We start from the raw sequence: 115,746 nt of genomic DNA, 5'->3' as shown, positions 1-115,746 counted from the left end.
GACCCCACATGTTCAAGACTGCATATTTCTGCTACTTGGGCAATGAACCAGTGATCACTCAATTACATTTTGCTGCACTATGGGAGGTAAACTCAAATTAGGTTAGGCAAATCACCGGCTACGAAAAAGTACAATATGCGTTAATAGTTGTACTAACAATGGATGAATGTGAAAGGCTGCCATTATGCTGTGGTTATTTTAAGTATTGTATCTCATATTGGTTAAAATTAGTTGAAGTAAAAAATAGCTGGAACCCCAAAACATGTTATATCATGCTTAAACGATTAGACAAAACCGGCAGACTTACTTGGGATACCCACATAAAATCGCCTGTTCAAATATGGTTTCGGCATTGTCTGGTTTGAAAAACAAGTTGGAGATACTGCAAATTTCTTAGAGATATTTACTCAAAGAATAAAAACAATTTGTCAGCAAGAATGGCATGCCTCAATTTCACAATCATTATCATGTGTACTTTAGGAAAAAAATCAAGGTAGTATTATAACCTGGGAGATTTATTGGCAAGCAATTATAGACTGAAATATATACTGACGAGTTCTCGCTGTTTTGGCCATAAACATAATGTTGAATTAGGTAGACACACAAAAATTTAGTTAGATCAATAAATTTTTAGATTTTGCAGTGATATGCTTGAATTTAGCATGGTAGAAAATGAAATTCACTTTGTTTTTTATGTCCATTTTAAATTATCTAAGGGTTGATCTTTTGTCAAATAATACAATATGCAATTTTGCAAATACTGATAGTCTGTGCTTACTTCGTCGCTACACAAACTGCCACACTATATATCAACTAGTTCTGTATCTTTTAAAAGTTTTCAAGCGACGAGATGAATATTAGTCCAGCTTAACTTAGTACCATATGTTTACATGGATGTTGTATTATTTTTAAAACGTGATATGCACTTTTCTACTCATTACATTTTCTACGATGGGCTGAGGCCCTATACAGAAATAAAATTACATAATACAAAATTGACTAATACTAAAATGAATAATTGTAGACAGATTTAGACATGAAATCGTGTCACTTTTATGTGCGTTAACATCTGCGAAGAGCGAAAAAACTCGTGAGTAGCATTCTACCTTAAAATGCTTAGACAATAATGCTAAGATAAGTACAGTCTTGCTCTTTTTGTGTACAACATTTTGCCGTAGTGGATCTAGGGTGTGGATGCGAACCCCCTATTCAAAAGTGCTGGCTACGGGCCTGGGTTGTCGCATCAGATTCATGATAGGTAGACCCAAGTTCAAATCCAACCCTAGGTTGAACATCAAAGGGTCGACCCCTACCCTGGGTGAGTGTGCCACAGACTCAATGGGAAAGCCAATTCCATTGGTCGAGATTCATTCACTAATGAATGCGACTTTGGGGGAACCTTGGTTAAGGTCCGCAGGTGCTTGTGTCCGACCGGGCCTGGTTGACGCCAGGATAGCGCATTACAAATTGCCATTTGACAGATAGATAGCCACACAGCCCTGTCATGTAGTCCCAAACATGAATATGACTTCTGTGGCAAAATACACTATGTGTCGTCACTAGCACTTGCAAATTGCACATACAAAAACAAGTCAGGAGAGACAACAGTGATATCCAATGTCCGGAATTGTCGCCTGGCACAAAAAAAATAGAAAAGGTTCGCCCCCCCGACAAATGCTAAGAACAATTGAACACATATATACATATTTACATGAAATATTGTTCACTTATGCGGATCTGTTTTACGACCGTATGCCCTTACTGACGTCAACCAAACTTGTTATATGAGAAGTTGGCACCCAAGGCTGACAGGTACTACACCTTGTCCAAGGGTGACCAGGACGTAGTTGGAGCAAAAGGTAACCTCATTCTCCAAAGTCCAAAAACTCCACAACTAGATGCAGTTTTGACGTCATACCTAGGACATATTTCGTGCACATAAACTCAGCTACATTTACCAAATGAATTGTAGTAATCCATTGTCCAATGAACAAAGAGCGCCACCACAAGGTAATGTCAGTTCAAACTGTTGTAATTGGCCAATAAGTTTATAATATATAATATGTCTCGCCAGACAGTGTCCAACTTGTATGGATAGTGATTTATTTGGAGAACCATTAACAAATATTTATATATTGCACTTTTTTTCAATTGTATACAGTGGTAAGTTTAAATCATCTAACTCGTGCAACTGAAAGCATAGATGTGTTGGAGTTGGCTCATTAACATCAAGATCTATTTCCAACAATGTAATAAGTCTGAATAAAATGGTGGAGGGGTGGGGTGAAGAAGTGATATATTGAGGGATGCATTAAATTTGTATTGGCGGCATTAAAAAGTAGTCTGTAAAGTTGAAGCTTGAGTGGTCGTAATCCCTGAGTCGTAATCTGAATAAAGATATCTTTGAATGTATTCAATACGTGTAGGGAGGTTAATAACATTCTGTCAACCGCTTTCTAGATGTCAATATGACGTTTCAGCTGGGATCCAATGACGCCCTTGCCACAAAAAGTAAAAAAATGATTTTTGGAGGCAAGTAATGATGTCAGGTGGGGATAAGCTGTGCAGTCTGTGAAGAGCGCTCTCTGTAGGACATGCTGGGTGCAAAATAAGATCAAAACCATTTTGCTTTTGACATTTTGTACCAACTTTATCCAGTTCTCGTTAGTGGAAAGCTTGATACCCTAGTACACCCGAACATGTTCAAACCAGTTCTGTTCCATTTAATGCCCTGTGGCGAGATGGTGGTATTTCGCCAGGAGCCAAACCATAACCCTTCTGATTTTACGTAGTTGATTTTAGCATTTGAGGCACACTCATATATACAAAGCCATTTTCCTAATTTCTCAAAATCCCGGTGGCGAGTGACGAAAAATTCGAAGTCGTCTGCATTCTGCATTCATAAGTCAGTAAATGTGTTTATGTATTCATCATCACCAAGTACATCGGTATTCATGCACCAGACAGGATTGTTATTTCTGGTGTTACCATAGGAAATTTTTATGAAAAGTAAAGAGTGGTCAAAATTGTAGGAGAGTTATTGGTGATTTTAATTGCATTGATTTTACTGCGCATGTGCTTGCTGACATTAAACCTGTCAAGACGTACCCGTATATTTGCGCACCTCCATGTATAATTAGTGACGTTACTATGATGAAATTGTTTTCGCGTATCTGTTAATCGACTTAATTAGCTGATTATTAGCGAATGGCTGTGTTATGTCTGTCATCGTTTAGGCAGGCGAGGTCCTGGACGGAACTCGACTCAGTGATTTGGAACTAATTACGAGATAACCGTCGCTATTCGGACTACTATTTCTGACAGTTAGTATTCGTAGTTATTAATGTAGTGAACGATTAATCAAAAGATATGACGTGTTCAGTACTTAGTGTGATTGGCTTTAGAGTCGTTTTACTGCTTTGTAATTGGTTAAGATTTTGAAAGTGAATAAAGAGAGTTTGAGTTGGTCTTGGCGAGTACACCACGATAGACGCAGTCGAGTCCAGTCTTGGAGAGTCTTGGGGAGTCTTGACGCAGTCTTGGGCTAGTCTTGGGCCAGCCTTACGATAGTCTTGGGGACTTTTCCCCAGGGCGCTGTGTCTTATAGAGTGCACGACTGACCGACTAAGACGAGAGTTTTAGTCGTATTTCATTCTGTGTGTCTTATTTGACTGTAAAGCTTAAGTGACTTAAGTGACTTTCCCCTCAAGGAGACGAGATATAGAGACGAGACGAGATTTCCCCCCCCCCCTGATACGTGTGGAGAACCCCAGAGAAAAGAATTACCCCCTGATATTACCATGATAGTGACGCATGCATCAATTAGCTTAAATCGCTTTATGACATTATTGAGCGAGCGGGGCGTGTGCATGTCTAGTCTGGTCCATTGCCGCCATTGTGATCAAGTTCAGGTGAAAGAGTGCAGTTAAAATCACCCCTTATTGTTTAGATGATTTTTAAGTTTTTTGAAAACATTCAATGCGCTTATTTCTATTAGCTGGCACGTAAACATTTAAAAGATGGACCGGACTATTGTTAATTTTTTTAATCTGTTTAGCGTCCAGTGGTGAAAATCTTGGTGATTCATCGATCATCGATGTAAGTTGGTGGGGACGGAGGCAAATGTTGCGCTGTAACAATAGGAGATGTAACAATAGAAGGTGCAGTGACAAGAGTGGGGGGGGGCTTACCAGTTGCAACCTCAGTAAAGGTAGGTTCGCTGGAAATGGCCACCGCTGCACATGCATACACATAAGGAGGTGGTAAAAGGGGGGTAGAGGGAGGGGTGTGTACCTTTTCTTCAACTGAAGCAACAACATTTTCATTATTAATATTCATTATTAACAGTTCAGGATATCAGAAAAACATGCTATAAATTAATTAGCATGCAGATTAGCTAATTAATATGCACAGACTTGTCTTAAAATGTGATCAGGTCTGAAGTTCATCACAAAGTTGATACAAATTTCATTCCAATTCACCCAGAGGTGAATCTCTACAGTCATGTATGCTAGTATTCATACCTTCAAGTACGAAATGTCTCAATATTCTTGCCTAATAAAGATTTCTCCTACATAACTACAACAATTTATCATTTCTTCTGTTGAACGCTTCTTGACAGGGCTGAATTTTGTCGCATATAAATACGCCTCTCCTATCCTGCCATACCAAGCACCCCTACCAATTTGCTGCCAGTATGCCAGAACAATATTGCTGCCCCGCAATAAGACAATATCTACATGTCAACTTGTACACCCATAACATATGCAATTGTCAAAATTAGACATCTTATACTTGAATTGCATTTGGTGAAATTCTCTAATATGTGTCTACACTCTGCTCATCAGTCAGGCAAGCCTTATCTTTCAATATTTTCACGAAATATTCACAAATATCTGTTATCAGTTCGATGGATCTACAAGCAAAGAGAATATATTGTTATATAACACATAGGTGTATGTTCAATCACCATGACAATGTAAACACAAATGTAGCATTGTTGACACCCACCTACAGTAGATAATACCTTTCTTGGCATCATTGTCTTTAATATTTTGAGTATACCATACGTTATTAGCAGGATAATGTTTGGTCTATGTTTTTGCTATTGTTTTGTGTTAGTGAAAGACATCACACCACACACATTTTTTTGTAAACATACATGTACTTGCATACAATGTATACATCACATAGGGTCGGCACAAGTTATGAATTGTCCCCCAGGCATACATCTGTTCGTATCCACCCATAACGCACACATGCTTGGGTCGATCAGATTAAAAGTCAACACATCATACTTTATATTGGACATATGTAATTGCGTATATTGCGTATATGATACAAACAAGAACATTGATAATGACTTGTTTTAATTAATTCGGTTATGGAGCTTTATTTCGGACGATGTCTGACCAATCATGCTCAAACTTTAGATATGCAATATGTAACATACGTATTCATTTGAAAATCAGTATAGTCTGTTTTTTACAGATTGGATTCAAAATAGTTGACTGGCTGTCATTTTGTTTCAAAGAATGTTATATATCGAAGCTAAATCGATGTCAAACTCTATTTGTACATTATACATCATGTTGCGCATATGCGTATTTTTTTGGGGGGGACGATTAATTCAAAATGGTCACATTGCACTTGTTTCAATATTAAATAATCGTCAAAATCAAATATATTTTGCAATTCTGTATCTGAATTTCGGTCGGGCTGAGACAGATTTACTTCAAACATTGTATGCACGTTGGATTTTATGGCACCTTAATGCGAGTCATTTTTAGCTCATGTCATTTTAAATGACAGAGCAGAGCTGGTTATATAGGTGATTGTTAAAAGTCAAAATTTTCATCTTCTTTTTGAAATTTACCAGCTCAATTTCTTTGATACTTGGTATGTAAGTACCTGACTTCTGTCAGATTTGTTCGATATCTTTAATTCTTCTTTTTTTATTGAATGTTTTTAAAAAATGATATCTTTGTCTTCTTTTTGAAAACTACTAAATTCCTAGCGAACACAGACGCACCGATTGCATTGATATTGGGAAGTATAAGTGTTGTGTATAATTTGCTTGATGTTACGTTTTCAACAGCCAAACTAGTTTGTGGTTTAACTGCGTTTTGTCCTATGGGTTGTCAAATTAGACTCAAAACTGTCGTCCAGTGGCTAGTATGTTTTAATGAATCCATTTCTTGAGCTATATTTCTGATTGTTCATGTTTATAACTTTATATATTTCTCAAACCTGAGAACTGAGAAGATCATTGAAATGCATTTACTTATTTTGTGTTTGCTCAAAATAAGGTTGTGTGATATGCATTTTTTGTGTCCAGAAAATTGCTAATGCTAGAGAGATAATCCATGAAGGGTATGTCACAATTGAGACGCCCCTGCTGTACTCCAAGCATAAATCACAATTTAAGAATTGGTAACAGAATTCTGAGAATGAGTCTGAGAGATTTGAATTCACTAGCAAGATTCGCCAGCAAGTATTGCAGACAATGTCAGTGCAAGGTATTACAAATTAGGATACGGTGCTAGGCCTAGGCTAGCATAGTCAGCGAGAGGATGTCAGTGAATTGGGCGTGTCCAAGGGTTCTCGATAGTACACCGGAAGGGTAGCGTGATCAGATTTTGCTTTAGTTGCTGCAAGCAACAGCAAATTTAGCACAAGATATTTAGTAATGTACATATAGTAATATTTGAAACTCAAATTTTAAATATACCCTGGTGAGAAATAATAATGTTGAGGGAGCTTAAGGCAGTGTGCTGCATCGAACTTTGACAGACCACCTGGACTTCCATTTTGATAAGAGTTGTGGAGGTGAAGAGTCAAGCGGTTGCACGCAAAAATTAGACGACTCGAATAAGGAGTGGGTTCCACCATTGCATTAGATACAGATCTAGGCTAAAGCATAAATTATTCCGGTGTTATTGCAGCGGCTGTGCGTGAAAATCAAGCTGTAGAACGTACCATCATTCCAATGCCGACAGCTGCCGAGTCAATTTTGTGGCAGAAATCGGACGATATGGAACAGCGTCACAGGTTATTTACCCGGTCACTGACAATTGATAAGGCTGCAGAAATACATAGACATTGATGCATTTTGGCAAATAGATTCCACATCCAATCGGTTTCCCAAGAGGGTTACTACCAAACCTGACTTTCATGACTTTCCTAGCACATTTACCTTTCTATAACATATTTTCTACTTCCCATCCAACTTTCACGACTTTCTAACCAGCTTTTTCGGCTTTCTAACATGTACGAATTTCCATCCAACATTCACTCCTTTAAAACCATTCAAAAATTCCAGCCTTCTTTTACGACTGTCCTGCTAATTTTCACGAATTATCGACCATCGTTTATGACTTTTCAAAAATTGTTGCAGTCAAACATTTTTTTGTTTATTTTAGCATTTTTCATTACTTATTTTTTTTACATTTTACAACCGTTATATTTTATATTTATTCAAACTGCTCGACCTTCCAACTTCATTAAACAAACTTTCAAACATCTTTCACGACTTTCAAACCACACTGCTTCATTTTATAACCAATTTTTTTGCATTTTCACCCAAGATTCCCGATCTTCTAGTCATCTTTCACGACTTTCAAACAAATCGTTTTTGATTTTCAATAAACTTTCACGACGTTCTATATTCTTAAAATTCAAATCAACTTACTCGATTCTCATTTAAAATTTCCGGATTATTAACCAACTTTCACGACGCTCTAGCCACTTTTCACAATTTTGCTAGCCAACTTTTATTTTATCTTTCTGCCCATTCAACTTTAGAGACAAGACTTTCCATGCACCTTTGACGTGCACGACTTTCTTACCACCTTTTACGACGTTTTTCGATTTTTTACTCTTTTTTTAGACTTTCAAACAATCATCCACGACTTTCAAGTTCATGCCCATGACTTTACAGCTAAGCCTTTCGGCATTCCGACCAGTCTAAGCGCTCACTACCATTTTTGATTTTCAACCCAGCACTTCTTCTCAACGCCTTTCATGGATATCCAACGTGTTTGACTCTCTAAAAAAATTAAATTCAACTTTCTTCACCTTTTGATATTACTACGGGAGATTTGCCTGAAGTTAGTTAAATACCATTTTTTATCGAGATGGAAAAAATTATCACGTTTATTTGCTTTAAAAGTATGACATAAATATTCATTTCGACACAAGTTATTGAATTTTGTTTTTACTATTTATGAATTATTTTGGTGGAAGGACTATCCGAAAACAGGCGAAAAAGTCGCATTGGATACTATTTGGATATTTTAGTTTTGGATAGGGACATTTTTTCTGGAATTTGTCTTCGTTTATGAAGTTTATCAATTACTTTTTGACTGTTTTACTGCCATGTGCTCATACTCTTTAGTCCGAGGACAGGAACGTGTATTCTATCTTTTATACGTTTATGCATATGTGCATGTATCTCCATTGTGTCTGTACTGATTACATTCCACTTTATACATTAATCATGAATCTTGTAGTGAGTTGTAAGTATATTTCTCATTAAGCCTTTGGTTAATTAGGTGAAACTTAAAATGTTATTTCATGGGAACAAAATGACGACTTTCTATTCACGCGTATGTGTAATGATTTTGCATAGTGGCATTTTTGGATAAATATAACATCTGAAATTCACATTGTCGTGATAACCTGAAAATACATATTCACCACATTTGTCTCAAATTTTGTTTATGGTTCTATGTCAATTTCAGAATATCATATCTTTCTTCGATTGAATAATTGATATTAATGCATCTTGGTGCTCAAATCTATCTTATCTGGCTATAATTTGATAAACAGACAATCATATTTAATATAATCATTTATTTAGTTGATAACGTAGAAATTAAAAACAAACTCATCTCGCCTAGTGGTGGTTACTGAGCAACTACAGTCTAAGGGCTATAGCTTATAGAAGATTATTTCTTTATTGTCACTGATTGTTTGTGTTATCTGTTACGGTCAATTCATGATATCTTTTTAAGCTAAAAATGTATGCAAAATTAGTCTTCTGCTATTGTCCAGAATTTTGTGGGTGACAATTTTACAGTTTTCACTTGAGTTTGCCTAGTTGAATTGCGGCAACATGCAGCGATTTTTGTTTATCAGTTTCCGATAACCTGCATTTATTGTGATATGATTTCTTTGGTGTATTTTTATTTGATCTAATTAAAATATTTGATACAATTTGTTGTTGTTGGGAGTTTGTTAAAAAACGACATTGCGAGTGCCCCCGACTTAATGTATTTCGCATAGTGTTGGCTAGTATTGTTGGGATTACTAAAATTATAAAATGGTGTTATCTTCAATATCAAAGTTGGAAATAAATTTAAAAGAGGGCATATTCCGTTGCTATATTTCAAACAATGCATTCTGTCAATCTCAATACTGGTCACTCCTAAAAATTCAATATTGCAAAACATATCATAAGATTTGTCAGGAGAGGTCAAAGGTTACGACATGTAAACGCTCCGTGGGCGCTGGGTATTTTAGCAGTAAAATAGCGAAGGTTCCGAACATTTGAACGTGAACTCGGTAAGCTGAAATTATCGTGGCAAACTTGGGCAAGTTGCATGAATAATTAAGTCTCCGAAAACGTCATGATGATGATGATGATGATGATGATAACCGAAAGGTTTGAAATAATGGAGAAAAAACAGGAAGATTTTGAACGTTCGCTAAACGAAACTTCAATTGAGGTGTCCGAACTGAAAAACAACCACATGGCCTTTGATGGTCGATTGGAGCAAGCCGACAAATTGAGGAACTGGAATCTAAACTGAAAGAAAGCGTAGAGGAAGCACTGTGGATAACACGATATTCATGGTTTTTCAACCTAAGATTTGGTGGTATTGAGACGCGCACAGGAGGGAACTGCATTGAAACACTCGTCAATCTGCTGAAAGACAAGTTTGGTTTTGAAGACCCCGCCGCCATGATAGAAAACGCGCACCGAATCTTTACAGGAAACCAACCTGCATCTAGCGTGTTCAAAACTCCTCCTCATATTATTGTTAAGTTTCCGAGACGACCAGAAAGGATCGCGGTATTGCATAAGGCTAAAACTATACTGAAGAATGAGGGAGGCTTTGTGACGGAAGACTACACCCGAGCAGACTACAAGCGAATGTGTGCTCTCTGACCACTGTGCTATATATCTAAGTATTAAATATGATGAATGTAGTCGGGGCTCTTCATATTGGAAACTAAACACAAGTTTACTGCTAGATGAAGATCACTTAAAATTAATTGAGGATAAATTTCCAAAGTGGATTGAGGAAGGGGAGGTCATTCAGGACCATTGAATTGTATGGGATTGGTTAAAGTGTTGTATAAAGAGGTCAACCATAACTTATAGTAAAGGAAAAAGTAAAAAACAAAGAGAGAAAATCCTTAAAATGGAAAAGAAATTAGCGGAATTCGAAGACGAGATGAGATACAGTCCAACAAATGATTGTATAAATAACTATGAATTAACAAAACAATCCCTTCAGAAATATGTGAGGGACTTATTACCTTAAAGAAAGCCAAATGTATTACTAAAACCCTGCCTGTGAATAAAACGCCAGGAAATGATGGTTTGCCAGCATAGTGTCTAAATATGTAGTTAATTCCCTAAACACCGCCTATAAAGAGGGTCAATTATCCCCATCTCAGCGACAGGCAGTCATCACATTATTGGGAAAAAAAGGTAGGGATAGTAGGTTTCTTAAAAATTGGCGCCCCATCTCGCTCCTCAACACTGACTATAAAATTAGAACAAAGTGTTTGGCCAATAGGCTAGAAAAAAATCTCCCAGATATAATTCATAATACTCAATCGGCCTTTGTGAAAATGGACAAATAGAAGATATGGTCATTCTTGTAGAAAATGTTTTGACTATATGGATGAGGAAACTAAGCCAGGGATATTGTTAACAATGGATCTAAAAAAGTCTTTTGATACGGTAGATTGGTTCCTTTTATTCAAAACTCTTGAAACATTTCGGACCCAGCTTTATTAGGTGGACTCTTTACTCAAACATTGTTAGCTGTGTTATGAATAGGTGTACTAGTATTGGATATTTCGCTCTAGGACGAAGGGTCAGACAGGGAGATCCAATATCTCCAATGTTGTTCATTCTCACTATAGAAATAAGTTTATGCTCAATACAATCAGATCAAGAAATTAAGGGAATCCCAGTACCGGGTTTTGGAACCATTGAAAGTTCTTCTTTTGCACACGTCCTCACATGTTTCTTGACTGACTCCTGTAGGAAACTTTTCTAAATATTGAAAGATTTTGAAAATAATTCGGGTCTTACAGTTAACAAAGACAAGTGTGAAGCGATGTGGCTGGGAAGCATGAACAAATGTAAAGACAAACTCTGACAGTGAAATGACCGAATATTATTAAAATATAGTAATTTATTTCTCCCTTAATAAAAATTAGCCACTGAAAGAAACTTTGCTGAGCCCATGGAGAAACTCGGAATGTCATTGCAATTTTGGAAACTCGGAAAACTAACTGCTTGGAAAGGTACAGGTTATTAGATCTATGGGAATTTCTAGGCTCCAATATGTACTAAATCTTACAGCCTGTCCTAGAAGAATCCTGAAAGAAGTTAACAAATTGTTATTTCAATTTCTGTGGAATGGGAAGGATCGGGTTGCTCGGAAAACCGTAGTTGAGGATATTTAAGAACGTGGGCTGGGCATGCCCGACATTTTTGCTATAGTTAAGACCCAAGGTATAAAGTGGCTGAGGCGTTACCACGACAACAATACCTATCCATGGAAATGTTTTTTTTTTAAATAGGAAATTGAACACTATTGGTGGAGTCAAATCACTGTTAAGACACCAATTTTAAAATAAAACTTTTACCTGTTGTACTTAAGGGGCTAAATATTAGAATGATGCAGCCTGGATTTCTGTGGTTGGGGAAAGCAAAGATGAGGAGCATTTCCTCAACCAAGCTATCTGGAATAATTATAATATTCTTCAAGGGGGTAAAAGTATTTTTAACAACTATTTTTTTGAAGCTGCATTTCAGTATGTTGGACATCTTTTCAATGGGGGGGGGGGGTTGTCAAGAGGGGTGCCCGTCACTGCTATCTGAAATGGTATGGGATAATTGCAGCGATACCAGCTGGCTGGAAACAAAATGTTGATATGTCAAAATTTACAAGGACCTATGATGAGAATACTGAGATAGGTATAACACTTATTGGAGTGCAATATCATCTGAGTCAGTGCAAAATTAAACCAGTTACCCGGGGTAATGTAAAACATTACTTCATTTCCCCACGATCGGAAATGTTCTTTATAAAAGCATTTAATTCATTTATAAATGAATAGGAAAGTATTTACTGCTCACCATTTAAACTTACCATTGTTTCAAAATTAAGAGAATTTCAGTGGGAAAATTTCTCACAATATCCTGGTTACAAACACAATACTCTATAAGATGTCCCCTCAAGAATTGAATCATGTTCATGCACATTTTGTAAAGGACCAGATGAAACTCTTGTTCACCTGTTCTACCACTGTGTTCACGTCAATGCATTCTGGACAAAATTCATTGAAGAATGGGAAAAACATGTTGGAGCTTCAGGGTCATTAGACCCTGAATTCATTATATTAGGTGATTGCCTTCGTCCTATGTTACTAAATTGTCTGATTCAAGAAATGTATCTATGTATGTAGGTGTCAATAAAAAAGACCAAATTTTGTCAACTTTAAGACATTTTTTAAAGGGATTGAAATGATTGAATGTTACACTACAAAAAGGAAAAAAATGAGTAAACACAATAAAAAGTGGGAGAAATTGCAACTTATGGATACCGACCAAACCACTGAGACTAAATATTGTAATCTGGTATTCAAACCATTGTAACGTTTACAGTACCAATTTTCATGTATTTTTACTTGTAAGCCTCATAAGATGACTCAACAAAATGTGTTTTTTTTAAAAAAAAGCTTTGTCAGGATAGCGAATTTTAGACGTTTATTTAACTGAATAGTTAATACCCAGTTTCGCTGTGAAATATCGGATAGCATCATTCACCCCAAAAATGTCACATGTAGAGCATTTTCCGATGCCTAAATATAATGACACACTAAAAACTGGATGCGTTTCAAATTTGCATAAAGCTGAAACCCCGAGATCGAGGCACCGTATGTGTATTACATTCAAATTTGATTACTCTTTAACAAGTGTATTGTAATACTACCACCTATAACCATTGTCGTCGATGCATTTCAATATTAAATATATTTGGTACACGTAAATTAACAAAGGAACGTCAAGCATAATATTTTACACGACTATAATTTACCGCATGTGTAAAGCACTGTTATACAATGAAATTTATTGAAGTCAATGTAAATTTATATCGTAGATCAAGTACTGATATGAACCGTTTAGGAGGAACAAATTGTTCACAAGCAACATGCATACTTGGTTCTAGGAAGTTTATCGCTAGTAGTTGGTTATTTTGTCTTAGTTTCCGGCACGATTTATATTCATCAGAGGTCAGCAGTTTATTCGAAGAGCTTATTTTAGCTTACTCTATAATCGCCTTAAATAAAATAATACGACTGGCAAACTGCGGGTACACATATTATGTTTTCAGACTAGATCAACATTGACGTACATACATGAGATGACGTTCTGTTAGAAACCACTAGCAGAAACTAATGTATTATTTTGTTTTAGTTAATTTTCCTTTACAATTTATATTTATCACAGCTCAGCGGTTTATTCGAACACCGCATTTCAGCTTATGTTATAATCACCTGAAATATGATGGTCTTCGATCAATCAGACAAACTATAAATGTAATTTATTGTCAATTCTGCCACATTTTATTCATCAAGCCTTGCCGCTGTACCAGGTTTAGTTTCAAATATTAAAGGCGAACAAATGGGAACAATGCTGAAGTGATACAAGTCAATAAAATTATCTACTTCGCAATACGGACGATAATGAGAACCAGCAAATCAAATCATTATTTCAGAAAATTAGTTAAATCTACATTTTTACGACAATACAATGATATAGGTAAACGTTGGTCACAATTATAAAGAGTTATAATGACATTAAAAAATGCATATTATTAATGCATGTACATTTGATCCAATAGTAGCTACAGTAAAATGTATCACTGTTACCGTTACGTTTATACCCCGAAAATTGTATTTGTTAAAGATCACCAGGTCATACAGCGAGTTTCAATATCTGCTTTAACCCGCTAAAACGTGGTGGTCTGCGATCCTGTCTAATAAGTCTATAAATATTTTATACACATCTTGTTTAATCTTGTTTTTTAACACAGTGAATTACCAATATCACAGTCAATCGTTATTTGGAGTGGAGGGTCATTTTTCATATTAAAAGTTCACAACCCATATATCTTGGTATTCACAGGTTTTTATATTTATCAGTTTGCGCTGTTTGCAGTATGGAACATGACCAGCGGAATATACTTTGAAACTGTAGTATTCAATGAACGGTCACTGTGTCATTATTTGTTTCGTCTTGAGTGAAAAGTATGTTTTGATATATGACTATTATGACCTCTGACAGTCACTCATCCTGCTAACTTCGTTCGTTTAACAATCAAAAATTAATTTACGTTATTGAGAATTCTGCACATTTTTCTGCTCAGAACAAAAAGACACATTCATTTTTGTGATGTTTTCATACCAATAAAAATAATTTAAGGGGTCATGAGAAGGTCGTATGGGTTTATGCCCAATGATATGAATACGTTTAGACTCGTCCCAAGTATTTTCATGACAAGCACATCAGTTCATACAATAATTTCATTAGACATTTTTGATTTTTAGGACTACGACATACTTTAACTTTAAGTATTTACATGCCAAGCCATGGTGTGATAGTGAGGTATATCTATGACTACTCTAGTAATTATAAAACGATTAAGCACGAACAATGATACTGTGACGTAGCTAATGACGTAGTCGTGTGATACTGTAGCATGACACGAAAATAATGCATAAAGCTGGAACCCCGAGATCGAGGCACCGAATGTTTATTACATTTAAATGTTGTTACCCATTAACAAGTGTATTACATTACTACTACTTATAACCATGGTCTTCGATGCATTTCAATTTTAACTATATTTGGTACACGTTGTAAATTTACAAAGGAAAGTCAACGCACAATAATTTACCGCATGAGTGAAGCACTGTTATACAATCAAATGTACCGAAGTCAATGTAAGTTTATAGCGTAGATCAAGTACTGATATGAACCGTTTAGGAGGAACAAATTGTTCACAAGCAACATGCACACTTCTCTGAAGTTGATCGCTAGTAGTTGGTTTCATTTTGTCTTAAATTATTTTCCAGCACGATTTACATTCATCACAGGTCAGCAGTTTATTCGAAAAGCTTATTTCAGCTTACTCTATAATCGCCTTAAATAAAATAATACGACTGGCAAACTGGCGGGTACACATTTTATGTTTTCAGATTAGACCAACATTGACGTACATACGTGAGATGACGTTCTGTTAGAAACCACTAGCAGAAACTAATGTATTATTTTTTTTTTAGTTAATTTACCTTTACGATTTATATTAATCACAGCTCAGCGGTTTATTCGAACACCGCATTTCAGCTTATGTAATAAGCGCCTGAAATATGATGGTCTTCGATCAATCAGACAAACTCTATGAATATAATGTATTGTCGGTTCTGCCATATTTTACTCATCATGCCTTGCCGCTGTACCAGGTTAGAATTAGTCTCAAATAATAAAAGCGAACAAATGGGAACAATGCTGCGCCACTATGTGTGTTTATTGTATTTACAATCATGTTAACGCCCTCTTGTGTTCGCTTTACATTTTGCTACGCATGCTCTGTTCTCTCGTTGTGTTTACCCCGCCATGTTGGTTCTGTTTTCCCGTTGAGAAATAAACGGAGTTACTCGCTCGTTAGCGCTCCAACTGAAGTGTCTGGTTGTAGTCCAAGCTCTGTATACAACAGGTCTGTGTCCATACTGGCGTGGTGGCAGCGTCCTTCGGATCTCACGTCATTGAAAGGTAATACGGACATCGTTAACTCACAAGCCTGCTATACACGTACGGACTTTACACACGCATATTGTGTACAGTCAGTCAGTCAATATATCGACTGGATAATACCGACGTTGATTTTGTTAAGCAATACTAATCATTATGGCCAACCAACAACGGGCGCCCAAGCAGTGGTGTCTGTCAAAATCAGAAACAATTACTTCGTTTGAAAGCTGGCGTCAGAACCTGGTCTACACACTCTCATTAGACTCAAATTTTGCACAGTTCCTCGGTGAGGGCGTACAGTGGACAAAGCGAACCAAGGCTACACCGCTGAGAGGTTTCACAGATGATGGAGAAGACATCCAGGCCGGCAGACGACAAACTGCCCAGCAGAAAGTCAGTGCCCTAGAACTAATGTTGGGGCAAATAGCCAACTTCTGTCCAATCATATCTCGCAACATGATAGTCAAAAATTCGACATCCATGAGCAATATTTGGCAGGTAATCCGTCTCCATTTTGGGTTCCAGTCCACTGGTGCACACCTGCTAGATTTTTGTAATATACACCTTGAACCAGATGAACGCCCAGAAGATCTCTTCCAACGCTTAACAGCATTTGTTGATGATAACCTGTTACGCAGTGACAATAGTATTTCACACCACGGTGAAACAATAACTGACGATGAGGAAATTTCCCCTTCACTTGAGAACTACATTGTACTCACTTGGTTACAACTAATTCATAGTGACCTCCCCAAACTGGTTAAACAGCGGTATGGGACTGAGCTGCGGACACGAACTCTAGCTTCTATAAAGCCCGAGATCTCGCAAGCATTGAGCTCACTTTTAGATGAAATCCACATGACTAAGGACGCCACTGTCATGCTCTCTGCTTCTTCAAGGCCTCAGAGGGGACGCATCACACCAAAACCAGTGAGATATCAAAAGGCTCGGCCCAGGGAAAGCAAAAGCCGCTCATGCCCATTATGTAAGCAGGCCAGCCGTCCAGACAACCATTTCCTCAGCGAGTGTGACTTCCTGCCGGACCAAGATCGTAAATTCATGACCAAGGCCAGACAGATTGTTAATATACTCGATGACGTTCCCCAGGACACTCAACATGGCGATGATGATCTCAGTGACTCTGACACTGCGGACGTCCCTACTGCCCATAGAATACAGGTTCATCAGTCACCATATATTGATACATTTTATGGCCACCAGGTTACACATCTTACCATCGACAGTGGTGCCACTGGCAATATGATTCTACTGGCCACCGCAAAACGTCTTGGCGTTCCAATAAAGTCTAGTTCTCAATCAGCACGTCAAGCAGATGGTTCATCTCCCCTAAAAGTTGTGGGTGAGACCAAATTCGCAGTGAGTCGCAATGATACGAATTTCAAGTTTGAAGGCCTTGTTGTCGAGAATCTCGATGTTGAAATACTCACAGGTACCCCTTTTATGGAGGCCAATGATATAAGTGTTCGTCCAGCCAAGCACCAAGTCACTGTGGGAGACAACACTACATATACATATGGTTCATCGCCAAAGGGCAGTCATCGCATTCGCCGGACACTCATACTACGCGCACCACCAAAGTCAACAACAATTTGGCCCGGTGATTTCATTGAACTTGACTTGCCTACAGAAATCAAAGACTCAAGCTCTCAGTCATATCATCTGACAAGCCATGGCCTGCTCCAAACATTTATTCAACCATATCGGGTAAAATTCGGATTCCGAACCAGACTAACACACCCCAAAATTTGAAACGCAATGAACATTTTTGCCAAATATGTCCTGTCTTCGTACCACCGACAAACAAAGACAGCATAGACACTACACTTCATGTAACATCACCACACAAATCAGTTCTTCCAGAAAAGAGCTACTCAGATTCGGTTAAAATTGACCCCGACCAACTCCTCTCTCCGTCTCACCGAGCAAAGTTCGCAACATTACACCATGAATATAATGATGTCTTCAACACTGCAATCAAGGGTTATAACGGTGCTTCTGGCCCATTTCAAGCAGTCGTCAACATGGGTCCTGTTCAACCACCGCAGCGCAAGGGCCGTGTTCCTCAATACTCCCGTGACAAGTTGGCTGAGTTACAACAAAAGTTTGACGAACTTGAAGAGCTCGGTGTTTTTGCTCGCCCGGAGAACGTACATGTCAATGTAGAATATGTGAACCCCTCATTCTTAGTCAAAAAACCAAACGGTGAATTCCGTCTTGTCACCGCTTTTGCAGACGTTGGCCGCTACAGTAAGCCACAACCCGCCCTCATGCCAGACATCGACAGCACACTACGCCAAATTGCACAATGGAAGTATATCATCACCACCGATCTCACTAAGGCCTTCTACCAGATTCCCCTGTCACACGAGTCACAAAAATACTGTGGCGTTGTAACCCCATTCAAAGGTGTCCGCGTATATGTGCGTTCAGCCATGGGAATGCCAGGTTCTGAGACAGCGTAGGAGGAGTTAATGTGTTGCGTACTTGGTGACATGCTTGAGGATGGTAGCATTGCCAAACTCGCAGATGATCTGTACTGCGGTGCAAATACAATCGAGGACCTTCTTGTAAACTGGAGACGTCTCCTGTGTAAGTTGGCAGCCAATGACTTAAGACTGTCACCATCGAAAACTGTCTACTGCCCGGCAACAGTCACAATTCTCGGCTGGGTATGGAATGAGGGAACCATCCGCGCAAGCCAACACCGTATCTCTACGTTGTCGTCATGTTCTCCACCGGAAAAGATACGCAACCTACGATCATTTATAGGCACATATAAGGTCCTAGCTAGAGTGCTACCAGGCTGTGCTTCTCTTGTTGCTCCACTAGAAGATGCGACTATTGGACAACAATCCCAAGATAAAATTCAATGGTCGGATGAGCTTCGCGATTCCTTTCGTGTTGCTCAGGCAGCATTATCATCAAATCACACGATCACACTCCCCAGACGCCCAGATCAGATATGGATCGTCACTGATGCAGCCATTAAAAAACACAGTGTTGGGTCCACCATGTATGTCTCGCGTGGTGACAAGCTCCACCTCGCAGATTTCTTCAGTGCCAAGCTTCGAGGCCGTCAGGCAACATGGCTTCCATGTGAAATTGAGGCCCTTTCTATTGCCATCGCAACAAGGCACTTTGGGCCATACATCATTCAGTCCCACCATAAACCGTGTATTCTTACCGACAGTAAGCCATGTGTGAAAGCGTACGAAAAACTTTGTCGGGGTGAGTTCTCAGCAAGCCCACGCATAACAACATTCCTCTCTTCTGTTAGTCGTTACCAGGCCAACGTGCGCCACCTGGCGGGCAAGGACAATATTCCATCAGACTTTGCCTGTCAGATATGTTCATTTGTAGAACGTGTGGAAGACTCGGTTGTCATGAACACATCCGTTGAAGACATATCATCAGGAAATAAACGCCTACCATTCACCAATAGGGCAGTGTGGCAAACTATCCAGTTGGAATGCGCTGATTTAAGACGCACACATTCTCATCTCACCCAGGGGACTCGTCCATCTAAAAAGCTAACTAACATCAAAGACGTCAAATGCTACCTCAACATCGTCACTATTGCCAAAGATGGTCTACTTGTAGTCAAGCGTACTGATCCATTCGCTCCACCTCGCGAGTGCATTGTTGTACCTCGACAGGTGTTAGATGGCCTCCTGACAGCAATTCATATTCGTCTCAGTCACCCGTCTTGTTACCAAATGAAGCAGGTCCTCCATCGTTATTTTTTCGCACTGGACATGGACAAGGCAATCCAACCCGTATCCACCTCTTGTCACCAGTGTCCCTCACTTAACAAAGTACCTCACACAATTGTTAAGCAATCAACTTCAGATCCACCAGAATCTGTGGGCAGTTTATATGCAGCAGATGTAATTAAACGTGAAAGACAATTAGTCCTAGTCGTCAGAGAATGCGTCACGTCATACACCACAGCGTGCCTCATAGAAGACGAACGCAGTGAAACATTGCGCAACGCCTTACTGCGACTTTGCATTGACCTGAGCCCCCTTGATGGTCCACCCGCAGTTATACGAACAGACCCAGCTCCAGGTTTTGTAGCCCTATCAAAAGACAGCCTTCTTCGAAAATACCGTCTGAATATTGAGGTCGGCCGCATCAAGAATCGCAACAAAAACCCTGTCGCAGATAGAGCAATACAGGAAGTTGAGGATGAGATTCTCCGCCAGGATCCACTGTGCGCAACTATTACGCCACTCTCCCTCTCCATAGCAATCGCTCATGTTAACTCTCGCATACGTTCAAGTGGCTTATCGGCACGTGAAATGTGGACCCAAAGAGACCAATTTACCAATTACCAGCTTCCTATTAGCAACTTATTTCAGACCAACACACGAAACGTTTCGCTAACCATAAAGCTAGCGAGAAGTCAAAAGCTCCTACAGTAAAAACCACCAGTGCACCCAAACTTGAAGTTGGGGACCTCGTCTATCTGCACTGTGACCGCAATAAGTCTAGTGCCCGTGATCGCTACTTAGTGACTGGTATCGATGGTCAATGGCGCAACATCCGCAAGTTCCGCGGTAGTCAACTCAGGCAAACGTCATACCGTGTCAAAGAGTCGGAATGTTATATCGTACCTTCTCCAAAAGACACCGATCAAAACCCAATGTCATATCATCTGGACGAAGACAACACTCCACTATCTCCAACACATCCACCAATACCACCAAGTATACCTTCCGATCTAACACCGGCAACAGGTTGCACTGACACTCCCTTAGAAACTGAGTCGCAAAGTATTGGCTCAATAAACCCAATATTGTTGACTCCTGGAGACCAGACACCAACATCCCTGGCTGATGATAATCCAAAAGTCATGCAGCCCGTTCAACATAGACGATCAAGCCGTAACCGCCGGCTTCCGGAACATCTAAAAGACTATGTCATGGACTTTTAAGTCTGTATTCAGTTTAGATTATTTTTTGTGTCTTTCCAACAACAATTTTGAATTATCATGTTGCCTGTCATTTTTCCTCATGCGTTTTCTTTAGTCTTTTCGAAAATGATGTAAGTTAAAGACAATAAGTGGTTACGCCACTATGTGTGTTTATTGTATTTACAATCATGTTAACGGCCTCTTGTGTTCGCTTTACATTTTTCTACGCATGCTCTGTTCTCTCGTTGTGTTTTCCCCGCCATGTTGGTTCTGTTTTCCCGTTGAGAAATAAACGGAGTTACTCGCTCGTTAGCGCTCCAACTGAAGTGTCTGGTTGTAGTCCAAGCTCTGTATACAACAGGTCTGTGTCCATACTGGCGCTGAAGTGAGACACGTCAATAAAATTATCTACTTCGCAATACGGGCGATATTGAGAACCAGCAAATCAAATCATTAATTCAGAAAATTAATTAAATCTACATTTTACGACAATAAAATGATATAGGTAAACGTTTATCACAATTATAAGAGTTATAATGAAGTGGAAAAAATGCATATTATTAATGCATGTACATTTGATCCAATAGTAGCTAGAGTAAAATGTATCACTGTTACCGTTACGTTTATACCCCGAAAATGATATTTGTTAAAGATCACCAGGTCATACAGCGAGTTTCAATATCTGCTTTAACCCGCTTAAAATGTGGTGGTCTACTAACTCTATAAATAGTTTATACACATCTTGTTTCACCTTTTTTAACAATGTGACTTACCAATATCACATCCAACCGTTATTTGGAGTGGAGGGTCACTTTTCATATTAAAAGTTCACAACCCATATATCTTGGTATTCACAGGTTGTTATATTTATCAGTTTGCACTATTTGCAGTATGGAACATGACAGGCGTAATATAATTTGAAACTGTAGTATTCAATGAACGGTCACTGTGTCATTATTTGTTTCGTCTTGAGTGAAAAGTATGTTTTGATATATGACTATTATGACCTCTGACAGTCACTCATTCTGCTAACTTCGTTCGTTTAACAATCAAAAATTAATTTACGTTATTGAGAATTCTGCACATTTTTCTGCTCAGAACAAAAAGACACATTCATTTTTGTGATGCTTTCATACCAACAAAAATAATTTTTAGGGGGTCATGAGAAGGGCGTAGGAGTTTATGATATGAATACGTTTAGACTCGTCCTAAGTTTTGTCATGACAAACACATCAGTTCATACAATAATTGCAATAGCCAACTTTGTTTTTCAGGATTACATCATACTTTGACCAAGTATATACCTGTCATGCCTTTGGTTGATAGTGAAATATCTTGATGACTAGTTTAGTAATTATAAAACGAATAGGCACGAACAAGGGTGCTATGACGTAGCTGATGAAGTATTCGTGTGATATTATAACATGACACGAAATTCTGAAGATAGTCTATTGGTTTGCCACGTTATTCATAAAACCGGTAAGTATTTGTTTTCTCTCGCAATCATCGTTGTGATTTGTACAACGTGGTCGTCGAAATTATTAAAAGTGCATTTTGCCTAGATAGCCTAGAATGTGTTACAGCAAAATCTTTTTGTAGGGGACCCCTTCAGTGTACATTCTCACATTTAAGAATAATTTAATTTGCAGGCCAAGGTAAAATTACGGTGTTTCAAACCACTCTCCACACATAAAATTCCAATCTTTTTGAATCCTATTCCATGAAATTACTGATACCGTATAGCCATGAATTGAGTTATCAACCTTTATATGGCACACAACAGACGAACATTAACAATTTCTTTGCGCACTCACTCATTTGCATTAGTTTTTTTGTTTTTTTTGAAAGGTATATTTGTCCTTCGATTTAAAGATCATCTCGCAATTCGCATCAATCTTATTCACGTTTCCATCGCAAATCACTTGATTACATATCCCAAGTTCCTGATAATATGATTTTTATTTAATCTCACAGACGTTAACTGTTGGATACCATGGCAACGACACAGGCATTATATGTGTGTTTACTGTTGTTGGTTGTTATTTACAGCATCAATGCGGTATGTGTTTATTTAATTGACGTGTGACAATTTTTCATATCATTATCAGTAATATGGTATTCTAAACTTTGTAATATTCACGTTAAACGTTATAATCGTATACATGTTAGAACGACGAGATAAAAACGTTTTCATCACTCTAATTTATGAATTCCAATTATTTGAATCGTGCAATGATTCAAACTCGTAATAATATCCATGAGTGTACTCAAATGTTATGCCATATTAGCATGAATCAGCATATGAAACATGAGCGTAGTTATAGAAATTTATACTTTTTAATGTTTTTTGACTTTCGGTGTTTGTCATGCAATAGAAAGACTATTATATGATATCACTTATTCATACAGCTTACTGCTATCTGTCCCGTCATGGGTTGTATTACCAACTCATCTTTGGGTCATAGATAATACTAGTTATAATGTCCCTCATATCAACCAGCTTCACGAACGAGTGATCTTTACACAATCTTCATAAGAGATAAACCATTTTCATCAGTTCAAGATAACACAGAAACACAATATACATTAAATATCTTATTCATAAACCATATAGCGAAATTATACAATACATAGTTTCAACAACAATAGCCTGGTGTATAGAAATGTGTTAAAACGCCACACAAGGTATATCGATTGAGTCATAATTTGGACGTTACATTTAAGTTAAAAATAAATCTATTTAGCATAAAAGTATAAACATCAAGTAGTGAACGTGAAACGTTTTTTTTTTTCAAATAGAAGCTGCAGCCTGAACCACCGGAAGAAGCTGAGTCACCTGGTTCATTTGAGTCCGATATTATTTTGACAGAGAAACAACGAACATCAATTGAACAGCAAATAGACGAATTCAACAATGAAGGGGGCTTTAGAAAAGCACATGCTGACTTGGCCAGGCGGTGGCCAAACGGTGTTGTGCCATATGTGATATCTGCTCAAAGTAGGAAAAATACTTTTTTTTTTAATTTTAAAGCAATTTTTGTGTAATGTTTTCCTGTGTGACTATCTGAATCAAATTCAAATTTGTTTTTCTAAACATAAGTTATTCCTTGTTGTAATTCCATTTCTAGTGTGTTTTTTTCCAATGACACTGTCCGCTGTGAATTTCTTATATTAAATGTAGTTACCTTGCACAACGAATAATATCATGGTTGTCTTTTGAAACATACACCTACAATTGAATTGTTTGTGCTGTACCAGGTGAAGTTGTGTAGCAAGTCGGGTCTAGTCTGAAATCTATTTCTCCAATCAGATGTATTTCATTTTCTTTCCTGAATATTTAAGCCTGAGCTTTCAAGCAGTCTATAAATGGGAAGCGGGTATACTGCCTGGAACGGCTATGTACACTATTACAATTTTAATAATGTAATATTGTCTTCATTAATAAAAAACGACCCACATTTATTTTTCCTAGGTGAAGGTGACAGGGCCGTGATAGAAAGCGCGTTGAAGTACTGGGAACGTATATCCTGTCTGACATTCCCAGTATACAGTGCTGCAGCAGGACACACATCAAGAATAAATTTTATAAGAGATAGCAATTAGTATGTAGTCGTATTTACATTACCCTATACAACATTGTGCTATTAATATCCTCTAACATTAAACATTATAGCAAGTGAATAGAAATACACTCCTATTAGTGATAAAATGTTGAATTTATATACTCTGGAATTTGTATTCTCGTTACTAGGAAGTATGTTTTCCCCATTTTAGGAGAAACTGATTCGCAATTGTTTATTTCTCATATTGTATCAAAATGTACCAATTTTAATTGTTCCATTTAGGCAGTTTGTGATCTCAGATTTTTCTCCATTATTATACTGCTCACATAACTAATGATATTGTTCGATATTGTTCACTTCAAGCTGTTACTCATACGTTGGTGTTGCTAATCATGGAGGCCCCCAAGACGTTTCAATAGGCTTAGGCTGTGCGCATGCACGTATTGGGAGGTGATATGCATTCATTCACCCATCCATCCAGCAATCTATCTATCTATCAATTCATTCATTCATCCACCAACCCGTTATCAATTCTTCTATATCTCACTCAATCCAGTCATTATCCATCTATCGATTCATTCATTCAACCATAAATCCAGTCATCGACACACCCATCAACACATCCATCCATCCAGTCGTTCGTTCGTTCATTCATACATTCATTCATTCATTCATTCATTACCCATCCTTGCATCCATGTGTCTAGACAAAAATTTTTTGTAAATTTTATGACTTGGTTTTCTGATGCAATATGACAACATTAAAATGAAGCATAGAATTAAATGCTCTATTATCACATGTATTATATTTTTGCTGCCATCTTTTCATCAGATAGGAACTATTGCACATGAAATTGGCCGCGCGATTGGTTTCTGGCATGAGCAAAGTCGACCAGATAGAGACAACTTTGTTGTTATACATTTGGAGAATATCAAAAATGGCAAAGAACACAATTTTAACAGATACACACCTGCCACTATCAACTCGTACAATGTGCCATATATGATTTAGGATCACTGATGCATTATGGGACTCACGTATGTACATGTTATGTTAATATTCCACTTTTGCAATTTGCTTTACATCGTAAACTCAGTTTAAATGTTTAAATTCCATTTCTACAACTATAATTATCACGAAATATGCAACACATCAATTCAATCAAATATGATATTTGTACTACAATACTTGGCTATAGTTTTTTTTTATCTTATATTTGTACACAAGTATTTTAGTAAAAATTGTCAGCCTACAATAACTGCAGTTAACCCTGATGACAATGATCTTATGGGTCAACGAGACAGTCTGAGCACTGCAGACATTCAACTAGCTAATATCATCTACAGTTGCTATACTAACAGTGAGTACAACATTCTTACCAAAAAAACGTCTTCCTTAACGGGGATAACATTGAATTGCTTAAATTTTATACAAATCAACTTTTTAACAGCAAATGGATAACACATACATATTTTAATTTATTTGAAAGTGAGAATGTTCTTATATTCATTAGATTACGTGCGGATTGGTTGCTTTAAAGATGTGACCACAGACAGGGCAATAACAACCCTCGAAGGCACAGATGCACGACTTGATGGTTCATACCATACACGAGAAAATCCCTTACAAAAATGTGCTGACGTAGCTGGTGACCTTGGCTATAAAATATTTGCTTTGCAAAACGGAGGATGGTGTGCATCTGCTGAATCTGCTGTGGAAACATTTGCTAAATATGGTGTTTCACAAGATTGCAATGCTGATGGTGAAGGTGGACCAGGAGCGAATGATGTTTACATATTCACCAATCGTAGAGGTGAGTATAGTAGCCGATTATTTTTTCACGAATTTGTTCCCACTCACATGAGGTAGCGTCATGATCACAATTCGATCCTTAAACAACATATATAATATATTGAATTGCTGGGGAGCGAAAATATATTATAACCAGCTTTCAGCGAATAAAATCACACTTCTTTTTTAACATATTGACGAAACCTATTAGCTGTCATTAAATTGTGTTCATTTCGCCCAGAATAGATAAATACGCATAAGGAAAAAAACATGCACATTTTGCAGAACAGACTAAACTGGCAAAATGTTGGCATTCAAATGATTATAAAATGCCTATTAGACATTCCATGAACACACTTTCACCAATGTCATTAATATCACACAAATTATTACAGTAATTGCAAATGATAGACATATATTGCTTATAAATGCAGGTTAGTAAATTCTTGTACTTCACTCAAAGTAATTACACATTCGCATTTCATATTATTTGTATTTAGTTTATACTAGACTTGTTTTAGTGACACAGCAGTTAGAGCAATACCAACGCTTGAAGGCACTGACAGCCGTTTGGACGGACCCCATGCATCACGTAAAGACGCAATTGAGAAGTGTTCACAAGTTGCTCATGATCGTGGTTACAAGGTATTTGCTGTCCAGAATGGTGGTTGGTGTGCATCCAGTGCCGCTGCCATTGATACGTATAATATGTACGGGACATCCAGAAATTGCTTATCAGAGGGCGAAGGCGGAGCTTACGCCAACGATGTCTACGTCTTCCTAGATACCCCAAGTAAATATATGCGTATTTATACATAATTGAATTTTACACAGTATTTACTGTGCAGTTCAGGGAATAGTTAAATGAATGATAACAAGTGTATATTGTAAACTCAAAACACATGATGTTTGGAAAATAAACCCTGGTCAACCCTGTAACATTAATATCATCCAGCGAAACACGTTATGTGTATGTGATATTAAGTTGTATTTTTTTGTTCTCCAGGACACGTAAACATTGGATGCTTTGCTGATAAAACTACAGACAGGGCTATACCATATCTCGAGGGAACAGACTCACGACTTGATGGTTCATATCACACTCGAACAAATCCATTACAAAAATGTGCCGATGTAAACAGTGATAACAGTTTTAAAATATTTGCTCTGCAAAATGGAGGTTGGTGTACATCGAGCAGTGATGCTGCATCAACATTTGCCAAATATGGCGTTTCTCAAGCTTGCAATGCCGATGGGGAAGGTGGACCAGGTGCCAATGATGTATATATATATATTCACTAATGATTTAGGTAAGCGCAACATATCGTGAACTGTAGATTTAATTGGTAATTCGTGATATTTATAATCAGTTTAACAATTGAATAATTAGTCATTTCGATATTGAATCTAATTCATGTTGCTAAGAATTTTTTAATATAAATATGCTGGTTTGGTATAGAGAATTGTTCTTTTGTCTATGCAAAATGTATTATCATTGTTTCAAATATATACAAAGGTTCTTCGTCTGGATTTATGTGAATAAAATAAAAATGAAAATACCGATATCATTTTTCGCCGATTGGCCCAATGTTATGGCCGTTTATTTTTGTAACACGTTTTTTATCTTTCTTCTAATTGTAAACCAGCCACACTTCATATGCTTTAATCAATCGAGTGGGCATATTCATACTTAATATAATCAAATTAATTTGATTGACATTTTCAAGTATATACTAGTATTGGCTGCTATGGCGATGCAACAGTTAGAGCAATACCAACTCTTGAAGGGACTGACACCCGTTTGAACGGAGCCTATGCATCACGCGAAGACCCAATCGAGAAGTGTTCACAGGTAGCTCGTGATCTTGGTTACAAGGTGTTTGCGGTCCAGAATGGTGGTTGGTGTGCATCCAGTGCCACTGCCATTGACACTTATGATATGTACGGAACATCTACAAAATGTAACAAAGATGGGGAAGGTGGAGCATATGCGAACGAAGTGTACATATTCATTGACTAGGTAAGCAAGTAATCAACCATGTGATTATCAGTTTTAATGATCACTACAATGGAGTCTATATTGCGAATATGTTACGAATATTGATGTTAAGATGCCAACATACTAACCGTAACCCGTTTCTTTTTCAGAACATGTTATGGTGTATTGACGGCCATAGTTCATAATAAATAATTCTACATTCACAAAGATTTGTTAAGCAGCTGATAATAATTACAATTTCTCACGAATGCTTTCATTGTGAAACATCGCATTAGTATACAAGGATGGTATTCTAAATACGTAACATAACACCTTAACACATCTCGGGTTGTCGTGATTTCATAGGTGCATGCTAGTGTTGTTTAATTTATTGGTACAATAAAATATGGTGAAGCACAAGTAACAGAGTCCAAGTTATTTAAGTTGACCTGCATCACAATATGAAATATCATTTATAATATGAGGTAGTTTGTTACATGTTGCCGTTATTTTTTATAGTAATACCCAGTTGAAATATGTGTTCATAATACATGTTAAAAGTTACTAGTTGTTAAATGTTTTTGAAAGCCCAGCATACACGCCCTGGAACCGCAAATGAGTGTTATATCAAATATGATTTGGATAAGGGACGACGTCAAAAGATCGATGTCGGATGGTTGTCGGGTGGGTGTAAAAAGAGTTTACAAATGCACCTCATTTGACGCACAGATTTACACTCGAACCAAACCATTTTTCTGTTTGTTTTTTTCCTTTTTGGTTATTTCTGTCCATGATTGGATAGAACTACAAATACTCCAAGATTTTTTTGACTTCATTAAAAAATAAAATCGTTTTTGTAGGATGGAAACTTTTTGAGGTCAAAACCCCCCACCCCCAAACTAAAGGAAATAAGTTTTTTATCCGACATCGATCTTTTGACGTCGTCCCTAAGGGAATATTGTCTTATAATTTGAAAATTGATAGGAAGAGAAAAGTCTCGTAAAGATCCATGGACACAGCTGATTATGACGATTATGTGTTTTGATTGATAAGGCAATGAATGAATGTGAAATTGCAGAATCAGCTACGACCGTAATATAAAGTTTGATTGAAATCACACTGTTCATCTCTTGAAGGTCCACAATTATCTCCAGTTAGCAATATTTAATCAACAAGTAATGCAAATGGACATGTATATCCAATTTGTTGTACACGGTTGACATGGTATGTTTGAATGTTATCAGTCTAAGTCATTCTGAGGAATGGCACACATGGACACACAGACGATAATCGTACTTTCATCTATTACAATATAGTGTCATGAATCATAAACTCATCTATGAAAGAATAATATAATTAGTTTAAGAATGAGAAATTGCCAACTACTGTATTCAAAATAAACTAATTAACTCTCACATACATACATACATGATAAAATCAAAGAATTTCTCCCGATGAACAACAATTTACATTACACGTGAAACAAAGAATTCTGTGAGTGAAAACAAACGAGTTTTATCCATTGATGCAAATTCCGAAATATTGAATTTAGTGATGAAAATTGCTGTTCTGGTTTAAGATAGTCAAACGCGTAGTCTCCAGAAAACACTTCAGTTAGATAAAGTTGTGTTGACGGCGCAGTTATGGTGTATATTATGCACTTAAATAAAACTATGACACATATGATAATTTAAATTAAAACTATGAGAGGTTAAATTTAAAAAATGAGAAATTGAATTTAAAATATGGGAAATTAAATTTTAAATATTAGGCTTTAACGTTGTATGGTGGCGCTCTACAAAATAGAAACCTTGGACCAAAGAAATAGCCAAACTTTGTTATGTGTTATTCTGTGTAGCACTTTATTATACAAGAAATACAAACGATCTTTCGTATAACATCCATAGCACCTATTTTCGACTTAAAGTATCAAGCATATATGCACTATAGTGAAGGAAAGTATATCAAAGCGTGAATTGAAGGTGTCACACCGGGCAAGATGCCACGTCCGTGCTGGAGTGTATATGCGTCCGCGTTATATGTACGTAAAACCCAAACAACGCTCTTCAGACCTCTAGTAAAGTGAGCCCTGAGTTGGTGAGGTGAATTTGCGAGCAAAATCCAGACAACGATTTGTGAGCTCGTCTAAAGGATAACAGTTCTGTTTTATTTTGTTGTGCTGGTGTGCTTAATCACTGTATTTTTATTACAGTATTCCATATTATAGTAGTGTGATCAAGTTATCCGACAAAGTTAATTTAGCACGGACGTGGAATCCTGCACGACGTGACACCTTCAATCCACGCTTTGATATATTTTTCTTCACTATAGTGCATAAATTCCTGATACTTTAAGTCGAAAATTGGTGCAGGCTACGAATGTTACACGAAGGATCGTTTGTATTTATTGTATATTATATTATAGCATTGTCAATACCAGCGAATTGTAGGACGTCATTGTCACAGAATATTCGCGATAGAATGTTGAGTTCGGAAAACAAATAAAGAGACTGCCATTTAATAATAAGGGAAATTATGGGGTGAAAACGATTTAAAATCAAAACTGAAAATGAATAACTGAGCTATATTAAAAATAATTATTTGTTTTTAATTTACATGAAAAATGTCGTTCCCGCCATAAAGTCAAACACAAATTGTCGTCTGGCCAATCCCAACTTCGTGAGAAACACCGTGCCGACGTCCGACGCGTAAATAAACGTAGCTCACCAAAGGCAACACGATGGTCCGTTTTATCGATGTCGACGAATCCCAGTTAAATGTGCTCGAAAATGCAATAAATGAAACAATACTTCACGGCAGACTAAATGGGGCGTACATGTTTTCTTCCTAGAATGGCTTGCATACAAAGGGCATGCGCCACCAATTGTTTGTCGTTCCAAGGCCGTAGCTCGTGCGGGCAGGGGGGAAGCTGCCCCCTGAGTTTGGAAGTTGTTGTTTTGTTTTTAATTAAAATAGAAAAGTTTCGAGTAGCCTCTTATTTAGTTTGTATATGATATAAAACATGGTAAGCCAGTTGATTGTACTTTGTTTATATTTATTACTGACGGCGTTGACACTTTGACGCGTACAGGTGAGACGCATGTACCCAACACAACAGGTCAAACGTTACCTTCAAGTATTTCAGATTGACACGTCAGCCATGTCAGCTCCGAAGAAACGTTGTACACAACTGTCAATGTTGAATTTTGTTTACATCATTCCTTCCCCAGAAGAGATATGTTCGAGGAAAGCTAACTGGAGATAAATTAATATGCAATCGCCAAAGTTGTAAACATAAACTGTGTATTGTACAACCATCAATTGTATTAACCAGTCCTGTACATTAATGTTGCTTATATATGAAGATAGAACAAAAGTGTTTCAGGTATTAAAGTCCATACTGTAATATCCCGTGTAGATAGATATACCCCCCCCCCATAGCCATTAACTTATAACGCAACTGCACACCTCTACGCCTTTATACATTTATACGCAACTTAAAAAAAATACATTTGCTGCCCCCTAGTGAAAAAGCTAGCTACGGCCCTGCTTTCAGTTCGCCGATTTACTGCGGGAATTTTACGCTTCAGCTTGCAAGCAAGATGGGGTGCAGTACAGCAAGCCGTCGCTGTTTGTCTGATCATCGCAAAATTAACATCATGTAGGATAGGGAGTTTCAAATTTGCCTATTTTTTGTACACCTGTTATATTGAAATGACCGCTGCACATTGTATCGTGCTTGTGTGTGTGAATGGGAGTCGCTGCGTGAACGCGTTGACGTAATATACACTATACAGATTACAAGGCTAATATAAAGTAGACGCGATTCTGTTTTCGGTCGTTTCTTTGAAATTATCTTAGTTTTAATGTGTGAAAATTCACTAGCATTGCCAATGCAACAAAATAATAACAATAATGTACGCCACGCACATTATGTCGTGCAAATTGTGCTTTCGTTCATTTAATTTCCCATATTTTAAATTAAATTTATCATGTTTTAATTTAAATTTCTCATGTTTTAAATTAAATTTCCCATATTTTAAATTAAATTTCTCATGTTTTAAATTTAACGTCTCATAATTTTAATTATCATATTTTAATGTGTCATAGTTTTATTTAGTGTATAATATACACCATAACTGCGCCGTCAACACAACTTTATCTAACTGAAGTGTTTTTAGACACTATACGTTTGACTATCTTAAACCAGAACAGCAATTTTCATCACTAAATTCAATATTTCGGAATTAGCATCAATGGATAAAACTCGTTTGTTTTCACTCACAGAATTCTTTGTTTCACGTGTAATGTAAATTGTTGTTCATGGGGAGAAATTTCTTGATTTTATCATGGATATACTGTGAGAGTTAATTAGTTTATTTTGAATACAGTAGTTGGCAATTGTTATCGAATTTCGGTAGGGGTTTAATTTCTCATTCTTAATCGCAGAAAGTTCAGAGGTCGGGAGGTCAACTCGTGATTAGGAGATATTATGCAATGACAAATGACCGCGCACTTGTTTTGCGAATAGATATTTAAACCCATTGGAGTTGGCATATTTTAGGACAAAGCTTATTTAAGAATATGGCGATTTAAAAGCGTGGGTAAATGCAGATGAAGAATAAAGCGGGTTTTCTGAAAACAGATTTTCTGAGTGGATGTTTGACGAATCTCCAAGACCCAAGCGAAGCCACACGTTTGGAAAAGTAACAGGGTTCGGACTCCTCACAGCGTACAAACTATACCTTGAAATGTGTTTTTTTATAAAAAAAAAAAAAAAAAAGCAACCGTTCACAATTTTATAGGGTTTAATGGTCTACTGAGCCATGTTGAAGAATCGATTCTTTAATGATTTCTGTTGTATATTTACTTAACATAAAACCCTCTTTTTTATTTTTATCGTTGTATTTGATTCCTATCTGACTTTTTAGAAGGTAGGCGCCCTCTAATTATATTGTTCATTAATGGACGAGTTTATGATTTATGCCACTGTATTGTAATAGATGTAAGTACGATCGCCGTCTGTGTGTCCGTGTATGTCATTCCTCAGGAAGACTTAGGCCGATGACAATCAAACATACCATGTCAACTGTGTATAATGACTTGAATATGCATGTCAATTTGCATTATTTGTTGATTAAATATTGCTAACTGGCGATAATTGTGGCCCTTCCAGAGATGAACAGTGTGATTTCAATCAAAATTTGTATCACGGTCGTGCATATTAGTTTACAGGTGCACGTCTTATTTTTGCAGGTTTAAACAAAAATGGCCGACTTTGGTAGAAAATTGCTGAGCACCTCCAGGCATACTGCATTAACTTAACATACAGATGGTGCATTGAATCCTTTGGTAGACATTCACATCTACATATGAGTTGTTCTCTCAACTTCGTGAAAATACAGGGCTTGTAAACTTGCTCGATTCTTATTTTTTCAAGAAGGCAAATTGATGGTTTTCACCCTATTGTCGATCACAAGACGAACCAAGCTGTGGGTACTGCCCTAGATTAGTTTATTGGCGATGTGACGGGCCTGGCTGGTGATCATTCGAGGGGCTCGTCACCAAATAATTCTCCGACAATATGCTTCAAATATGTGAATGCTTCTCAAATTTAATATATGACGTTCTCGACAATTTTAAAAGTATAAATGTGTCTTCAAATAAATAAATTGATAGATCCCGCAATAAATGGTATGTTCCCTGAACTATGTCTCTGCAATGAAATGATTGTTGACCGACAACATTGTGTAAAAAGTATGCGTGTCCGTGTTTTGTAACGTATGAGTCGCACATATATTCGTGTATATTTGGCGTCGTTCCCGGCAGGCTAGGTATGCACACACAGCCGTACCACAAAGTTTGTGTGTTTTTTTTGCTTTGTTTTTCAATTTGTTGGAGCCTTTTTTTCACGTTGCATAACCTCATTATTACCTGGCCGACAAGACACGATATAGCACACGTTGTATTATGGGATACTATACATTGTGTATGCCATTCAAATAAACCACAATTTTTGTTACAAGCACGGAACTAAATAAAGATGCAAGTAAGAAAACTGCTTCAAAAAGATTGCGAGGGACCCGTGAGCGTTGGACGCGATTCAATAAGTTCTTTCAAATCGGATAACAGCGTAATGCATGCCGTTAGCTTACGGAATTAACACCTGCGGTTGAAGTGATAACAGCTGTGTACCGAATAAACAACTGGGCGGACCATTCAAATTACATTTCCCATGACGCACAGGTGTAATCCTGGGATTGCGGAGCCGCGCTTTAAGGTGCTACTCAAAAGTTGGTCTTGACACTCCAGGACTTCCCCAAGATGTTTAAATAGGCACAGGCTGTGAGAAGGTACGTATATTATGCATGGATGTGTTGCGCCCTGATATTCATCCATTCATATATCAATTCTTCCAACACATATATGTCATGCATATGTCTTCTCCGATGAAATATAATAATTATTGAAATGAACTCAATTATCACCTGTAATATATCATGCATGTTTGCTTCTCTGCATCAGATAGGAACTATTGCACATGAAATTTTCCACAACTTTATTGCTATACATCGATGGAAAATTGAACCCGGTAAAGAAGATAATTTTGACAGATTTACAGCTGCTATGATCAACACGTACAATGTGCCATATGATTTAGAATCACTGATGCATTATGGGACTCGCGTATGCATATATTTTGATTATATCTCACTTTTATACTTTGCTTTACTCAGTTTATTTATTCTAATTTCATTTTAACAAATGTGATATTCACGATACATGCAAAAAGTAACCACGTGCAAATATAGTTGATGTACTAGAGTACTTGGCTATAGAACCTTGGTAGGTGGATATATCGTTCTTTACATATTTTTAATCTTATATCTTATTGATGGGGGTGGTGGATTGACGAACATTTCACCGACTGAGGGCAGTATTGCATTAGCTAACTAAATACGTAACAGATGTAACATTCCGTGTTAAAACATTTTTCAGGTGTGATCCCGATAGAAGTAAGCACGGAAACAATAATGGAATACAAAACTGAGTACGAAGACTCTGTTCATATTGTTATCATCATCTGTCAAATATACCAACAAGACGAGTATGAATTTTACAAAAGCCTTATTCAAGTAAAAAAATCACAATGACATTACCATAAGTAAATATATACATATTTATACATAATCGAATTGTACATATGATTTAACATGATCAGTACAGTTAATGTAATACTTAACTTACTGACAAAATGTGTATATTGTAAGCTCAAACACACATGATCCACTTATAGTGCTGCAGCAAGGGCCCAAAAAGGTCATTATTTTGGGAGTTGCTGGCACCCAAAGTGCTACATTTGTCCTCATGCATAAATTTGAAGGACAATATGTCTATAGTATGAAACAGCCTGAGAACATCTTGGGAAATGCTGGCGAGCTGAGAAATTGAGGTTTGAATTTGGTAACATAGAACTGCCAAAACAGACCCTAGCGGTATTATAAAATGGGGTGGGGGAAACATAAACCCCCATATATTTTCTTCTAGTTACCCTATTTTAAAAACCTAGACACCGTTTTAACGCTATTGCAATGGTCTTTTAGGTCCTGTAAGATATATGTTCATAGGTCAAAGGCAAAGGTCACTGGAGGTCAAAAGGTCACATGACAAATGTATCAAATACTGTAAGGGGTTAATTATTCACTGGGTTTTAATTTTGCTTATTTCGCTGACTGGAAAATGTATGCCTGAAATAGTAAATCAGCGAAATTTAAACCCAGTGAAAATTAGTCATTTTACAGTACAATTCAGGAACATACTGTTGGTTGTGCACTGATAATTGGGTTTTATTGTCGCTAGGCATATCATGGTTCAGAATATAGTAATACGTTATGCTTAGATGATTGCAGTGGTAGTGATAATCACCAGAAATATGTTTATAAATAATTAATATCATTTGAAAAGGTCATAATTTGCTATATATTATAGTATACCTTTGACTATCATTATGAATCGGTCATGTGTATATGTACACATTCTTCAATGATATGGTTTTTCTATGTTTCCCAGTATATATACATACATGCATACCTACATACATACATACATATATTAAATTAATCCAAAAGTTTAGCTTCAACAGACATTTTCTTGAAGAATGTATAAACGAAACAGAAATCATATTCAGTGCAGAGATCAATGTAATGTGTAAGATATGTGCTACATCAAAGAATTTAATTTGATATCATTTTAAACATGTTTTCTTATCATGGTTACAGCAGTATTGCAACTTTTTGGTTGATGATGCCCCGCAGCAGAAAGTAATCTAATAGACTGAGAAACTACTAATATTTTACAATATGGTATTGACTGTTAGAGTAACTTATGGTCATCTCTTGATTGTATAATACCAGGTATTAAATCATTTGTGTGAGAGGAGTGTCTTTGGATACAGACATATATATCATAATATATAAGGTTAAGGGAATAAGGCAATTATCAAAATATGCTCTGTGTGTAATTAATCATCTTCATCAGTATCTGTGTCACTGTCATTGATATATAATGCTGCTATTGTTAGAGGATTTGCGCATTCACCATCGTTGCCCTCTGAACGAAGTTGGGCTTCGCAGGAACATGCCGCTGTACATGGCTGGTTGTTGTCGATACATGTACAGTTTGTGTGGCAAGAATTGTCTTTGCATGTACACAACAAATCATTCATGAGTCCCGGTGCTGTTGGTTCCTGATCCATCATGCATGGCTGTAAGGAATTGTCAGCTTCCCTAAAGTATCCATACTCTGTTGGTTCTGGGATATCAGGGATGGTGACATCTGCTTGCCTCCATATCATCAATTGATATGCAGTGCGTAGAATATGCTGTTGGAAGCTGTTTTCGGTCAGGGGAAGTTTTTTAGGTGCAATCTGCTTTGCTGCTTTTTTACATCGCAAAGTATCAAGCGAGACACATCCGTCCTGGCCATACAAAGCACCTACGAATGCAGTGCAAGCAGCCCTCTTCTGTCTGGATATCTGCAATTCTTCCCCAAGATTGGTAAGTGGCTGGAACAGATTTGCTTTCTGCATCATAATTCTGAAGGCTGTGCGTTTTCCGTGTCCATGGAATGCACTAACCGTGTCACACCCAGTAAGGCAGTATGCAGCAAGGAGAATATTGCTCTGCTCTTGGCTAAGCTGTTCAAATAGGGTATGCACAGGAATATATCTAGTTAGTGTTATGTGTTTGCCTTCACAACCAGTGAGGAAGAATATTGTTCTGGCATGAATAGCTGGCCAATGATGCACAAGCAGAACAAGAACATCTGTGTCTCGGCTGTGGACAACAATGTGCTCTGCACCTTCATTGGCTGCGAGTACAGCATGAAGCACAATCCGTGTGTCTGCTTCTTCCTGTGGTGATGCCATTGATGGACATGACAGGGATTGCTACCTATCTATTCTCAGAGCCCCATCGATCTGACCTCTACTTATATACAGTACCTGGTTCTCCCCAAGAAAATAACCTGTGTGATCAGTCATGTAGTCAGTATAACACCTGGCAAGCTGAGCTTTGTTTTGTCCTCTGTTGAGAAATGCACGCCATACTTTCGGTATCTGCAAGTCCAAACATATATTCATGACATTGGGTTGATGCCATTCTTTTGTCTCTAGTCTGGTTTTTGATGCTGTCCTTATCATATCTGTCAAATGCAATGTGAATGGAAGTACTTCCATGTTTGTTGCTCCTCTGAATAATGTATTGCATGAAGTTAGCTGCAATATCCCTGAAGGTAACATTTGGCGGAGTAGCAGATGGAGGAAGCATCTGAATGATGGCATGTCCATCGAAGATAATGGCATCACAATGACCCACAGTTCTCTCATCACCGGGCAGGAGGTCTTCAAGTTTGTGCAAGAAATCAGACTTTGCACAGGACAAAGGTGTACCATCATCTGAGAATAAACTCAATGGAACTAAGGCGTTCTCGAAAACCATCACTCTCTAGAGAGATATTTGTTTTACAGCATTCACTGTCAGTAGCCGTAGGTACATCACTTTCCCCGCAATTGACACATTCTTTGAACGAACCCTGACAGACTTGTTCATGTCAGACATAGTCTTAATGTTTGATCTGGGTAATGCATCGTAGACGCTTGATTGAAGTGCATCCTGGCCTTCTGCATGTACCAATCTCTCGCTTATGAATCGGGATGCAAAGGCCACTTCTTTTTGAAGTGCTGTTGTCAAACATTGTTTTACCTGTGCAGACGCAACACAGCCAGTTGCAAAATTTATGAGGTTAGGAGGTGGCTCTTTCAGATTGAATGGGTCTGAAAAGGTTCCATCAAACGTGCTCTTCATCTGTGTGACATCTGTGTTTCAGCATCGGATCTCTGCATTGATTGTACGACCTCCTTGTGCAGACTCTCGTTTATGACTGATCATATGGGTGAAACGACAGGAATATATTCCAGTTGTGGGTCTGGCAAAAAACCATCGGGCTAGTGCTGGGCCTTTCAGGGTCAGGCCAATGATCCCCCTGTGCCCTTTAGAGCTTTGTTTTCTGTCACTTCAAGGGTGTATTCCAGCCAAACCCTGTTGAACTTTCCATCGCAGTTATCTCCCACACCGATGACCATTGTCTTTGGGCAACACTTGGGGTTGAACGAATGAGCCATACTATGCTTTCTGTGTTACGCTGACCTGAAGCACTGCTGATGTAAGGAAGCAATGCAGTTCTGAATAGGATACTGAGTAGCCCAATGAGAAGATGTGTTCCACAAGCTTCCTGCTCCCAAATTTATGATGAAGGTGGACGGCCAACCCGAATTCTTTGGTGATATTTGTGAAGTGGCCAAAGTAGTTATATCACATACACTGGATCTGGTCATTATCAGCAATATCCGCTGCCTGGGAAAACAGGTCTTTGTTTGTTAGGCACTCTATAGCCTTGTAGAGGAGAGGGTCTACAAAGTCTTTCAATGAGGCCATTGTCATTTCATCAAGAGAGAAGTAATTCTGTGGTGGAGCTGTTGATTTTTCTCAAGCGCTGGCGTAGGATACCGACAGCTTTATGTACAATTACAGCTTTATCAGTTTCCTCCTCAGGTAACTTTGTATCATCTAGCTGCTCCATCTCTTCAGATGTGCCCTTTAGTGTTTTCACCAATTCACTTAATTTACACAGAGCATCACCCACTGAAATTTCACTTGAGCATACAAGGTCTAACATGCCATGTTGGGGAACAAATGCAATGTCATGGCATTCTTGCATTAGTTGCCGTTTCAAACGAAAAGGCCTGTACTTCTCAGGGTTCTCAACACCAGCTTCAGTTGCAAGCTCTTGAAAGCGAGATCACAGTGTTGAAAGGATGAAGACTTGTTTTTTCGTTTATGATGGCTGGTCGGAATTCATCAATAAAGGCCTTCAGTGCAGTTTAGTACACAGGCACATTGTCCATAGAAGCCTCTACCATAGACTAGCTGTATCTGTGTTTTGGATTGCAATTTCCCCCAGATAAAGTGTGTGTTAGGGAGAAAAAGAAAAATTGTGTGCAAACCTATTGCAGATGTATATAAAGTACAAACACTTTTCGAGAAGGATACACAATAAAATGTTGCTATCAACATGACTCCTATGGTCAAACACAAACTGTAATTATTTAAATAAAATGGTATTTTACTAAGCATAGTTTGATCAATATCATCCAAGTGAACCATGAACATGCTATACGTTGAAAATATGTGTGATACCATTGGTCATGTGATCATTTGACCTCTGGTGACCTTTGCCTATGACCTATGAACATATAACTTACAGAGTATGAAAGGCTATCAATATAGCTTTACAATGGTATATAGGTTTGTAAGATAAAGTAATTAAATGGAATTATATGAAGATTTATGTCCCCCCCCCCCCATTTTATATTACTGATAGCGTCTGTTTTGCCGGTTCTACATTACCAAATTCAAACCTCAATTTCTCAGCTCGCCAGCATTTCCAAAGATGTCCTCAGGATGTTTCATACTCTAGGCATATTGTCCGTCAAATTTATGCATGAGGACAAATGTGGCACTTTGGGTGCCACTACCCCCTCTCAGAGGTGGCCTCTGCTGCAGCACTATTAACTGAGATTTAATTCAGACGAAACGAATGGCAAATAGTGTAGCTGGATATCTTGTAACAAACAAAATGTCGTCCAGTAAAACATTTTGATATATGTATGAAGTATAAAGTAATATTTTGTGGTTCTGTAGGATTCGCAAACATTGGATGCTTCGCTGACGTAAATACAGACAGAGCCATACCTGCCCTCGAAGGCAAAGACACACGACTTGATGGTTCATACCTCACTCGAACAAATCCAATAGAAAAATGTTCTTCTGTAGCCAGTAATAAAGGCTATAAAATATTTGCTTTGCAAAATGGTGGTTGGTGTGCATCGAGCAGTGATGCGGCATCAACATTTGCAAAATATGGTGTTTCTCAAGCTTGCAAAGGAAAGGTGGACCAGCTGCCAATGATGTATATACATTCACTTATGATTCGGTTAAGCACAACGTACCATGAATTGTAGATTTAGTTGGAAAGGGATGAATATTTACATGTTTGAACATAAGAACAATGAATAACTAATTTTCAGTATGACTTGTGCAAAACTAAATATTGTACATCTACACAAACGTTTGTTCACCGTGATCTATGAACATAATACAAACAAAGAAAATAACAATACCTTTACTACTTTTGGCCATGTGGCCCATTGTTTTGTCCTTTGGATATTTTTGTGAAAGAACATGTTTCTCTGTCTTTTAATTGCAAATAAGACACATTAGTAAAACCGCACTATTCTTTGTTATATGCAGAGTGTAATTTATACAGTTGATCTTATATCAACGCGAAATTGTTACAGATAATTGGGGCATGTTTTGTAAATCATAAAGCAGACCCCACCTTGGCTACGACTGAACAGCTTTAGTAAAGGTATAACGTCTATAGTTGATGCGCCTCTAAAAACTAATCTATTGGATTTTCAGTAGAGATTTTGGGTGAGAAAAATGAACCAATATTATGTATGTTATGTATTGAATTGTACATGACAAAATAACAAATCATAAATGAAGATCTCTAGCCTAGCGGGACAACACTAGAACTATTTTATTGGTGCATTGGGATATTGTGTGACCGATTTGAGTGTTCTTGGTCACATAATTGGTCAGGTGATTACATAAATTGAATTCCGTGCGATGCATATCAATTAACCTCTGATGAATATGGATTTGGTAGTGATTACGTTGGTGAATTTATTAATGGGTGTATGGAAAATGAATTTAAATTGATTACACATGTGACATGTCTTGCAGTATCCGACTAGAGAACTGTAATACTTTGCCTTGTTGTCAAGTGGCTGGATTAAGACATGGTGATTGTGATGCTTGGTCTTGTAACTGAAAGTAGCATGATCTTTATTTTTTGGTGATAAAGTGTTTTTTTCTCTATTTTTGCGAATCGTTTCTATAGTTGTCTGGTGTTGGGCAAATACATTTGCGATGTATTGGTTTACAGAGATAGGGGGAATGTGATATGTGGGTGTCATGCGTGCTGTATAGTTACACGTGTTCGTTGGTGGGTGGTTAGAATCATCGCTGTGTCTAGAAACGATTATGTAATATGCATAATCAATGCAATAACAGATCATGTTCACGGGAATACCTATAATTTTTCTATATGTACCTATATATTGTAAATTACTGATAAATATCTGAGATGCATGTATCATCAACGACAATGATATATTGCAAATAAATGCAGGTTAGTAGTTTGCATTTGCATTTTATATTCTTTGTATTCAGTATATACTAGACTTGGTTGTTTTGGGACACGGCAGTTAGAGTAATACCAACTTTTGAAGGCACTGACAGCCGCTTGGACGGGCCCTATGCATCACGTGAAGACGCAATTTAGAAATGTTCACATTTAGTTCGTGATCTTGGTTGCAAGGTGTTTGCTGTCCAGAATGGTGGTTGGTGTGCATCCAGTGCCACTGCCATTGATATGTATAATATGTACGAGACATCCAGCAAGTGCTCAACAGATGGGAAAGGCGGACCCAGGACCAACGATGTATACGTCTTCATTGAGTAGTTAAGCGAGTAACAATTAATCAAGAAAGTCATGATGTGTTTTATTGATCATTACAAAAAGGTCAATATGTATATTTTAGAAATGTTGATGTTTTATATCCTAACCCCAATTTGTGTCTTTTCCAGAAGACGTTATGGTGTGTTAATGGCAATAGTTCATATTAACTAATCCTACATTTACATAGACTTGTTAAGAAACTGAAAATAATTCCAATTTGTATTCATGAATACATGACATTGTTTCATGATTTGTGTTATGTCTTCATTTCACTGCTGTAGAATTGGCTGCAAGTGTTAGCATGATGTATTTTGAATCATGGGGCTGGTATACAAACATTAAAAGGGAAGTATGTAACAAAATATCCTAACACATCTCGGGTTCTCATGATTTCATTGTTGAATATACTTTGTTAATTTCTTTGTTAATATCTGGATACAATAGAATGTGATAAAGCACAAGGGATAGAGATCAAGTTATTATTCACAACATAGAATATCACATACAAGAATGTCTGTTATTTGCAACTCGTAACAAAGGAATATCTAAACCCTGTGAGTTGCAATATGTGTTCTTAATACCTTGTTGAAAGTCGGCAAGTCGTAAAAACGTTTAAGTGACAGTTTTTGGACACCCAGAAAACGTTTAACACACTCTGGCTTATAAGATTGAAATTATCCCAAATGACCTTTAGTGGAGAAGATAAACAAGTAGTTAAGTCCATACTATAGGGGAGGGCGCTGTTCAACATGACGTCATAATGGATTTGTTTATATATGGTGACGTCACAATGGGATCAGTACATGCATTAGCATAAATGATCATACATGACATTGAAGGGGTAATTTAGATGATGATGACGTCAAAATAGATAATGTGAATACATTTACATAAATGAAGTATGTTTTAATTCGAGGGAGTAACGAGGTCGTCGTGAATAAATTAGCATAAATTACCATGTATTTTTTTAATTATTTATTATTATTATTCTTAAATTGGACGAGCAATGACGTCACATTTCGAAGGAGTGTTTTGAATGTATCGTAGAGGGCGCTCATATACACGTACACACACATAAACATTCACCTGCTTACGTTAATAAATACACGGAGTTTATTATACAAAATATTATACTCAATAAAAATTGAGTAAAATAAAAATATTAATACATAAAAGTATACATTTTTCTAACGTGGTTAAGTATTCGATTATGAAACTGACAAACGTAGGGTAAAACTAGATGAAATCAGTTACATGGAATATAATTTGTTTGTTTGTGTAAATAGGTAAAAATGGATTAAAAGCTGAGTAACATAAAAATAGTAATACATAGAATATACATTTATTCTCCAAGGAAAACAAATTCTGGGAGAAATGATAATGCACCAGTAAAGATAAAACCTGACCCCTCCACCTCGGGTGTTATAGGGAAAATATTGGGCTATTCACGAGACATTGGTACTCAGAGTATCAATACGATCGAGCACATCGGGCAAAGTCGGGACAGGGCCTCGATTCACGCTATTTTTCAGGAACAAGAAGGAAGATAGAAAGAACAAGAGCACAATAGAAACAGAGGGTCATGGTAGTAAGTGATTTTTTGGGGGGTTTACACCAGGAGGTGCACCACCCCCTTAAAGTGCCTGTGAAATGGCTGCTATTTTCACGTCTAAAATTATCAATTGATACATAAATATTATTAATTTTTATGTTTCTAAGCATAAATTATTTTTTTTAAGTGAAAAAATGTGTTTTAAACTCAGTCTACAGCAACTTTATTTTTTGTATTTTAAAACGAGGCTCCTCATTAGCTATTCATTGCCATACAGAAATTCCCCTTGTGACGTCAGAAAGGGAAGTTGCTGGGCAGCTCGCATTGCCGATACGTGTAAATAAGGCAAATTTCTTGTGCAGTTTTCTCGTCTTTGACTAAATTGTCACTTATGTACTTTTTCGTCGAGGAAGAACGGGCCATAATGAACACTTGGATATCAAATTTGTTGCATGGGGTTGAGTTAGATGCGAGATATGTCCGTTCTGGTGTAGCCCTGAGTACAGTCCTGTAGGTTGGCCTCCTTCCGTTGATCATTCGGGGGCCGAATCATCAACGGAAGGAGGCCAACCTACAGGACTGTACTCAGGGCTAGTTCTGGTGTGGCTGGTCGCAGTGATGTCACCGTCCCCGGCGCACGTTTGTAAACTATCGCTGAACCTCGGCACTGGACAACTTTCGAGTCGGTAAGAAGTTCTAGTTTTTTTTGTTCTAGTTGAGCTTACTACTCTTTATAAAATATCTTATCGATAATTTCAAAGAGGTATGTGTGAACTCTTTATTATGCTCGATAAACTTAGATCGCGAATTTCCTCAGAAATATTGCCTGCTTCGTTCAAACGTGCATTGGCATCCATATATTGGATTTTCGTTCATGGTCGAAGGCGTGAGTGTCTCGTGTGGCCCGAATGTCATCGGCGTTTTACTTTATCACGTTTGATTTTTTTTGTTGCACAAATGAAACTCTTATTTTTTTTCCACCATCAACAATTTCTGATATGGTTGTTGGGATTGACCGACGTCTCTGTGGGCTGCTCTACACACGTAAAATGCCCAATGTTTTGACCTGGCTTCCCTTCACACGAAGCGCGGGTGTGCATTACATCCGCAAGTTTCAAAATTTTAAACGTAAATTTGAAAAATGTTTGGTGAAATAAAATTGACATATTATTATGAAAAGAAAATGAAGAAAAACAAATTAATTATTTTTTGAATAATCGTTTGAGAGCATTGGGTGGCAATTGCTTATACTTATGTACTAATTGTAAATGTGTTCAATATTTTTTTCATCCATAATTCAAACACATATATAACATAATAATAGTTGCCTTTATTATAGTAAAAAAAGATGCATCATAAAACGAATGAATTACGTATAAACAAATGCCAAATAAAGATTGTGACCTTATTTATTTTCTAAACCTCCACAGGTTAACGAGGGGATACTTGAAGTTCCTTGAAAAAGACTACAGTATTACCAGAGTGAGCAGTAACAGATTTATCAATATTTATGTCAGAGAATTATTTATGACTTAAATTACCAAATCTTGGTTTTTCATAGATTCCAAAATCTGAAGATGTGTTTCCTTTTTTTCATTGTCACACAGTGTCACTCAATTAAAACCATATACTATAGTAATAGTAATCCATGTACAAATTATATTTTATTCACATTATTTTCCTCACATACATGTACAGACAATCCAATGTTTACATTGTCATATTTCTTTGTTCATCACAAGTCCAAATAAAATATGTGAACTGTGTAACGTAGCCTGTTTTTTATTAGCATAATTGTTGCAGCATCTGGAAATGTATTTACACTGTTATGTGAATCTTGTAGTGTGGCAATGAACTGCCGAGATTTTGTCAGGGTGGTCATACTGGCTGTTGAGTGGCAGGGGTGCATCATCAAGTGTATGTAATACACAATCTCCTCCAACATACAAGTCTAGTGTATTGAAGAGCTCTTCTACGTAATCTGTAAATTATAATGAGAGCATTTTGATTCAACAATAGTAGATAGAAAACCATAAAGAATCATATCACACATGCTCTATTGAAGTACATTTCCAGTAGAAGCATCAAAATTAAAATAAAAGAAAACATATTGTGACATTCTAGACGTTAAACTATAGTGATCAATAAAATAGGGAAATAGCTAAAAAAAACGACAAATCACAGTTACTAAATAAATGACCGCCGCGTGGAAATAGATTCAGTTGAAATGGGTGAACGCGTCGGGTCACGACGAGGACAAGTGCGTGACTGGTGGCGTTTAATTGGATAACAAAAATAATTGAGAGCAACACACATACAGACAAATTCAGAGTGGACTCGAGTTAGCGTGATTGTCATACTTATTTTCTTGGTGATAACGCATTGACAGCCAAAGCCCGGATTCTTATTCCATAAATGATTTCTAGACATCTCGACCCAAGACATTTCGACCCAAATTGAACATCTCGACCCACCGCATCGACGCGACCCTGTCTCAATGTGGCGACGCGAACCTCTATCTAGTTCAACGTTGATCGACATCTTTTGATTCGAAACATCGTGTACTATCTACTAGTATTTCCAACGCGTGTGGTCGGCGCCTTTGATTGCGTTAATTCTGTTTTTTATTCGCGAAATCTATCACTGGCAGCGTTTGTTTTGTCATGTCTCATAACTGAAAGTCCAAGCTGACTTTGTTTTGGCTGTAGGTATGAAAAACGGGTCGGGATTTTTTGGGGTCGAGATGTCCAGTACCCCCATAAAATTATTTCGCAGATCAAGCTAGAAGGAAAGTAACAGAGGTGTGAATTCGACATTCAACACCAATCACCGAACAATTCAGAAACTTTTAGCCTGCGAAAATGAAAACAATTAGCAGTGTGTAAGGACTGCGTAATTTCCTGTTTGTCCGATGCGTCGTTTTCGTGTTACTATCAAAAATTATTGATACCTTTACATAACGCAAACTTAATTGTCTCTATAAAGCGATAATCAGGATGGCAAAACAAGTCAAATGATTTGAAACACTTACCCGACGTCTCTCTCTCTTCTGAAATCCGCCTCGGTGATCATGGGCTGGTTCGGAATCTATTTCTTTCAAAATTGTTGGTATTGCGCCAGGTTTAAGTTGTCGGCGCTTCTCTTTAAAACCTAGTTGTTTTTTCACGGCCGAAGACAGTTTTTCGAAAAAAAGAATCTGAGGTGAAGTGGACACTACATATGACGCTGTAAGGAGAAGGTCCACCCCAACCTTTTCTCGTTGTTTTCACGGCTTTCGTTTACTGACGTCGCACCTTCGGATCATTTGGAAAAGTGTGAATACTTACACTATGACTATACGTATTACTGCAACCGCCCACAACACAACGTTTAACCATCACAAACGTTTGTTCTGAAAACAACTTCTAAAAACTCTCTATCTCATAAAAAAAAAAAAAATGACAAAAAAAAGAAATACCGACCGAAAAATGTATATCGTTTAAAAGTATGTTGAATCACGCAGTGTTATATAAGTACAGCTCAGGAGTATGGCTTCCTCTCATATTTTGGCATTTGGTGGCGCACTTTCGGCGAGAGTCGGAAATCCGGAAACAGTCGACCGTTTCAGGATAGGTGGGCGTGGCTACAGCACGAGATATATCTTAAATTTACTTGGATAGGAGTAACCATTTTGACAAAAAAAAATCAATAACTGCCCACTTCAGTAGGACACGGATCTAAAATAGTTAACGTGAGAGTGGGCATTGCACAGGCACTTTAACTAAATCAATTTTTCTTGTCTCCACATATCCCGAGGGTGGTCGGGATTTACATGACTGACGCATTAGGAACTACTGTTACAGTCATTTTCCCTGACCCCACATATCCCGAGGGTGGACGGGGTTTACATTGACTGGCGCAATAAAGGTGAACAGTTAAATGAAAATCGAATGTGGTCAGATAAATATGTGTGCGCCACACTCGGTCATAAAGACTGAACCTATCTGAACGCAACTGGGCGTAGATTGTGTGCATACTGAGATGGGATGCATTTGGAGCATGCATCTTTGCCAGCCAACATTCATATATGAATATAATCGGTCGTCTCCATCATGGACGGTCATGAGTGTAGAATTAAATGTATGAAACGATGAGACGATCAGGTTAACAGTAATGCAATTATACCACGGCTAAGTTTGCGATGGAGTTTATTATCCAGATGTCTCATTAAATTCTGTAACAATAAAATATAATTTATGCATTAAATGAACTAGAAAATCATGGCATGCTAACAGCAATGAATAAAACATTGTTTGCTAAATGTTTGACTGAACGCTTACAAGTTGTTACAGTTGATTCCATCTCAAACGATCTGTCGTTAAGTTGATTAACTGTCTCGTAGGCGAGCATGTAACCATATTCTGCCTAAAACGGTCACCCGAGAGTCTAATAATGTGTCAGGGATGTTGAAAAGCCCCTCGTCATTTGCCTACCAGGTGCGGGAGTTTGGTGTGTGCACAGTCCCTCTATAGTCCTTATCTCTGTAGTTCACTAGAGAGACTGTGATGTGTGCGAATATCTTTCGCTCGCTGTACAAAAGCGTGCTTAACACACACGAAGATGTTTCGATGAAGTAAAGGTATTTCAACACCACATTGCTCAAGGAAAGATTTCGCCATTGATCTATATAAAAGAAGGGAAATTCAAGTTCAAAATCAAGACTTGTGGAGCATGTCTCGTTTCTATAGTTATCCAGTCGCCACCCTACCCTGCCTTCCTATGAATGTAAACTTAAAGAAGGAAACATATCATCATAACAACTTGGATGACGCGTATAAAATGTGCAATAAATTCCCCAACTGGGGTGTAGGTTTGTGAAAATGTTAAGGTAGTTCATATATTTATTGATTTCAACGACAATACATAAATCACCGTGACCAACGCCCCATAGATTCTTTTGGATTGGGCGTGGTCCTTAGGTGGCGCCAGCAGTATTGGTAAACTACTGACATAAGCTGTAACCTGCAGTATATTTTTCTCAAAACACGCCAGCCTATTCTAGGGTTGAGGTTGTCATCCTCGAGTAAACATGTACTTTCACCTGCATCTTATATTTTTGAAGTTCTCGCGGCGAGGAAATATATACCACGTAACACATACTAGTATGTTGATTTAAAAATGTCTTGCAATTATTTTAATTATTAGTTTGTGCGAGTGTCTTGTGTGAAACTCGTTCGGTGACCATGACACTGTGGCCTGTGAACAGCATAAAATACTGCCTTGAAAGTTATATTTATACAATATAATAATCTATGCTTAAGTTTGATAACACCTCAGCGCCGTGTGACATCGTGTGAGCAAGACTCAGTGAACATCACACGACAAACTGATGTTATCTACAACTTAGTAGAGCTAAATAATGGGTGATTTTCCGTTCAACTGCGAGATCTCGCGAGTTGCGTGAAAGACGTGCGCCGGACGCCTGCTGCAAAAATCGACCGATTTGATTTTCAACTCGAATTTCTTTGTTTCGTAGCTCACATCAAAAGGTCGAGCTCTGACAGGGGAATATTGCGTTTGAATACCCTTACTTCATCGAAAATGACCATCATCATTGAGAAAGTGAGCGAGTAACAATTGATCAAGAAAGTCATGATGTGTTTTATTGGTCATTACAAAAAGCCAATATGTTAATTTTAGAAATTTTGATGTTATATATCCTAACCTCAACTTATGTCTTTTTCAGAAGATGTCATGGTGTATTGATGGCAGTAGTTCATATTAACTAATCCTATATTTGCATAGACTTGCTAAGAAACTGAAAATAATTCCAATTTGTATTCATGGATACATGACACTGTTTAATGATTTGTGTTATGTCTTAATTTCACTGCTGTAGAATTGGCTGCAAGTGTTAGCATGATGTATTTTGAATTATGGGGCTGGTATACAAACATTTAAAGTATGTAACAAAATACCTTAACACATTGTTGAATATACTTTGTTAATTTATTTGTTAATTTCTGGATACAATAAAATGCAGTAAAGCACAAGTGATAGAGATTAAGTTATTATTCACAACATAGAATACCACATACAATAATATATGTTGTTATTTGCAACTCATAACAAAAGAATATCTGAATCCTGCGAGTTGAAATATGTGTTCATAATGCCTTGTTGGGAGTCGGCAAGACGTAAAAGCGTTTAAGTGACAGTTTTTGGACACGTTTAACACACTCTGGCTTATAAGATTGAAATTATCCCCAATGACCTTTAGTTGAGAAGAGAAATGAGTAGTTAAGGTAGAGATGCAGGTTTGTGGGCACTTGGGAGTGAATTTTTTTTTTGCTTTTTCTTATCCAAACAGTCTTGGCTATAGACTGTTAAAATTTTGTAGAATTGTGAATAGTGGAACATACTCAAAAAACGATTTTAAAATATAGATAACAGGTGCAAACATTCTCTCATTTGAATGCTTAGCAAGATATAGCAAGGCTGTACATAAATAATAAAAAAGAAACATGGTGAAAAAAGAAATGACGGGACCTCCATATTATGCACTATATTTAACTTTTAACCAAACGATAATACATTTAAATTTGGAACTGTTACAGCCATTTTAATTATGAGCATTAGCAAACTTCTTACTGAGTGAATTGTTATGCAAATTAGCAATTATCTCAGCTTCTTTTTAGTGCACATCCCAGAACTTTAAAAAAAATAGCTCCTAGACGCTTTGACCTTTTGTTTTGAAATTTTCACAAATGATTGGCAATGTGTTTATCGTCAAAACGCCGTCGGGCATTGTTTTTGGTTGAACAGTGTTACAACAATCGTACAGACAAATAGCCTGGGTGTTAATTTAAGCATAAACTTGAAGTAGTGAAATTTGGGCTGCTGTCCTGCAAAATTGACAACTGGTAGACAGTTTTCAAGACGACACTTTCTTCATAGTAAACAGATGTACCCACAAATCAATTTTGACATAAAACAGAAGCATGGTTTAGGAGCTATTTTTTTTAAATCACTTTTGACCAAAAAAAGCACATTTTTGTGCATATTTCAAACTACAGTGTCCATAAAAAAAATACTAACAAAATTTTAAAATTCATACAATAAGCTTTCCGAAAATATATAGTTTTGTGGACAAGGGAGGTCATCTTGGTTTCCTAATTAACTAATTAAAATACCTGTCAGGTAAACTGCATCTCTACCTTACAGCCGTTCTGGGAATTATTTGGACAGTCAGTTAGCAATATATGTTGGAACTTTGCAAAACACTTGGGTCTTTTCCAATCTAGACTTGATGGCGCCGTTGTATCGGCACGCCCAAAATTGGAATCATTCCATTATCTTGCAAGATGCGGGTAAAACGCTGTTTTCAAAACGACACACGTTGGTTACCATAATTAACAGGTTATATATTGTATATGCATTCAAAGTGTTATTTTAAATTGTTATAACCATCTGAGTCCACCTGACATAGCGTAATTTACAAAACAACTCCCGAGTGTTGAGTAATCCCAGGTATTAATGAACTCGTCGTTGGAGGGAAGGCTCAAAGTAAAGTTTCTTAGCGGGACGCGCTGCAGTTTCGCGACAGTTTTGGGTGAAACTAAAAGTTGTTTTTACATTACTGGTGCATTATGTATCAAATTCAGATTTTATACCGAGGTGGGAGAGTACGTCAGAAATACAGACGGAAAATTCTATTATAACGGTTTGATGGATTTTGTCAAATCAAAAGTGCCTTCCTTGATCGAATCACTTTTTCAACTGCAGTTTGAAAATGACGGGGTATAACGACTGTTATTATGTCCAGTCCATTTTTGTAACAGGTACAACTGACTAAAATGAGCGAGGGGTTGACATTTTTCGACAGATTTAAGCAACACCCAACTTGTGATTTTCAAAATTACTGAAAATAATTACAATATAATTATAAAAAAATAAAGAATGGTTGCTGTGGACGCACGCTAGATAATACTTACAATTCACCAAGCCGACAACCCCTATGAAATAGTAATCCCAAACCACGCGCCCGTCACTCAAGTGGCGCCGAAAGTCTAGATTGGGCAAAGACCAAAGTGTTTTGCAAAGTTGTAAGTCATTTTGCGAACTGACTGTCCGATCAATTCTCAGAACGGCTGTAAGTCCACACTATAGGTACAATTGGGAGGGCGCATTCATTAGCATAAATGATTATACATGGCCGTGAAGGGGTAATTTGGATGATGATAACGTCAGAATAGGATAATGTGAATAAATTTGCATAACTGAAGTACGCTTTAATTCGAGGGAGTGACGAGGTCGTCGTGAATAAATTAGCATAAATTACCATATTTTTTTTATTATTTATTGTAATCATTTTTAAATTGGACGAGCAATGACGCCACACTCCGAAGGAGTGTTTTGAATGTATCGTAGACAGCGCTCACAAACACGTACACACACAATCACTCAGTGACACCTGCTTACGTTGATAAATACACGGCATTTTGCAAACTAACGGAGTTTATTACACAAAAGAGGTGTAAAACTAGATGAAATCAGTTACATAGAATATATTTTTTTTAGTAAATAAGCAAAATGGAATAAAAACTGAGTAACATAAGAAAAATAATACATAAAAGTATACATTTTTCTAACGTGGTTAAGTATTCGATTATGAAACTGACAAACGTAGGGTAAAACTAGATGAACTCAGTTACATGGAATATAATTTGTTTGTTTGTGTAAATAGGTAAAAATGGATTAAAAGCTGAGTAACATAAGAATAGTAATACATAGAATATACATTTATTCTCCAAGGAAAACAAATTCTGGGAGAAATGATAATGCACCAGTAAAGATGAAACCTGACCCCTCCACCTCGGGTGTTATAGGGAAAGCATGGGGCTATTCATGGGACATTGATACTCTGAGTAGCCCCAGACGCTTGGGATAATTCGGGTTGAAAAAAATATCGAAAATATCAGTAGGATTGGGCACATCGGGCAAAGTCGGGACAGGGCCTCGATTCACGCTATTTTCTCAGGAACAAGAAGGAAGATAGAAAGAACAAGAACACAATAGAAATATAGGATCATGGTATTAAGTGATTTTTTTGTTTGTTTTTTTTACACCAGGGGGTTGGGCCCTACCCCCTTAACAACAGCATTGTTTCTTGTCTCCACATATCCCGAGAGTGGTCGGGGTTTATCACAGGGAGCCCAGAAACTATAATCAACTGTAGTACGCAGTCTCTATGAGCGGCGGGGGCGGGTATCGGCTGGTATCTAGTGTAAGAAATAGACAAGGGATGAAGGCTCCAGCCAGCTCACATTTTTTAAACTCAAAAAAACAGACGAAAAGAATGAGAAATAAAATCTAAAAAAAAATACCAGGTTGAAGAATATTAGTTGCTCCTTCAAATTTCGCCTAAGCCTTACCTACATTTTACCTATATCTGCAGAATAAATCAAGAAAACTACACAAATTGACTCCATTTAGGAATTCCTAACGGTTTGCCCGAACGCACGGCACAGTTTGAGGCGTGGCCTGTTCAGCATTTGTCAACAACAGGTCACGCCTCCAATAATTTTTTCAAAATACGCCAGCCTATTCTAGGGTTGAGGTTGTCATCTTCAAGTAAACATGTACTTTCACCTGCATCTTATATTTTGGAAGTTCTCGTGGCGAGGAAATATATACCACGTAACACATACTAGTACGTTGTTTTAAAAATGTCTTGCAATTATTTGATAAATAGAGCTTGAATGATTAGAAAATGCGGGATTTTTTGTTCGTTATTATGTTACGCCGACTGCGTTAAAAATGTGCGTTATATTGCTTACTCTAGTGGCGCGCATGTGCACAATTAGCCAATAGCAGTTTTCGGGTCACGGATACAATAAGCTATCGATACCGAAGTTGGTTTCAGTACGTCTGTGTGACACTGGCGCTTCGACTGACTGCCCGCCTTATGTCAGGTACGTTCGAGTCGCTACATGACTTAGACATATTCATAAGTTTGATGTGGAAAAGGTTGGGTAGAGAGAGAGAAAAAAAACGAGACTACCACGCGCGTTTGATTCTGCACGTAGGGAATGAATGAAAGACCGGGTCTTTAGTATATTTCTGCCAGACAGTCTGACAGTTTCGTTATTTTACTGTACAAATTGGTTTGACGCGGCGCATCGTGTTTATTGTACTTATTCTTGATACCACTTATATTGACAGGAATTGGACTGACGCTGAGAAACCTGCGACTGAAACCGTGGACTGCTCAGCGTCGTTTTCTCGGCAAAGTGGGGTCAAGTGCAGATTTTCCGTAGTACAAGTACAAGGTGAATAGTAAATAATAGTAAATAGGTAAGGGTATGAGGCGATCGTCGGCTTTTTATTTATATAAAACACGAGGTTTTTACATGTAGATGGCTTAAACCATAGCTCCATGCTCAAACCATGGATCTGAAAATAAGAGTTCCATGCTTATAATCAACCTATACCGCCAAGCCCTCTGCCGTGCCTTAATCAAGCACCAATCGCGGCAACACAAATGCCGCGCCCCTTCGTATCCCACCCCATCCATCATTCTTGTATTTATTATTTCACCTCGTCGGTACGCTCATGTTTGCAGTACTTGCAACACGACTGGTCGGCCTTGCGACAGCCTCACATATTCTATCTTTCCTTAATATTTCCATTAAGGCACGGTAATTGTGACTATAAAGACCACAACAAAAAGTATGTTGCTTAATTGTACCATTAGACTTTGAAAATGGGGTGAATCAGATTCAACTTGTTGCCCAGAAAAAAAAAAACAATTTTGTATTTTCATCCCCCCCCCTTCCAGAAAATGTCCCTGACATTGTATTTGTCGAGCAGATGGAATTAAGATATTATCGTTATGACTTGTTGATTAAAGTCTATCTGATACTTTGATTGGTGTCACCTTTACCTTATATCTGTTAAAGTAACTTTTTGCTCTGTATTCAAATAAAGACCTTCTTTTCTGTTTTGCAATTTACAGCAGTTTGTAGCATTTTATCTTAGTACTATAAGGTGCACAGGCATGTGTTTGTAATTCTGTAGTGTTGTGACCACATGAACTCGTGACCACATGAACCCATTGTATCATTGCTCTGCAAGTCAGCACAAATGTGGTCTTAGGCTGATTAATGCATACTCAGCATGGATCACTTGGTCGAAGTCCATAAATTATCTGTGCTGCCTGATAGCCTTATGTGCATGTCTGGCACAATTCTACCCAGTATGCAGAATTCAAAGGTAGATCCAGGCATACACCTGTATCGTAGTCAGAATTGCCAGAAAGTATAAAAATACAGTAAAAAATTCACCGTAAAGTACTAAAAACTCAGTCGAGAGAAATACTCATGAACATGACATGATTTTACAAAACCTATAGGTCTTATTGAATATTTAAAAAACATTTGAATTAAATATTGTGAATAATGATAGATTTTGACGTCGATGCTGAAAGGGTTAAAAAGGTGACTTTTTAGGTGGCGGGGTTGAAGGGGAGGGGTATGTTCAATGAAGGGATGAAGTTTGCCACATATGTTTTAATTGCAACCATCCCGTAGATACGAAATTGTTATTTCTATTACATACATACATACATACATACATAGTTATGCATATTGTCAATGCATTAATTATTCACTGTGTTTTCATTTTGCTTATCGTTGATAAGTAAAATCCGCTAAATTAAATCCATGTGTACAGGCAAAATAACAATAAAACTCATTGTTTTCTTGATAAATTTGTGAAATTAAAACAAAGTGAATATTCTCATAATAGTGAAATTAAATGTTAGTGAAAATAAATGGTTTTACAGCATATTATACACCTTGCATTCCCATAAGTCTACAGAGATGGAGAAAGAGAGAGAATGTTCACAATTTCACCGCGCTATCAAGTCCCGAAATCTATCAAGTGTGTATTGCTTGTCACGTATTTATGAGTACGTACATGTATCTGATGTTACATCCTTGTTTCAAATATAATCTAATCCTGAAGGACATTTACCTTTATCCATTTTTGAACGCTATTATGGTAGTATAATTTATATTTGTATACAATTAATTATAATTAATACTATTTTTATATTTCATTAAAATTTCCCAGCTATTAGGCTAATTGGATTTTTATCGCTTCAATTTGCAAATTGGAATTATCACGTCTTGGTTGAAGTAACAAACATTAATTCTCTTCATTAATTCGCATCATTTTGCGTATTTTTGTGTTTTTTTTATGTTAAAATTTGAATCAAAATGAGTAAAATTTCCTGTTCATGACAGATCTTGATTAAAGTTTATTTAAATAGATAAAAGTTCTCCTTTGACAACAGTTAAACTTAAACTTGACAAAAATTAATTGACTTTAAAATTCAAAAGGTTATAATTATAAAACATGTATATTTTGTTTATGAATTGAAGATAGTTTAAAATACCAGCACCAGTATATGTATAGTATTTTGCACTGGTCTTGTTATCAAACCACAAAAACTGTTGCATCAATATGGTGTGTCAAATTATTGCTAGCGTGCTAATATTTTCGCATTTCATGACAAAAATTGCTGCTACGCTATACTTGTCCTCAGGCCGCTGGTTAAATAAGCCGAAATATTTTGCCCTTCCATTATAAGGACCTGCCACCCCTAGTGAGGAGTGTATTAGTCCTTTAATGTCATGACCTCAACTGTGAAGAGAAAAAAAAATGCTTAGTCATTGAACGTAGCATGACTTGCAGATTATATTGTCGATACCCACTTTCAAGGGAAAATTTATTATCCACATTAAATATCTGTTTTTATTTCTGGTTGCTATGACAATGATACAATCAATGCACTGTACATTTCGTAATTACACAGTTCACAAGTTTTTTCGTTCATTGCTGCACAGCGGGGCAGTGAAAACAAGCAAGGTACATTGAAGGTAAATTCTGTTCTATGTTCCATAACCATCATAACCATCAAAATCTTTCCTCTGTCTTCAATACTAGTATACTTTGGACTATTGGCACATGGAAAACTGTTGAGAGAGACATCACTGAATAACCCCCCCCCCCCTCCCCCTATCCTCCATCTTTTTAAACAATAATCTTTAAAAACATAATTATGGCTGTGATATTTTTACAATTGAAGCAAATCTAAATTTGGATGTAATGCATTAGTCTTGGTATATTTTTTATTAATCCATGGGCTACTTGTGCTTTTCATGCCCACCTTGAAAACACAAATGAGCTTTTTTTGGGGTCTGCTGTCGACTTTATGACTGATTGTCCGTCGTTGTCCTTATCAACTTTTTACTTTTTTGACTTCTTCTTGAAAACTACAAGCCTGAATGCTTTGATACTTGGTGTATATGTACCTTGGGTAGACCTCTCTTAGATTTGTTCATTTCATGATGATATCTTCAATTCTCTAATTTTGGTGAATATTTTTGTCATTTTTGGTAAAAAGTGATATTTTCGAATTCTTGTTAAAAACTGCAAGTCTGATTGTTTTGATATTATATATACATGTATAGGTACTACAGATGGTCTTCTCTCAGATTTGTTCATTTTGTGATGATATCTTTGATTCTCTAATTTTGATGAATATTGTCATTTTTGGTAAAAAGTGATATTTTTGACTTTTTGTTAAAAACGTCTAATCTGATTGATTTGATATTATATATATAGGTATAACATGTGGACCTCTCTTGGATTTGTTCATTTCATGATGATATCTTCAATTCTCCAATTTTGATGATTATTTTTGTCATTTTTGGTAAAAAGTGATTTTTTGGACTTCTTGCTGTAAATCGCAAGTCTGATTGTTTTAATACTATACATATTGTTCATTTTCTAATGATATATCTTCTTTTCTTTAAATAAAATGTGCATTGCGAACAGTGGAGCTATCTCAGCCGAAAGGCTATCATGCTACATAAATTTAAGATCTGCAGCCACGAAGTAAAACTTTTGTTATTTAAGGTAGAGATGCAGTTTACCGGACAGGTATTTTAATTAGTTAGTTAAACTATATATTTTCGGAAAGCTTATTGTATGAATTTTGAAATTTTGTTAGTACACTGTAGTTTGAAATATGCACAAAAATGTGCTTTTTTGGTCAAAAGTGATTAAAAAAAATAGCTCCCAAGCCATGCTTCTGTTTCCTGACAAAATTGGTTTATGGGTACATCTGTTTACTATGAAGAAAGTGCCGTCTTGAAAACTGTCTACCAGTTGTCAATTTTGCAGGGCAGCAGCTCAAATTTCACTACTTCAAGTTTATGCAGAAATTAACACCCAGTCTAGTTGTCTGTATGATTGCTGTAACACTGTTCAACCAAAAACAATGCCCGACGACGGCGTTTTGAAGATAAACACATTGTCAATCATTTGTGAAAATTTCAATACAAAAGGTCAAAGCGTCTAGGAGCTATGTTTTTTAAAGAACTGGGATGTGCACTAAAAAGAAGCTAAGATAATTAATAATTTGCATAACCATTCACTCAGGAAGAAGTTTGCTAATGCTCATAATTATAATGGCTGTAACAGTTCCAAATTTAAATGTATTATAGTTTTGTTAAAAGTTAAATATAGTGCATAATATGGAGGTCCCGTCATTTCTTTTTTTCACAATGTTTCTTTTTGATTATTTATGTACAGCCTTGCTAAATCTTGCTCAGCATTCAAAAGAGATAATGTTTGCACCTGTTATCTATATTTTAAAATCGTTTTTTTTGAGTATGTTCCACTATTCACAATTCTACAAAATTTTAACAGTCTATAGCCAAGACTGTTTGGATAATAAAAAGCAAAAAAAAAATTTCACTCCCAAGTGCCCATGAACCTGCATCTCTACCTTAACATTCTGTTCTAGTTTGTATTGCTGCCAGTTATGGTGTATGTATAGAAAATTAACTGTCAATGCTTTTCATATACTGTTGGGGTATGCCCGTGACTGTAGCGCAAGAACTATGTTCGTTGAAAACTGTACAAATACATTTACCGGTTTATATAGAAAGCTAACTTATGCTTTTATGGATCAACTATGAACATCAAGCAATACGCTTGTGTGTATCTTGCTCAATAGTGATGTGAGATGGAAGTCTGCGTTAGTGCAGCATTGTAGTCTGCTAAGTCTAGTATAGTTTTCAAATCTCTATGGTCTGTAATTTTATCTTAGTCCATGTATAAAGAAAAAGATACCAACAAATATGTAATATGTCTGAAATAAAACCATATGAAACAACCTCAAAATGAGTCAAACAACCCAGAAACAAACTATTAAAATGACCCAAAGTGCTATTAAATTAAAACTACCAAAAACCAGTTACATGCTCCTTACAAAATTAATTATTTCTCAGATATGTAGCAAATGAAGTAGTGAAAAGCCAGTACATCGCGACCAAATAAGGGCACTGTTTACTCATTAACATGTAATTTGCTAGCGTTCAAAGCGTGCTAGTTTGTAAGCTGATTATAATGTCGTAAGCAGTGGTTGCATAAATTACCCATTTCATATGATATGTAGAAAACCTCTGTCTTGTGCGAGCATAGACAAATATTTGGATTTTCAATGGATTGCTATATCTTATTCAACATATTTACATTTTGGAATAATAATTAATAACAGATAAATTATGTCTTTGGTAGTGTATATTTTGATGGTAGTAACTGATGGCCAAACGTCAAGGATGTTAGCATCAGTGTGATCACCTGCATTGTGCATGTGCATATATAAGTATATTTATTATAGAGAAACTTGTCTTTGTATTTTGTGACTCGACAAAAGCACTGTACCTAATCAACATATTCATTATATGTTATGAAAATTTGTCCCACATTTTTAACACAATGTTCAGAGTTGATATAAAGGCCAGTCATTTTGAGATTTCATCATATATATCATGCAAAAAATATGCAATATTTTCTATATATCGCACATTTCATCATGTTTAATTGGTCTTTGTATGTAATTTGAGACCGTGACAGCAATGACGCCAAAACATGGCTCTATTGCCTACTACAAAATATATTTTGGTAATGACGATTTGAAATATGATGAATTTGAATGTTTCTCTTCAATATTCCGATGATTTCAAACAGTTTTTTAATGTCAAATTTGTTAACATAGTCATTTCTAATTCTCCCAACCCTTTTTCTTGCAACGCACAGGATTCTTTCTCTGTTCGCTGATTTCTCGTGAAATGTATTAGAATTATTGCAAAATTACATGAGATTGCAAATGTCTTGCTGTAATCGCGCATACATGTATAATTTGTAATCGCAGGCGATAAGCGTATGGTAAAACTGTGTGGCATTTTGTAAGATTAGGACTACATGTATGTCATCCCTGTTTGTATTATAGGCACGAAATATTGTAGAACTGCAATTAGACTGTCAGTCAGCCATTTTGGATTTGGTGATGTGACAAAAATGCGTGTGCATTAAATTGTCCGGTATGATGCCTGATATATGCGTGCCATTCGATATGATACTCTACTATTGGCAAAACAAACCCATTGCCTATAAATATTTTTAAATTTCACTCAAACTGGAATTGGAAGATCAAGGTCTCTATTGGCCAATAGAAAAACATTGGACCATTTTCAAATTAGCGCCATTACACACTGAGTGCATTTATTGGCTGGTGGGATTCAACTGCAGTTGAAATTTATTTTTACCAAACTGAATTGATAACAGATGTTCTTGATTCATCATTTTTCACGGCTCAAATACGTCAAAATAAGCCATGAACTTTTAATGATTCATGTATCACATATTATAATATTCAATAAATATGTATGTTTATCTAAACATTTAACTTCCATACATTGTTCTGTATCAGCGAATCAAATTTTTTGTATTCCTATTTTTGTGGAGCTCAATTATTTTATCCAAATTTAATATAGAAATTCTCTTTATTTTTTGTGCATATTTAAAGCTTCATAATGGAAGAACTCTTACTGACTGGGAAGTACAACTTGAAGTCGATGAAACCAGTGGATCTGACCAACCCAACTAAAGAGTAAGTCGAAAGGAACTTAATTGAACAGTGGAGATAATATTCTGCAGATTTTGCTTTGTAAAATTATCTTTCTAAATTTCTGCTTAAAAAATACAGTTTTTAACTATTTTTTTTAGAAGTAGCTCCAAAAGCCGGATACCAACATGATTTTAGCTGAAGTTGGTTTCAAAAATGATTTATGTTTTTTTGAAATTTATTTTTCTGTTAAAAGGTTTAACCCATATCTGGTTAAGTCAATGTAAAAGTACTTGGGGCTGGCAGGATAAGGGTTAAATCCTAAAGATTTATTGACAACAATATTTTAATATGGACAACCATGCAGTTGTCACCCCCTTCTTTATTTACACATTCATTGATACGTTCACCATAAGCAATGAATCAAAATATCACCATTCATGGCAAAGCATCTTAATTATACAAGTACCAATTTTACATGTTTTGAATAACTATACAGCACCATCATCATTAATTCGTGTGTTCAAATTGTAATACGTGTACTGTAATAAATGCAGCCATGATGGTATTCACTGTACCAGAAGTTACTTGCAAATAGCTAGGACATCGAACAGTGGATCGGTTGTGTGTTCAGCATCTTAACGTGTCACCAAGTCGCTGAATAGCATGAGAGACTCTCTGTTCAATGATCAAAGATGAAATATATAATATATTCGATGTGTAGTATTTTTCATTAAAATTAATCACAACACCCTTGAGTTGCTTCCTGTATAGCCATTTTATAAGTCCCTGTTACCACTGTGTTTTCATGAATTTAGACCATTGAATGACATTCTGTTACCACTGTGTTTTCATGAATTTCGACCATTGAATGACATTCTGTTACCACTGTGTTTTCATGAATTTCGACCATTGAATGACATTGTGTTACCACTGTGTTTTCATGAATTTCAACCATTGAATGACATTCTGTTACCACTGTGTTTTCATGAATTTCAACCATTGAATGACATTCTTTTTAGGGAGGAGTCACCTGCGCATGCATCAGATGGCCATTGCATGTCTTTGTTTACAAACAAGCGTCTACCCATGAGCCGTTTTTACATGTGGTGTTATCATCGTTTGGGACTCGATTCCCGAGAGTGCGCAGGTGACGACCCTCTCGCTTTAATGTGTTTTGCTAATGGTAGTAGACTATGTCTCAGTTTTCACACTGTATTTCGTTGCTTCACATGGTTTATGGTTTATGGTGTGATATTGGGGTATTTAAGATCCATCGTGAAACCTTGCATATGAACGCTTTGTTTATATATTCCATGTTAAGAATCCAAACCGGGTCTGTACAACAGATCAGTTTTAACCCGTACATAGCGTTACTTAACCCAAGCTAAACGTTTGCTTCCTTAGCATGAGGCCAAGGTTTTTGACAACTTTGTTAGGTTCAATTATCTTGCATGAGCTTCTCGTAAAAACATTTTTTCAGCAAAAAAAATAAATCTTATTTCAAATAAGATAAGATCCCATGTTGACAAATCTTCTTGAACATTGCCTGCTAAAACAAGTTAAATACTACATACAACACAACTAATGTTTCATTAGTGAACTGTATATATAACAGGGGCTATGTCATTGATAATGTTTTACTTGTTTTTCAGAGTGATTCAGGCATACTTTGAGAATGCTTTTGAAATCAACGAGAGCCTCTTCACTGGATTGAAAGGTATATACAGAGCACATTTTTTAGCTTCATGTCATCAAAGGGGAAAATACTATTTTCAACTTCTTATGTAATCCGCCAATCCAAGTGCTTTTATACTTGGTATAAATGCATCTTGGTTGGACCTCTCTTAGATTTTCTGACGATATCTTTAATTTTATGATTTTAGCAAATATTGTTGTTATTTTAGGTCAAAAAATGCTATTCAACTATTCTTGATGATTGTATTGAATTGATGCTTGGTATAGATATTCATGTACCTTGAGTACATTAGATTACGATAGTTCATCTTGTGACATTCGGGAAACATTCTACTGATTCAAAAAAACTATCCAATAACTTGGGTTGATGAATCCAAAACTATAGTGCTATTTATTAGTGATAAGTTCCAAACACAGAAGCCAAGTTATTTGTTTGTCTACTATGATGTTTATATGGGCATGACCATGGGCATGACCATGACTAACATACGTTAGACATTATGGAATCTTGATGCACATCATTTTATTTTTCAGATCCAATTAAAAATGACAGACTGGCGGCCATTTTGTTTTAATGAATGCAGTTCTATGGCCATATCTCTGCCATGCTTTGACCGATCATAATCAAATTTTATACATTCATTATACATCATGACATAGATATATTGGTTTGACTATCTGATTCAAAATGGCCAAATAGCAGCTATTTTTGTGCTAAAAAATCATCAAAAATCAAGCATTTCTGGCATTCCAGAACTAGATCTTGGTGGATTTTGTTCAAACATATGTTGGACATTATGGGACCTTCATGCACATCATTTTATTTTTCAGATCCACTTTAAAATGGCTGACTGGTGGCCATTTTGTTTTAATGTTAATTAATGTTTGACAATCAGATACAAGATGTCAATCATTTTAATGTTATAAAATCATCATAATCAAGCATCATCTTCTGGATCCATATTTCTGACATGTTTATATTCCAACTATATTACTATAAACATAACAATATATCTTAATTTTGATAACTAACAGGGACTGTACTATGCATTGCTTGTTATTTTTAGTTCGCTTATCAAAACTAATTGCCGTACTTGTAGCCCATTCGCTGATTGATGTAATTGATATAGATGTGTTAATGCTCAAAATAAGTTATATTACAATAATTCATTGTAATATAACTTTATCAAGATAAATACATTTTTTTGGTTAACGGGTGCTTGTGGTAAGTATTTAACTGAAAACAAAGAGTTGACATTTGCTACACGCAGTGTGGATAATCTCTCAGGTATTTGATATGCAGATTGTAGGAGATAAAAAGTTAAAAATAATGCTGTTCTGGGTGATATTAAAATAATGTCGCTGTGTCTGGATAGAATATTATTTTCTGGATAGAATATTATATTCTACTTTTTATAGAAAACTGCAAGTCCTATAGTACGGATACTTCAATGATATACATGTATCTTGAGTGGACCTTTATGAGATTTGCTTGTTTTGTGACAATATTTCCATTTCTAGCAAATATTTAAGTCATTTTTAGTAAAAAATAAATATTTTCAACTTTTTCTTAAAAACTGTAACTGCTTTGATGCAAATTGTACGCCCAATAGTATATTAATTGTATATTAATTGTATACATCTTCTGTACAAAAAGTATACTTTTTAGCTCCGCTGTCGACTTTGTCGAGCGGAGCTTATCATATGAGTGATTGTCCGTCGTCGTCGTCCGTGTCAATGTTTTACTTTTTCGACTTCTTCTTGAAAACTACAAGCCTAAATGCTTTGATACTTGGTGTATATGTACCTTGGGTAGACCTCTCTTAGGTTTGTTCATTTCATGTTGATATCTTTAATTCTCTAATTTTGGTGAATATTTTTGTCATTTTTGGTAAAAACTGATATTTTCGACTTCTTGTTAAAAACCGCAAGTGCAATTGCTTTGATATTACATATATAGGTACTACATGTGGACCTCTCTCAGATTTGTTCATTTCGTGATGATATCTTCAATTCTCTAATTTTGGTGAATATTTTTGTCATTTTTGGTAAAAACTGATATTTTCAACTTCTTGTTAAAAACCGCAAGTGCAATTGCTTTGACATTACATATATAGGTACTACATGTGGACCTCTCTCAGATTTGTTCATTTTGTAATGATATCTTTAATTCTCTAATTTTGGTGAATATTTTTGTCATTTTTGGTAAAAACTGATATTTTCGACTTCTTGTTAAAAACCACAAGTGCAATTGCTTTGATATTACATATATAGGTACTACATGTGGACCTCTCTCAGATTTGTTCATTTTGTAATGATATCTTTAATTCTCTAATTTTGGTGAATATTTTTGTCATTTTTGGTAAAAACTGATATTTTCGACTTCTTGTAAAAAACCGCAAGTGCAAATGCTTTGATATTACATATATAGGTACTACATGTGGACCTCTCTCAGATTTGTTCATTTTGTAATGATATCTTTAATTCTCTATTTTTGGTGAATATTTTTTGTCAATTTTTGGTGAAAAGTGATATTTTCGACTTCTTGTTAAAAACCGCAAGTCCAATTGCTTTGATACTACATATATAGGTACTACATGTGGACCTCTCTCAGATTTGTTTATTTCGTGATGATATCTTCAATTCTCTAATTTTGGTGAATATTTTTGTCATTTTTGGTAAAAAGTGATATTTTCGACTTCTTGTTGAAAACTGTAAGTCCGATTGCTTTGATACTATTCATATTGTTCATTTTCTAATGATGTCTTCAGTTCTTTAATTGAAATGTGCATTGCTAACAGCGGAGCTATCTCAGCCGATAGGCTGCTTGTTTGAAATTGTGTACATTATTTGTATACAAAATTCATACATACAAGAAAACAGCAGTACATTATTTGTATACACACTTTATACAAATTCATTAATGTATATTTGTTGTTTACTAGAAATGTACAGATTTTTTGCATAGGATTCAATGCCTAAATATTGTATAATTTACATATACATAAAATGTACAATATCATGACTAAGAAATAAAGTGTAACCAAAACAATTTATGTAAGAATCATGTCGTCAGAATGAAGTATAATTTACATGTATGTACACATTAATTGTGCAAATTATTGACTTGGCATCTTGACAAATATTAGTACTATTTATGTATATATAGAATGTACACAAATTGGACTTAGAGCCCAATATTACAATGTATGTATACATAAACTGTACACAAATATGGAATTTAATATTCAATTAAATTCATAAGAGAGTATAAAAACATTTTTAATAGATTAATTACAGGAATACTAAACTATATTTTTGAATATCAGTAAAATTATATTTTTACTACAGTTTACTGAAAGAATTGATTCATTACCGGGTATAAGAAGAGTGTACTATAACAGAGTCGTTTAGAGTTTATCCTGTTTTGGATCCTAACATGACTTATTGCCAATTTTTATGAACTTTTTAGTCCTCGTTCGGACGCAGTCCGAAAACGGACTTATGTTTTGACCTCCGTGTGTGTGTGTGTGTGCGTGCATGCATGTGTGTACTTGGATTGCTATATGTTGCGAGGACAAAAATACAGATATATAGCAACTTCCGAGGACATACACACCTTCCGAGGACCTTTTTCATAGTCCTCGGAAAACATAATTTATATTAATAATTAATTTGATTATTAATACGTTTTGCGTAGCTTAGGTTTAGTATCGGGGGAAGGTATGGTTCACGTTATATTAATATTAATATAATTGTACCATACCTTACCCCGATACTAAACCTAAGCTTCGCAAACATTTCTATGTTCAGTCACGGGATATTCAACTCTTGTTTAATTAAACTTAATTAAAATGCAATTCTCCATTGTATTGCATTGTAATTGAGTTTAATTAAACTCCAATTAAAACGCAACCCTATATAGGAACACGTTTTAATCGAGTTCATATTGCAACTATATTAAAAGTTAATTCAACTATATTAAAAGTAAATCCAATGAAGTCCTCGGAACATATAGCAATACAAGTATGCGGCCATTTTGTTTTAATGTATGTGGTTCTCATGCCATATGTCTGACTTGCTTTCACTGATTATGTTCACATTTTAAATATTCATTATAGATCATGTCATAGATAAACAGATATATTGGTTTGACAATCCTATTCAAAATGGCCGAATAATGGCCATTTTTGTGCTAAAAAATCATCAAATAGCAAGCGTTTCTGGCATTTATGGATGGATTTCATTCAAACTTGGTATATATATTAGACATTATGAGTTCTTGATGCACGTCATTCTATTTTTCAGATCAGTAAATATGTACTCTGAGTGGACATCTCATAGATTTGTTAATTCCGTAATAATTTCTTCAATTCTCCATTATTAGCTAATATTTTTGGTAAAAAGTAATATTTTGGACATATTTTTGATTGACTAGATACTTAGTAAATATGTAAAAAGCAATTTTGTGGAGTCTGCTCTCCATACCAATACAGACATAGAGCTAAAAAGATGAATTTGAATAGAGAACAATTGAACCAGAAATGTGCGTGATCAAAAATACACTTATAAAAAGGATAATGAAGGGTTTTTTGTCACAAGGTACACATACTGTGTTTTCAACTGTTGAATTCTTTGCTTTTTATGTTGCATGTCATATGTTCGGATTAATATACAGATTCGTCATTATAACATACAGATTCGTCAGTTATAAAGGTCTGACTCACGATAATGGCTGCAGCAAAAGTCATTTTGTCTCTGTCACTCTTGATTAATTTATATCCCGGAAGCAGCAGCATTATTACAGTAACAGGGTGTTTTATCTGATTCTAAATCTGTCGTTCCAAACAATTATCGGGTCGAATCGGTTTTTGTGTTGTTGTGCTAGACCCATGATCACACGACAAGTTCCAATCCCATTTTGGGGTTACACACCTACATGTATAAAGAACTGGCTTACAGAACGGATCAACAGACTTTGTAGAGTGCATTGCATTTATGAGGTATATTTTATGACAACTGGTCACTACACCCAAGGATTTAATGGTCTCCTGAGTAGGAAAACACTATCAATCACATTATACAAATGTTCACTACAACGGAGGTGAACATACAGTTTTAGCGACCCAAAGAGTTGTATGTCCACTGCTGTTGGGGGTGAACATTTGTATTATTATACCGAATAAATCTTAAAACAGTAATTGTGGCACTCAATCATGACAATCTTCCAGGTCACGCTCATATAGCTGAATGCATGTACGCTTATGAACAAAGATATACAAGTTGAAAGAGTTCAAAGCAGTGATTAAATTCTACTGCCTTTTTATGTTCATGGTTGTATTGATAAACTTAGATTCTGCAGCTTCAGCCTGACGAAGAATTAATTTTTACAAACACACAGCGTCATCCTGTGTGCAGCTGTATGCTGCGCTGCGTTCCAGTTCGCAATAGAACACTAAAATGCTTGAGTATATTTTTATGTCAACACCATTCACTTTCAACAAATACACTGTACATGATATGTTATATACAGTCAAAACGTGCAAAATCAAACAAAACTGTGCCGTCACAAGGCAAAGCCCACGACTATTTAGGTAGACAAACTACACAATCGCAGATCGAATGTCTCAAAGCATGGTGCTGAGGCCTTTGGCGAAACGCACGGCAAGCTTGACTAAAAATCATGTGAAAATGCTACAAAATCCAAGTTTTTTTTTTTCAATAAGATACTCAAATAGTAAACGTAAACCTGGAAAACCAATCAGTTCACGAATATTGACACGTATTGTGTTCCCCTGACAAGTGATTGGCGCAAATCAGGTAAATTGAGGAGGAAGGTACCCGGATGGAGGTATAGTCATACGAATATGGCAGCAGGTTGACACATGAATATGTCTACCTGTAATGTGCGAATCTAATTGCTGTTATGGTCATAAGGTATAATAATACTGAATTTCCGTCAGCGTCGGCACCCGTATCAACTTTTTACTTTTTTGGCTTCTTCTTGAAAACTGCAAGTTCGATTGCTTTGATACTCAGTGTTTATGTACCTTGGGTAGACCCTTTTTTTTCTTCTTTTTTTGATGAATATTTTTGTAATTTTTGGTAAAAAGTGATATTTTTGACTTTTTGTTGAAAACTCCAAGTCTGATTGTTTTTTTATTATACATATAGGTACCTCAGGTAGACCTCTCTCAGATTTGTTCATTTGGTGATGATATCTTCAGTTCTCACTTGATTCAGTAATTTTGTAAAAGAATTATCATTAATTTTCAAAAAATTTTAATCAAGATCAAAAGAAAAATTATATCCATTTACCGGTAGTTCGAAATACAGAAAATCAAAGAAAAACAATTTGTTTTTCAAGCCATAAAAAAACTCCTATTCCTAGAATTTATATCGACCTGGTATATATACCAATAGTTTGTTTATCTATGCTTCTACAAAAAAGATAACTATTTGATTAATTGAAATTAGGTGTACAGCCTCCATTTTACTGTAAATTGAATTGTTCAGGTGTCCCACAACACAAAGTGTTAGTGGCTTTTGCATAATAATGTCTTCACAAGAGCCATGAAATGATGGATATTCCAAGCTGTGAAAATTAAATGGTTTACAGTATTGCAATTTTAGATGTTAATGATCATGAAAGTCATCGTGATACTGTGTCTTTACAACTCCTGCTTAATTTACACTACTACAAAACTTCATCTGACCAATAAAAGTCGTACAAAATTTTAACAATAGTTTGTTTCATTATTTTCAGATACGTCTGTGTTCTACAAGTGTCCGGACCGATTACGTCTGCCGTTGATATTTTACTACGCACATACTGCAACTGTGTATGTGAATAAATTACTGATTGCCGGTTTGATCAAGGTGCGTTGATAATGCAGTGTAATAGAGCAGTATCTTAGGTGTGTTCCCTTGTTGCTATGTTACTGAGGGTGCTCACAAAGGAGGGGGTGTATTTATATCCATCATTCGTGGTCCTGTTTGCCTTTGTTTTTTGAGTAAATAGATATAATTGTATGATGTTTCCCAGAATTAATACTTACAATCATGGTTCATTAAAATACCAAATTATCGTCATTGTGTATATATAATGAAAACCTGTTTTCTACATTTTAATAACATTTCATGAACATGGATGTCTATATAACAAAATCAAGATGATTGGAACAAAACTTAAAGCTGGCATGGTATTAAAAATCTGAGTATTGCTGTTGACGTGTATTGACTTCGTGAATAGTAACTAAGCAACCAGGGAACTCTAAACTAATCTGGTCAACACTATAATATCATTTTGTTCATATGTATGTTTTTAGCTGGAGACTTTTGCTAAAGATGACAATCAAATGAATCTATTTATTTCATCTGTCCATCTTTCTGTTGCGTTTATAGATGTTTCAACTCAAAAATATTTTTTTTATACCATTTTTATTTCATAATTACTATATCACTGATTTTCTATTTTTAATATTTTGGATCAAAACTGATATTTTCCACTTCTTCTCTATGACTGTTAGCCAAACTGCGTTTTCATATACTGTGGAATACTTTATTTTCGCTGGAATTAATTTTCGCTGAAAAGGCTTTTTGGGCGTTTTGTATGGAATTTATTTTCATTGATTTTTGATGAGTTTAATGTTATATATAGGAAAAAAAGTATATTCGCTGGATTTTATTTTCATCCCTTCAGCGAAAATAGCTAAAATAAATCCCAAGCGAAAATAAAGTATTCTACAGTATTTGTATATCTTTTTCACCACCAGACTTTTTCGCTAAAATTGTTCTGCACTTTTTTCTTATATTCTTTCATATGAAATGAGTCTAATTTTGGAGCCAACAGACAAAATTTGAGTAAATTTTCAGTATTTACCCAAAACGTTTCGCTGTTATTGTACCAGTCTTCTGAAAGAAAGTGCAGACTATAAACATGACTATTTTGTGATGAAAAGAGGGAACTGGTGGTGAAAAGGATGTGATATAGAGATTTCACAACTCGATGAATAAAAAAAAAATCAATATCGATAAAAGTACAACACAAATAAGATAAGTACACAATCCTAATAAAATGAATGATAGATGTGAATTTAATGACCAGTTAGGTGAAAACTAATACTCTGCAATCATACATTCCTATTACATATTCAGCATGGCATACAAATCATAAAGGTATCATATTGTTTTGGTAAAATTCATGAAGCAAATTTTTTGAAACAATAGAAGTTAACAAAAATGGTTTATTTAAAAAAATGCATAAATTTTGTATTTCCATTTTTTGCAATACTGAAACCATCACCCTATTTTAGTATATCATCCCCCTTCCACTTCCAATAATTTGATGATTTAAGAGCCATCAATACAATGTGAAAGTTATGGGGGGGGGCACATTTTGTTCAAAGCAATTGCTAAATATAATGTAAGCTACCACTACTACTTAAAACATTTGATGATGTGTTAACAACTCAAACTCAGTACACCATGGTTATTCATATTGCAGGGCCACACAAACTCAAATATTTTTTTTTTCCTTCAGGAGCGTGTGAATTTTGAGTTTGAAACCTTGTTTGAAACTGGTGTGGATGAAATGTCATGGGATGATACAGTAAGTAAAGACACCAAAGTATTTTTTTTCCCCACAAAAAACGAATAAATAAATGTCTGTTGTGTAATGTTTGTACGAAATAATTCACAACTTAAGCAGAGAGAAATAATTAACTTAAAGTTAAATTTACAATTTCATGTTTTGAATCTCAGTTATCTTTTATTTTTGAACATGTTTACTTGTAAACTGTTCTATTATCAGTCAATTTTGCAAAATTTTGTTATTTTCATTGATTCTTTCAAGTAAAATGATATACTGTATATGTTGTTGCAGGGTTGTATGTAGAGGACGGTGGTTATACAATAAAGCTAGCTGGGTTAAATTTGTTTTCAAAAAAATGAATGTTTTTTTTTAATTCTGTCTTGGGGGAAAAAAAAATGTCATTGCCAATTTGAATCTGGTACTAAAATGTCACCTGTTAGGACATTTTAATTTTCAGGAAAATTTCTTTTGCAAATGGGAAGAAGATATTATGGAAAATCATTTAAAAAATGTCAGATACACATGGAGAATTGAAGTGTGTAAACATACACCTAAGTTTCTGTAATTTGATATTTTTCAAATGTGTTTGTGAAGTTGAAGTTTCATGAAAGTCCTTATGAATTCATGTCTTTTTTTCACTTTTGTCAAAAATTTCACTTGGGGGAAGGGAAGTTCATAAAAATAAGTAGTATAGCATTAGTAGTAGCATAGTAGTATATTTCTTTACCAGTGACAAACACAACTTCATGGTCAGCTAATATTTACTCGTACTTCAGGTAAAATTATTCATGAATATCAAAAACAACTTGTAGACTAGTCAAACATTTCCTTGACCTTCAATTATTTCAAAAAAACTTTCGCTACCAATCAATGTAAAGAATGAATTGGTGGTATTATGGTTTACGTGACTGTTTGAACTTTCTTCTATAAAAATAGGTACTATTCATCAAAAATAACAATACTCGCTAGACAAGCAATGTTGGTAACTGAAAATACAATTCAGGACATGTTTTCAATCAGTTAGGACTGTACCATTGTTAATTTGGGTGGGATACTGTCATTTTGAAAGAGGGGAAGATTGTTTAATTGTGTTATCACTGATTGGCTGTCGCCATGACCTCAATAGCCCAATTTTCATAGATTTTTCATGATAACAGACTGCATTTTGTCATTGAAACATTGAATGCAATACATGTTATTTCTTGTGAAACTCATAAATGCCATATAATCATTGTTTATGCAAATTTAGGCTGTCATATTTAATTAGTTTATTTACATAATTATTATTGTTCAATTTTAACATGTATACCACAAGTATTCTAATATAGCCTTCCTTCTAATTACCATGGACAGTGTGTCAGTGTGCACGCCATTCTGTTTTATGCCATCGATGGTGAATACAGGTCTATAGTGTGAATTTTGCAAGAATTTACAGAGTTTTATATATTTTCTTAAACAAAACAAAGAAAATAATTCAAATGGCTTTCAGTTATAAAATAACAATGACTCCCAGAAGTACTGGGGCAGCCAATTTGCAAACTCACTAGTGAATTGGCTAACTGCTTTGGTTGTGAGTGAATAGTTGCCTTGGTGATGACTTGTGGCCATGTCCACTCTGGGCAAGTCTATATTGCTTGTAGGAAACATAGAATGTTTTTATGTAGCCTGGGATTCTCCATTTAAAGGTGATTTGCCGTACTACTAATGTTTACAATTATTTAATTACAAGTAGTTTACAAAAAAAAATCATACCAAATAATCTGGTGTTTTGTCATAATCATGCATTTCCCTGGTCAGAACCACAGTTATCTGGGTTACAAGTGATATGAAATGAATAAAATTAATTCACTGATATTTACTATATGGTATGAAAATAAAGAGACAAATTGAAAAACATGTTTTTCAGTTTTTTACAAATCAGGGGGAAAATAACAAACTTTCACAGCCACACATTCCGTTGCGGTAACATTTAGCCAACTGCTAATAAAATTTGACCACGTTAGTCATTTTCACATGAAAAATCCCTTGCATATGAACATCTCATTACACGAAAAACAAAGAACACTTTTTCTATCACATAGCTCCTGAATGTGTTTCAACTGCTCCTTGGCCGTTTTCATAATGGAGCTGTAAGATGGTGGTTTCCAGCAAAACTTGTAATTTAGTTGTTTTTTGGTGTAACCCTGTCAAGATTTGGATTTGATTGGTACATTACAATTCACCTGTTAGTAAACAATCTACTGAATTGCAATACGCTTGTTCAAGGTTTGACCATATACAGATTGGGGTGGAGAAAATATTACCGGTGTATTGTTTTAAAATGCAGTTTGGTGACCACATTTTCTTTCAATCTTAAATATAATCAAATAATTTGAAAAAAAACATAGACGAGATAGTACACAATTGTTTATTTATATTCCACTACACAAGATTATGTCCCTTAATAATATCAATAATAATATCTACCATCATTAATACTGTAACCTTATTTCAGGAGAATTATCGAATGGGTGGGACCTTCAAGTGGCCATCGATTGAGGAGGTAACTGTCTATCGACGTACTGTGCGAAACCTTATTTTGAAAGTGATCGCGGATACTCCACTGGTACTGCCAATCAATCAGGAAAGCCCCTGGGTAAGTGGAAATTCTACAACATTATTGAATTTGTTTCTCTTTGAGGCCATTATAATTTTTCTGTTTATAACTCTCTCAAGTTCAAATGCAGTAGGAAAAAAAAGAATATTATTCTCTATTCCCTGAGAGTCGAGGGTTTTATCAATTCATGTATCTTAAACGAACATGGCTTGACTGATCAATGTTCAAACTTCACACACACATCATACAGTTGACGATGCATCGATACACATCTATTTGTTTTAAGATCCAATTCCATGATGTCTGAATATAACAACCATCTAAGTACTAAGAATCCATCAAAATCCAGTATTTTATTGTCAACCCAGAACCAGATTCAAGTTATACATTGAACATCATGGGATATTAATGCATGTCATTATTTTGTTTTACAAATCAGATTCAAAATGTCTGACACTATTTTGTTTTCAAAAATGTTGTTCTTGAGCCAGATCTTAAACATGTATTGACTAATTGCAATCAACTTTACGTGTACATATCACTTATGTCACATGTCATTTATTATACACCAATCACAACTTTCAATTATCCTTCGATGTATAAACATTATTATATTTCAGTGGGCATTATTGATGGGAATAGAGCATGAACGAATTCATATTGAAACTTCGTCTGTATTGATAAGACAACTACCAGTGGAGTTTGTACAGATTCCACGAGATTGGAAATACGCTCCATACTCCGCAGGTAAGTGAATTGGCTTTATTTATGATCAAGAGTAAGAGGCAGTAGGAGTAAATTCAGAATTAGCTTGTAAGTTGGGATTCATGTTTCAGTTATTGTTTGTCTACATGTATAAGCCACTTTTTAAAGGTTGGTTTGTATATTTTGATTCAAGAGTTTCAAAGCACAATTATACAAAACTTGAATTATTAATTGTTACACACTATGTGGTTAAGTACAATAGCAGAGTTATCAAATTGATCTCAGATGGCATTAATGTCACTTCTCTGATGTAGACCTCAGGTTTTGTACAGAAATCATTTGATGTGACTTGTGGTGTAAGGTAAGTTTGGAGCAGAATATGTATGTGCACTCTTTTCAAAACACCTGGCATTATTTCATGTATACCACAGGATCTCTACCGTACTTGTTACAGTTAGTACCCATGCTTGACTAAGTACCTACATTTGTGTTTTTGGGGTCGCATTTCGCCATACCCCCCAAAATGCTCCAAATCCAAGTCTTAAACCTGTTCTTTGATGATTTTTGACTTTTCCCAAATATTGATCATCAAATTTATATAAGAAAACGTGAATATTCAGTTTACCTTAAATTGCTACGGTATTTATCAGTTTTTAAAAAATATCATGTTTTTTTTTTTTTTTTGGCTAAAATCATTTCGAACAAATCATACTTTGATAATCCACTTTTACATTGCATTGCATTCCTAGAATGCCTTCAGGAATTACCAGAGAATTGCATCGATGCAACAATGTTAGCACAGCATTCTGATTGTTTTAATAACAGACATTACTTCATTATTTCAAAATTATAGCAACAAAAAATTAGCGAGAATGTATAATTAAATATTTGTTTTGCTATACGATTTTCTATATATTTCAACTTAGGTGAAGTCGTAACAAAGAATCCCATGATTCATGTGGGTGGGTGTGAGCTTACAATGGGAAAACCAATGGATTTTCCATCTTATGGCTGGGACAACGAATACCCGGAATTCAAAACTAAGTAAGGATACATATATCTTTGAGGAGAGGGTCTCTGAGTGACTTTTATTGTTAACTAGACTTCTATTTAGGTGTTGCAGTATAATTAGAGATTCATTTATCTAACGATTGACAGTCGTGATTGCGCACAATGCCCACCAAACAGTTGACAATCACTGCAATGAAAGATGCAATGCCCACCAAACAGTTGACAATCACTGCAATGAAAGATACAATGCCCACCAAACAGTTGACAATCACTGCAATGAAAGATACAATGCCCACCAAACAGTTGACAATCACTGAAATGAAAGATACAATGCCCACCAAACAGTTGACAATCACTGCAATGAAAGATACAATGCCCACCAAACAGTTGACAATCACTGAAATGAAAGATACAATGCCCACCAAACAGTTGACAATCACTGAAATGAAAGATACAATGCCCACCAAACAGTTGACAATCACTGCAATGAAAGATACAATGCCCACCAAACAGTTGACAATCAATGCAATGAAAGATGCAATGCCCACCAAACAGTTGACAATCACTGCAATGAAAAGTACAATGCCCACCAAACAGTTGACAATCACTGCAATGAAAGATACAATGCCCACCAAACAGTTGACAATCACTGCAATGAAAGATACAATGCCCACCAAACAGTTGACAATCACTGCAATGAAAGATACAATGCCCACCAAACAGTTGACAATCACTGCAATGAAAGATACAATGCCCACCAAACAGTTGACAATCACTGCAATGAAAAGTACAATGCCCACCAAACAGTTGACAATCACTGCAATGAAAGATACAATGCCCACCAAACAGTTGACAATCACTGCAATGAAAGATACAATGCCCACCAAACAGTTGACAATCACTGCAATGAAAAGTACAATGCCCACCAAACAGTTGACTATCACTGCAATGAAAAGTACAATGCCCACCAAACAGTTGACAATCACTGCAATGAAAGATGCTATGCCCACCAAACAGTTGACAATCACTGCAATGAAAGATACAATGCCCACCAAACAGTTGACTATCACTGCAATGAAAAGTACAATGCCCACCAAACAGTTGACAATCACTGCAATGAAAAGTACAATGCCCACCAAACAGTTGACTATCACTGCAATGAAAAGTACAATGCCCACCAAACAGTTGACAATCACTGCAATGAAAGATGCTATGCCCACCAAACAGTTGACAATCACTGCAATGAAAGATACAATGCCCACCAAACAGTTGACAATCACTGCAATGAAAAGTACAATGCCCACCAAACAGTTGACAATCACTCCAATGAAAGATACAATGCCCACCGAACAGTTGACAATCACTGAAATGAAAGATACAATGCCCACCAAACAGTTGACAATCACTCCAATGAAAGATACAATGCCCACCGAACAGTTGACTATCACTGCAATGAAAGATACAATGCCCACCGAACAGTTGACAATCACTGAAATGAAAGATACAATGCCCACCAAACAGTTGACAATCACTCCAATGAAAGATACAATGCCCACCAAACAGTTGACAATCACTGCAATAAAAGATCCAATGCCCACCAAACAGTTGACAATCACTGCAATGAAAGATATAATGCCCACCAAACAGTTGACAATCACTGAAATGAAAGATACAATGCCCACCGAACAGTTGACAATCACTGCAATAAAAGATACATTAATTGCTTACCAAATATCACTTGAACATCACTGAAATGAAGTGGACACTAATTTGGTTGACTATGCTACAATCTGGCAGTTTGATGCTGGTGATTTTTAGCCCCCGCCGGATCTGCGATCCGGGCGGGGGGTATTAATTTGGGTCGTGTCTGTGCAATGTGTGTGCACATTTTCATGTTACCAGCTTTTTCTCACACATGTGTGATCCAATTCAGTTCAGAGTTGGTACAGAGACAGAAATTGATGGTGCTATTGTGCACATCAAGTTATTTTTTCGATTCTTCAAAGTTTCACTGTGTTTTTCCTTGATTTTTAACATTTTTCCTTCAAAATCCGACTTTTCCCGAAATTACCCGAGTTTAATCCGAGTTTTGATGACGCTTACGCAGTTCTCGTCTCGGTGGAAATCAGTCAATTTTGTGAGGATATTGTATCCCGGAATTGTATCTTTATTTGCGCAACGCTTCTATGGACAAAATTGTGTCTCGTCAATTTCAAAGGTAAGAAACTGTGCTTGTTATGGTATTTATACACTTTGCATTATCGTTTGTGTCTCGGGTTTGGTGATCGTGAGAAACTATTGCTAACCTGGCGAGAGTTTCGCCAGAAAAACTGCCTTTTTATTATGGTTGTAGGAACTGATTATGTATTGTGTAAATTGAAAGTTTACCTCGTGACTTAAGAGGTTTGCAGTGCTCTCACCGGGATTCAAACGTCGTGGTGGTGTCGGCGCAATGCTGCTCTGAGACGCTTGTCAGACTCTGCCTCGCTCAAAATCATTATCGCCATGCTTGATTTCCGCAACATTTACATTTGTTTATGATTTCCACAGCTATTGTTCTATGAGATGCGTCCTCGCTGTTCATAAACAGCCATAAACAAGTTTAGTTGGGTCGGCATGTACTCATTGAAAGTGTTGGTTTATTTACGTAATCCACTGATCACGCAATAGGCGAAGTTAAAAATATGTCGCTACTCAGGAGAGCTTGCCCACAACGCTAAATGTCCCAATATAAACGTACCGGTACGTTTATTTTTTCCACAGAAAAATTCCAGCCGGCACATTTTTATTTGGGACGGTACGTTTATTTATTTTTCTAAATCCGATTAAAAAAATCATGCCTTTTTCCCCCCATGAGAAACTAAGCCAAAAGATCGCACTAAAACATCGGTAAATCTGGTCTTTCGTGTTGCTTTCACCATGAGGTCGCTGAACTGTCATATTTAAATGCTTTATGGTAATTTGAGCACATGGGCACCATCCAGCATTTGATTGGTTGATTAGCGACTTGACCTATCTGGTCAATAAACACGCGTCGTGGGCATGGATAACATGGCGGATATTGTCTCATCGAGCGTTAACATGTAACCGAAAACATTTGCTTACGATAAAACTAAGTTGAATTTTACTTGCATTTCATAACAATTCAACGATTTTTTGTACGTTAATATAATCACTACTGAGTACTAATCAACAATTACAACACTTCGAAAACAAGTAAGCTACCGTACCGTGATCATTTGCCACCAACAAAAAAATAATGCATAATAAATATAGTGAATATTTTTTGTTGTCATGTGAACAGTTTTTTTGATTGACTGTAATTTTCCAACATTTCATGACGTCTATTGTAGCACCAAATTATTGGCTTTCACTCCTCCTTGACGTCTATTTAAACGATTATACGGCATCTTGTCGCCAGCCACGAATGTCACACTAGACGAACTTGATCGATACTGCCGACCATTCCATGCATTTTTTATCGACGCACGACGACACGCAAATCGAGAAAAGTATTGTCCTTGCAACAATTTTGCACAATACGTCACCACTATACAGTGACTGATTTAATTTTTATTCAACATTAAAACAAACTACAGTGAGTTGTTCTATGTCGTATAAAAATAAAATAAACTACATTAAGATACAGTAAAGTTAACCAACTAAACAGAATGCTAAATAAAGCTAAATAATATTACAAACACATATAGAATCACAATAAACTTGTACGATACAGTACAATACAATACTCTAACTACTATTGCTAAGGAGTGGAAAATCACATTCACATTAGAGTCATAACTATGGAAAGAATATTTTTATATTTGGTGGAGCTGCTCATATATCATCTGCATACATTTTTGTATGTATTGTGCAGTTTCCCAGCCAGTCCGACTCGAGTAGTGATTGGTTTGCTACTTCATTACATCTTGCAGCCTTTCAAACAGTATATTGCTAGACATGCATCAATTGTTGTCCATGTATATTCCTAATTGCTCAGTGAAAACTTGCAATTTCTTTCTGGCTGGTATAAATATATTAAGTAATATGTTTTCGTACTGAAAAGACAGTACACAAATATCTTTTTTAATTAAATTTAACAGCTAATGGGAGCATATATGCTACAACCTCTGCTTACTTTTGACTAAATGTTTTTTTGTTTTTTTTCAGGTGCAGAGCCAGAATTTTTTTCTCGGAAAGCAAAGCGACTGAAACTGCATATATTACAAAAGCATACTATTCGCTGCATGTCTGACAATTGTATAAAGTTTTGCAGGTCGTCTTTTTTTTTTTTTGAGAAGTGCTGTCAACCAAAGCATAAATATGTGTTTCTCTGTACATAAAAGTTCAATTTCACACGATTTGTTAATATTAATGTATGATAATAAAAACTTGATACTATTTTTCTGGATTCTTGCACTTTATTTGTATCATTGTCATATGAGAATTACTCTTGTCCTTATTTAGAGATATTGAAACTAATTCAGGGCCACAAACTACATGTAGATCTGTACATGAAGTACATGGGAAGTAAAGTTGTTGACACAGGTAATGTACATCAAGGATCATTGCAGTTTCTCAGTTCTTCATCTGGTGCTAGTACTTGTATGACAAACGGTATCTTTGCCCTGTTACTGTTTGAAATATCAGAAGTTTTTCGCTGGAACAGTTCTGTGATTGACAGTGTTCTTGTATTAGGAATACAGTTGTACAGGGAAGTTTATCCAAACAGACACAACACTGACTCTTCAACATATTTGCAGATCTGATTTGCATACTTGCATGTCATTTTATCTGTTGTACTTGTTTGTTGCTCTCTGGTGTTCTTGCTGAGAATGCCATAGAAATCATGTTTGCCAATTTACATCCATGCCAAAAACTGGACAAATTATATGTTGCAACTTTCAGTGTCATTCATGACCTGTTTGATTGGATAAAGTTTTACGACTTGGAGGCCATTTTTTCCCTCAAAAATCTAAAAAAAACAAGCTTTTTCTAGCTGTTAACAGCTTTTTCTCAGATATGTGTCATCCAGTTTTGTTCATAGTTGGTACAGGGACAGGTAATAATTGTTTACAAGTGCACATCGCATTATATGTTTAACAAGTTATAAATTGTCTCAGAAAAGCCAAATGAATAAATTTTTACCTCACCCCCTAAAATTGTAACACATCAATTCTGAACATTTAATAACAGAATTTTAAGGTCTGCGCATGCGTCACAATCACTAGCTTCGAATCGGACGGCTCCAGGAAAAAAGAAAGGAAACTAGCCTAAAAACAACGTATTTTAACGAAATAATGCCTCAAAAGAAAAAAACAACAATCACAGGAAAAAATGAGACCGATACGACAGAGAGGAAGGTCGACGAGATGCTAACGACGAACAAAAAACTCGTGGAGTCCCAGGACCGTATTATCCAAGATGGCGACCTAGAAAAAGCAATGGAACTCGCGGAAGATCAGCGATCAGCGGTAGTCCTCAGACTGTTCTCAATTAGGAACGAAGTCTCGAAAATCGACCCACTGAAGGAGCAACTTACAGAAACAACCAAGAAAGTATCGGACATTGAGGTATATTTAAACCAGATGAGTGATCGCATCGACGAAGTAGAGAAAAGTCTAGAACACGTGACCAAAGCAGCCGACGTAGAAGAACTGGCGGACAAAATAAAGGAGCTAGAAAACAGAATGAAGATAACAGAAATAAAGAATGAAGACTTAGAAAACAGAGGGAGAAGAATAAACCTGAACTTCTTCAACTTTGAAGAAGGGGTAGAAAGAGAAGAAAAATTCTGTGCCCAGTTCATAGTGAAATTCATCATATCCCACATGGAAGTGAGGGGCGTTGGAGATCGCGTGGCCATCCAACGCGCACATAGAGTGCCAGCGCAGCCACTTCGTTCAGGGAAACCACGGCCTATAAAGGTGGGATTCGTGGACGCCAGTATTGCCAGAAATATTTTGTTCGCTGCTCCTAAATGTCTTCGGAACAACCCGTATGCTGGAAAGGAAATATTCGTGACCGACGATGTGAGCAGGAGTGTACTAAACGAAAGAAAAAGACTGGCTCTCTACCGAAAGAAATTTCAAAGGGAAAACCCAAAGAAAAAGTGTTACATAGCGTGGCGTGTACCGGCGACCTGCATGATCGAAGACGACAGAGGAAAAATGAAGGCTGTGATGGTAAAGGACTTGCCAACTATCAGTTAAGACTTTTATTATATGAAGCCCTCATGGCATTTATTAAGTTTATCTCTGACTTCACACTACAGAACTTGTAATTAGGGTCACAAGGAAACATTTACAATTAGATAGGAAATATAAGTATGAAACAATTGTAAACATATTCATATTGAGTACCTGGGAGCCGTCCTATGCTGCAGTACTATACTGTTTCTTCCAGTTACCGTGTGTCCGTTGGCTTTTGCCAATGTCCTTAATGTTTACTGTTTTTGTTTGTGTTACTTTAAAAAATTGGGCTTATTCAACTTTGAAATTTCCTGTAAAACCAAGTACAAACATGTGCATTCATAGAAGAGCAGTTATCTATTGTGACCCTCAATGTTAGAGGCCTCAGGGACTACAACAAGAGAAAGAAAATTTCTAATTGGCTGAAAGAAAAACACTTTGATATAGCATATTTGCAAGAAACACATAGCACCTCGGCAGATGAGATTTTCTGGTCTTCTCAATTTAAGGGGAAATGTAGTTATTCACATGGAACTACCACCAGCAGAGGAGTGATGACTATAATTAGAAATACTGATAAAGTTAATAAACTAACACAGGATACGGATGGGAGAATCTTAATGATTCAAACTGAAATTGATAACTCTCAATGTATTCTACTAAACACGTATGCACCCAATAGAAAATCACAACATGCTGAATTCTTAACTGATTTAAAAATTAGGTTAACTAATATGATCCCAGATCCAAACAGTACGATAATCTGGGGGGGTGATCTGAATTTTACAGTGGATAACTTGATGGACAGATCAGGAGGGAACCCCCAAGCCTGGACTAAATCGGTAGACATTTTTGAGGATATCACTGAACAATTTAGCTTAGTTGACATTTGGCGAATAAGAAATGAGAACAAAAAACAGTTTACTTGGCGTAGAAAACGCCCTACTATTCAACAAAGCAGACTGGACTATCTAATAATTTCAGATGTTTTGCAAAATATTGTTAAAAAAGTTGAAATTATACCAGGTTTAGCTTCGAATCACTCCGCTGTTTGGCTACATTTAAAAAATTCTTGTCAGAAACATGGTCCTGCTCACTGGAGATTCAACTCCACTCTAACCAAAGATAAAGAGTATGGAAACTTAATAAAGGAAAAGATTGAAAACTGGCAGGAAGAATTTAAAGATATAGATAGAAGTCAGTTATGGGACTTAATTAAATACCAGATTAAAAAATTTACAATTGATTACACTAAAGAAAAAGCAAGAAACCGTAAACAGGAAATTGAGGACTTGGAAAAACAGCTTAAAGATACTCAACAGATGTGTAGTGACAGCCCAAAAAGAGGAAAATTATAGCAATATGGAAGAAATGAAAAGGAAATTAGAAGACCATTATAATTATAAGGTAGAAGGTGCTATAATAAGATCACGGGCTAGGTGGTATGAAAAAGGGGAAAAAAACAACAGATATTTTCTGAATTTGGAAAAAAATAACAGAAAGAAATCCTGCATCAAACAATTAAAAGTAGAAGGGGATAAAACTATAGAACAACCAAATGAAATTTTAACAGAAATAAAAACCTTTTACTCTAGGCTGTACTCAAATAAGGATTCGATAGAGGCCACTAAATTTCTTAATAATACTGCAATTCCAGTGCTGGCAGAAAGTTCACAGGCAAAATGTGAGGGACTTCTAACTTCAAGGGAAATTTTTGATACATTAACTTCAATGAAAGAAAATAAAAGCCCAGGAAACGATGGCTTAACGGTTGAGTTTTATAAGGCATATTGGCCACTGGTAAGAAATCTGGTAGTGAACTCATTAAACTTGGCCTTTGAGCAGGGAGAATTTTCGACCTCTCAGAAACAAAGTATCATTACACTAATAGAAAAACCTGGACGAGATAAACGTTTATTGAAAAACTGGAGGCCAATTTCATTAATGAACGTGGATGCAAAATTGGCATCCAAATGTCTTGCTAAGCGATTGGAATCTGTTCTCCCTGAATTAATTGGCGAAACCCAGGCAGCTTTTGTTAAAGGCCGCAATATTAGTGATTATGCAAGATTAATTAGTGAGGTGTATCACTACATAGAACAAACTGGTAAGGAGGCTCTGCTAATAGCAGTAGATTTTGAAAAGGCCTTTGATACGGTCAGTTGGGAGTATCTTGATAGGGCATTAGAGAAATTTCAATTCGGTCCTCAATTTCAAAGGTGGGTGAAATCATTGTATACAAATATTGTATGTTGCGTGATGAATAACTGATATAGTACGGGATACTTTGAGTTGCAAAGGGGGGTAAGACAAGGAGACCCTCTGTCTCCGATGCTCTTCATTTTAGTTTTAGAAACTCTGCTGGTGGCTATTAGATCAAAACAAGAAATCAAAGGCATTATCATATCGGGAAAAGAAATTAAAGAAGCAGCATTTGCGGACGACATGTCATGCTTCATTTCAAACGAAAAATCTGCTGAGGTGCTATTTAACTTATTGGGGGATTTTGAGAAATGCTCAGGGCTGAGAATTAACATGGACAAAACTGAAGCTGTCTGGCTCGGTAAATGGAAATATAGGCAAGATAAACTGTTCGGGGTTAGATGGCCCACATCTCCTATCAAAATTGTAGGAATTTACTTTTCTCACAATCAAAAGGAAAATAGGAAAATAAATGTTAAAAAAGCTATGGACAATATGAAAATTATTTTGAACTCTTGGAAGAGCAGGAAACTTTCTCTTTTTGGCAAAGTCCAAATTATTAAAACTTATGGTATATCCCAGTTCACATATATTATGAGTACAACTGCAGTTGGGAATGAATTTATTCAGGAGGCTCAAAAGACTGTGTATAATTTTATATGGGAAGGAAAAGACAGAATTGCTCATAGAACTATGATAGGAGGTGTGGGCCAGGGCGGTTTGGGTGTCCCAGACATGCATATTCTAAAAAGCAGCAGAGGCTACTGTGGATTAAAAGATATGTGGATCCAAATAATGAACATCCATATAAACTATTTATTGATGAGCAGCTTAAGAGTATAGGAGGTAATATCATCTTCCAATGTAATTATAAAACAAAAGTTTTACCAATTCGCTGTACTGACTTCCTGCGAGAATGTCTTGAAATTTGGGAAGCTGAAACTAAAATGAGTTACAGAAACACAAACCAAGTAATTTGGAATAACGAAAATATAAAAATAGCCGGAAAACCTATTTTTATAGAGAATTGGCTGAAAACGGAATTAAAAGAGTTTCAGACCTGTTTAACGAGAATGGTCTTATACCATGGGAAACAATAATCCAAAATGAATGGACTCTACTACATAAACTAAAATAGATTGGCCTTGTTACTGCCATCCCCGAAAATCTAAAATACAAAATCACTGACATAGACGAGATAAGCTTATCGGTGTCTGGAATTCCAACACCGCTTGATGCAATCTCAAAACCCTATATAAAAAAAGAATTAATAGACAGGCAATTCATCCCTCCAGTGAGTCAAAAGAAACTTGAAGAGATGTTGAAACTTGGCCTAATAGAATGGAGTAAAATGTACAAATTAATGATAAAAATGAGTATCGACAGCAAAACACGTGAATTTCAGTTTAAACTTTTACATAACATTCTATATACAAATGACAAACTTCATAAAATAAACCCAGAAAAGTTTCCTACACAGATGTGCACATTTTGTCAGGAGAATCCAGAAACTCTGGAACATATCTTCTATGAATGTGAATATGTTGTTGCACTTTGGAGAGACCTACTTTTTAGTTGGGGAAAGATATTAAAACAAAATTCACCACCAAGCAGAATGTGCTTAATAATATCAGATCCAGGCGAATCGTTGACAATAAATTTTATTAGCCTGTTAGTTAGGAAACATATTTACCACTGTAAAATGAATGATATAAAACCCAACTTCAAGGGTATTCTAACATACATGAAAAGAGTCTACCAGTGTGAAAATTGGATAGCAAATCATAACAATAAAATGATACAGCACTTAAAAAAGTGGTCCCCTTTAATACCATATATGGAATAAAGGGGCAAATGGTATGAACTAGAACTGAATGAGATAGACAAGTAGCAATCTAATGAAAAAAAAAAAAAAATCTAATGAATATAGTGATCTTAGGGAAAAAATCCGTCCATGTGAACCAAAAGCAAACATAAAGGTTCTGGGTTTGAGCAATAAACTATTCCTCTTCTGAAGCTTTGAGAAATGTCACTTTGAGTTATACAGGAATGTAACTACTTTACTCACAGATATGTAAATTTTTATGAGTACCCAATAAAAAAAAAAAAAAAACACAGAATTTTAATACAGCTCATAATGAATTAATTCACTCTGACACAAATTAAGTTCAATATAAGTTTTTAAATTTTTTTCTGAGCGGGGGCTATGACATGTCATGTCTTATTTACTATAATATAAATAATATATATAATATAATAATCATCTCATATAAGGATTTGTTCAAATATGTCCTGTCATTAGCATATATATATAGATACCTCATGTTCATTTCGTGATGATATCTTAATTTTTTTAATTAAAAACTGCATTGCTAACAGCAGAGCTATCTTAGCTGGGAGGCTGGTTGTTATGTATTTGGCTTTCGACTGCAGTATAAATCTTAGTACAGTCTGCCCATGTAGTATTAGGGGAGACTGGTTTGTACTCATGCACTTGCAATTTGAACTCCTAAAAAAAGCCAGTAGTGACTTCAATGTCCAGCCAATGAGTGGTACTATTGATTCACTAATAAGTAAAATAAATAAATAAATGTTTGTGTGTGGATCTTGACTTGATAATTATTAGTTTCCATTTGGATGCACCCTGCGTGTCCCCACGTACATTTCACATATACATCTTGCATCTTGGGATACATATGCACGTCAATTCTGTTCATGATCTGATTAAAAACTTTTGTACTAAAAATACATCAAAATCAAGCATTTCTGCTATTCCAGAACTGGAATCGTTGGATTTCATTCAAACTTTTTTTTTCTATTCAAACTTGATACATACATTATTATTACACCAAATATTATGTCACACATTATGTACAAGTTTGAAATCAAATTTAAGATAGATAGATGAATGGCAACCATTTAATATTAAAAGTGCCTCAAAATCAAGCATTTCTGCAATTCCGTAACCGGATCTCAGTCGTGCATATACAGATTGAAACTTGAAACATACATTGTTGCAGGCATTTTGTTTTTCAAATCAAATTCATAATGGCTGACTGGTGGCCATTTTGTTTTGACAAATGCTGTTTTAGAGCCATGGCTCCAATATGTCTTGTGACGGACTTTACATCTACATTATACATCATATCGGGAATAGTTGCATGCATTTGTTTCAAATTTTGATTCAAAATGGCTGACTCTATTGAACAACAGGAACACAAAAATGTCTTTATTTTCACATCATACATGTTGATGCTTTTCAATCCTTATTTAGGGTACAGTGATGAACAATTCCTAATTCTCAAAACAAAAAGAGTCAACTTCTGTCTTCTTTTCATATTTGATGGGTTAAAATGTTTTCATAATTTCATCCAATATTGCAAATTGACCTTCACCTTCCATTAGGACACACAGTAGTCTTGTACTGTTTCATGTTCGATATGGGTTCCATTCAACGTGTACATCGTAAATTGTTCGCATGATATTTGATGATAATGTTATAAAAAAAATCATTCACAAAAAATTGACGCTCCTAATTTCTTTATCGTTGCAGAGTGCCTTCCTTTGAAGCGTCTAAGTATTTGATCACAAACGATGAGTTCTACAAGTTTGTCCTAGATGGCGGTTATAACAAAAAGGAATACTGGACGACAGAAGGTTGGAAATGGAAGGAGTTCAGACAAGCCAATCATCCAACGTTCTGGGTGTGTACAAAAGGTATTATAATACATTTCAATTTTTACTGTAAACTTCTTTGAAATTCAATCCTCACAAAAACTTGTAGTGCTGCCCTTGAAATTTAGTAGAGTTCTTTTTCTGGTGTACAACTTTCAACCATTCACTGTCCGCACCCTTAGGTTGCAAAGGTGGCTGCGGTGGACTAATTTGCGATTACTCGCATTGCCGACCGGAAGTGTTTTATGGTTCTACTGCAAATGAAACCATTGTTAATGGGAGCAACGGAGTCAGCAACGGAGTCAGCAACGGAGTCAGCAACGGAGTCAGCAACGGAGTCAGCAACGGAGTCAGCAACGGAGTCGGCAACGGGGTCGGCAACGGGGTCGGCAACGGGGTCGGCAACGGGGTCGGCAACGGGGTCGGCAACAGGGTCGGCAACGGGGTCAGCAGGGATAATTACAAGTAAGTAAATACAATATCTCAAGAACCACTTGGTTACTTGTGGTGCATATGATTCACTACTGCTTTATGATGAACTCCAGGCCTGATACGATTTTGGTACAAATTGCATAACAATACTTTGTTTTTATTGGTTATAATTGGTTAAACATGTATAATGTTTGTGTAATTACACCACTGGAGAACTTTTTAATATCTGAAGTATCATTATTAGTCCTGTTCCTTGCATGCTAATAGCTCACACATGTGAATTCCTATTGTGTTAACATTAATGTATAGCAGCTGTGTCACATGTCGTACATCAATATCAAAGTCATCTTTAAATTTCTCAGATACCGCGCTATATTCAGTGTCATAGACATGCCGTGGGAATGGCCAGTGGATGTGAACTACCACGAGGCAAGAGCGTACTGCGCATGGAAAGGCCCCGAATACAGAGTACCAACTGAGGCTGAACACCACGCAATGAGAGGAAACCAGGTAACCAGTTACAATGATTTTGTATTTGGCTGATAATGTAAAAAGATGGAAGCATAAAATATTATAATAACATTATAATATACCAGAAGATTTTGCACAATTCATGACATATGCACATGAGTGTGTGTATATGGAGTGGATTGAGCAAAATCTGTAGTATATACCCGATTTTAGTGGTGGTGTATTGCCATTATACCAACTGTGGTATATACCCAAATTTAGTGGTTGTGTCTTGCCATTATATTATACCAACTTCATTTTAAATATAATTCAGAGAGATGAAAATAATTGAGAGCGTCAAAAATCATTTACAAATATGATACTGCTCTCGAAACATTCTACTTGCAACTGTGGTAATATAACAAATTGGCCTTGAAACTAGCAGGATTATAGATACACCGAGAAACAGAGCAAATTCACACCCATATTATGGTCGTTGCCAGGTTTATTCAAGTAGTTTCTGGTTTAATAGCGACAGCATTGATGTTATGTAAAATTGCTTCAATCAACAATTTTAAAAAAAAATACAAACTTTTTGCCACTGCGGATGGCAATCATTTTCTGGTGTTAGCATAACTCTGAAAAAAATGTGAGCCCGAAATACCTAGAATTGCAATGTACTTCATTGTCCATATCGGAAATTATTTCAGTCGACAGCAGGATTCCCCCCTAATGTGTGTTCATGTTCACGGCCCTACCCTACTTCTATACATATGGCACACGGTGTGTATTTTACAACGGCTCGCATAATTAAAAACATGCTCACGTCCAACGATGTATTCGGGCAATTACATTGCTGTTGTAACATAATATTATATTGTATATTTTACAAGTTACTTATCTTCATATGAACCCTTTTCAAATGCAGTGTGATATGGCAGTGTGGATACAGATAGCAAAATTGACATGTAATCTTGCAACTTTGTCTAGATTACTGCAATAGATAAAGTTCTAACAGTTCCATCAACTTCAAAGTCCACTTAAAAAGACAACGATCGTATTCCAAAATCTATATGTCAAATATGTAGCTTCACTGATTCCTGGCCTCCCTTGGGAATGGCAAGTAGGACGAAGGTAACTAGTAATCGCCATGTTGTTCCACTGGGCCGTGATTTCGGCTTAAAGTCGCGTGACTAAATGACGCAATTTGAAAACATTCCAATTTCCGTGAACAAGTCTGTATTACTGATATAATGCCATGTCCATCCAGTCTGCCTGCTTAGACTTCATATTTGAGATAGTTCTGGCATTTCTCGCTATTTGTGTAACAAAAAAAACAGTTTTATATTCACGCAACTTTTGAGAACAAAAGGAGTACCCTGCTTCATATATAGAACAACACCGAGTGTAATCGCTGATGTCGGGTAACCAAGGGAAATAGAACAAAGAATGAGAACGTGATGGACCAATCAGAATGCAGATTCCATTACTAGATACCAACCTCTTGTGGCTTGGTGCGCCATGACAGTTGAGGCAGGAACCAGCCAAATATAGCATGTGCATCCTGCGATCTGATTGGTAGAAAAAGCCCAGGCATGTTCACAGCTAACATGATATGCCAAATTAATTATGTCATCATGTTTTCCCTATTATCTTTTTTTTCATATCCAGTTGCCATCTGGTGTTGGTGTACAAGGTGACGTTGTCTTCAATGATGACAATAAGTCTAACACAAACCTGGTATATGGATCATCTTCAGTAAGTTTAACAATTTACTCCATGACCTCTAGAGGGCGCTGTGTAACTATCGGTACATGGCAATGTTGTTTTTTATTCAGTTTTTATTGCGTCGTGTGTTAAATTGAAAGAACAGTTATCAGTAAGTACAAAACCAGTAACATATTTTGTATTCTTTGTCTAGTCAAATTTAGAAACAATTAAGCTTAATTTAATTTGAATACCAAGGAAAACTCTTTGTTTTAACAAGTCAATCTTTATCAGTTTCTATGGCAAAATATGTGTTCTAAAAGCCATTATTACTATTTTACAGTTATGATTAAAAGCATAATACGTACACTATGTGAAATATGTTTATTATCCTGAAAACTGTTTGCTCAACTGGGTAAAAAACTTGATACATGCATATAGTTTGTGTAGTTTGACGTCTAATACTACGGTACTTAATAATTAATCTATATATATATTGATTACTGACCTTGCATACTAATCAACTACTAGTACTGTCAGCTACTTTGCAATTAATCTGCATATGTTAATTATATAAAGTAAAATGTTTTATGGTTGTATGTTGTTCAGTAAATCAAAGAATAGTGAATTTACTTGACATGGGAGCACTTCCTAGCATCTCTACTCCCAAATGGATCAGCGATCAAGAGATAGACTCAGTAGAGCTGAAGCCGTACATTGCCCCATGCACATCATGAATTTTGTATTAACTTTTCCATGATTTTTTTTTTTTCATTCCTCAGCCTGTCAACATGTATCCACCAACTGAAAAAGGTTTTCATGACGTATTCGGTAACGTGTGGGAATGGGTCGCAGATGACTTTAATGGGTTTCCTGGCAACAAGACGCACTTTCTATATGACGATTTCTCGTCACCTTGTTTCGACGGCAACCACACAATGATGCAGGTAATGTTTCACTATTTGCGAGATGATCACTAATTAATTCACAAGACATTACCTACATTTCTAGAATTGTGAAAGAAATTATCATCTCAGATCGTTTTGATAGTCTTTGCTTATTTGGAAAGCATGTTATAGGTGTGTTTTGCATTTTCAAATGCATCGATAAGCTCACTCATTTCTGTTTTTTACGCATACGAACCTTTCTAAGCGTCTACTGCATTCTGTAAATATTTTTTATAAATACGTTGATGCACACTGAATTCGGATAATTCTTGTGTATTTGAGAAGTGCAAGAGTTCACTTCTCATGAGATATTCATCCAATATAGCTGAACATGGTTACGAGAATTGCATAGCCTCATCTTCTAATTCTTTTGTAGTACATACCATATTTACTAGGTGCCTAAACATATAAAATCGAGGAAAGTAAAGGGTGGACATGCCTCAGAAAGACGACCTCTGAAAATTTCCACTATGATGTTTTTATGCCAGATTTGATCTGGAAGAACATCCTCTGACCTAACAGATCAAGTCTGTCATTAATCAATCAAAATGCTAGGCCCTAATGGCAGAAATTTCTTAATATAGACGATTGCATGTTTTTCAACACACTGCAGAAGTGCATTACCGACTGAAATTCCATGGTAATTGCTTGTATCTCTCTGGCTTCTTTTTAATCGCATTATTCAGAAATTTTGTATGTAGCATGTATGTAACAAGTGCAATAAAGTTTGAAAACAATACTGGGTTTAGGGAAACCTGCAAGTAGTCTATTTTTCATACTTCTAGGGGTCTGAACAAGGTGAATTTTTTTATAGCATCTCCATATACTGTAGAACACTTTATTTTTGCTTGGAATTTATTTTCGCTGAAGGAATGATTCCGTGAAAGTAAAATCCAGCGAATATACTTTTTTTCCTATATTTCACATTAAACTCATTAAAAATCAGTGAAAATAAATTCCATACAAAACGCCCAAAAAGCCTTTTTAGCGAAAATTAATTCTAGCGAAATTAAAGTATTCCACAGTATATGTTCCACCGATTTTGCTAATTCAAGATGTCGCTAAGTTAGAATTAAGTATATTCTCACAGAGAGTTTGATGAGTCTTGGGATTCTGTTAAATTAATTCATGCATTTGTCACTAAAATCAATCTCCAATCATTCTTTGAAAATATGGTTTTGTGTGTTAATGAATAAATGGATCCATACAAGGTTTTTTATTTATTTATTTCATCGCATTTAACTAGAATCCTATACAATTTTTTCTATAGGGAGGATCCTGGGTTTCTACAGGGGGTGCGACCTCCAGGTATGCCAGATTCTCATTTCGAAGGCACTTCTACCAACATCTTGGATTCCGTTTAGCCAAGTCTGTTAATGTAGACGACCCATTGCCACTGCGTCTCATCAATACACCTGTATTTGTACTCGGACAGGGAGTAGCTGGTGAGTACAGACGGCCATATTACTTTGCTGTCTTTGAAGCCAATCCATTTTGTGCTAAAATTTATCAAAATTAAGCATTTCTGTCATTCAGGAACCAGATCTTTGTTGGTGTTTATATGGGTAAATTGTATTCAACTTTGATACATACCTTGGAGATAGATTATAGGGCTTTTGTGCATGTCTATCACATTGTTTTGCAGCTTGGATTCACAATGGCTGCCTGGTGGCCATTTTTTTTAAATGAATTTTTCTAGAACCTTATCTTTGACATGTCTGCATTGATTAGGTTGAAAATTCACACATAATTGAAGATGGTTAACAGCATCTATTTTGAAGCTAAAATCAAAAAAACAATTAACACATAGTTTCTGATTTAAAATGGCCGACTGGTTCCAATTTTGTTAGTCCCTGTTGGACGTGGTCCGAAGCGGGAACTTGTGTTTTGGGTTCCGTTCGTGTGTCCGTCAACATTTCTCCTGACACCTTGACAGATTTACTTCAAAGCTTGTGCAAAGACAAGTCATAATGGGAGACATGTGCACATTGACTTGTATTTGATTTGGTTGATCTTTGACCGACAGGCGGCCATTTTTGTTCCAAAAAACATTTGGACAAGTCATCAATAGTTTCTCGAACATGTCTTGACTGGTTTCATTCAAACTTGGCATTGACATCAGTCATAGTGGGTTACTGATGCACTTCATTATTTTGCATGATTCAATTCAAAATAGCCGACTGGTGGCCATTTTGTTTTTGTTATTCGTATTCTGCCCATCTGAGATGATTTTACAGAATGGGTTAAATTTTGTTTTTAACTATTTTTTGGATTTCAATGAAATTGTGATATTCACATCCATTTGTTTTGAGTAGCCTTTGGCCAAGTTTTAAGCAATTTTGACTTCCAAACAGTTGCTGTTTGTCTGTATCATTTCTCGTGCACGTCTACTAAGCATATGAACATTATTGCAGACTTTTGACGGTCAATTTTTGTGCATGCATGGACCGATTAATTATTTTTTTTGAAGTTTGTATATTACAAGTTATGATACATGTGAATATCGCTTTGTTTTATTTTGTTGACATTCAACTGACAGCCATTAATTGTCCCAAAAGTCAACATTTGGACATGTCATTAACAGTTTCTGCATGCCTTGACCCATTAGTTTTTATACCTGTTTCATGCACATTTGTAGTTAATATGCTAAATACTATCACAATATTTAAACATTACTATGCTTTTCATTGTTTGACAAAGTCACTAAAAACACAACGGGAACTATGTCATTCACAATGACTTATTATTAGAATAGAATAGAATAGAATTATTTATTAATACCGTAAAGATAATGTGACATTTCTTTTTGGGTTAACGAGTTAATAAAGTTTTTACATAGTTGAGCGGACATAAAACTATCCGTTATTCACTATCCTTTTTATTCACTACAAAAACTGTTTCATGACTTACTTACCTCTGCAGAACGCACTCCATCCGTGCACAGCCAAAACATTGAGAAGTGTTACCATCCTACATCCAATGCACAATATTACGAAGACGATGAAACTTGTTTGAGCGACATCATGGAGTTGCAGTTTGGTATCAAAGACGGCAATTATTTGACCCAGCTGTATGACATCTGTAAGACTATTGTGTGGAAATACAACATCAACAATAAAAGTGTAGTTCATTTCGGAAGCGGCCCCGGCAGACTGGCATTTGAACTGACCAAGATGTTTGACCAAGTATGTGTGTTTACATTCTCTTTTCGCCGAGTGTTGCAATATTCATTAAAAATATTTATGTGCAAATATTTAAAATTATATTTATAAATGACATGTTTATATTCGTAAAACGACTATGTATATTCATATACTGTATACAGTAACCTCCATTTGTATTCGTGAAATCTTCATTTCCATTTCCAGTTGTAATAAGAATCTCCATTTGTACTTATTTGTATATATTTGTATTCTTACAACCACTTGCTTGTGAGATTTGTGAGCATGGAGGGAGCTGCTCTCGCCTGTATTAAAGATGGCAGAAGATCATGAGACATTGACTGTACACACTAGATATACAGATAATGTTCCCCTGATGTATTGTTCCCCATACAGTATTTAATCATTTTCTAAACATTTTGACGTAGGTCCTGGCAGTCGATTTTGGGGCTAGATACATTGACGCTGGAAAGAAGTTACAAAAGTCTGGTTCATTGACCTACAAGGTCCTACCAACCGGAAGTCATGAAAGTAATAAGTGTAAAACTGTTGAAAACCGAAATATCAAAATACCTGATGATATCGAGAGACAGAAAATCACATTTAAACAGGTATTGTACGTTTTTCTCTTCGTACAGTTGCCTATCCAACCATCCGACCCATCTGACTTGCATAGCCTGGCTGTAGAATTGCATTTAGCAAAGAAGACTTTGAAAACAGAAAATTCAAAGTTAATTATATTGATTATATTCTTATATATGATAATGCACAGACCTGATTAGTTTTGGGTTGAAATCGATGAATATTAATTATTTAATTAACATAATAGTTATCTAATTTTTAGCCTTTTCAAAAATATCTCAAGAGCCATTCAACAGATTCCAGTGAAACTAGGTGTATAGGTACTCCAGACCTGATTAGTTTAGGGTTGAAATCATGCATATTAATTATCTAATTTAATAACTGTTTGGTTCATATATGTGCTAGGATAGACTGCAAACCATATATTTACAATTAAATTTAAATTCCACTCCAACCATATATCTATTTGACTTGATTTAAAGTGACCTTTCTGTCAACATTCCACTGTATGCATGTAACCACTTCCTCTTGTGTGAATAATCATATTTCAATTTCAGATGACTTGGATTCCCAATGAATTGCATGGATTTGATCTCACCATCCAAGACATGATAGACAGGGTATCTAACGTAAAAGGTGAGTACTGCCCCCCCCCCCTTGTTTTTTTGAGTGTTTGAAATATCCATTTTTGGCTCATTCTGGAGTGGCGATGATTGTATGATCAAGTTAACAAATTTTTCTGATATTATTTATTTATTATTTATAATTGTTCATATTTTAAGAGTCAGGTAATACAAATAGATTTATTCAATGAAAAACTCAGAATATTAATGTATATATAGTGTGTATAGAAAATTTCTAATTTCTGAGAAAACATGAGAAATTTGAAACTTTTGCATAAACCAATAAATTTAAGTTCCCAACTCATCAAGAAATATTTATAAATTATACCAGTAGCCAATGCCAATGCCAATTCTTAAGTGTCATATCAATCTTCATGCCCAGTATGTTGATATATATATGTAATATATATAATTCAGATTTTATTACTCTTTTCATCATGCTTCCCTTAATTAATTAACAAAATTGTTTTTTGATTTGTGTGCATAATCTCTCAAATACATTTTGCGGTTCTATGAAGTTGCCACTCCAGTTCAGCCTTGTGAACAGTGCCCTCTTGTGTCATCACTCAGTGTCGAAATTGCTGGTAGACAAATAAATTTGAAAACTAATTTATGAAGATTACTTGTGTTAACTTATGCGAAAAGAATAACAAAATTCTATTATAAATTTCTTTCGTTCTGTTATTTGTCTAACAACATCAGTCTCAGCAAATGACACTTATTATTTCTGTGTCACTCTCTTATATCACGGTGTTTGTAAAAACTGTTCACTCAGATTTTCCAGTTTGACAGAAAGTTTAAAGTCAGTGATATCAAAGTTATTTTTTGTTGTCTTTCTGATCGTATATTTTAACTAACTGACCATGTGCAGCAGTTTAATGTAAGATTTATGAAAACTATTCTACTACCAGGAAAATCCAGGTGTTTTTTTTTTTTTTTCTCAAATAATGGGCTGCGGGAATGGGCTGAGTTTGCAGTTTTTACAATCACATTTGTGTTTTATCACGTAACTCGGGTAATCATTACATTCTTACTTCTTCTGATTTACCTCCACAGAGACTTAAATAACGTACGTACACTCGTTCGTTCATTTCTTCCCTGCAAGTCTAAACCTTAATAAATTAGTTAGCTTTAAACACAGACTATGAATATTTTGACAGTAAGCATAAAAACAGTGCGACTGTTTAGTAGAATAATTTACACACATTGAACTTCACTTTGGAGAAAGATTACATTTGGAACCTGATCAGGACACTCTCAATTCTGAATGATATAAAAGATCAATCACAGCCATTGTTCGTATATAATCACAAACAATGGTTGCCTGCATGTTTTTAAGCTTACTTGAAAATTTAAAAAAAACCCAGTACAAAAATCATGTACATGTACATTTAAAGCGTTTTTACTTAGAAATATTTATTTATTTAGTATATTTGAATTATTTCTATTATGTCTCAATACTATTCACATTAAAATTGCACTTCTCAGTATAGGGTCTGCACAACAACAAATTTGGTGTTCTCTAGCAGAAATGCAGGGAAAATAATAATTGGATATTATATTGTACAAAGTTTTTCTCTGAAAATTTTCTAAAGTTGCATTTTTTCATACATGAGATACTGACAAATGTGGTTTTTACATACCATAGTTGTCTGAGTATAAGCGCCCTACAAATTTACAGCATTTTACAACAAGTCATTTATCCGATTATAAGCGATTTGAAAAGAAAATCATGACACTTTCCCATCAAAACCCAAGCCAAAAGATCATACTACAACTCTGGAAAATCTCTTCTGTGTTGCGTTCAATAACATTAACATATTTAAATGAGCTACACGTTGGCATCAAGCGTTTATATGCAATTGGAATCATTTGCTTACGATTTAACAATTTAACGAATTTATTTTTTGTACGTTATTATATTCACTACAGAGTAATAATCAACAATTGTAAAACGCAGCATGAACGGATTGCGCAACTGTGATCATTTGCTGCTACGTAATGGAGTTGTGTTAGTTTTTATTAGCTCCGCTGTCGACTTTGTCGAGCGGAGCTTATCATGTGAGTGATTGTCCATCGCCGTCTGTGTCAATGTTTTACTTTTTCGACTTCTTCTTGAAAACTACAAGCCTGAATGCTTTGATACTTGGCGTATATGTACCTTGGGTAGACCTCTCTTAGATTTGTTCATTTCATGATGATATCTTCAATTCTCTAATTTTGATGAATATTTTTGTAATTTTTGGTAAAAAGTGATATTTTCCACTTCTTGTGAAAACCGCAAGTCTGATTGTTTTGATACTATACATATTGTTCATTTTCTAATGATATCTTCTGTTCTTTAATTGAAATGTGCATTGCTAACAGCGGAGCTATCTCACCCGAGAGGCTGCTTGTTTGAAACTTCGTTTAGATTATACTTTCATTACCTCGAAACATGCAGACCAATATTCACGTGAAACCCAGGGTTGAATACTGTTCCACCCAAGAGTGATTGGTGACCCCCGGGGCATAACGGCCAATCCTCAAGTTAATTTGGTTAATGAAGAAACACACGACAATTTGTTTATGATTAAATTAGCATAAATTATCACTCTGGAGAAGTTTCAACTTTTATCCGTTTATAAGCCCCCCCCCCCCATTTTTTGCAATTGGCCGTTTTCCCTGGGGGGGGGGATTATACTCAGACAACTACGGTAAATTAATATCTTGATTTGGTTGGACGAATTCAAAATGATATAAATGGATGACAATTAATGAATATCTTCTTTCAAAAATGCCATGTGGTAGTGGATGTGTTCCATTTCCACAGGGAGCACTCGTTTATGAAACTCACTATTATGTATTTTAACAACAATTTGGCATACAAATTCTTTTCATTTTAAATAAATAGTTTATTAGGTCAATTACTAAATTAATTGCAAACATTAATACATCACATTATTATACATCTGTCATCGTAACACAAGGAAGTTTGCTGATTCTGTTCTAAACTTTTTGGATTTCGGCATTCCCATGGGTTATCCTTGGAAGGAAGATATATAATAATAAGGTTATTATGAGAATACCTCAAAGTATGCACTCCGACAGTACGCCATGCATCGACGTCGGTCGATACTCCAGCTGTACTCGTGCATACTTTGAGGAATTCTCTTAATAATCTCATATTATGCATTTATTTAGTTTATTTACGCATGTTCCCCTTCCTCCGCTCAGATGATACGGTTCAAACCATTTGTTCAAAGCGTACGTGCCAAAACTTTTGCAAATCAATTAGCTAGTTTGCTAATTAGGTAGTTCCATATGTGCCTGTGCCCCATCAATAAAATTACCCATCTTCCAACTTCAAGCTGTATCCATCAATTTTCTGTTTTCTAATTTCTTTCTTTTCTTTTTTGAGTCACTGAACATATGCTAACGAATTTCCTTTCATTTATTCATACCTTAAGCATTGAACAAGCGTTCCACTAATCTCATATTAGCAAATACAGCAATTGTCTTTCTATTCACAGCAATCATACAATAAGCACTCCACAAACCTTCTGCAAAGAATTTAAAATAAGTGAGCCACAGCACTGAAACATTATGATTGTAGAGAGTTTGAGCATCGTATTAAAATTGATTTTCTTATGTGGTGTACATGTATGTTTCCTTTGTACTGGTAATAGAATATATACTTCTGTTTACAAAACATCATGCATTCCACTTCGCAAGTTTAAAAATAGATTGATTATATTTACCCAAATCACCACAAAGTGCAACCAACTGTTGCAGATCTGTTCTTGGTATAATATGCAGGAAACAAATATGCAAATTAGTTAATTAACTATGCAAAACGTTTGCATAAATCCCCATTAGTATTTGACCGACTTCTATTAAATAATTGCTGCAAAAATGAGCTACAGCTTAACCTGTTTTGTAGTTTTGCATTTTATTTGTTTTCTTGTGAACACTTTTTATACAATTTCTGGCTTTTGAAATTTCACTCATCAGAGGATGGGTGAACCAAGTGGAGTTGCAGGGTGGTGATGTCAACATGGGGTGTGTATTCAATCACTTTCTACATTGAGTCAGGAAGACAGACTGATCATTGCACAGAAGAAGTCCAATCTTTCTTCCCTGCAAGTCTAAAACGCCATTTTAAAATGAAGTTAGCAAGGCAGTGAGGCACCCATAAATTTAGCATTAAAGAGAGTAGGGAAATGCAACATTCCAGAATAGGTAGCAATCACAACCCTTGCTATGAAATGGTTGACCCTATGTCTGTATCTGGGTTTCTACCATTCATAAATATGGGTTTGAGTTTCATTATTATCTGAAATATGAAAAAAAAAAAAAAACAGAAAAAATGTGGGAAAGACAACAAAAGTTACAAACTCGAAAACAAGAACAGATTGCATGTTTGGATTGAGTCTTCTTCAACAAAAAGCCATATGACACTGTTTCCCCATTTTCATCATTTTTCTGGTTTATTTTTATTCATATTTCATTATTGTAACATTTTTTTGTTATACTACTATGATCTCTGTTCTTTATTTTAGTATTCAATGTGTTAGAAACTTTTTTTATTACAATTGCACTTTACAAAATTAAATATTAAATTATATTCTGACTTCTTTTTCACCATTTGTAATTATACATGTCAGGCAGTCAGGACTGAATAGAATTAAACATGTCTAAACTCTAGATTTAACAATTCCTCTAATAATTAACTAACGCTTGATGTAGTAACAAATAACGGTAGGTAATTTTCAGGAATTATTTTAATCATATATGCATGTGCTTTATCGATTGAATCCTATAACCAGCTGGTGTATTATGTCACATACTTGAATATGTTTTGGTTGTTGTTATGACAACTGCCACTCGTTACTGCATCCTGAGGAGTATCTCAAATGAAATGTTCACCAGGTTTGAATACACCAAAATTCAATGTGAAGATTGTGCTTGATTGGTTAACTACACCTAACCGCGTCAGACCAATCAGAGAGCTTCTTGTTTGTTGACCTTGACCCAACTCCCAAATTGAGTTTTGAGTTGCAATTACGATAATTTTGATCTGTCTGTGGGAGAGGGACAGGGTCAAGTGTCACTGAGATAAATTCCTAGGGAGTCATGGTAATTTAAGCAGTCAAGTGATACTGGAATAATTTCAACCAGTCTAAGTAGTCAAGTGATACTGGGATAAATTCAACCAGTCTAAGCAGTCAAGTCATACTGGAATGATTCTAATCAGACTAGGGAGTCAATTGAAGCTTAATAAACATGTATAAATTGGCTACTTTAAGTCAGGGTGTACCAGTTTCTTTAATTCAGAGGTGCATCATGGTCAACGTCAAATTATCTCTTCCTGGTGGAAATATCAGCATGACATTGTCAAATTGTTGCGCAGTAAACTTGTAGCAATTTGTATTATGGCCTAGTGCTTGTCATATTTTGTTACAATTGAAATGGGCATAATAATGGGCTAATATGGTAGAAAACGCATATATACAATTAGTTAACAATTAGAAGATTCTAATGACTCTGCTAAACATGTAACTATTGCAACATAGGTATTTTCAGGATATTTGGATGTATGAAAAAAAGATGGCACATAGTGTGTGCACTCAATTAAATTATGCATTTAGATACTGAAAGATGATAAAAACACATATCAGAGGCAGTGCCATGTGTTGTCTTACTACAATACTGAAAATGTCACTCTTCTTGCATTTATGAGTTGGCTTCAACCTTAAATACCAGTAATGCTAGTTGCATACATGCATTACAGCTTAATTTGGAGCAACAAAATAATGTCTGAAACAGAAAACTAACAATTCCCCATTCTATATGTAGGGCACTTCACGGGTATGCAGAATTGCAAAAGAAAAAAAGTAGTTTTCCAACTGATGCAAAGTAAAGATGAGCAAAACCTCTTGTTTTGTCAATAACTCAGTGGGAAAAATCATTTTTTATTATTCACATCATCTATAACTTCAGTTCCCAAAACTGTATACATTGCTATGGTTACATGTCCTGTAAATTAAAATTACAAATTAATTATACGCTTGGGCCTTTTCCACTATTGCTAACTAAAATATTGATTCTAGGCACAATATTCACTTATTGATTATGTTTTTAGCCTGGCTGGTACGTTTATGGGAAATCACCTTGCCTACTGGTGTGGTTGCCATAGTTTCCAGTACTGGCTGGAACAAGGACAAAGTGCAGTCTATCATTGGTCACAGGTATGTGGTACTTTTACATCAGAACATGCATAATAATTTCTTTACACTTTTTTTGTATTTTTCTAGAATTTATTTGTTACTTTTGGGTCAAATGGACATTTGATAGTTTCTCATTGGCTACACATCTGGAAAACAATATGTAGGTCTAATTTATGAATGGTAGAGAAGTTTAAGGGAAACCCCATGGACATGAAATTCATTTTCACTGATTTTTGACAAATAAAATTTAGCAAATATACCTTTTTTCCTATATTTTACATTCAACTCATCAAAAATCAGTTCGACCATGATTTTCGTATCGATATTCAGTAAATCTAACCGCCTACTCTATGAGGGATTTGGTTGGGATAGATTTTCAGAGTATAAGTTGTTAATCTCGCCTCGTAGCTATGCTGTTTCTAAATCAAGATGCTGACCATAAGCGTGACTGTTAAACTTGAAACAACTCAGCTACTCATGCGATTAATTATAATCAGCACACTTCTAATTGAACAATTCTTTAGGTGAATGAATGCTGAAATGAACAATAAAATTTTAAAATTTTTCTCAATATTCTTGTAGTAATTTTTTGAACCCTTGACTAGGGTAATAATGTATAGAGCAATCTATGGTAAGCACATGTCGCTATGTGAAATCTGTTGAAATGGTGGGTTGAACGTTGTACCAATGATATTCTTTACTTGGCTACAGACATAGAAAAAGAAATAGACTGAGGGCGCTATACTTAATAATTGTTTGTTGTTTCATTGTAGGCTTGGGTACCTGGAGAGTGTAGATTTTTCCTACACTGCAGCAAACGGCAATAGAAAGGATGCCGTGGTTACCTTGTGGAAGAGAAAATGAACCACTGACAAGCTCATGATTTTGATATAGTTGCTATATATGGAGTACTGCTATGAAATTTTTTATATATTACAGTAGTTGACTCAACTACTAGTTTAGTGTTCATATTATTGTACGCTGTATTTCTTTCATTACTAAAATTCAATATCTTGATTCTGTAAATGTAACCGTTGTTACTTTGTGCAATGTTCCTCATTTTAAAAGTATATTTTGTCAGCTTTGAAGTTGCATGTTGCTGTCTGTCTGTCTGCCAAATGCAATGTGTACATTGTTTTGTTTTTTGGCATATTAAGAAAAAATACTTAATTCAGGTTTTACTGAATGCTTGTGTAGATGCTTCTTGTTGTAATTGTTTATACTATGCAGTGTTTATACCAAACACCTACATACAATGGTAATATAAATTTCAATACGCTATTACAGCCAAAACAAGGTCAGCTTGGACGTTCAGTTGTGAGACATAACAAAAAAAAAAAACGCAGGCAGTGATACATTTCGAAAATAAAAATACAAAATAAACGCAATCAGAGGCGCTGACCGTTGGAAGTAAATAGAACGCGTTGTGACACTGTCTTACCAGCGTCTTTCACTCGCGCAATATAATTATGCTATTTCCCAACGCACTTATATTTAATACATTGACGAAAAACACCACAAGAAAAATGTAAATCAGGCTTGTAATTACTAGTAACTCAACTCGAACGCAATATTCATCACTGTAAAAGTGGATAAATTCGAACCAGCTAGCTCATGACCGGAGACGTCCGGTCGTCTTCGTTGATAACTCGCCAATTCATCACAATCGCGGTGGTAAACTGTTTAGCTGAATTTTCAAAAGATGGATAGTCAATTCATATTCATTCCAACTTATTTGAATATTCTTTCTGAAATTTGAGACATTGTTAAAAAAAATCCTGTACAGGGATATGTCTGATATCAACTAATAATACGCAATTATCCAGACAATACTAGAAATTATTGCTGATACTAATCATGTTTTGTATTGGGAAGTTGGATACTTGAACGTGTAGTTCCCGGGCGTGTAGTAGACGAGCATAATCGTACTGTCACATGTTTTTCGTCTTAGCCTTGTCTTTTCGTCTTAACCGTCGCAGTCTGCTTCATTGAATGTTTAGTTTAATAATTGATAAACATATATTCAGTTGCTTTAAAGTTGTGTTAATACAGAGATGATTTAAACTTGTCCTTCCGTTGCAAACGTATTCAATATACGGGAATAGCATGTGTGTGCGTTTGCGTGAGTGAAAGATGCAGGCGAGATTTATCTCGTCGCAACGCGTTCTATTTATTTCCAACGCGCGTGGTCGGCGCCTTTTATTGCGTTTATTTTGTTCTTTCATTCGCGAAATCTATCGATGACACCGTTTATTTTGTCATGTCTCACAACTGAATGTCCAAGCTGACTTTGTTTTGGCTGTAACCATAAATTTGATTGATTCAAAAAGAGTGTCAACCTGACTATCATTAATCACCTGCTGAGTATTTATGTATGAGGAATCTACAACCAGCGTGCAAACTGACAATGAACGAAAAGTATTTTTACTAATTTCAGATTGATCTATACTTTTTGGCTCAAAGTTCAATTCCAATCAATCTCCGTGCTATCATCCCGGCTAATCTGTTAATTCGGTTTCTCACATTACAATTATGTAGATGCTGAACTCATTTCGCTATGTTTCATTGTGAGTTGCAAGTAAGGTTAGAGCACAGTCAGCTGGCGCACACGTGATAATAAAATAAATACGATATTTACTATATGGGTGCCGCCATCTTGAATGACGCATAAACTATAAATAAGAGACAAGTTGTGAAACGCGTTTTTCAGATTCCTACAAATCAGGACAAAAATACCAATCTTTCACAAAAATACGGTCCGTTGGGCTTATATTAAGCCAACCGATAACAAAACTCGGCCTAATTCGTCGTTTTTGTGTGGAAAAATCCTTTGCATACGAACACCTAATTACGCGAAGAACGTAGAACACTAAGCCGGGGTATTTGAAACCGAAATTGTCATCTGAGCGTTAGGCCGTCGCTGATTGGCTGCTGAGCTGGAATGCCAATTTTTAGTTTTTAAGTCAGGGTAGCATTATTGTACCAATACACAAAAGGGATCAAGATCAGACCCAGACAATTTCAGGGGAGTGGCTTTGTCAGTTGCTTGGGTAAGCTATTCACTGCCACACTAAATAATGATTAATAAAATATTTAGAGAAAAATAATTTATACTCTCCTTATCAATTCGGTTTCCGTAGAAATAGACGGACGACAGATTGTTTATTTATTCTAAAATCTATTGTAGATGAGTATATTCACTCAGAATATTCAAAAAGTAAAAAATTGTATGCATGCTTCGTAGACTATAAGAAGGCATTCGATAGCATGTGGCGTGATGGATTATATTGGAAATTGCAAAAATATGGTATCACCGGAAATATTTACAACCTCATAAAAAATATGTATAGTGGGGTATCCTACAAGGTAAAAACTAGTAAAGGGCTCACAAATGAATTTGATTCATTTATGGGGGTAAAACAAGGCTGTAATATAAGTCCAACTTTATTTAATTTATTCATTAATGACTTGCCGGAAAAAATAAAATCTGCAAATGGCACCTCCCCTGAACTAAACAGCCAAAAACTAAACTGCATTTTATTTGCTGATGACGTCCTAATATTATCACAGACCCAGAAAGGTATGTAGTGCAGCATAGATGCACTGGCAAAATACAGCAATTCTTGGAAACTATCAGTAAGCCTCAATAAAACTAAATTAATGGTATTCAATAAAAGAAATCATACATTAAATAAGAAGTCAGTGTTTTATGAGGGAAATGAAATTACCTGGGTATAGTTTTCACGCCGAATGGAAAATTCAAAACTGCGTCCAATACTTTAAAAGAGAAAGCTATGAAAGCCATGTTTCCACTAAAGCAGTCTTTATTAACATTATCACATTATAAAATTAGCACAGCATTGAATTTATTTGATAAATTAATTGTACCAATCATTAATTATGGGTGTGAAGTATGGGGAGAAGAATCAGCAAAACATAGTAACATTATAGAAAGTGTACAGTTTGCATTCTGTAGATTTCTCTTAGGTGTCAGCAAAAATTCAACAAAAATTGCCATTCTTGGAGAGCTGGGTAGATATCCATTGAACATCAAAATTGAAACACAAATGTTAAAATATTGGTTGAGACTAAAAGCCCCAGTAATTCCAAACATTGTAGCAACTGCCTTTATGGAAATAAACACTTGGAAAACAGGATGGGTAGAAAGAATAGAAGAGATAACTAAAAACAACGATCTTTCAGAATTATCGAAACAACATGAAAAAAGATAGGGGAGGTACTCGGAGAAAATTATGTAAAAACATGGAGAAGGGAATTATTTAATGACAGCAGAATGAATGGAGCAACAAACAAACTAACTTCATACAGAAAATTTAAAACTACTTTCAATATGGAGAATTATTTAAATGATATAAAAAATTTAAAATTAAGACGATTATTTTGCAAATTTAGAATTTCTGATCATAAACTACTCATTGAGACTGGCAGACAAAAGAAAATTCCTAGAAACAAAAGAATATGTAAACTCTGCACATATGACAAAATTGAAGACGAGTACCATTTCTTAATAGGATGCAGTAAATATGACATACCCCGTAATAAATTATTTAAATATATACAGGGCAAAAAATCTGACTTCTTGAAAATGAATGAAGACGAATAATTCCGATTAATTATGACAAGCTTTGCAGGAATAGAAACTACACAATTCATACATACAAGTATGAACTTAAGAGATGAAACATAGCAACTCCATCAAATTAGTCTGCAAGTAGTTTTAATGCAATGGCATATTTAGTAGCTTAGTAGTTTTATTGTTATACTAATTTTCATGTATTTTTTCCTCCATTCTTAGTTACATGTATTCAATGTTTTATTCGTGATTCTGGTGGATTGAACTGTACTTCCGTCTTGCTTTGTACTAAACAATAACATTAGCTTATGTTTAATGTGCTATTTGTGATATTAGTTGTGTGAAGTATTATTTCTGTTTTTGTTTTACAACCATAAAATTACTCTCTGTAGTAGATTTTCGTGTTGAATAAAATTAGTATTATTATTATATAGTAAATATCGTATTTATTTTATTATCACGTGTGCGCCAGCTGACTGTGGGTTAGAGCACAGGGAGCCCAGGAACTATAATCAATACTAATACGCAGTCTCTATGAGCGCGGGGGGGGGGGTCGGCTGGTATCTTGTGTAAGAAATAGACAAGGGATGAAGGCTCCAGCCAGCTCACATTGTTTAAACTCGAAAAAACAGACGAAAAAAATAAAATCTAAAAAAAATACCAGGTTGAAGAATATTAGTTGCTCCTTCGAATTTCGCCAAAGCCTTACCTACATTTTACCGATATCTGCAGAATAAATCAAGAAAACTACACAAATTGACTCCATTTAATTAGGAATTCCTAACGGTTAGTCCGAACGCATGACACCGTTGGAGGCGTGGCCTGTTCAGCATTTGTCAACAACCAATCACAAGACTGGTTACGAACCAGTTGAGCAAGGCTAACCGAGTCGTGACCTCGATGTGGTTCGTAACCAGTCTTTTGATTGGTTGTTGTTGCAGATATCGGTAAAATGTAGGTAGGGCTCTGGCGAAATTTGAAGAAGCAACTAATATTCTTCAACCTGGTATTTTTTTTATATTTTATTTTTCATTCTTTTCGTCTGTTTTTTCGAGTTTAAAAAATGTGAGCTGACTGGAGCCTTCATCCCTTGTCTATTTCTTACACTAGATACCAGCCGATACCCCCCCCCCCCGCTCATAGAGACTGCGTATTACAGTTGATTATAGTTCCTGGGCTCCCTGTGGTTAGAGAGTGTATTTTCATTGAAATTTAGTCTGTCAATGTTTGAAATGATGACATTAGATAATAATATGATGTACTAATTTATGAGTTTATTGATTTTGTCTCCAATCACTGGAATCTATCTGTTAAACAGGTAACTGTGTACTGTGTTGCGTTACTTAGAACGTGTCAGTATTAATTCCAGAGATTGATAAGCAGTCATTTGTAGGATGGTGTTAGGGTTGTGCTGGTGTATAAATGTGTTATGCGTTGTCATCAAATGACATAGTTTCTTGTATTTTATGATCATGTAACTCGGCAACTAAAGACATCAAAAATCGTCTGTCAACTATAAACATTAATGTGCTCTAAAATATATTAATATTTATTAGTATGTGTGAGTGCTTCTATATATTGTTAAGCTAATAAATAATTACTCATATAATGAATATATAGTTGTTTTCTATGAATTTCTTTTCTGGGGTCATGCACACATTTCATGATTTTGCTCATTGTGTTCTGTAGGGGGCCCATACAACGCGTGTGAAATACAAAACTTGCATGTTCTCTGCATGACAACCACCACCCCTCTAACAACTGCCCTCCTACCTTGAAGTGGTTTAAAAATATTTTAATATTACATTTAAACAGCAATGTATCCAATTTATAGTTTGTTTAAAATTCATTACCCCCCCCCCCAGCATATTCCAGTAATCTATCACATCGCCTGTTGGGTGAGTTCTGAATTTGAACTTTTTTTGTGTTTTTTTTTTAAGCAAGCAAAATTTGAATATGTAAATTTATATCAAGTCAAAAGAGGCGTTCTATACCTTTATGATGGTAACCACTAAAATAGCCTTCAGTATCTTGGCCATATCATGCCACTTTGAAGAACTTTTTTAGAATTGTACGGTATTTTGGCTGGTTAACAAAAAGATTCTGCTTGTTACAAAATCTGGGTAAAATTATGTTATATAAAAATGATCAATTGTTTGGTTAGTCAGTTGTGTATATTTGTTATCCTCAAGTAAACTCGCATTAAACTTCCAATAACCCCTAGCCCACTGGAACCAAACATTAATCTGAATAAGGCTGTGATGACTTAATGGAATGCTTTGTCACACTTAATAACATTGTAATTCAAATTGAGTTGCGTCTCAATTAACACGCCAAACATCAAATCAAACTCATCAATTAATTCATTAATTTAGATGCCTCAATGTTTAACCTGGTGATCAGTGAATGAACGGTCATAATAAAATATTCTTGCTCGGCAGGTTTGTCTGATATCGGAGCATATGTTAATGAGAGATTGAATAATGGTGAACTGTTATTTCTGAATATAAATAGCGACCATTGTTATCAGGTTCCCACCTAACTACATTGTTGACTTCTTAAAAACTTGTACTCCAATTTATTTGATACTTGGTGGACCTCTAATAGATGAATTTTTTTTAAATGTTTTTGTGCTAGGCAACAGTTCCAGACATTGAATGTCATTGTTTTCTCCAGACTTTTTTTGTAATATAATTAACAGAAAACAAACTAACAGACTAAATATGACATTGCCTATGATAAAACATCATCAACATTTTATTTTGAACAGAGCAGACTATACATGAAACTATTTTGTGGATGGTGACTGAAGCAAATCGCTTTTTAAGTTTAGAACATCTATGTAATTATTGTGTTTAAAAAAGAGGGAACGGCAGGCACGTTGTAATGCTAATTTAATGTTGAACAGCGCCACCAGTGTTTAGAATACTAACAGCTTTTGTTTTCATCATGTTATAAGTACATGTAAATGGTTTGTCAAAACAGTTACATAGACCTTTTCTAAGGTCTATGGTTAAACGTTTTTGTAACCCAACAAGCACCTTACTAGATACAGAAGATTCCCAGAATGTCCATGGCAAATTTAATTTTTTTCTTTTTTAGGTTTTTGTCAAAAAAAATTGAATTACAATAAATGCACTATTTTAATGGCATTTTAAAAATAATAAATCTGCATGCAATGTCAACATTTTTGTTTGTGCTTTGCCTCTGATTACACAAAACACATGAGTAGTAACTTCAAATGAAATGAAATATAATCTATTTGTAAACTATGACCTCATTCGAAGCAAAACACAGAATACTGTGTATGGTATAGAGGGTTTCAGGTCAACTCAATAGACCCTTTGGTATTGCATGTTGTAAATCTCTCCCACCAGTTTTCATGGCTTTATACTCAATTGACAGATTTGGTTGCAAAAATTTTTAGCAGGTGCCATCTTGAGGTTGGTGCTAAAAAAAATTGTACTTTTTTGTTGGCCTACTAATAGTTTGATGTTTCTCATCTTACTTTAGGAATAAACCATTTGAATTCGAGCGAGCTATAGGATTTTTGAAAACAAATGTGTTATGGACTGAAATCAAAGAAAACAAATTCCACAGGCTTAATAGTAAGAAAAAAAAATTGGTCTCTCAACAGAAGTTTAAAACAAGCAGCCGGTCGGCTGAGATAGCTCCGCTGTTAGCAATGCACATTTCAATTAAAGAACAGAAGATATCATTAGAAAATGAACAATATGTATAGTATCAAAGCAATGAGACTTGCTGTTTTCAACAAGGAGTCAAAAATATCACTTTTCACCAAAAATGACAAAAATATTCACCAAATTTAAAGAATTAAAGATATCATTACAAATTGAACAAATCTGAAAGAGGTCCACATGTAGTACCTATAAATGTAATATAAAAGCAATCAGACTTGCGGTTTTTAACAAGAAGTCGAAAATATCACTTTTTACCAAAAATGACAAAAATATTCACAAAAATTAGAAATTAAAGATATCATTACGAAATGAACAATCTGAGTGAAGTCCACATGTAGTACCTATATATGTAATATTAAAGCAATTGAACTTGCGGTTTTTAACAAGAAGTCGAAAATGTCACTTTTTACCAAAAATATTCACCAAAATTAGAGAATTGAAGATACCAACATAAAATGAACAAACCTAAGAGAGGTCTACCCAAGGTACATATACACCAAGTATCAAAGCATTCAGGCTAGTAGTTTTCAAGAAGTCGAAAAAGTAAAACATTGACACGGACGACAACTCATAACTGCTCGACAAAGTCGACAGCGGAGCTAAAAAATTGCATCATGTGTATATATATAACATATGATTTTGAGAATGCACCCCCCCCATTGCAAATGGATCAACCCTTACAAGTTGTGTGCTATCGCAGATGGCGCCATGCTTCTAACAGTGGGAACAGCCAGGATAAGACACTTGTTTCATAGAGGTGCTGTGGCAATGTTCTAGGTTTACACGTTTTGTCTTCCTCGGACATGTTAATTTATACAGTGGAGAAAGGTTATTCTATCACTCACTTTTTAATATCTTTTTTAAAATCGGCAAGTAACCCCATCGACTGACACAATAACCCAGAGTTTGTTGATCTGAATTCTAAAGAATACGTTCAGAAACATGCACCCATAAAACCATGTTGTACGTTAGTTCAACATTATTTTATTGTGCTAGCGTAAAGCATATACAAAAGGCGGCCATTCTTGGCAAACAGCCAAACTGAAAAGTATAATAATTAGCATAAATACCATAAGGATCTGGCACTGTGCCAACCGGCTAAGTCTCTGCCCTGACGACGAACTGTTTGTAAATATGCTTCCAAACACAATTTATTCACATTTGTTAAACTAGTTTTGACATCTCCTTTATTTGTCTTACAATGATTTCGACAAAACACTCTTTAGTTTGTTAAAAAATTTCAATAGCTTTACTTTTGTTAAACAGTAATTTTAACTTGACAAAATACATACATTGCCTATCTAATTTATAATCCATATTTTAGAAAAATTATTAAAAATATTGGAGCAATAAAATCAGTATGCCTCCCTCCAAATATAATCAAAGGTGCCACTCATCAAAACTGCAGACAGGACCTTTCTTAAAGGTCACCATATCTTGATGGCAGGAAGTGTACAAAAGATCAGTGACCAGACATGTCAGTTCAAAATGAGTTCATCTTTTTTTCCACTTGAAGAGGGGGGGGGGATATGTATTCCATGAATGTGTATGGAAATGTACTATTGTCGAACTCGCACAGGAATCTATTTGTTAAATTGGAATGGCACGTAAGTCAACCTTACCCTTTTACTTTTTGAGCAAATGTACATCAGGTCATTTGGTAGACTTAGGCACCCCATGGTTCATGCAAGGTCTACTGAAGAGTGAAGGGGCGTCTATGAAACCTATCACATTTAGAATTCAGCATAAATCTAGCATGCAAATAAATGAGGCAGAAAGTATACTCGTACACCTCAAAGGAGCACTTTGTTCTCAAACCAACTAAACATAACCCATACATCCTTACCACACATACCACATTTTCTAATCAAGTCTTGATACACAAGGAATATCTTAGACACAAATAAATTTTATTAAATATTTAACTCAGAGTACCATACATACAGCTTAGTTTCATCACAAGTTTGGACAGGTGCCCAAATTCCATTTGGTATACAAAGAGTACAGACAGTTACTTGGGTTTCTAATTTTTTATATTGAGAAAACCAGAATCATGCAATATGGTACGCATAATTTCTGAGCAATACCTGTGATGTCCAACCTTCCGCATTTCCTATCATATTTTTAATTTATAGGCAAATAGGTTCAGAACCAAGGTTTGCTTTCATGAATTCGTTTGACACGATAAAAAATAGAAAATGTAATAAAGATGGGGTACCCCTTTATGTATTTCCCAAAAACAAGGGGTCCACAATCACACTTAGCGTGCAGGAAAGCAGAATTTAGGACCGAGCACAGCACTCATGAAATTGAGTCTATCCTTAATCACAAATTGTGTCTATTGCATTTCCATTTGCAACTCAACACATTAAATAAAGCTGCTTTTTTATACAAATAAACCCTTCAAAAAAACTCGAAAGGAAAACAAAATCAATTGGTGTAACATGTTGACAGAAAGTATTTTTTACAACACTTATTCTTATAGTATAAATCTGTGCAGCTGCAGTAAATCATGAAACATATAAATTCCCTCCCATTGCCCCTCCCTCCCTCCAAAATGTACTGCACCTAATAATACCCATGATAGCAAAATTGCCCCGGAAATTCAGAAAAGTCTGGAAACTGGGGCACAACTGGCATTGCTACAATTATTAAAAAGATGCTCACAGTAATATTTCCCTCCCTAAAGTTTAAGTTATTTGTAACAAAAATATTTTTTCTGCAATGCACAGCATTTTGAAACAATATATTATGTAAGGACATCAAAAATTAACATTGAGATGGCTGAATTGTAGGCGACAAAAAAGACAAAAATGACTATGTATACTTTATACATTAAAAGAAACAAAGTAAAGTTTTCTATACAAAATCCAAAGTTTTGAAAAGCCCACAGAACTGACAGTTTTTACCTGGCGCAACTACTTGCTTCCAGGAAGACCAGAAAGCTATAAAAAAAATTGTTTCAATTTCTATAGAATTCATTTGAATACTCATTATTTAAGCATATTCCATGTGACAGATGAACCTTCAAAATCTCACAAGATTTAATACAACTTTAATATTTTGCTGTACAACATATAGAGGATTTCATATCAGTTATTCTGTCGCATGGAAAATGCCTTATAAAGTAAAGCTTTCTGGAAAAATACACCAAAAGTACAAAGAAAGAAAAACACCGAAATACATTTTTTTTGTTTTTTTTGTTTGTTTTTAAAAAAAATAACTAAATTAGAACAGAAAAATTACACTTCATCACATAACTTGTAACAAATTTTAACATTGTGCATTTTTCCATTCATGTTGTGCATTTAAACAACACTATAAACCTCTCATGCTTCCCCCATTAGCAGAATTTTTGTGAGTGTAGCTACCAATGTGATTGCCCGAGAACACCTCAGTAGTTCGTACAGCATATCTATTTTATAGAAACATTTTTTTGGGTAGTGTCTTCACACTTATTTTCAAACTTTTTTTTTGGATTTTTTTTCTGTAACTAAAATTGAACTAAATGTTACAATATTTTAATATCCAAGTTCAATGCTATATATATATATATATATATATATATATATATATATATATATATATATATATATATATATATATATATATATATATATATATATATATATGCATAGCAAAGCAAATATTTATGGCAATATGAGAATGAAAAGGGGATATATATATTTACAATGGGGCGGAAATTACAAGACTGTTATGCTCCCGGGCAGTCTCAGTGATGAACGTACCTTTTGTTTGTTTTTTGTAATAAACGTAAAGGCTATTTACAGTGTCGTGTTTGTGAGCTAAGGCAGCAAGCAAAAAGATTCCTTAGGTCTCATTGTCTCTACATTACTATGCCATCCAATGGCAATTAATGAAACCCATACCCCCCACCCGACGCAGAGATTTCTTTACAAAATCCCCTTTTTCATACAATTTCCAAGCAATGCACCAACCTATTACTGGCACACTATACTAAATGTTGGCACACTGTTTGGACTTTGTAAACATTTATAAATATGTTTTGAAGCAGAGAAGTGCGAGTATTACTCCTCAAAAAAAAAAGTCAATTCTTCAAGCAAATCAAAAAAATACTGTGGGCGTTGGGATGCCAATTTGGCACAAAAATTCTTAGTCCAACTGTAACTATGACTGGTGTTTTACAACCTATAAATATACATCATAACAATTTTCATTACTAACTAGGGCAATGTACTCGTAGGAGAAAACCAAGTGGAGCACATGGTGGGTAAAATTCTAACTCAAAGTCAGAGATAAAGAACAAGGATCTAATAGAATAATTCAATTATTTATAATTAACATTAAGTAAATAAGATAAAGTAGTATATATACATAGAGTGCCAAACTGCCATCCCACGGCGACATCTTTTGTTAAAATTCTAAACATCTTCTGTGCTTACAACTGTGAGCTATAAGGTAAAATAAAAACAACAAAAAATCGTTAGTTTCTGTTATAGGACCAAGTCAACTACACAGCATCTGGTTGAGTCAGTGTGAAAGTAACATCAGACAAGCCAAAATAAAAAGTCAAACTACATCAACAGCTTTGACAATTCATTAAGTTTTCAAAAAGTAGTTCCCTTTAACCTTCGTTGGACTTTCCATATTTGTGGAATAACTCTTGGAAACTAAAACACATGCGAATGTGTGGTCAGCCTTGCAACTCAACATTTGTCTATTACTTGTATTATTTTTGATCCATTAACTTGCCATGGAATGCAATATCATTTGTAGTATTAGTGTAATGAATCCACATAAACCTCTAACTCAGATGTCGGACAAACTAGATCTGTGCATGCTTGTGATGTTTTTCGGACTACTTTATTTCATGCATTAACAAACATTTGTTTTTAACAGTGTTATTTGTCACCTGATCACCCCAGTGTATTGATCTGTAAAAGGTAGGGCATTTGGTGTAGTTCAAAATGGCGGAATAAACGATATATGTCAACTGTGAAAGCTCTATGGTTTGACATTTTCTGTGTTCCTGAGTCAACCAATCACAATGTACAAGTTCTAGATCAAGCAGGTAATTGATAGTTCCCCTTTCACTCTCACTTTTTCAACACTGATATGCGTAACAGTGCACTTACCGGTGGGTACGTCCTGCCTGGATTGTGCTGATATTTGTCAATCACAAACTGATCTTCAGTTGTTTTCCTATAAACTGGATTGTCAAAATTCATCGAACTTTTTCGTCTATTGAGGTAGTTCCTAATTTTGGGAAAAAGTCATAAATAAATTACTTAATAAAATGCAATTAATTCACAACAAAATATCAACAGAATTTGAGGATAGGGAATAGCAATGCTGTATTTGTTCTTGAAAACACATAAATCAAACATTTATTTTAAGCTGGATCCTAAATATGTGATCAACTTGCATTGATCAGAGATGTATATCTGTCATTTACGAAAATGCAACTTTACATTCTGCCTACATGAATGCCATAAATTTAGCAAATTGTAAAAATTAAGCAGTTACAAAAGACTGTAATTAGAAACATTTTCTTACCTCCAAAGCACAAATATTATTGCACCGACAATAACGCCAAGTAGTAGAACCACTCCAATTACAATAGCAACTACAGTGCCAGTTGCAATTGCTGCCTCATGAGGCGAGACAATACCAGCATGGTTGTACGTAGTGGGTCTA

The 115,746-nt window shown here is 35.7% G+C and overlaps 4 protein-coding genes, 2 long non-coding RNA genes and 1 pseudogene across 8 annotated transcripts in view; 6 read left to right on the top strand and 1 right to left on the bottom strand.

Moving 5' to 3' along the window:
• Positions 1 to 17,323: 17,323 nt before the first annotated feature.
• LOC146738092 (uncharacterized) lies at positions 17,324 to 26,470 on the top strand (annotated as a pseudogene).
• Positions 22,366 to 25,793, top strand: LOC146738093 (protein SpAN-like). Its single transcript, XM_085503583.1, has 4 exons — positions 22,366 to 22,478; positions 22,974 to 23,058; positions 23,799 to 23,997; positions 24,472 to 25,793. The coding sequence occupies exons 2-4, from the start codon at positions 22,993 to 22,995 to the stop codon at positions 24,600 to 24,602; spliced, it is 396 nt and encodes a 131-aa protein (XP_085359709.1). The 5' UTR covers positions 22,366 to 22,478; positions 22,974 to 22,992; the 3' UTR covers positions 24,603 to 25,793.
• Positions 26,471 to 27,388: 918 nt separating the features above from the next.
• Positions 27,389 to 28,751, top strand: LOC144342893 (uncharacterized). The gene is made up of 3 exons (XM_078005756.2): positions 27,389 to 27,663; positions 28,081 to 28,373; positions 28,502 to 28,751. The coding sequence occupies exons 1-2, from the start codon at positions 27,528 to 27,530 to the stop codon at positions 28,371 to 28,373; spliced, it is 429 nt and encodes a 142-aa protein (XP_077861882.2). The 5' UTR covers positions 27,389 to 27,527; the 3' UTR covers positions 28,502 to 28,751.
• A 15,864-nt stretch (positions 28,752 to 44,615) lies between these two features.
• On the top strand, positions 44,616 to 45,796 carry LOC146738091 (uncharacterized). The gene is made up of 2 exons (XR_014930498.1): positions 44,616 to 44,713; positions 45,458 to 45,796. It is a non-coding gene; the product is annotated as an uncharacterized LOC146738091 (long non-coding RNA).
• Positions 45,797 to 53,911: 8,115 nt separating this feature from the next.
• Positions 53,912 to 102,958, top strand: LOC100373193 (uncharacterized). Of its 3 annotated transcripts, none has more exons than XM_085503115.1 (20): positions 53,912 to 53,980; positions 54,231 to 54,337; positions 60,952 to 61,035; positions 62,646 to 62,710; positions 69,455 to 69,567; positions 71,231 to 71,299; positions 73,776 to 73,916; positions 74,498 to 74,624; positions 75,509 to 75,626; positions 87,540 to 87,703; positions 87,844 to 88,126; positions 88,456 to 88,603; positions 90,215 to 90,301; positions 91,033 to 91,197; positions 92,468 to 92,642; positions 94,120 to 94,382; positions 94,787 to 94,969; positions 95,498 to 95,576; positions 101,688 to 101,793; positions 102,546 to 102,958. In XM_085503115.1, exons 3-20 carry the CDS (start codon positions 60,959 to 60,961, stop codon positions 102,634 to 102,636), a joined length of 2,454 nt encoding a protein of 817 aa, XP_085359241.1. In that variant the 5' UTR covers positions 53,912 to 53,980; positions 54,231 to 54,337; positions 60,952 to 60,958; the 3' UTR covers positions 102,637 to 102,958. The 3 variants fall into 3 exon arrangements, with proteins under 3 accessions (XP_085359241.1, XP_085359240.1, XP_085359242.1); XM_085503114.1 differs by having other exon boundaries at positions 54,231 to 54,362; XM_085503116.1 differs by lacking the exon at positions 102,546 to 102,958 and adding an exon at positions 96,620 to 96,632 and having other exon boundaries at positions 54,231 to 54,362; positions 101,688 to 101,772.
• LOC146738090 (uncharacterized) lies at positions 77,451 to 80,004 on the top strand. Its single transcript, XR_014930497.1, has 2 exons — positions 77,451 to 77,811; positions 79,764 to 80,004. It is a non-coding gene; the product is annotated as an uncharacterized LOC146738090 (long non-coding RNA).
• A 10,859-nt stretch (positions 102,959 to 113,817) lies between the features above and the next one.
• LOC100373340 (very low-density lipoprotein receptor-like) overlaps positions 113,818 to 115,746 on the bottom strand; it is a 13,248-nt gene continuing 11,319 nt past the window's right edge. The window contains exons 10-12 of the mRNA XM_085503113.1: positions 115,606 to 115,746; positions 115,185 to 115,305; positions 113,818 to 114,500 (exon numbers count right to left, since the gene is read on the bottom strand). The exon at positions 115,606 to 115,746 is cut by the window's right edge and continues 205 nt beyond it. Coding sequence (XP_085359239.1) covers positions 114,471 to 114,500; positions 115,185 to 115,305; positions 115,606 to 115,746 — 292 coding nt within the window. The 3' untranslated portion in view covers positions 113,818 to 114,470. The remainder of the gene's footprint in view (positions 114,501 to 115,184; positions 115,306 to 115,605) is intronic.

Source organism: Saccoglossus kowalevskii, chromosome 9 (genome assembly GCF_978046115.1).
Source record: "Saccoglossus kowalevskii chromosome 9, keSacKowa6.1, whole genome shotgun sequence".
Classification (NCBI taxonomy): Eukaryota; Metazoa; Hemichordata; class Enteropneusta; family Harrimaniidae; genus Saccoglossus; species Saccoglossus kowalevskii.
This window is presented reverse-complemented; position numbering and strand designations above follow the sequence as displayed.

Bases quoted from the DNA above. Each gene is read 5' to 3' on its own strand.
- LOC144342893 (XM_078005756.2), top strand. From the start codon at position 27,528: ATGGAGGTTGGTGTACATCGAGCAGTGATGCTGCATCAACATTTGCCA. The intron at 27,664-28,080 runs GTAAGCGCAACA...GACATTTTCAAG, and splicing joins TATATTCACTAATGATTTAG to TATATACTAGTATTGGCTGC.
- LOC100373193 (XM_085503115.1), top strand. From the start codon at position 60,959: ATGGAAGAACTCTTACTGACTGGGAAGTACAACTTGAAGTCGATGAAA. The intron at 75,627-87,539 runs GTAAGGATACAT...TTATCGTTGCAG, and splicing joins TACCCGGAATTCAAAACTAA to AGTGCCTTCCTTTGAAGCGT. The intron at 92,643-94,119 runs GTGAGTACAGAC...TTACCTCTGCAG, and splicing joins ACTCGGACAGGGAGTAGCTG to AACGCACTCCATCCGTGCAC.
- LOC146738093 (XM_085503583.1), top strand. From the start codon at position 22,993: ATGGCAACGACACAGGCATTATATGTGTGTTTACTGTTGTTGGTTGTT. The intron at 23,059-23,798 runs GTATGTGTTTAT...TTTTTCAAATAG, and splicing joins TTATTTACAGCATCAATGCG to AAGCTGCAGCCTGAACCACC. The intron at 23,998-24,471 runs GTAGGAAAAATA...TATTTTTCCTAG, and splicing joins ATATGTGATATCTGCTCAAA to GTGAAGGTGACAGGGCCGTG.